The following is a 144,179-nucleotide window of genomic DNA, read 5'->3' on the forward strand; positions in this document are numbered from 1 at the left end:
TCCTCTAAAATAGAACAAATTTGAATCAATATGCATTCAGAACTGTCGAAGGACATTTTTATTACACGTTTTGGATGAAAAGCAGTATTTTATGGGAGCAAATTTCGAAATTTCAAATTTCATGAGTAGACCCTATTACATTATGAAAACTAAATTTACAAAAAGTAAGAATACAGCTAATTGTCACTTCTACCTTATATAAATATGCCTTGAACCTAATTTACACTGGCACTAAACAAGTATTTTAAATAAAAACTAATTCCTGTAAAACTGGCTTTTTAGTACGTTTTTCTTTACGAAATAAAGTGGATTTCAACTGTGAATTCCTTTTCAAAACTCATCTGAAATTCATTAGATTTCATTTGACGTTTAAGCATTGGAACTAACAGTAATTTACGAGTGGATTTCGAAAATTTTAATATATTATTTATTTGACATTTTGAACAATTGCTACAAAACAAGTCAAAAGACATTCCTTGTGCATTAGTAAGTTTAGAGCATGTGAACATTATAGTACGTTTATATATAACCGGATTTAACAAACCCACTGGGTTTCAAATGTCAACTCCCTTGTGTATACGTCAAATAAATCCTCGTTAAGAAGGTTAACCCTGCAAAAGGCTATAATATAAACATGGCCTTAGGCCCGTTACTACATCCTTTCTGTAGTTAAATATTGGCCGGTATCAGTCAGATAACCCATTTTTAATTCTTACATGTTTGCTTTAAGAATAAGTGTCAGATAAATTAAAAGGAACTTCGTGTTTCTTTTAAAATTTAAACTGCGCCCGAGAATATGCTGCCCCAAAAACAAGAAAACATTTTCAGCAAATTCAAATCAACCAATCAGATTTGAGAAAACTTGAGGTATACAGATTTTGTTGCTTGATATTGCCATATTTTTACAAAATATAACATCCCAGCAAAAAGTTTGCATCCGCGGATGCAGTTAAATAACTAGAACAGTTGCCGCTGGAGTACATCTTTTCCTATTAATTTTACAAGAGAGCGCGCAGCTAGGATGCACTCCATTTTGCTTCCACGGCACACAGCTAGGACGCACTCCATTTTCGATCCAAATCACAGCCTTTGATGTAGTGTTTTGGATTGAATTTAAATGCAGTCTAAAGATGCTATAAAATGCAAGCCATTGCAAATATCCCAAAATAAATAATATACATTGTTTATTCCTGTAAACAAGAATATTAACTTTATTACACTAATACAAATTATAAAAACTCTCCATTAAATTTGATCATAACTGAGTTTACTTCCTCTGGTCTGCTTTTTGTGACACCGCAACTGATATTGCTTCATCATCCAAATGGTTTTTCATTTTTCCTCCAAATCCAGTTCAGATTTCCAAAAAAAAACTAACTCCACTTCAAAAATAATTTGCGTCTCGTGAATTACAGTGTTCGTATCTTTAGTTTGTATATCTTTATTCTTTTTAAACAAATTCTTATACAGCCCTATTCTGAACATTCCCAAGGGAACTGTTTACCATGGGAGCGAAATTTCCCATTCCCACTTTTTCCATATTCTAAACGACGTGGGAACTGCAAACCATGGGAGCTGAAATTTCGAAATTCGAAATTAGTTACACCAAATTATTATAGCATACTTTTGGGAGCTGTAATTTTGTTTTGTAATACAAAATGCCTATTTGCATTGAATTCGCGGTTTTTGAATTAGATTAGCAAAAGCACAACTCACTTAATTCAACAACCGTGCATTGATTTATGGATTTTTAAGTGAATGGAGTCAGCGATGTGTGATGTTGTTCTAATAAGCACATTTTCTTCAGAATGTGCGAATTGGTGTAAGCATTTTTTTAATTAGTAGGCAAAAATAATTTTTGTGTATAAAGTAATCGGAACTTTTAAGTTAGTAAGTCCCAATTTACATTAGGCGAGTTTACTTGCGGCAATTGTCAGTTTGATGGAGAGAGAGGTGAGGCATATGGTAACCCTTTGCCTCTCAGCCCCCTCTCTCACCTACAAACTGACAATTGCCGCAAGTAAACTCGCCTAATGTAAATTGGGACTATCGAGTTTAAAAATTTAACGAGTATATCGCTAGTTTCACTTATTCCTAATGATCGCTAGAACTCGTATTTTGCATATTTAAAAAAAAAAATTCAAAAAGATAAATTCGGATATTTTTCTCAATTATTTCATATTTTTGCGTGTTATTACATATCGTCACCATAAATTTCCGAAGAGGATCTCAAAAAAAAAATAATAAATAAATAAATAAAATACGTTTTTGATTGAATCTAAAACTAAAACACGTGCCCTTGAAAAATTTCAAGCTTCTACGTTCAAAAATAACGATCCTATTCAAGAAAAGGCATTTCGGAAAATGGAATAGCATTGCAATAATTAGGCATATATGTATGTACGTTTGTGTGATCGTTGTCGTGTCGTTGAGGAGACTAACACGTTTTCAATAGAACGTTATACGGCGTTTATATTATAGTTTTTTGCAGGGTTAACCTTCTTTATGAGGATTTATTTGAAGTATACACAATGGAAATGGCATTTGAAACCCAGACCCACTGGGTTAACCCGGTTATATGTAAACGGCCTATTAGCCGTCTGATTTAAAAAGCCCGAAGGTTATATTACGAAAATGAATAAAAGTTGTAAAGATTGTATATATTATGGTTATTTTCCAATATATTTTATGGGCCGATTCCGTACAGCGAGGCGAGTCGTGTCGCGTTGCCAGTTGCAATTTTTCCATTACGTATGGCAAAAGTCGCACGACGACGTCAAATTTTGTCGCCGTAATGTTCATTTTGCGGCGACAACAAATTAGCTGTCGCCGTTAATTTTTACTAACGAACTTGTTATCGACGATTATTTTCTATCGCTGTACCATGGCCCAATAATAGGTCCTCCATCAAGCGAATTCAAAGAAAACCGAAGATTTTAAATGTCAAAATTCATAAACAGAAGCGAAAACATTATTGAGGCGAATTTCTTTTCTGTCAATTCAGGTAGATACATACAAAAAATTTTCCGAGAAAAAGTTGTTACCGTTGTTATTTTTGTTTGGCGAAACAGAAAATACCAGCTGATCGAACTTGAATTGCTAAAATAAGATATTGTAAATTAAATTCTCATACAAACACAACAAATGTTGACATTTTACGTATACAACATTAAGTTTATTTGTTTTCTTTTTTTCGAGATACATCTACCTGTGTCTACACAGTTCGACATTTCAATACTTCACAGCGAATTCAAATGGAAAATATGAATTTTGACAGCTCAAATCGAAATCATATGATTTTGCCGGAGGACCTATAATTGGGCCATGCGCTGTACGTAGTGCATTTTTTAAATTTTGTCACAGAGACGATAGACGACGCGACATGACTCGCCTCGCTGTACGGAATCGGCCCATTAATAATTATTGCCAAAAATTCTTTTGAAATTGATTTGTTTTTACTTGCTGTGCTGCGTTAACAGAATCAACCATGACTCTTTTCTCGTATTTCAATACATATGGTCTGTTCCAGAACTGCAAAAATCTATTTTACTACTTTTTCTTGTTTTGTTCGATAACATAAAGGAAAATTTTTTATCGGTGTAAAACAGATGCTTTGTTCCAGAACCTGCAAGAAGCTACTATTTTTTACTACGATAGCATTTTTCCCCTTATGTTATCGTAAAAAATAGTAAAAATTAGTAGATTCTTGCAGTACTGGAACAAACCAAGATTCTTGCAGGTTTTTGTATCATATAACAATATGCAAAATCCGAAATCTACTAATGACATATTTTACAGTACATTTTGTATGCTTTTATTAAGCAAACACATGGCGATTATAAATATTTGCAATAATTTTGTCGTGTAGATGTCTTAAAATATGAAATTTCATAAAAATATGAAATTTCTTGAAAATTTTTTTTCAAACTCCCACACTGTTTGCTGGGGAGATTTTTCCCACAAAATTCTCCCACAATTCAAGATAGAGAATGTATACTTTTTTCCCATGGGAACAAATTCCCAATTCGAACTTCATTCAGAATGAGGGGAGATGGGAAATGGGAAAAAAAACTCCCACAAAATTTTGTTCAGAATACGAAAATGTGGGAATGGGAAAAAATTCCCAACTCCCATGCGTTCAGAATAGGGCTGATAAAATATACATTAAATGAATAGGAAAAGCAATTGACTTTCCTTCAAATGTATCTTCTATATTTAACTACACACATTTCGCTAATTTTTTCCATAAATTCTGAATAATTTTGTATTTTCAGTACATTTTTATATGTTTCTATTTTCAAAATTAAAGAGAGAGAGACATGTCAAAACAATGTTTGTGTATACAGACTTCAGTTATTTGTTTCTGATTTTTTACGCGATTTTGAACTAATGGACAAGAAATGTGTGTTGAATTAAGAAGGAAACACAACCATCTTCCTTCCGCATCTATATAAAATGTTTAGTTCATTAATTTTCATTCATCTTCTTCCTTTTTACAGTGTTTTATTTAACTTGCTTTGGTGTGTGTTTAGTTCAAATCTGGTAACTCATTTTTAACACGGTTGTAGTTGACCAATCGAAGTAAAACTTTGCACACTTTTGGATGACAATACACGAATATGGATTCAAATCCAATATTGGTCCATTTTTACACTGTTTTACAGTGTTTTACCTAATTTGCTTTTCAAATCGGGTAACTAATTTTTCACACAGTTGCAGTTGACCAATCGAACTTAAAATTTGCACACATTTCAGATTTGGATGACAATACATGAATATGAAATCAAAACTAGTATTGGTCCCTTCTTACAGTGTTTTTACGGTGGCTAACTCAACCCCCTTTTCAAATCTGGTAACTGATTTTTAAAACGGTTGCAGTTGACCAATCGAAGTAAAACTTTGCACACTTTTCAGATTTAGATGACAATACGTGAATATGAAACCAAAATCAATATGGGTCCATTTTTCCTATAGTTCCATATAACGATACTACCCGATTTTCGGTATTTTGCTTTTCAAATCTGGTAACTCATTTTTCACACAGTTGCAGTTGACCAATGGAACTAAAACTTTGCAAACTTTTCAGATTTGGATGACAATACATGTATATGATATCAAAACCAATATTGGTCCATTTTACACTGTTTTACAGTTTTTTTATCTAATTTGCTTTTCAACTCTGGTAACTCATTTTTAACACAGTTGTAATTGACCAAGCGAACTAAAACTTTGCACACTTTTTAGATATGGATGACAATACATGAATATGAAATCAAATCCAATATTGGTCCATTTTTACACTGTTTTACAGTTTTTTATATAATTTGCTTTTCAAATCTGGTAACTCATTTTTCACAATATGGGTCCATTTTTTCCTGTAGCTCCCATCCAGCGGTACCACTCGATTTAAGGTATTTTATCATCATTTTAAGCCCGTATTGGCTGGTTTTGACAACTAGGATTTCCAATGGTACAGGAACGTACCCATTAAATATTATGGACATAGGTCCAGGTTTTGGTATAGCCCCCATATAGCGGTACCGCCCGATTTCAAGTGTTTTAAGGATTTTATCTTGGTATAGCCCCCATATTACGGCTCCACCCGATTTCAAGTGTTTTTTGTCTTAATTTTTGGTCCGAAATGGCTGTAACTTTGATTTCGAGTTTCAGTGTTCTATTTTTAAATGCACTAAAAACTAGAAAATAAGTATATAATTAAAAAAAAATAAGTAACAGTGTTTTATTTATAAATGCACTTAAAAGTAGAAAATCATTTTTCATGATGGAATCTCTCAAATAAAACGCTTGCCGTTCAATATTGTCTCAATTTATAATTCGAATGCAAGCGTTTTATTTGAGAGATTGCATCATGAAAAATTATTTTCTACTTTTAAGTGCATTTATAAATAAAACACTGTTACTTATTTTTTTAATTATATACTTATAGGCCGTTTATATATATCAAGGTTAACCCAGTGGGTCTGGGTTTCAAATGTCATTTCCATTGTATATACTTCAAACAAATCCTCATAAAGAAGGTTAACCCTGCAAAAAACTATAATATAAACGCCGTATTATTTCTAAAAATTTTTGTGTTTTCAACAAATTTTTCAATTTTGAATTTAAACATGTCATAATTAATTTTTTCGATAAATTCTCTCATTTTTTAGGGATGCGACATACTTATTCGTCGTTCAGAGAGTATTTCTAATCGAACAACGTAGAAAAATCGTCGTTCGTTCATAGAATTTTGTGTGGGGAAATAAGTAATTTATTCGTAGTTATGGGTCGAACAACGAATAGAGAACGAACGACGTACCGTGGAAACGGGCTATGAATCTTTTTCTCGTATTTCAATACATATGGTCTGTTCCAGAACCGCAAAAAATTTTTTATCGGTGTAAAACATGTTAGATTCTTGCAGGTTTTTGTATCATATAAGAATATGCAAAATCCGAAGTCTACTAATGACATATTTTACAGTACATTTTGTATGCTTTTATTAAGCAAACACATGGCGATTATAAATATTTGCAATAATTTTGTCGTGTAGATGTCTTAAAATATAAAATTTCATAAAAATATAAAAAATTTCTTGAAATTTTTTTCAAACTCCCACACTGTTTGCTGGGGAGATTTTTCCCACCAAAAGACACAAAATTCTCCCACAATTCAAGATAGAGAATGTATACTTTTTTCCCATGGGAACAAATTCCCAATTCGAACTTCATTCAGAATGAGGAGAGATGGGAAATGGGAAAAAACTTCCACAAAATTTTGTTCAGAATACGAAAATGTGGGAATGGGGAAAAATTCCCAACTCCCATGCGTTCAGAATAGGGCTGATAATTTTAGACACTCTTTTTGTGTTCAGAAAAAAAGACCGCGACTGTAGGGATCAAAAAATTGGCTTGCTTGGCTAGGGATCTATAAGCGAGTGCTTCTAAAATGTATCGAGCGGAGTGCATTTTTCATAACTCCGTGTGCACTGCATCGAAAGATGTATTGAAATCATAACTCTGCATTGCACTACTTCCAAACTTTTTTGCTGGGATTTAGTTTAAATGGAAGATGTAATAACAAATCCCTTGTAATGCGAACTTTATTCCTTACTTTTCTTAAAGTAAGGTATAACAAAAATGGGCTTTAAAGACAAGATGTAAGAACGGGCCCTGGGGCTGGATTCTTGTTCTATGAAAATTTAAAATGAAAAATATTTTCTTTATAGTTTTTTAAATTAACATTTACTTCCTTTATACATTTTTCCATTTCACATTATCATAGAAACAGAATTGAGCCCCATGTTTATTAAGTCCCGGTCCACACTATCGTGAATTTCATAAAAAAAATTTCATGAAATTAGGTGTTCTTAAATCGAATTCCCCACTACAGCAATTTTATGATTTTACTCTACTATGAACGTCGATCTAGAGACGCATAATTTCATATCAAAATTTCGGTGAAATTACTGTAGTGTGGCCCGGGACTAAGAAACAAAAGTAAAACACATTGTTTCATATAGCTTTATATCAATTGTATTGTAATACTGGTTAAAAAAATAATATTGTAATGTGTTTTATTAAAATAGTTAAATGTTATGAAATAAACAAAAATACGGCAAACACCACAAATCAACAATCAATTAAGTAAATAAATAAAAAATAAAAAATCGGTTTAGAACTATGGATGCTTATTTTCCTTGTTTCGGGATAATGATGTGGAGCCGGCAGACGAAACTCTGGATGTGAGACGACCAGTCTATAAACAAAAAAGTGAAAAAATTACAAAGATTTTAAATATTTAAATGAATGAATTAACTTACCGGTTTCACTGTGGCACTACTTGTTGCCGTTCTTGCACCTGCTTTTGAACTCAACTTTGAACTAGACGATGTAGAAAGGCGCGAAGAAGATGTTGATAGACGTGAAGATGTTGAAGCATTTCTGGTACTAGTTGATAAAGAGGATGGTCCAGACGAACCGCCTGTTGTATTTAAACGTGATTTCAGTGGAGATTTAGCTTTAAATTCAGAAATTGTACGCCTTTTCATCGATGAAGATGATGTAGAGGTTGCTGCCGTAGACTTAGCATTAGGTGTGGCAGATAAATAAGAATAACGTGGTTTTTGCAATGTACCACTGGTGGAACGTTTCATTGGCGATGTAAATAATGAGGGTGTTGAACAGGCATTAGGATAGCCAGCAGCTGCCATACCCATTGATGACGAACGTCCACTTGCCATGGGTGTTGTGGGAATTTTTAATTTCACTTTAGAGCTGTTGTGACCATCGTCGGTGATATTTCCACTATTGTCTGGAGTTGGAGGTGAAGTTTTTAACATTGGTGCCACTTTCTTTACTGGTATGGTAGCTTTCAATGGTCCCGACGATTTCATTATTGATTCGGTATTGGTTTTATGTTTTTTCTTAAGATCCGGTTTAAAGGAGGGAAGATTATTTGTTGGCATAGGCCGTACAATGGCTTTCTGCTGCTGTTGTTGTCCTTCGATGTGAGTGTCAAGTGTTTGCGTCATCGATGAACTATAAAATTAAAAAACACACATGAAATGTTTAATTAAAGAAATGTGAAACAAAAGTGTGAAGAAAATTAACACTATTAACGAGGAAATATCAAACGAGTATATATTGCACAAAAATTAGTTTATACAATAAACCAAATTATTATCGGCGAATACAAGCCGAGACCTTGCAATGGAACTGGACGATGAACGTGTTGACACTGGCTCCGAGAGTGGATTACCTTTCTGACGTTTTTTCCCTCTCAACCCTTTCTCGAGCCGCGAAATGACAATAGAAAAAACAACAAATGGGTCTAACTATGGGAAGCCTTCTTTTACAGCCGACACGTCCTTAAGGACCCAGTGGATATAACAAACAGAATTACAAGATATACATACAACTTATACGGCATCCCGGTCGATCGCAGTTTTCTTTCCTAAACGATGGACAATCGACAAAATACATATTGGACCCGCACCACGGCGAGAGAAGGTAGAAGTCTGAAGTATTCACTAGTAACTACGACTACGGTGTGTAAAGTTTGAAATGCTAGATAATCTAATGTCGATGTCTTCGAAGGCATTGTTAGGGCAATCGAACGCAGAGGCTATCAAAAATATAGTGAAAGATTTTTTCACAAAGGCCCCGGAATCCATGAGACAGGAAACTCGTCCTCTGTTTCTTAAAAAAACACAGAGACATATCATTTCAGTTAATCTTGGATAATTGTCAAAACAAATACTAAAATACCGCGAAAGGAAAATCAGCCAAAATCATTGCTTGCAGGTTGACAGGTCATCGGCGGAAGATCATCCTCTCTAAGGCTAGATACGCGAGCAGCATCTACAAGGGTGCTAAAGTCTGGAAAATAATTGATAATTAAATAACTATAATGCCGGTGGAAACGTCCGAAGCTTAAACAAAATCAGTATGGGTCCCACAACCGGTAACGAAGATAGTAGAGGTGCTGAAATTGTTAAATAGAAACGGAAGGGGCTCTGCTTTAAGGCAGAACCGCCGCAGAAGGTCGCCCATGCGGAAAGTACTTAGTTCCTTTCCGGATAGCTTTGGGGCGATTGACAAAAACAACATAAATAATTTTGGGAAGTATTAGTAAGAGTTTTCGGGATTGGGGTGGTTTAGTAAGGAAAAACGTAGGTGGTGCTAATATGTATTGCTCTAGTCGTAACACCAAAGTAGTGTGAAGCAAATATGAACCTTACAAGAAGCCCACTTATTTATTTATTCTTCAGTAATATCAAAGCCTTCATGGCCAAAAAATATATTGCATCGCATATAAACCTGAAATCATAAATTTAACATGTTCCTATTGTTGGCTCCCCAGCCTTTATTTACCTCAAGCTACTCGATTAAATGTACAATATGAAGGTCCATTGGCAGAAACATTACCATCAAATCCTAATGTAAATTAGAGTCACTGAAACATGCACAAATAATTTCTAGTTCACAATTCTACGAGAGAAATGCCTTATAAGAAACGCATTGTTAGAGTGTGAGAAGATTCGTAGTTCAACAGGCAAAAAGTTCCAGCATCTAGCAACTCGGACAAGGAAACAATTCTCAAATAAAGAATTATGTATAAGCGGTATTCTTATCTGGATATTCCTCTTAAGCGCGAAAAAACGAAAAGGTTACGCAAATGCTTAGGTAGTTTTAGTAACTTGACGGGGCAAGTTGAGTTGAAGCATTAAGCTCGGATAAAATTATAATTTTTTCTATATAGCCGGCCTTCGGCCGGGGATATAAGACTTTCTTCTATGGACAGGAGCCAATATAGGAAACGGGAACAACATTTTCTTTTAAATTAAAAATTTTCTCTAAGTAGCCGACATCTAACAAGGGAATTTTCGGAACTTCGGAGGCCCATATCTCGGGAAGTGTGGTATGCCGCAATAATCGTTATATATATTTGTGATCAGGGTAACGAGACCTACCTGTGGAAAAAAATTTGGTCCCGATCCGAGCTTAATGCTTCAACTCATCTTAAGCCCACTTGACTCCAAAAGACTAATAACAACAACAATACATATCATATATTATTTCTAACGTTCTCCCTTAACTCCTTTACTTTCAACTATTATCTTTTTTATCGCTCGTTTATTACCAGCTTTGGTACTGGAAGTAGGGACCTTTTCATTTACTTATAAATACAGAACTTATTATAAATTCATCATCATACTTACCCAATACCAGTTCTCCTCATTCCCACCGTAGCTGTATATGGTGTACCGCTCGAATAGGAATTACGTCGTACCATACGTGCTGGCGTTTTAAATTCTGGAGTCTTAAATTCTCCCGATTCAGCATCTTTGGGTGGCGGTGTTGTAGTCACAGGCGGTGAATCATCCATAACACTGTGTTGCTTTTGTATTCCTTTTGGGGTGGTTACATGTAATGGTATCTGGACAATTTTAACTTTATCATGTAACGACAATGACTGTGAACGTCTACGATGTGGATTGGGTTGACTATTGGCCATATTAAGTTCTGGTGACTCTTCCATCGAAGAACGTTCAATATAACTGGATACCATTGACGATTTATGTTTGGCTGCTGATGCTCCACTTGTAATTGAGTTATTGTGATGGCTATTTGAGTGCAAAGGTGTATTCATAACCACAATAACAGTGGGATTTGTTTGATTACACTGTTGACCATCAGCAGAATTGTTGTGTATCAGTAGCTTGCTCAATTGTTCTACAATATCATTGACATCATGTTGCAATGTAGATTCAGCACCACCACCATCTGAATATTGTGGTGATGGAGGATCAATTTCGGGTAAATTCAAATCTTGTTTATCTTCAGCACTTTCGCCGTCATAGGTTGCCGAGGAACTAATCATACAATTCGGCATTTCAGAAACTAATGGCTGATTGGCCAGTTCATCTTCTGGGTTGTTTTCTTTTATATCTAGGTCAAAGGTTCCCTGACGTTTAATTGGCTGGGGTTCAGGGACAGCAAGGAGGTTACTTTGTTGCATAGCTTTGCATTCTGCAGTTTGAGAGGTAGTAATGGCACTACTCAAGGACTCCAATAAAGATGATGCTTGCATTTGTTTATTGTTCCCCATCATTTCTCCACTGTTTAATAATGATTTTAAATCACATATAAGGGAATTAATGTCTTGATGGTTATTGATGATGTTGTTATAGGTCTCTTCACGCTTGGACTTTAGCTTAGATTTAATTGCCTCCAAATCAAGACGTGGCGATGATTTGCCAGCGGAAATATTCTTATCTGATGTATCAGCAGCAGCTGTTGGTGGAGACATACTATGGGTAACTGGTGATTGCAATTCACTCAACATTGGAATCTTTAGCATCTCTAAATCCGCCTCAAAATTTTTCTCGGCATCAATTAATGCCGGAGGTTCCTCGGACATTATATCATCATCAACAAACTTTAATGGAGACTCTGCAGCCAATGAATATTCACACAAAAATGGGGTCTTATTTAGTGAAGACGATACAGGTGTTCCCATTGCATTTGTATCATCCATAGAATTTCTTCGGGAAATGGGAGAATTAAAAGCTGCATTTGTAACACTTAATTTCAACAAACGTTTTCGATACTCCATTGTCTTCTTCATCTTAGATGCCGATGACATTTCTGCACTATCACCAGGTGTGGAATCAGTATCAGTACCCGAATTAAACCTATCCAACATTGTGACCGGTGGACTTTCCGATTCTAAATCAAACTCCTTGAGTTTATTTCTGTTCAAGGCTTCATCCGTTTCAGTAGTGCCGCAAAGTAGAAGATTTTCATCGCTCAAGGACAATAGGTTTCCAAGTTTAACCTCAACGGAAGGAGTTTTGCTGGAAAGTTTGGCCTTAAGACAGGCTTCACGTTCCACAATTTCAAACGGATCATCTTTGCATTCGGCAAGTTTCTCGATGTGGTCGAATGGGTTGTTATCAAGGCTTGGTCGTTTGTCAGTTCGTGGTGGGGAAATGAAATGCATTAGACCCACACTTGATAGATTATGGGAGGCATTATCGGACGGAGTTAATACATTTTGATCAGTCTTATCGGGTGATGGAGTATTCGTATTTTCTTCCAAGCTTAAATCTATTAAATTAGCACAGTCAATATCACACATCTTTAATTGTCTTTCGTTCCTCTTTGAAAACCGAAGTACTTTTTAACCTTTGTTTTTCTTTAAATATTTGCTTTAGTCCATGTTATGTGTATAGGAAAATAAATCGTCCTTCGAGATTCGAGTTTGCGGCGGCATTCGCTTTCAAAAGTCTTACCTGAGAATAGTGGTTTGCTTACCTGTCAACTAAATAGGAATAGGGGGTAATAAGAAAATGAAGAAAAGAGTGATGCCAGATAATTGGTATTATATAAGGGGTGTTCACAGATGTCAATTTCACCCTGAGTAGTGTAAAACTTTTTTCATGTATTTGTTGTTTTTGGCGCGAACGACTGTATTTGTCCCCTATAAAGCGCTCGGAATATACGGTACGGTGCGTTGAGCGTTGCGGTACAACAACCACATGAGCCACATTGTTGTTTTTCAAACAACTTGGCATCACTTACACTTTTTTCATGTGGTTGTTGTATCGCTACGCTCAACGCATCGTATGTGCCGAGCGCTTTGCAGGTTAAAAATGGTAAACTCAGGTATTTACATTAGGCGATTTTACCTGCGGCAATTGTCAGTTTGTAGGTGAGAGAGCGTGTTGAGAGGCAAAGGGTTACCATATGCCTCACCCCTCCCTCCATCAAACTGACAATTGCCGCAAGGAAAATTGCCTAATGTAAATATGGACTAAGTAAGTCCCGGTCCACACTAGAGTGAATATCATTAAAAAAATTTCATGAAATTAGGTGTTCTTAGGTTGAATTCCCCACTACAGCAATTTCATAATTTTACCGTTCTATGGAACTCGATCTATAGACGCATAATTTCATGTCGAAATTTCAATGAAATTACTCTAGTGTGGCCCGGGACTAAAGGAACACAGCTATTATTGTGATTTCAGTTTCTTTGTATTTTAAATCACAATTATGTTTTTGACAACAAACATAATAATCAGGTGGGCTTATTAACCGACCTTGTAAATTATTGGCCGACCTTGTAAATTTATAGGCCTTAACTCTAAAGCCACACGCTGAAACTATCATACGAAACTTTACCATTATTTTGGCGTTCATAGATCGAGTTACGTACTAAAGTAATTTTATGAAATTACTGTATTGCGGAACTCGGTCTAAGAACGCCAAAATAATGGGAAAGTTTCGTATGAAAGTTTCAGCGTGTGGCTTTAGAGTTATCAGTACTATAAATTTATGTTTAGTTTTACTCATGGTGGAATAAGGTGTTACATGAAATCATACCAAACGTCAAATATGTTCACAATAATGCATTACTGTGAATTGCTTGTTTACATTTTGTATGTGATTTTATTCACAATAATGCATTTTGACAACTGGTATGAAGATCAGCTGTTATTGCCGTTGTACCTGTATTGTTGTGCCATGGTTTTACTCGTGGCACAATTACCAAGGTAGTGGTGTCACACCAGCTGTTCGAATATGAAATGTCAAATCCCTTTTAAAAATAAATTTGTTGTAGTTTCCCCAGCAACATAAAGAAAATGTTGAAATAACTGGCCTGTTCCCGTACTTTATAAAGTGGTAAAAGTTGTAAAAGTCGTAAACGATTTTCATATAAATTTTGTGTACGGGAACGCAAAATGTGTAAAAGTGGTAAAAATTGTAAAAACTTTTTAGTTCTGGAACAGAGCTAACATTCAAAATTTTACGATGCCACCACATGGGTAATTGTGCCATGGTCAAGATCTATTTAACAGGTCACGTAAGTAGCACAACAACAATTCTATTTTGGACGAAAATTCTTCAATATGTCAAAATGTTTGTTTACGTTTTCATACAATTTATTCACAATAACAAAATATTTGACAGATTGAAACCAATCAGCTGGCCGTTTTACGCCACCTTATAATTTCATCATGGCCATGGTCATGGCCACGGTTTTAACCGTGTTCTTTTCAATTTGTATATCCCTGAACCAACAGCTGTTTTCATTTCCTTTCTTTTTCTGATTTATAGAGCCCTAAAACTTTTCAGACGAAGACTCATAGCATCATCATCACCTCCGTTATCCGTCGTAAATTTTATAAATATGGCAAATTTTATGCAGGATAGCGTTGTAAAATATGCCTGCTCCTGTGGTATATTAAATCCCATTAGCAAAATATTTTTCTGCCGCCATTGTCCCAAGCTAAGGTAATTCGTGAAAAAAAATCGATTTTAGTTGGCGTTCTTCTGAAGTAGCCCCCATAAAAGTTAATGTTCTTTTGAAATTTGCGTTTTGATTCCTTTGATTTTTTTCTGCTTTTTATTTCTGTTCTTGGACCAAACTATACACAACCTCCACCAACCTACCAATGTAAATTGTATATTAAACGCATTCCCACGCACTTGGATGAATTGGTATTTTTAGGTGTGGTTTCTGTGTCTGCCACGAAGTGAGTAAACAAATTAAAAAGAAAGTTTGTTCATACTGACATCATTTGTCATATTAGGTGGATTCGAATTTCTGTTCCAATTGTTTAGAGAATATACCCTCTTCGGAAGCTCGAAACAAGAAGAATTGTTGCGCCAATTGTTTCAATTGTCCGTGTTGTCATCATACTCTGTCTGCAAGAGCTACCACTGTGGTTGTACAAAAGTGAGTAAATTGGGAATGAGTTGCGAGTTGCTTAGATAGTTGTAAAATAAATTGTTTGTGGCTGTTGTAGAAAACCCGAGGAAGCTGCAAAGGATGGAGAGGGAGCTGCCACTGCAGATGCAAAACCTGATCCCTCAAAGGTCATTACGAAAAAGATGTACTATTTGTCTTGTTTGGCCTGTCGATGGACTTCAAGAGATGTTGGCATACCCGATCAATCTGTGGGTCAGTAACTAACCAAATTAAACGGCAGCAATTGTTAGAAACTGTTGTCTAATATTGTTTTCCTTGTTTTTAGCTACCGGCTCCTGGCCAGATAACGAGTGTGCCTATCAAACCCGTTTCAATGCTTTGGCCGAGTATTACCAGGCTGTTGTGCAACAGGATAAGCAAGAACGGCAAGAGTATATGCGCCGTAAGACTCCCAAGACACACAAATTTCCCAGTTTAACTGATCGCACTGGTCTTACTGTTTCGATTATAAGACGCCAAATGGGTTGGTCAGATAAGAATACACAAAAAGCAAAACCGGTTAATATAGCCCCAGCCCAAAATACAGAAGATGTTGGCCAATTGCCGGAGAGTATTTTTACGCAAAAGATCAATCTAAGGAATAGTAAGAGTAACCTACATATATATTTCTGTAATACAACTTTATAAAATGTTTTACTTTTGCAGTGACTACGGTTAAGCAGCGTCACAATCAGCCTTGTGAACAACCATTTACCATAAATAAGTTATATCCTCAACGTCGTGGTCTCTGGATTAAACGTTCTTTGCGTTGTCGTGAATGTGAGCATAATGTCATAAAACCGGAATATCACCCAACTTCGGTGAAATATCGTATTCAACTATTTGCCACGTATCATGTACCCGATGTATTGTTGGTTAAATGTGATCAACCTTTGAAGCCAGGCCAAGCTAATGCAGTTATTTTGAAATTAAGTAATCCAACAATGCATGATATGGAAATCAATATTGTTGAATTGCCCTCAGAAGAAGATGAAATAAAGATGATTGAAGAATTTAAACGTACATGCACTCTAAAAGATACTTCGCTAACAGCAGCCACTGCCATGGATTCGTTGAAATCTCTTACAGGATCACCAAGTCTTACGGGTACAGCTAGCTTGACTAATACATCGCTGGTAAGACAAACATCTGTGCTCGAAGAGCCAAGGGTTGTTAACCTTAAGGTCAACAGTAAACTGCAGCCACCAGAGACCAGTTTTATATTGAATCTAAGAGATGATTCAAAAGAATTTGATGATGAACCACAAACATCAACAAAAACCGAACCAGAGTAAGTTTTGGCGCAAAAAAAGAAACTTCCAATTTATTAACATTTTATTTGATATATTTTAGGTTTATTGTATCACGTAAATCGAACAAGGTTTATTTACGTTTAAAATTCATTCCTTATGCTGATTTGAAGACTGGCGATGATGTTTATGTTGGCTTTAATATGATATATACCTATGTAAATACTGTAACAAATACTCCAGAGAAAAAGGATCCCACTACTCATGTCCTAAATTGTCGTATTTATGTAAAAGTGGGTGCAATTGAGGCTTAAAGCTGAATTTGCTTGTTGATGTCGTGAAAATGTCATGGAATAATGTATTACATTTATGTATTCAGTAATTGTTTAACTCTACCTATTATAACATGTTTTCTTTTTTGCTATATAGATATTTATTTATGCTTTGAAATAAATACTAATGAATTATATTAAAATAAATAGGAATCTATGTATATTGGATGGGAGGGAACTTGCCAAGATCAAGATTTTTTTTAGGTTAGATTTACTGATGCGCAGCCATCTAATTATATAGTGACCGCTTCACTTGGAGATCTTCGGTCCATTGTGTTCATCCTGGATAGGTTTGGAGGGCTGACTGCCCTATCGTCAGTTGCTTTGTGTTTTCTAAACTTCGTCAAAATATTTCAGTTGCACACTCATGCATTGTTCCTCGAAAATGCGTATTTGTGGCGTTTTGAAAAACGTAGCTGTGGAGTTGTTAAGTACTACGGCGTTATGAAACACAATACTAGAGCCATTTGCAGTCATGATTTTTGGTTGTTGAATTGAAGATAAAGAGGATTTCTCTTGGGCTAGTAAGAGTATCTTCTTTCGACCTATCTGGACTTCCTCATCAAGTTGGATGAGGGTTACCTGCCGTTGAATTTCATGAAGTAGTGCATCGACATACGGTAAGCCCTTTTTTCTTTAGCCAACCGATTTACGACAACAGTTGAGGCGGTGGGAACACTCACTCGCAGCAAATGTTTGGTCCAGTATTGGGATTCTCTAACACATTTTTTGGTTACCGACAAAAATCAGTAAATCTGGCCGAGACTAAAGGTCACCGTTTCCTCCATAGGCTTGCAATTGAATGCTTAAATCAATCAGCCAGACTATCCCTCACTACATCGAATTTGTGTACCCATGTCCGTCGCCTCTCGGATCTTTTTTATCATCGACTGGATCTTTCCAGCCCTTGTTGTTTCTCCTCATTATAATACAGGCAATTTATATTTATAGCTTTTGTTTATTAATGTAAATATATTTGCTACAGTTATAAATACGACTTCTTAAAAAAGGAAAGGAGGATTTCAAATCAAAATATTTACGAAAAATATTAAAAAAAAAAATACTACAACAAAGTATTCAAATTCTTTAAGGACAAAGAAAAGGTATTAAATATCTAAGATTGGCATTAAAATAATAAGTGTAACATAAAGTTATCTCCCTAATCTCTCAAAACTCTCATCACTCTATACTGCAATTAATTCAGGACATAATAGCAGCTTACAAGGCCATTTTACGACCTTCAATTGATATTTCCACAGCACGACGACTACTGGCCTTCAAACGTTTTTGATCCAAGAATTTTTTCATATGTTTTTCAAAACGATTTGGTTTACGTTTGGTCGTTGTTGATATCTCACCCTCTACAGTGGATTTGGGGCGATTAACATACTCCTTTTCCGAAGGTCGAGGTACACGTGCTCTTGCCACCCATCCAGGATCACCAGGACGTAATGTATTTTCTTCCTCGGGCTTAGTAAAGGCTGACTTAATGCCCTTCTTCTTCTTCGAGGTTGAGGGTTCTGGTTCGGGAGTTTTCTTACGCTGTCTTATTGTGGCACGATCACGTTCTTGACGTTCTTCCTTGGTCATGGCTCTAAAATCAGTTGTTAGATTAAATATTGGTCTTGCCCATTCGGATATTAAACGACCAGCACGATCACGATTGGTTTTAGTTTCTTTTGGGTGTTTATATAAATACATAACGGCTTTACCAATGCCGGATTGCTTTAGATAACTTTTATCAATAGGCGGGAACTAAAAGTGAAGGATTTAGAAAATAATATTATTTTATGTTTTTTATAATATATTTTTTATACGTACATCTTGTAGCAGTCGAAGAATACTTTCACGAATCTGTATACAAGGTAAACTTTTATTTGGCAATGGCGCTAGCCAATCAGTCAAGACATTTAGAATATTGTGTTCCATAAAGGCCAATTGTAAATCCTTTTTAATAAGTTGCGACATGACTGTTTTAAGCATGGAGATTTTCTTTGTGGCCGGTTTACCTTGCATATTCAGCTGACGATCTTCATCGGAGGCATTTTTCATGCTCATAATAAGCTGATCAATAAGATCATCATTGTCATTGATTAAGTCAATGTCACGTTTACGGCGTTTGGTACGCTTTTCCTCCTTTTTGCGCAGTAACATGGCATCAAAATCAGAGATGAAATTGTCATTTCTAAAAAATATTTTTTACATTATTTTAAAAAAGAATGTGAAATAAATGTTAGGGCAACTTACTCTCTATCCCTATCGAGGGGAATATTTTCATCATCTGAGCTATCACCCATTTTTTGAGCACCACCCTGAGCACCTCCACCTTCTTCAACCAATTTGTCTTCGTCTTCTTCTTCATTGTCTGTGTCAGTAATTTTAGTTTTCTTCTTTTTGGTTGATGCAGGACCATCTTCTCCTACAAAATATTTTTGTTGCATTTAATATCATTCTTTGACGTAGGCATGTGCGTGTATGCGTAAAATAACAACTGTCTCAAGCGAAAAGAACCACACTATGTTTCTTATTGTCCACGTGTGACTCCCTTCGACATTTTTGTGCCCTCAGGCTTTGGAGATTGCATTTTGTGTACATGCGTTCTATAACGTCACTTTTTTTTGAACTTACCTTCAGAGTCACTTAGAACAGCACGTTTTTGTGCTTTCTTTCCTTTGCTAGTTGGTGATTCTGAGCCACTGCGAGATCTCGATCTAGACATCGATCGAGAACGTGATCTAGAAACTGAACGTGATCTGCTTCCAGATTTGCTGCGGGAACGTGAACGAGATCTGGACCGGGAACGAGAAACACTACGAGAACGTGAACGGGATCCGGAACGAGATCGTCGTGAGCCTGATCTAGAGCGGCGTGAACCGCTCCGTGAACGTGATCTGGATCCAGAGCCGCTGCGACTTCTGCGTGAACCGGAACGTGACCGCCTTGAGCCGCTGCGTGAACGACGGGAACCACTACGTGATCTGGAACGCGAACCGGATTTGGAACGACTGCGGGAACGGGAACCTGAGCCAGATCGAGAACGTCTGGAACCAGAACGTGATCTTCTGGAACCCGAACGAGATCTTCTTGAGCCTGAGCGCGATCTTCTCGAGCCTGAGCGCGATCTTCTCGAGCCCGAACGCGATCTCGATCTTGAACGGGAACGAGATCCAGATCTTCTTGAACCAGAGCGTGATCTTCTGGATCCAGAACGTGAACGTCTTGAACCAGATCGGGATCTTCTAGAGCCGGAACGTGATCTTGATCTTGATTTTGCTGAACCCGATCTCGATCGACTACGTGATCTGCTGCCTGAGCGACTGCGTCTGCTACCACTTCTAGAACGTCTAGAACCAGATCGACTTCGTAGTGATCCACTTCTTGAACGTCTTCCCGCCGAACCACTACCCGAACGGGATCTACTACGACTTTTCGAGCGTGACCGACTACGGCTTTTACGTTCATTATTTACAGGACTACGACTGCGGCTTCTCGAATGTTCCCTTTCGGCTGATTCATCTAGTTGTTTGCCATCCTCTGCCGTGGTATTTGGTGAACGTGATCTAGATCGTGATTTACTAGACCTTGTTTGTCCGGAAGTGTTGGCGTCACCTTCAACTGAAGCAGATCTGCTGCGACTTCTAGACTTTCTTCCCTCCTTCTCAGCTAATGGTGATGCCGGTGTTGTATCCGTATCATCGGTAGGTTTCTCTGTTGCACACTCTTCATTGTGTCCTTGAAAATGAAAAAATAACAATCCGGAACATAAATAAAACATTAAAACATAACCTCAATGATGGATGATGCTCTGCCAACGACAAGAGCAGCAACCATTAAACATTAATCGGCTAAACAAAAGGGTCTATAATTCCTTCTATCACACTTCAATTGCATCCAAAATGCTTACCATTTTCTACCGAAGGCATATTTTCTACAACAACTATTATCTACTAATGCCGGAAAGACCGGATTATAATAATTCGAATGTTCAAGAAATTCTTATTTTTCTTATTTTTCACCAAAGTTTCACGACGATTGTTAAACGCGTCTTACATCAATCGTTTTTCTTTTCCAAAATGCTTGTTCTTGTCAATATCGTAAAATGCCAGATGGATCTATAGATCGAAAATGCATTGGTTATTTTGTAGTTAGTCATAATGTAGTTATTTAACAACGTAACGTAATAGCAGTAAAGTGTCAAATTATAACTTTGTTTCTTTACTCTTTAAGGGGTGTTTACACTATCTATCAATGTCATATGAGCTGTCAATTCTTTTATCCATTCGACATCCTTTATGTATGTTAAATTCCATACCACGTTTAGTTTTTGCGTTCACACTAGCATACAATTTCATATGACCACAAAATATAAATCACGCCAATAACACAATTTATATTTGGCCTGTTCCCGTACTTTATAAAGTGGTAAAAGTCGTAAAAGTTGTAAAAGTCGTAAACGATTTTCATATAAATTTTGTGTACGGGAACGCAAAATATGTAAAAGTGGTAAAAATTGTAAAAAGTTTTTAGTTTTGGAACAGAGCTATTGTTAAAACTTTAATCGCACTCACATTTTCGTTTTCTTTACCCATTTCCTTCATTTGTAGGTAAAATTGTTTTCTTCTAACAATTAATTTCTCAACTGAATACCCATGGTAGCATGATAAAAGGTAGTCGCATCTGTCAAATTCAGGTAAATACAACCCTGTATGTCTGTACGGGAGCGTGTCAAATACAGAACAACAATAATGTGAAATGACATTTCATAACAAAAAGTCAAAAACATTTATTTGTGAACATTTTATGTTTGTGAAAAAAAAGAAAATTTGAATATATCAACAAATTCCATGGCTGTTAAGGCGCACATTCATATAAAAACCAATTTCAACACCAAAAAGTCTCAACAACCGCTCACTTCCAGATGCTGCGGAAACGAAACGATTGGAAAATTAATCAAAATAACAAAAGAATCTTCATGCAACAACACCGAATATATTTATATGAATTGATTGTGGAAACTTCATTGGATTCATTCAAATTGAATGCACAAAGTCAAGGATGACATACATTTTGGAAAAGCCGCAGCTACATCAATTTCAATTTCAGTATCAACAAATCAAGGCGCATCGAAACCCACATCAATAATGTTAAAAACTCAAACACATAATTATCAATGTATGGACCGGTCTGTGGGAAGATATGCGGTGCCAGCGTGGTACGAAAATGTTAGTAGTAGAAGAATATCAAAACGCGCCAGAATGTCGCCCATAGGACAGCGTGCCTCCTCATTATATTCATGAGGTACAGTGTTTTTGGCCCAGTTAAGATCCGGACGATGCAGCCTCCCAATTCATATTGGGCCCGAATTGATGCCACGAATGCCACGATATCCAACACATCCCCGGCATGTGGATTAGGACCACACAACACGTTGCATGTTTTCAGCTGCCCAGCTAGCCCCACTCACAGTCATTTGATTCTTTAAGGACAGCGTCAGTCCAGGTTGCAGACTTTTTGTATCTGGATACAGAGGAACCAAATACCTGAATAAAATATACGAACAAACCTGTTTGTGATGCTACATCAACATAAAAATATATATTGAGAAATGCCTTCTCAGCAACACTACCACCACAACAAGAGCAACGATTGACTGTGAGCAATATTGCACCGAATCAGCAAGAACAACAAATACCTATGCAAACACAAACATTCACGACTATTGCCTGGGTCAAATCATCAATATTCCAAGCTGCCGTTTCCAGTATTACAGCCACGGTTAAATAATATGTAATAGACTATTGAGATAGTCTATTATATAGGATACACCACACTGAAAAGTTTAGGCAGACAATTCCCGACATCACTACTTTTACAGATATAAAAAATCTTGCTAATTCTTTGTAAACTTCTATTAATAAAAAAAGCATAATAAACGTTGTTTCACTTTTTAAATTTATTATATATACGTTTTAGTTCCATTTTGAAATTTTTGGTCAAAAATTTCAGCAACAAAATATTGAAACATAGTCCCAATTTACATTAGACGAGTTTACTTGCGGCAATTGTCAGTTTGAAGGAGAGAGAGGTGAGGTATATGGTAACCCTTTGCCTCTCAACACCCTCTCTTACCCACAAACTGACAATTGCCGCAAGTAAACTCGCCTAATGTAAATTGGGACTCAGTTTAACCGCTTTGCAGGTGTAAATGCTTTGGTTTCTTTCCTAGAACAGTCCCAGACCTTAAATAGATTGCCATCCTTGCCAATTTTGCATAAACCAGACACCAAATTTCTTGTGTAATCGGCATTTCTTCGTTAGAGGCAGAGGGTAGTAATGATCTTCTTTTATTTGGATTCGTGAAATAACTTAGCCAGAGTATGAAGTTTGTCCAAATCTTTGCAGGCTGGCTGGGTAAATACAATAATTATCATCAATTACTTCATGTTTTTGCAAAGCTCCAACGGTTGGAGCAGTGTAGGGTCCATCTACAACAAAATCAGCATTTTAATATGTTAATCGCTTGCATTTTTTTGAAGACTGTATTGATTTTAGAGATTTTTTTCGTTTCAATTTAAAACCAATTCAAATGAAAATTTAATTTTTACTGACATTTATAGATACATATGTATATGTATGTACATACATGTAAACACACATATAAACATTCTGTGTCAAATTCATTTTGACAATGAATGTACTTCAAATTCAAAATTTAAGAAAAAATTTGAATCATATGTTAGCATGAAATTACCTTCTTATTGTACCATGCTGAATACCATGGTAGAACAATAAAAGCTAACAGCAATACACAGCTGACTGAACTGGGTTGTAACGTTTGTGTCAAATTCCATACGACATTTTATATATTTATTTATTTATTCATTCAATCAATACATATTTATTTATATTTTGATGTCATTCCGAAAAAATATATTTCCCAGAAAGACTTCTTCATATCAATAGCTGTGTTCCTTTACTTACGTGAGGTTACCATTTTCCCATTTGTTACCATTTTTAACCTGCAAAGCGTTCCTTAACCCCGAAAAGTGGCAAAACTGGAAGCAATTTTTAAGAGAGTGAGAGTGGAGAGAGCGGAAATGGCTTTCTCTTCTACCACAGGCTACCATCAAAATGTCTGCAGCTAAAAAATGGCAGAACTGATTTTTCGACTTTTGTTTAACGATTATATGTCTGTTCGATAACTTCGCAAGTAAAAAGTATTTGCAAGTTCTTGCAACTACTTGCAAGTTCTGTCAGTTCTCTTTCACTGAACAAATTTGTTATCGAACAGCATTTTGTAAAAGTTTTTACAAATTTGTACAAACTTTTGGGTTATCGTACAGACCTTATTTCACAATGAAAAAGAAAATGGTCGATAAACAGAAGAAAAAGTCGAAAGCTGACAAAACTAAATTAAAAACTGTGAAATAAAAGACGAGAATTGATTTTTTTATGTTTCTTTTTGACATTGCTGCCAGATATACCATTTTTCCGTCCCTTTACTTTTCTGGTAAAAATGTTCATGAGAGAGCAATTTTGACGCTTTTCTCTTTTACCACCCTTACCGTTAAAAAAGTAAAGGAACAAAGCTAATATGTGTGTTCGTTTACTCAAATGTTGTACAAATTTTTACTGGATGTTGATTACAAGAAGTTACTGAACTTGTACGAATTTGTACAAATTATTGAGTAGACGAACAGACCTAATGATATGTAACATCCTCCAAGTCCGAACGACGAGTCGCACAATAAAACACTGCTTCATGGTACAATAATACAGGTAGCATTATCAAGCCAGCTGATGGTAACATAATGTGTCAATTGCATTGAATTGATGTCAAATTTTGACATCTTATGTTACCAACAATTGCCGATGCGGCTACCTGTGTATTTGTACCATGCACTGCTTATAGAGGCGGTACAACGTTTGGTAATATGTGAGGTATTTTGTTAAATTTGAAAAAATAAAGCCCTAATAAACATGTGCTTCTTTGACTTCAAAAAGAAAACATTGAATAAGCTTCTCCTTTTTCAATGAACTTCCAGCGACCCCAAACATTTTTGCAGGAATTCGACTTTCTGTGAGAAAATTTAGTTGAATGATGTGGAAACATCCAAATTGAAAATGTAAAGCTATATTACATTACGTGTATTTCATGTGTATGTTTTGAATTTTTTTGTACTCGTGTAATTCTTTGTGTGTGCGAAAAATGACATTTTACATATGATTTATAATTTTTGCTATTACACCAGTATATGTTTTTTTGTGTGACATAACCTATAAATGTAAACAAATCCTTTATCAAATCGATTTATTTAAATTTCTTTAAGTCCCGGTCCACACTAGCGTGAATTTGATTAAAAAATTTCATGAAATTATGCGTCTCTAGATCAATGCCGTTCTTTAATATTGTTGAATTTACGAAGTTTTTCGGCAATTCACACACACACAACCCGAACGCAACGAAAGAGTACACAAAAGAGAGCAAATGTTTTGATTTGTTTTTGTTTTCCAACATGCTTGCATACAAACTTACTAACACACTGTCAAAAGTTGCCAATATTCAGAATTTTGTGTGCTCTCTTCTTGGTCGGCAGTGCTCTAGATCGACTTCCATAGTAGAGTAAAATCATAAAATTGCTGCAGTGAGGAATTCGATTTAAGAACGCCTAATTTCATGAAATTTTTTAATGAAATTCACGCTAGTGTGGACCGGGACTAAGAAATTATTTCTTTCAGCAAATTTTGCAAATTCCTGCTTTCATCAAAACAAACAAATCAGCTGGTTTATATTTATTGTACATACAAAAATAGGAAGGGCTCTAAAACGAAAAAGTTACACATGGGCTCGCACATCATTTTGAGCGATGAAATTTTTTATATGGATCACACCATGGTACAATAAAGTAGAGGTAGGCCAGGTATGAAAATCACTGAGAAATGCCACCCTGCAGCCATGGCTTAAAACGTCAAATGGCATGGTACAATAATAATGGTAGATGTACCTGCATAGCTATCCCGTATTACAAAAACATATGGGACTTAAAGCTTCACTTTTTATATGTTAAAAGTGCCATATAGTGTAAAAACATTTCTTTAGCTAGGCTCCAGAATATTCTTGCTGGAAAAGTGTTCCAAAAATAACAAAAGTTCATCCCAAACTTATGATAGTGAAAAAATGTCATTCACTTATCTACTTGACAAGTTTGGCTAATCTGACATCGTGATTGCTGGTATCCGATTTGCAGATAAATGTCAGCAGATTTTTTACAAAAATTGTAATTTTTACATTCCCATACTTTTGGAACAAATTTAAATTAATATCAATATTTGATAAATTGTTCATTCGTAAGTTTTGCTAAAAAAATCAACAATTTTATTTTGCCGCGCGAATACTTATTTTTTGTCCTTGTTTTCAATTTTAAGATATAAGCTGTGTCTGGTTACCCTAAAATTTGTAACAATTTGTACCAATTGTTGCTGGAAGTCGTCTGTTAACACAAAAAACCAGCAAAAGAGAGCGATTCGAGAGAGACATTTTGACAGTTCTTTCACTGAGAGTTTGCAAATTCTTGCTGGACAAATTTCTTCTAGCAAGAACTTTTAACTCTTCTTCTTCCTGAAAACAATCAATCAACTGTTGTTAAGTTTTCGTTGGTTTATGTTTGTGAAAATTAAAATCAATTTTATTGTGGAAATAAGTCCCAATTTACATTGGGCGAGTTTACTTGCGGCAATTGTCATTTTGTGGGAGAGAGAGGTGAGGCATATGGTAACCCTTTGCCTCTCAGCACCCTCTCTCACCTACAAACTGACAATTGCCGCAAGTAAACTCGCCTAATGTAAATTGGGACTAATATAGTCAAATTGTATTGTTTTATGGAGAACAAATTTGTAAAGTGGAAAAATACTTTTTTGTTTAATTTTCTTTTTTATTTGTAATAAAATACAACGTATTTGCTTCCTTTGTTGGCGGACAAATTGTTGTTTTGGCAATTCAGCTGATTGCTTGCTGGTTTTTGCTGGGAAGGTGTCTGTTTACTTTTTATAATTTTCTAGCAAAAGAGAATAAAAACCCCTTACTCTCTGAGAAAGTTCTTGCTGGACAATTCTTGCTGGGAAAGTAACCAGACAGACTTATAGTGTTACAGCAGAAGTTTTTTGTTGGAACAATTCAGCGATACATCTACCTTTATGATTGCATAATGTCAAAAACAGTACAAAATGTCAACCCTGCTTTTGACAGATTAGGCCATAAAAAGAAAAAAATTGTAATCAGCTGTTAGCTGTGGCCTACCTTTACTTTATTCTACCATGGATCACACTATGTGTACAACATGTAGATGTAAAAAATGCAAAACATACACATGAAATACACGTAATGTAATATAGCTATAACGAATTTGTATTCATGTTTTCCAAAATTTTCAATCAAATGTGAAAAATTAATAGTTTTTAAATTCAAATAATTTATAGACATTTCCTTATTTTTTTACATATATTTTTGACACTAGCGTTACAAACAAAAACAAATTTCTATGTGGTTGTTGTTGAGTTGTATTTGTTTTAGTATTTACTTTACCTTCTATTTGTTCTACATGGCCGAATAGAGAGCTCCCTAAATGAAAAATGTACATATGAGTTGCCATATCATTTTGATAGATGAACATTTTCATAGTGGTCACACTATTGCTCTGTTCCAGAACCTGCAATAGATGAACATTTTCATAGTGGTCACACTATTGCTCTGTTCCAGAACCTGCAAGAATCTACAAATTTTTACTACGATAACAAATTTCCCTTTATGTTATCGAGAGAAATAGTAAAAATTAGTAGATTCTTGCAGGTTCTGGAACAGAGCAATAGTGTACAACATTCACAGGTAGCAAATTTGACATCTTCTAGTCCCGGTCCACACTAGAGTGATTTCATTGAAAAATTTGCATGAAATTATGCGTCTCTAATCGACCTCCATAGTAAAGTAAAATCATAAATGGTCTGTTCCTTTACTTTAAAAATGGTAACAGTGGCAAAAAATGGTAAAAGTGGTGAACTGGTCTCATATAAATCGTATGCTTGTTAAAGTAAAGGAACGCTTTGCAGGTTAAAAATGGTAAGAAATGGTAACCTCAGGCAGGTAAAGGAACAAAGCTAAAATTGCTGTTGTGGGGAATTCGATTTAAGAACACCTAATTTCATGAAATTTTTTAATGAAATTCACGCTAGTGTGGACCGGGACATATGACATTCGTAGATAGTGTAAACATATCTGGTAAATGACAAATAACAAAGTTCGACCTAATTCAAATGTGGTTCTGACATTTCTTTATTCTTTTCCCAGAAATGACTTCAGCCAGAAAGCCAGCCGCTTATGTGTCGAGGCTTTGCCACCATTTGTAACATGAAAAGTGTTCCTTAACTCCAAAAAATAAAATGAACGAAAATGCAAAAAAATCTGCAAAGAATAAAGAAACAAAACAGAATTTGCGAGTACAGGAGTGTGTGTACCCCCTCTTATTCCTCTCTACTCCCTCGCCCATAAAGTCAATTTTCTTTCCCTGTATAAACACGGACATAATAGCTTTGTTCCTTTACTTTTTTAATGGTAAGAGTGGTAAAACAGAAAAGTGTCAAAATTGCTCTCTCATGAACATTTTTACCAGAAAAGTAAAGAACGGAAAAATGGTAGATCTGGCAGCAATGTCAAAAAGAAACATAAAAAAATCAATTTTCGTCTTTTATTTCACAGCTTTCAATTTAGTTTTGTCAGCGTTCGACTTTTTCTTCTGTTTTTCGTCCATTTTCTTCTTCATTGTGAAATAATCGTCAATCAAAAGTCGAAAAATCAATTCTGCAGAAATTTGTCTAGTAGCCTGTGGTAGAAGAGAAAGCCGTTTTCGCTCTCTCTCCTCTCTCACTTTCTTATGGTCTGTTCCTTTACTTCTGAAAATGGTAAAACCGGCAAAAGTAGCAAAAGTTGTAAACTGCTCCCATATGAATTGTATGGTGGTTGAAGTAAAGGAACGCTTTTCGAGTAAAAAGTGGTAAAACTTGAAGATTCTTGAACGTAAAGGAACAGAGCTTTAAAAATTGCTTCCAGTTTTGCCACTTTTCGGGGTTAATGTTTGGTTTACATTCGGCGTCTTTTCGTGATTTCGAAGGCGTTTCGTGATTTCGCGCGGAATCAAGCAAAAATTATCATGATTTCGCATACAAAAATGAAATCATCTCATTTCGTGATTTCAGCGAAATCAACATCGAAATCACAGTACACATGATATACAACCCAGTTTGTGACTGAAAAAGTACCAAAAGTTGCAACACTTTTCACGTATCACAATAAACAAGATAGATGGTCAATTGCTGCAACAAAAAATTTAAGAATCAAAATTTTTAAACAATGTGAAAAAATATTAGATTACTTTGTTACAATGCTATTTTTCATTGCGTTCTCGTACTTTTTTAATGGTAATGTTAGAAAAAAGAGCGAAATATCTAAAATTGCTTCCCCATACAAATTTCTTAAAAAATACGGGAACGAAAAAATTACGGAAATTGCAAAAACTGCAGCAAATCAACGTATCAGCTAGTTTCTACTATGCCAAAATTTTATGGCAGAAAACAGGAGAATAGGGTGTTATTCGGCGCTATTTTTGTTTAAAGAGAAGTGCAAGTCTTGCTAGACTTCGGAGTACGGGAACGGGTTCTATACACAATGAATACGATATATAGAGAGTTTTACGATAATTTTCGAAATAAAGTTGTAAAGTTCTATATTGTCGTATATTTTTGATGACTAATTCAATTTGCAACAACTTGTTTTGAAAATTCATGTTCGATCAGCTGCGCGTATGCATCTACCTTGACCGTTGTGATATGTATGAAATCAACAAAAAAATAAGTGTAAACACCGGGATGTATTTCAGGATTTCGTGAAATCCAGTGGATTTTAGAGCGCAAGTGTAAACTTGGCATAAGGAACGCTTTGCAGGTTAATACCCTAGACAGACGGCAGAGTTAATTTGCATTAAAAATTCCTTAATTTGACAGACGATAGTTTCTGCATTTATGAAACAGCTGTTTGTGTTGTATGTTAATACCCAGCAGACCATTTCGTAAAGTTTTACAAAAGTTCGCCAAAATATGCGAAACAAATATACTTTCTACCATTGACCTTTTCACCACGATAATGCAAAAATAAAATAAATTTATTCGCGATATTTTTGAGTCCTTTTAATATTAAAAAATGTCCCAAAATTCTAAAGGAACATTTGAAGAAGATATTATTTTCGATAGAATTGGTATGGTGGGTAATGAAATGCTTGTGAAAATAAAAATTTTAAAAATAGAGTTGATAGAAGGTGCGAAAAACGATTAGCTGCTATTCTGTTCGAGAAGACCACTACTTACATATTTGAAAGAAACGCGAAAATTTCTGATTTGTTTTCCTTTTTTATTTTCTTAAACGTGGAAATTTGACAAAAGACAATTGATTTTCAATGCAAATTGTGTCTCAGAGCATGAATATGCTCTCTCTCTTTTACAGCATTGCCATATTGAAATACCTGAATTCAGTTTAATTTCCTTTGATTTTGTGTATTAAGAATGTGTATAATGCACGAATTAATTTGAATTAAGACAGTTAATGCAAATTAACGCTGCCGTCTATCTAGGGTATAAAAATGGTAACAAATGGTAAAAGTGGTAACCTCAAGTAAGTAAAGGAACACAGCTAGTGTGAACTTCAATTAATTTGACTAAGGTGGACTGGCTACACATCAAACTGACTTTTGGACTGTTGAAAGTTTTTGGCATCTCTGGTAAAAAGTAGCCATATAAACAAAACCACTAGTGATGAAATGTATTCGATAATCGATACAAATAATACATTGTTATTTTTTTCACGAAAAAGGTTTTTGCAAAAAATTTGTTTTGCTCATCATTGAAAATATAAAAATGTAAATATAAAAAGTGAAGAAAAAAAATTGCAAACAAATCAAAAGCCCACAACAATAAGGAGAAAAAACAATAATTTTCTCTGTTGATACCAACAACAAACCGCTAACGACAGCGCGACACGAAATCTCTTTGTTGTGAAATTGAATAGATATTTTATTTTTCACACAACAGACCGGACAAACAAATAGAAAAAAATTCAAGTGAAAAATGTCGTCTAAAGCAAAATATTGTGGAATCCCAGCTGGTTTCGAGGATGAAGATGATAATAGTTTGGATGGTCTATTATGCTCGACACAAAATCTTAAAATTAAATTAGTTCCTGATATAACGGCTGGCGCTGGGTTAAATGGTGAAGATTTTGACAAAACCTTAAGTCCTGAGTTGGATAATTGGTTTGAGGACTTCAAGGAGACCTTTGGAAAATGTAAGCTATGATGAATATGATATGAAGTTAAAAGGAAATTTTCTATTCATAACACATTCAAATATGCAGTATATGGGTGTGTGTAATGGGTGGGGATATCAGGTTTAAGTCCATTTAACAGCACACATGTCAAATCGCATGTACTGAGCGAGGAATTGGTTGCAATGGATTTTTTTAACTTTAATCCATAAAACTATATCTATAGTTGCTTGGATCATGACTACAACATTATAATTGTTTGCTAGCCAATACGTCACGTCATACACCTCTCACACTAAGTTTTTAGTAGACTTTGCTCTTGTTAAATTGAATTTATCTTTAAAAAAAGTAAGAAATATACATAGTCCTTGTGAATTGAATGTATGTACATATATTGTTTGTTGGCACAGAGATACGTTACATTAATTTATCCCCCATTTCCTGTGATTATAATCCATTATAAACATATCCTTCTCTTACCATAGGCAACCGTACTCCGGCCACACAGCATCAATTAAAATTGGTACTTATACGAGATCCTCAACCGTTATTACAAGCATTGAAGCTCTTTGCCTCCAGTCCAGGCTGTAATTATTTGAAGAATAAAAACATGGCTTTATTTATACTCGAATCAGTGTGTGAACTCTATAAGCAACATCCAACTATTGAGGCGACCTGTGATGACAATACACGTATGGTGGCTTTTAATTTTGTCAAAACGTGCGGTATTGTACCACTCTATAAGGCTGTGACGGAAACGTATCAATTACATAAAATACAAAACTATTTGATACCAAAATTGCAGAAATTATTAAATGATAATTTTTACAGAGATGTGAGTTTGTATAGAAAAATGGATGTGAATTTTTAAAATAATTTTAAATGCTTTATTTTCAGGCTGCATATTGGTCAATATTTTTAAATTGCACACACATATTTGGTTTATTTGATTTGCTACTACCATTGCTGCTACAGGACAAAATCAATTTGGCTGAGGAATTTTTAAATGTGGCAAAAGAACAGCAATTACCTACAGTACAATTTTTAGATTCTCTTTTGGATCGTAAAAAGACTGTCTATGAAAATTGTGATGAAATTCTAAAGTAAGAGGTTTAAAAACAATCTTGAACTATATCTTCGAGCCTATTTAATTTTGATTTTTATTCCCTTTTTAGGAAATATAATTATTCCGATGTTAAACATAATATATTAAGTTACCGTCCTATGTCCAAACTAGTAACACGTTTAGCTAAAAAATACAACATTAATCCTGAATATACACCGAATTTAAAATATTCTAAATCCTGTTCATACCTGCATTATTTATATCACAAATATCAAGAGGGTGGTATGAGTCTTGATTCGTGGCGTGAGTTGGCCCGTGAAGAAGCAAAGAAAAGTAAAGCACTGCAATTGGATCTTATAACTAGAATCGCAAATGCTGGTGATTGGGAAGAGGCAAACTATTGGGTACAACTTTATAATATACCCTTGGAAGAATGCCCACCACCATTACAAATGCGCATGGCAAAACCTGATAATAGCGATAATTTGAATGAATCAAGCGATTCATTATGGGATGTAGCCACAACAACATCTGTGAAATCATCAAAAACAAAGCACAAAAACAATCCATCGTCTATTCAATTACAAAAAGATGAATATCTAAAGCTACAATTGCCTGCAGAATCGATCATTCTGGTAGACACAAAACCAAAGTTCCTTGATATGTTAGATTACCTAGAACAATTTTTACTTATCGGTTTCGATTCGGAATGGAAGCCTTCAGTGAACAATGACAATCGTGTTTCTCTTATACAATTAGCCACAACCGAAAGAGTTTACTTAGTTGACTGTTTATCACCTCAACTCGATGAAGAGCTATGGAAAACGATGGGTCGCAGAATTTTCAATAATTTGGAAATATTAAAGTTGGGATTCTCTTTACACTATGATTTGCAAATGCTACACAAATCTTTGCCATTGCAATTGAATCTACAGGCAACTTCATGTTATTTGGATTTACGTGATTTGTGGCGTCGCTTAAAGTACATGCAAATATCACCCTTCCCTTATCAACAAATATCGGTGGCCGGTGAAAGTCTTTGTGCTTTGACTGAAATGTGTTTGGGTAAAAAATTGGATAAGTCAAATCAATGTTCTAATTGGGCTAATCGTCCACTGCGTCATGATCAAATCATCTATGCTGCATTGGATGCTCACTGTTTGTTGCAGATTTATCAAGTTTTAGCTGAGCTATTACTACGCATTGGTATTGATATTGATGTTCTGGTTGAAGAAATTACAACTTCGAAATCCGGTTCCTTGTTTCGCAGTAAGGCAAAGACTCAAACTGCTACTACCCAAAATGCAGCGGTATATAATAGAAATGCTCATCAAAATCTCAGAGAATGGGGTCACCACAAGCCGAACGTTAGCAAGACAAAGTAAGTGTTATATGTTATAAACTTAACGGGGGTTTCAGATTAAGACATTCACACAGGAGGACGTAAAACAACAGATAAAAAAATAATTAAAATCATCCAAATCCAAATAGATATTTGGATTTTGAAAAATAAGCAAACTATTTTTCAAGATGTTTAGGAGAGACAAATGTTGATTTTGAAAGACTTTAAGGAGTCATTAAAGACATTAAACATTTTTTAATTTTTAAGTTCAACAAAAGTGGGCAACCACTATGGACTTTTTAACGATTTTAAGGTCAACCAAATAGAGAAACCAAAATGGTTTTTGGGGCAACCAACGCCGAGTTTAAAAAACGTTTTAGGCCAACCAAAAAGGGCAAACAATGTGCATCTTTTAAAGATTTGTAGGTCAACTAAAAATGGGCAACTAACGTTGATTTTTTTAAAAGATGTTAAGAGGGTTATCTTTCTGGATTTTTTAAAAGATTTTTAGGTCAACCAAATAAGCTTATTAACATGGATTTTTCAAACAGTCTTAGATCAACCAAATCGCTACCAACGTGGATTTTTAAAGATTTTTTAGACCTACCAAAAGGGTTACCAAAAGTGGACTTTTTAAAGATTTTTAGGTCAACCAAAGAGGATTACAAACGAGGATTATTTAAAAATTTTTAAGTCAAACAAAGAGGGTTACCAACGTGCATTTTTTTAAAGATTTACCAACGTGGAATTTTTAAAGAATTTGGATTAACCAAATTGGGTTATCAACTTGGATTTTTTAAAGATTTTTTTAGTGGGTTATCAACTTGGATTTTTTAAAGATTTTTTAGATCAAACAAAAAGGGTTACCAACATTATTTTTTAAGTCAACCAAAGAGGTTTATCAACGTGGATTTTTATACCCTATACCACAATGTGGAAAAGGGTATAATAAGTTTGTTTTCCCAAAAATTCATGTAACGCCGCGAAATATTCGTCGTAGACCCCTCATGTGGTATACCAAACTTCATATCTCGACGAGATAAAGCGATTTAGCGATGTGTGTCCGTCCGTCCGTCCGTCCGTCTGTCCGTCCATTAAAAATTGTAATCAAGCTAGAGGCCGCAATTATAGACCGATTGTCACGAAATTTAGTATGGAGGTCGGGTTTGGACCAGAATAGAACTGATTAGTTTTTGGCGATGATCGTGAAATGTTAAAGGGATGAAATGGACCAAAAACAAAATTTTTGCTCGATTTTGTAGCCGCTCTGTAGGTCGCAATAATAGTCCGATCGGCGCGAAATTTTAAACGTAGTTTTGGTTTGAGATGAAGAAGTAGCGTGCAAGTCAACGGTATGATCGGATAATATTTAGCGGGTTAAATTGATCAAAACTTTTGTGTGAAAATTGGTAAAATTTCTAATGCACATCTTATAACAGCTAGCCCGGAAAGCTAGTGCACAGGGATAGTGGTATAGGGTATCACATGGTCGGCCCCGTCCGACTATAGTCTGTTCTTACTTGTTTTTAACTAAAAAGGGTCACAAACCTTGATTTTTTTAAGATTTTAGGTCACACAAAGAGGGTAACCGTGGATTTTTTTTAAAGATTTTTAGGTCAAACAAAGAGGGTTACCAAAGTGTATTTTTTAAGACTTTTATTTCAAACAAAGATGGTTCCTAACATGGATTTTCATTTCATTTATTTTCCATGTAATTACTACAAAATTGGCTTAACCCAAATAAACTACCCAGCGAACACATTCTTAATTTTAACAGTCTGAAAGCTTAAAATTAAATACTTACATGATGTAAATAACGCATTGGCAATGTTTTTTTAAAGGTTTTTTTTCGGTTAATCAACTTTGAGTTTTAAAAAGTTTTTAGGTCAACCAAAGGGGGCAACCAATGAGGATATTTTTAAAGATTTTTAGGTCAATCAAATAGGCCAACGAACGTAAAAAATGTTGGGATTTTTCAAAGATTTTTACAACACGCAACGTAGATTTTTAAAGTTTATTTTCGAAATATAGAGGGTATAATTAAATGTGTCATGACAAATTTAATTATACCCTCTATATTATGTTGGAGGGTATAACAAAGAGGACAACCAACGATCAATTTTATTATACCCTCAGCCTTTAGGCTAAGGAGGGTATATACACTTTGATACGATGAAAATGTGCCTAATCGAAATAATGGTTTTAGACCCCAAGTATGTTTGGACGAAATGTGTTTCAGACAATTTGGAGTCGATCTAGCCATGTCCGTCCGTCTGTCTGTCTGTCCTGCTGGCTGGAGCGCACGATAACTCTCGAACGGATGAACCGATTCGGTTCAAATTTTGGATTTCGTAATATTTTACCCAAACTTAGTTTAAGTTCGAAGATGGGCTATATCGGTCCACTCCTTCCGATACCTCCCCCACAAAAGTTCGGAAATGTTCGGAAAAGTTGTGCACACGATAACTCTTGAAGGGAGTAACCGATTTGGTCCATACATTGCCCATCGTGAAATGTGTACCAGTCTTAGATAAGGTTTCAATATGGATTCAATCGGTCTACTCCTTCGGGTACCTCCCACACAAAATTTCGGAAAAGTTCAGTTTAGGGCCATCTCTCGAATCGCTTTGATTTTTGTTTTATCAACTTGTATTCACTGCCCTCCATACGACGGTTCAAGTCATCATCAAGGCAAGTCCATACTTCCTGAGAAAATAGCCTGAAAGGTGCAAAAAAAACCCTATGACACCGTGTGAGTTGGTTGGAGCGCAAGATAACTCTAGAACGGATCTGCCGATTCGGTCCAAATTTTGGCCTTAGTAATATTTTGTCCAAACATAGTTTAAGTTTGAAGATAAGCCATATCGGTCCACTCCTTCAGGTACCTCCCCCACAAAAGTTCCAAAATTTTCGGAAAAATTTTTCGTAAGGTAACTCTTGAAGGGCGTGGCCGAGTTGGTCTATACTTTACACATCCTAATATATCTACCAGATATAGATCAGGTTCAAATATGGACTATATTTGTCCACTCCATCCGGTACCTCCCACATAATATTTCGGATAAGTTCACTTTAAGACCTGATATCGGATCATTTTTGTTGAAGCAACTTGCATTCGCTGCCTCAATTACGATGGGAAAAGTTTTTTCCCCTATGGCACCATGTGTTGTGGCTGGAGATCCACTTTCATAACGGTCAATGTCGATCCATTCCTTTAAGTATTTCCTCTGCAAAACTTTTGCTATTTTATCCTAATCAACATTTTTGTCGGTTCAAACGACCAACATTTTTACGTAAATACATACGTTTTTTTGGGAACAAATTGTTTCAATATACACAGGCTGAGGGTATATCTCTGTCGGCAAAGCCGACTGATACATTTTCACTTGTTGAGTTTTAGTTTAATCAAAGAGAGGGAACACATGACCTTCTTCTGGACTTGACCACCCCATATGTATGCATTTTTTCAATTGCCCAACATAATCCACGAACCTATCTCCCGATTATTTATGGATGAAGACTATTCAACTTGCGATTTTTTTAGTTTGGACACAGGTTTAATCACTTTCAGAATACATACAGACCTGTAAGATATAGATTTGTTGGAAAAGGTATCTGAAATCTTAAAAATCTAAAATAGGTGACGACTGTCAGGCGTAGAATAAATAGTAAAATATATGAATAATACGGGATAAGTCAATGTTTAACAGAGATATCGAATTTAAGTGAACAAAAATTGCATAAATTTGTTACAATTCTCAACTCCTTTTTACAGATCTTCATCTCCGCCATCTGCACAGATAAGATTCCTTTGTGATTCGATGCTAATTGGTCTTTCTAAAGAATTGCGAAAGCTTGGTTTGGATTCTTTGGAAATCAATGAACATAAAAGTGATATACAATTTTATATAGATTTAGCACGACGCGAACAACGTATTGTTTTGACACGTGATTCACGTTATTTGATATTTTCACGAGAACTAGGACAAACACAATGCGTGGATGTACCATGCGATGCTATTGAAAATCAAGTTGTACAAATTTTACAATATTTTCAATTTCACATAGATGAACGAAATCTTTTTACAAGATGTCTGGAATGTAATGGTAATGATTTTCTCTTGGCTAATCGTTTTGAAATGCAGTTAATGCGTTTCGGTCAGTTACATCAAGAGGATAATGGTACACTACGCCACGATGTCAGTGTTGTAAATAAATTATGGAATTTACAAAAGATTAGCGACTCCAATATTCAAACAAAAACAACACCCAAAGGAAATCCCATAAAAATTAAACGCATCAAACCTTATTACCTATATAATAAGGATTATTTTTATATATGTGATGTAAGTTTGCTTTTGATTGTAATAGAATATTCCTTCCCATACATTTTAAGTAATATTTTATTTTGTTTTATAGAATTGTGGACTTTGTACTTGGTCCGAAGCAAATAAACTAAATAAAGTTACAATGAATTATTTATCTCAAACATCAACAATTGTGGCTGGCGGCGCTCATGGGACCAGTATTGCGTCAACTACATCAAATTGATTTTACGGAATGTTTTTTAATCTCATCTTATTTCACACCTGTGATCATATTTAGCATTATATTATTATGTTAAATATTGAATCGCACTTATAGTATTTTAAATCAAATCAAACTGAAGTACATTTGTGATTTATCTCCTTTCATATACAATTCCCTCCCATTTTTTCATTACATTGTTAATATATCATCATATATATTTTTACACAACTATAGACTTAGTACAAAAACAAAACAAAATATTAATATATATACACACATTTATCTATGTGTATGTTTCTACTGGATTGCAATAAATGGATTACCTTACAAATTTTTTATTTCAATATTTGTAGATTTATATATACATACTATGTTGGAGATGTTATAATTATGTATATGAATGTAGTAGATTATAATGAATTTCTTAAATATTTCAGTTAAATAAAGTTATAAATACATATATCTGGCATATAATTTGTAGAGATAAATTTGATTTTCATTTATGCAAATGGTTATGAGAAGTTTTGTACCGTTTTCAACGAGTTACAGCTCCTATATAAAGGGTTTGGTTCGAAGCACTAAAACACATCAAATCATGATTGATCTTGATGCGTACGATGGTTTATTTTATGGTATTACAATAGTAACAAGTTCCTCTAAAATAAACAAGTAAAAAAGTATCACTCAGCTATGCCGACAGAAATATACCTTCAAACTGTGGCTGTATAAAAGAACAATAATAGAAGTGGGAGACATACATGTGTTATGAGCATATCCATATCTCCAGCCTTTGGGTCAAAAATGGTGCATACACTTTGGCTGACTTCCGAAACGTCAGTAGCTTTTTGGAATCGCATAATACATACAAAGTAAGCATTGGGCAGAAAACTGATTAATTAGGTAAATTTTGCAACGTTGTTTATTTTAAAATACTTTTACAATGCACGAGGGTATATGGTAAATAACAAAAATGTTTTGCAATCGATGAATCCGAGTTTCACCCTTTCAGAATTCGCGAACTGTTAACACATTCTATAAAGTATGACTACAATTCTTTAAAATGAAGTGTTTTTTTATGGTTCCCATAATGACGACCATTAAAATTAATTTTCGAGGAAGCTGTGTTGGCATCAATGTAGAAAAATGGGTAAAAATGGGTTAAAGCCAACAAGTTTTTTATGTTCCCATGCGATTTCTGGCTTAACCTTACATTTTATAGACCTTTTGCCAAAGAATGAATCACAGAATACTCCATGGGCAATAAGGTAGCAGTGTATGATTTTTCGATAATCCACTGCATCCACCTAAAATTGATGCTGACATTTTGAAGCCGGAATTTCGGGGTTTTTTGATTTTTTTTAATAATCCGGGCGCGCAAGAAGATAATATTCCAAACTCATAACACGATTATAGAACTGGTGATTTTACGTAGTTTGGTGCATATCTCATGAGTGTGCTCCTTACAGCATCCCAGTAATTGGAGTCGAAAGGCCAAAATTTCATGCGTGTATTTTCTTACAAAACATATTTTTTGCGTGTAAAATTTACAACTGTCATTCAATTTCCTTTGAAACCCGCGTGAATTTAGTTTTTTTTACGCGACGGTTCTAATGAAGCCTTCCGCGATCGAATTCATCTACTGAAACCGCGGATATAGATACCTTGAAAATCGGAAAATCAGCAAAAATATATTTTGACAAATCCGCGTACTAAACCGCAATTTTCTTTAAAATTTTTTACATACATGGAATACTTTACTCGCGATTATAATATTTGCGAAAACACGTGTCATAAAAAACTGAGATACGCGAGTAATATGGATATTTCGCCAAAAATTGAATGTGGAAGCACATCTGCGGTTTTTGAGGAATCTATTTGAAATAGGTGTATATTGACGTATTTTTGATGGGCGCTGATGAAACCGGATGCGCATCAAAATCGTATGCACATTGCGCGACTTTTACCAACTTTAAGGTTTTTTGCAGTGCATGATGCAACTGGCGACACACAATGGCCGCTGAGTGAAACATCGAAATATGCATAAATATTGAAAGAGATTGATTCGCTTTATCCAAAATCGGATGCGCATCAACCGACTTTAACTAATTCGCGAATTACAGGCTTTTTAATTTTCATATCTTTTAAATGATAGTAATTTCAATATTACTCTTAATTTCCTATCCTTATAAGTTATTATAGTAAGCAGTTAAGCTTTCACGATGGTAAACCATATATTTTGATAAAGTTTTAGCAGAATACTTTAATTTATGTATTAGATTTTAGCGAAATAGTTGGATAACTCTCAAATATTTTTTCTAATTTTTCGAAACAAACCAAAAAATACATTTGTAACAATATTTTCCAACAATGAGTTGTTTCTCTTTTGTTGTTGTTGTTATGCAATTTATAAGGCCAATGTTTATAATTTTGGTTTCACATTTTTTACGCGTTGTCTGGTTTCTGTACGTATTTTTAATTTAGTTTTTAGAGGTTTATACGGACTCTGAGTTAGTATAATTTAAATTTATTGCCAGATTTTTTTTAATTTTTTTGATTTTCCGCGAAAATAAAAACACATTTTGGAAATTTTGGTGCATCTACGGATGGATATCAAATGTTGTTACTGATATATGCTTACATTTTCTCAATACAAAAAATCTTCTTCTTTATTTGCATATTCGATCTCCGAATATAAGCGACCAATACAATTATATATAATTATCTGTTACAAATTTTAAGTTATGTTCATATATTTTCCATGATCTCCATAAAGGCGTCTCTATTTCTGGCTTCACTCAGTAGGGTTGAGATATTTCCAATGCCGGTCCATTTAAGAATATTGTCAATCCATGATATTTCTTTCCGTCCTCTGGATGGCTTCCCTTCTATTGTTCCAGTGATTATGGTTTGGAGCAGTTTGTATTTTGCGTTCCTCATTACATGTCCAAGATATGATGTTTTTCTTCTTTTTATTGTTCCAATGAGTTCCCGTTGACGGTTAACCCTTGAAAGAACCACAGAATTTGGTGTTAGATGTGTCCATGGAATTTTTAGGATACGACGTTAGATCCACATTTCAAAGGCTTCCAATTTCTTTATTTCAGCGGTTTTTAGTGTCCATACTTCTGAGCCGTACAGCAGAACCGACCAGACATAAGTTTTAATAAATCGTATTTTTGTTTCCATATTTATGTCATGACTACATAAAATATTTTTGTATTTGAAAAATGCATCTCTTGCCATTTCAATTCTGCATCGTATTTCTTTCGAGTTGTCCCAGTTTTCATTTATTTTGACGCCAAGATATTTAAAGTTCTGTACTTTATCAATATGTGTATTATTTATATATATTTCGGTTGTACTTTGGTTTCTAGACCTGGTTATCACCATATATTTAGTTTTTGATATATTAATCTTTAACCCATACTTTTCGCTATAGGAATTTAGCCGACTCAAAAGAAATTGTAGTTCTGATACACTACTCGCAATTAAAGTGGTATCATCTGCATATCTGATATTGTTGACGAATTTTCCACCAATATATACGCCTTTACGAGCGTTGGACATTGATTCTTCAAAAATTCTTTCGGTATAGATATTGAATAATAATGGCGACAATATACAACCCTGTCTAACTCCTTTCGATATTGCAATGCATTCTGTCAGTTCTCCATTAATGTCGACTTGTGCTGTTTGGTTCCAATATAATTGCTTGATGCATTGTAATTCTTTTCCTTGGATGCCAATAGATGTGAGGATTTCCACCATTTTGTCATGTTGTACGGTGTCGAAGGCTTTTTCGTAATCCACAAAACATAGGTAAACATATTTATGTACATTTCTGCATTTCTGTATTAACACTTGAATAGAGAGTAGGGCTTCTCTTGTACCCATGCCTTCTTTAAATCCAAATTGAGATAGTCCCATGGCTTCTTCACATTTTTTATAAATTCTGGAGTGAATGATTCTTAGAAAAATTTTGAGAGCGTGGCTCATTAAACTTATAAGTCTGTAGTCGCAACATTGTCTTGGGTGGCTTTTCTTTGGAATTGTGATGAAAGTTGATTTCAGCCAGTCTTGAGGATATCGGCCTGAGTCATATATGTAATTAAATAGCACTACCAAAAGCTGTAGGTTTTCGTCATCTATTAATTTTAACAATTCGGAGGGAATTTCGTCTGGTCCACAGCTTTTTTTATTACGTAGTAATTTTATTGCACATTTCACCTCAGATTTAGTGATTGGGTTCCCAGTGAGCGATTGTTGGTTAGCTGGAACGTTGACCGATCGGTTATTGTCATTAAATATCTGTCTTATGTATTCGCTCCACACTATTTTCTTTTCATTTGTATCAAAGACAGCTTTGTTGTTAACGTATAGTACTTTCGGTATTGACTTAAATCGTACTCCAGCGGCTTCCTTAAGTCTTTTGTGTAAATTGAAGTCATCGTGACGCTGTTGGAGACGTTCAATTTCCTGACATTGACTATTTAAGTGCTCAATTTTTGCAATGCGTATTGTCGATTGTATTTCTCTATGAAGCTCAAAATATAATTCATAATTTGTATGTTTGTACTTTCGACGTTCTTCCATTAATTTGAGTATGTCGTTCGTCATCCATTCTTTATTTTTAGGTTTTTTGTAGTTTCCTAGATTGTTGCTGGCAATAAATTTTAATGAGTGCTTGATAGAATACCAAATGCTCTCTACATCATCTCTGTTAATATTGTGTAGTTCACGATTTATATGTTGCTTCACAATTGTGTGTGTGTCGTGGTTATCCAGTTTTTCAACAGCAAATTTTTTTCGCCCAATTTTTTTCTTTGATAGGGATATTTTGCAGCACATTTTCGTCATTAAGAGATTATGATCGGATGGTACATCATACAAAAAATAAGAAATTTTAAAATATTTTTTCTTTATAAGAGGATAAAAACCGCTATAACTTTTGCGCGCATCGGCCAACTTCGTGAACGCGAGCAGATTTGAAACCAGATTTTTTTCCTTTAACTCTATACCAAAAATCGTAGATGTGCTCGCGAAAATTTTTTTTAATTTTTTTCAAATGGAATTGCAAAGGAATTTTTTTATTTGCCATATACACTTTCATAGGGGCCTCATCGAAATAATGGTTTTAGATCCCAAGTATGTTTGGAGGAAATCCGTTTTAGACAATTTAGTGTTGATTTAGCAATGTCCGTCCGTCTGGCTGGCTCGAATGGATTAACCGATTCGGCTTTCGTAATATTTTGCCCAAACTTAGTTTAAGTTCGAAGATGTTCGGAAAATTTGTGCGCACGATAACTCTTGAAGGAAGTAACCGATTTGATCCATACTTTGCACATCGTCAAATTTCTACTAAACTTAGCTGAGGTTCCAAAATGGACTCAATCGGTCCACTCCTTCGGGTACCTGCCACACAAAATTTCGGATAAGTTCAGATTAGGGCCTGCTCTCGAATCGCTTTGATTTTTGTTGCAACAACTTGTATTCATTGCCTCCCATACGACGGTACAAGTTTCATCAGGGGCAAGTTCATACTTTCTGAGAAAATAGCCCGAAAGATGCAAAAAGCCCCTATGACACCGTGTGTAGTGGATGGAGCGCAAGATAACTCTCGAACGGATCTGCCGATTCGGTCCAAAATTTGGCCTTCGTAGTATTTTGTCCAAACATAGTTTAAATTCGAAGATAAGCCATATCGGTCCACTCGTTCAGGTACCTCCCCCACAAAAGTTCGAAACTGTTCAGAAAATTTGTGCTCACGATAACTCTTGAAGGGAGTGACCGATTTGGTCCATACTTTACACGTCCTAATAAATCTACCAGATAATTATCCACTCTTTCGGGTACCTCCCACACAAAACTTTGGATAAGTTGCTTTAAGACCTGCTCTCGAAATACTGCCTCCATTACGACGGTAAAAGTTTTTTCAGGGGCAAATCCATACTTTTTGAGAAAACAGCGAGAAAGGTGTAAAAAATCCCTATGGCACCATATGTAGTGGCTGGAGAGCACGAACTGATCAACCGATTTGATCCAAAGTTTGGCCTTCGTCATATTTTGTCCAAACTTAGACGGATATTTTTTTACTTGTTGTAAACATAAGTGACTTTTTATCGATTACACAGTACAACAAAATCAAACTTTTTTAAAATTACAAGAAACCCTGCACAGATTATGAAAGAGGACCGAAAAAAAGGAGAAAGTTTTGAAAGTTTACGTCGGGAAATAACCTAAATAGGCGTGGCAAGTTCCGCCCATTTCTACAGGTTTTGAAATATTCGACATCAGATTCCTTTGAATCCTTGCATTTTAGGTATAAAGTGTCTTTGGCAATATTACTGACAATAATGTAGGGTATCTTTTTATGAAAAAAATTAACCATCATGCGAGTCACTAAAGGGTTCTTTTTGGTCCCTCTTTTCAAAAACGTTTAAAAGCTCTTCATGATACAATGAGAAGGTAGCATTATCAGCCCAGCTGGTGGTAACATAATGTGTCAATTGCATTGAATTTATGTCAAATTTTGACATCTTATGTTACCAAAAACGGCAGTTGCTGCTACCTTCTTATTGTATCATGAAGCTCTTTTAAAATGTGATCGTATCAGATCAAAATATTCTACAAAATTATTTGTCATAAAATTTTACTATAGGTCCCCGAATACACCAAAACTCTAAATCGTACCTAAACGCCAGGAATCTGCCAAAAGTAAAATCACGTTCTAGGGTTAATGTTGTACTTTATCTGAGTTTATTAAGTTTTGTCACACAAAACTTCATTCTAGATAGAAGACGTCAAAGACATAAATAATCTCCATCAAATTTCAATATAAGTCGCCGAATAAATGAAATATGTATTTGCAATATATATCAAGAAAATATACACATCAAGTTTGCCAACAAAACTCCCAAATACTTTTTGAATAAATTTGTTTTGTTCTTTTTTCGAGTTGATGCATGAAAGTAACATGAAATTTAGTTTTAGACGAAAGGTGTTAAAAGGAGAAATATTCTACACAAGAATTCATTGCAAGTCCTAGAACAAACTAGATATCTGAGTAAAATACTTTGTTAAGAAAATGACGTTACAAAATTAGATATTATAGGTAGAAATTATTTGTTAACTTTTTAGACTCTTAATTAAAATGTATTCCATACTGAGCCAAAATCTCCTAAAATACCCCAATTTTTGGGGGTTGTATCAAAAGAAGAAATGTTCTTAATCAAATTTCATTATGAGTCTCTGAACAAAAGAAATTTGTAGCTATAATATGTAACATCTCCAGAAGCTTTCGCTTTTTATATATGATTTAGGACAATATTCTACCGTTTTTATTCGCATTTTCGTTATCCGCGGTCACAAAATATATTTTATTGATGTTTTTTCATAATAAATTCTTTCAGAAGATTATGTGTGCTCGATCCAAACTGTTTTCTTTTCCGTTTTATTTTACATTTTCTTTTACATTTTCTTTTACATTCTTGTCAAAATTTCAGTGAAATTACTCTTAGTGTGGACCAGGGCTAGCATTGTTCAAAACTACGGGAAATTCTGAAGGGAAATTCTTGTCACAAAGATTGAGCTGTGTTTAATAATGGGGTTTCTACACGGTATGTTTTTTACACAACCGTACATACCAACTGTCACTTTTTTTTCACCCATATGCGTCCGTATGTAATTCCTTCTGCACGGCAAAATTTTATTTTTCATTTATTTTCTGTTGTTTTCCTTATTTATATTGCGTACAAACAAAACAGCTGTTTTACTTGTGTTGTACAGAAGAGAATAGAGCGCGCTCTAATTGAAAAACAATACATATGTATGCACATAACACTTTGATGCATTGAAATTTTTGTATGGTTCACACGATTTGTACAAAATTCAGATTTGTAAAAAGTGACAGTTGGTATGTACGGTTATGTAAAAACCATACCGTGTAGAAACCCTTTAAGTATTACTGTGGTTCCTGTCTAAAAGATTTTCTAAAGTCTAGACACATTTACATTTTCTATTGTTAGAGTTAGTGGTGACGTAACGTTGGGTATCTGAAGTGATGGTCTTGCATCGTGTTTTTGCGTTTAGTCGTAGTATTTTATACAGAAAAATAATTTAAAACAAGTGAGAAAAGGCTATAGTCGGTACGGGGCCGACTATGTGATATCCTACACCACTACCTCTGTGCATAATCTTTTCACTCGAAAACATTTCTTTTAGGGAGATACGAAAGTTTTCACCTATCTGGCTTTTATACCAAATGACTTCAGGCGAACTGAACCAAAATAATTAATATTTAATTTTATATTTGACTACTATCGACATCACCAACGTCAATATGCTTCTATCTCTATGAGAAAATTTCGTGATGATCCGATCAAAATTCCGACCTGTAGTTTGATTGCAGAAAAAGTCGAAAAAATTGATGTATTACCGACTGTTGCGATATCTTTATTATTTGACCACCTACGCCAACCTACTTTGCATAATTTTAAAGATGGGATTTTCTACATTCTTAGTCAGGCTTTGCTTTTAGATGGTCCCCAAACAAAGGTGTGATATTCGCCATTATTATTAAAATCGCAAAAATGAAAAATTGGGTTATATAAGCGAATATTGCGATATCTTCTTGTTTGACCACCTACGTTACATCGTTGTAAAAGTGATATTTTCTACTTTCCTTGCCAGGTTTTGCTTTTTATATACCCTTATAGACGCTGAGATATTTGCTTTGGAATAAAATGTTGACTTTTTCTCCAAATAACTTGTTTGCTCATTCCGACCCCTAAATATTATCCGACCATCACCAAAACCAATAGGCTTCTTCCTCTGTGAGATCTCCATTAACCCTCGATATTTCGTGACGATCCGATTCAAATTGCTACCTGTAGCGTGATTTCCAAAAAAATGGAAAAATGGGATGTATTACCGACTATTGCGATATCTCCGTTAGTTGGCCACCTACGCCAACCTAGTTTGCATCATTGTAAAGATGGGATCTTCTACTTCTATAGCCAGGCTCTGCTTTTGGAAAGTCTTAAACCAAAACTGTGATATTCGTCATTATAATGAAAATCGAAAAATGAAAAGTTGGTTTTTATTTGCGACTATTGTGATATCTTCGTTGTTTGATCACCTACGAGAACCTACTTTACATAATTAGAAAAGTGATATTTTTGCTACTGGTATACCCCATATAGAACCTGAGATATTCGCTTTGGAAAAAAAAACGTTTTCTTTTTATATAAATAAGTTTTTTGCCCATTACGACCCCTAAATATTATCCGACCATCACCAAAATCAATAGGCTTCTTCATCTGTGAGACCCCCATTAACCCTCAAAATTTTGTGACGATCCGACCAAAATTGCAACCTGTAGCGTGATTACAAGGTTTAGATGGACAGACGGACGGACACACATAGCCAGATCGACTCAGCTCGTCGAGACATTTATTTCGATGCGTTACAAACTTTTTGGCCAAAACCAACTTATAATACCCTCCCCACATAGTGGTGTAGGGTATAAAAATTACACGTTTGAGCCGTTGATATATGCAATTTGACAGAGACCTTTGGATAAGTTTTCTAATTATTGGTATACAAATGTATCATATAGGCCCACGTTTTGATATACATAGCTCCCATTTTAGGTTAAACCCCGATATAAATTATTTTTTTTTTGTTTTTTGTCATTATTTTCCTACTAACTTCCCCGAATTTTGACATTTTCAGTTCACAGTAAGTAGGAAACCTACGTGGAAAATTGTATGACCGGTTTGGCGTGCGATTCCAGGGTATTTCCTTAAAAAAGATTGTTTTTATACCCTCAGCATTCATGCTAACGAGGGTATATACAATTTCATACGGGCAAAATGTGCCTCATCGAAATAATGGTTTTAGACCCAAAGTATGTTTGGACGAAATGTGTTTCAGGCAATTTGGAGTTGATTTAGCCATGTCTGGCTGGCTGGAGCGCACGATAACTCTCGAACGGATCAACCGATTCGCTCCAAAATTTAGCAAATAATCAGCATTTCAACCAAATTGACCGGCAAATAAAAAACAACATAACTGCATATTGTGATGAAATAATTATTTTAAAATAATTTCAATAAAAACGCTTAACATTTTGACAAGGAGTATGTATCTATGTATGTATATTCTTTTTCATTTCGTTTAGTCTTGATAATGGGGAATATCATTCACCTCGTATACTTCATTATCGCTACACAAAGAGGTATATGTCGCATCAGGGCCGGTTGTACAATGACTGGTGGCTGGTCCAATTCCATAGACAGGCAAACCCTCAATATTGATATAAGAATAATTACAAGTCAATATTTGCTGTACGATATCCTGTTCTCCAGTTTGCTGTAAGATGGCACAACCTACACGAGTTCCCATTTCTTGTACCATAGCAGTAAAGGAACCAATTACAGTACTGTAAAATAAAAAAACGATATTCAAATTAATTTCACATTTTTTTCAGAAGAATTAAAAGAATTATACCCATCACTTGGCGTTCTATATTCATGAATATCTTTCATAGATGCCATTTTATATTCATCAAACCATTGATCGATTTGATCGAGTGCCGTTAAACCTGCATCAAAATTATTATTCCAGAAATAGCGTACAGCAATATTTTGCCCAGCAAAATTGAATTGATCTGTATTACGACACAAATCGTGTTTAGCTTCACACTGTTTGACATTCAGCTCAGCTAATTTAGCCAATTCATCGTCCCAATGTGTTTTGGCCATTCGTGATGCTGGTGCAAATCGATCAAAGCCGGCAGCTGCAAGATTACGATATTCATTGTGCTTACTAACTATGGCATTGCGTAAGTCCTCACTAATGGGAATTAGTCGAGCATCGGGATGACATGTTGAAGAAAAGCTCTGGAATAGAAAATAGAAAAAATGTTTAATGAACAATATAGAACAAATAAATTTAAATGATTAAAATTTATAGAAGGAGATTGAGCAAATTAAGGAAGAATTTTAAATTGGACCACAAATAAAATGTTTTTAAACCATTAATAAATTATATGAGGTCTGGATGACATGCTTTTGATAGAACACATCGATTCCAAGTCATGTGTTACCATTATCACATTGTTGCCACCGATGATGAAGCGTTCTCAAAATCATTGATTTCGCTATGGCATTAAAATAGAACTCATGGGAGAAAACAAACCTTAGGATGTATTCGACCAACCGGTTTGTAGCGAGCAGCTGCTGCAATGATGATTTCCCGGAAAGTTCTCTCTCCTTTTCATTCACCGTGCAAAACATTAAGCATTAAACTTAGGATTAAATAAGACCAAAATTCTGAGCAGAGGCCAGGGACTAGCAAATGAGCGTAATGAGCTTCGTCGTACGAACCCTGAATACCCGAGAGTTAGAGAGCTTACTCATGAATGCAACAGGTTTTTAGGCGAACATAATCGGAACATGTAAGAACGGCGTTAAGCTCGGCCCGGCCGAACTTGTTATACCCTCCACCACGAGTAGTATTGAAGTGGAACTGAACAATTAGTTTCTTTTCGTATATGAAGAAGAATAAATAACGAATTCCAGCAATTTCGGTAAAACAATGTGGTTAACTTTCAAAATATACTAACAACGAAAACTAAACACCAAATTTCAGCCACTTCGGAGGAATATTGAGGCCACAACCTTCAAAATACCGAACGTCTGGAGGTACCGTCCTATGGGGGCTATATGAAGGCGTGGACCTATTCCGTCAAATTTTATATGGAAATTTGTATACCCCAAGTGAAGACTAAATACCAAATTTTAGCCATTTCGGAGGAATATTGAGGTCAAAACCTTCAAAATATCGAAAATCTGGAGGTACCGTTCTATGGGGCTAATTGAAGGTGTGGACCTATACCTACAAATTTCATATGAAAAGTTGTACACCCCAAATGAAGACCAAATACCAAATTTCAGTCATTTCGGTCTGATAATGAAGCTAAAACCCTAAAAATACCAAAAATCGGAAGGTACCGTTCCATGGGGGCTATATGAAGGCGTGGACCTATACCGACAAATTTCATATGAAAAGTTTTATACCCAAAATTAAGACTAAATACCAAATTTCAAAATACCGAAAATCGGGAGATACCGTTCTTTGGGGCCCATCTGAAGGCGTGGACCTATACCGACAAATTTCACATGAAAAGTTTTATACCCCAAATGAAGGCCAAATACGAAATTTCAGCCACTACGGAGGAGTATTGAGTCCACAACATTCAAAATGCCGAAAATCTGAAGGTGCCGTTCCATGGGGGCTATATAAAGTCGTTGACCTATACCGACAAATTTTATATGAAAAGTTGTATACCCCAAATGAAGACCAAATACCACATTTCAGCCATCGGAGGAATATTGAGGCCACAACCTTCAAAATGTCGAAAATCGGACGGTACCGTTCCATGGGGGCTATTTAAAGGCGTGGACCTATACCGACAAATTTCATATGGAAAGTTTTATACCCCAAGTGAAGACTAAATACCAAATTTCAGCCATTTCGGTGTGATAATGAAGCTAAAACCTTAAAAATATCGAAAATCGGGAAGTACCATTCTTTGGTGCCTATTTGAAGGCGTGGACCTATAACGATAAATTCCTTATGGAAAGTTTTATACCCCAAATGAAGACCAAATACCACATTTCAGCCATCGGAGGAATATTGAGGCCACAACCTTCAAAATGTCGAAAATCGGAAGGTACCGTTCCATGGGGGCTATTTAAAGGCGTGGACCTACACCGACAAATTGCATATGGAAAGTTGTATACCCCAAGTGAAGACTAAATACCAAATTTCAACCACTACGGAGGAGTATTGAGTCCACAACATTCAAAATGCCGAAAATCTGAAGGTGCCGTTCCATGGGGGCTATATGAAGGCGTGGACCTATTCCGTCAAATTTCATATGAAAATTTTTATACCCCAAGTGAAGACCAAATACCATATATCAGCCATTTCGGAGGAATATTGAGGCCATAGCCTTCAAAATACCGAAAATCGGGAGGTGCCGTTATTTTTGACCTATCTGAAGGCGTGGACCTATACCGACAAATTTCATATAGAAACTTTTATACCCCAAATGAAGACTAAATACCAAATTTCAGCCACTACGGAGGAATATTGAGGCCACAACCTTCAAAATACCGAAAATCAGAAGGTACCGTTCCATGGGGGCTATATGAAGGCGTGGACCTATACCGACAAATTTCATATGAAAAGTTGTATACCCTAAAAGAAGACCAAATATCAAATTTCAGGCATTTCGGAGGAATATTGAGGCCACAACCTTCAAAATACCGAAAATCGGAAGGTACCGTTCCATGGGGGCTATATGAAGGCGTGTGCCTATACCGACAAATTTCATATGGAAAGTTTTATACCCCAAGTGAAGACTAAATACCAAATTTCAGCCATTTCGGTGTGATAATGAAGGTAAAACCTTAAAAATATCGAAAATCGGGAAGTACCATTCTTTGGTGCCTATTTGAAGGCGTGGACCTATAACGATAAATTCCTTATGGAAAGTTTTATACCCCAAATGAAGACTAAATACCAAATTTCAGCCACTACGGAGGAATATTGAGGCCACAACCTTCAGAATACCAAAAATCGGGAGGTACAGTTCTTTGGGGCCTATCTGAAGGCGTGGACCTATACCGACAAATTTCATATGAAAAGTTGTATACCCCAAATGAAGACCAAATACCAAATTTCAGGCATTTCGGAGGAATATTGAGGCCACAACCTTCAAAATACCGAAAATCGGAAGGTGCCGTTCCATGGGGGCTATGTGAAGGCGTGGACCTATACCGACAAATTTCATGTGGAAAGTTTTATACCCCAAGTGAAGACTAAATATCAAATTTCAGCCATTTCGGGGGAATATTATGGCCAGAACCTTCAAAATACCGCAAATCGTGAGGAACCGTTCTATGGGGGCTATATGAAGGCGTGGATCTATACCTACAACATTCTGGGGGAAAGTTGTATACCCCCAACGAACACTAAGTACCAAATTTCAGCCATTTCGGTGTGATAATGAAGCTAAAATCTTCAAAATACCGATAATCGGGTGGTACCGTTCTATGGGAGCTATATCAAAACGTGGGCCGATATAGCCCATTTGCAATACCAAACATCCTAGGAGTAATAGAAACGTCTATACCAAAGCACAAAGCTCTACCTTAAAAATTTGCAAGGTGTATCTTTATTTCAACAGACGGACGGACAGACCGGCATAGTTATATCGACTTTGAATTTTACCCTGATCAAGAATATATATACTTTCTAGGGTGAATATTTCGATGTGTTACAAACGGCATGATACATTTAATTATACCCTCCATATTATGGTGGAGGGTATAAAAAGTGTCTGGATCACCTGAAGCCGTGCAACATTGGTACAGGATTAAGTAAATTGTGGGTAACGGTTAAAACACTCTCGAATCCGGGAAACAAGGATGATAGAACGGCTGTTACTTTCAACGGCGTGAACCAGTACTTCATAGAACACCCAGAGAGTGATAAGGCGAAGAGGAGTGTACTACGGCGTATAAAAAAGACCTCCCAGCCGAGGAGCTACAAGCACAATTTACGATGTGCGATGTTGCAGATGCCATCCGAAACGCGAAATCGTCGAAATCGTTTGGTCCACAACGAATAACAATGGTAATGCTTAAGCAAATTGGATGAACCCGGAGTTGAGAATTTAACAAGTATCCTCAACCTATCGTTAGCCAACCATATTGTACCAGAAGCCTGGAAAGTTAGCAGTGTGGTCCCGCTACTGAAGTCTGGCAAGGATGCCCCCTGAATCGTACAGACCGATTTCACTCCTGGTGCCAGATCCTCCCCACGATGAGAAACTGTTTTCCTGTTGCCTAACATCAACATGGATTTCGGAAAATGCATAGTACTACAACAGCATAAAGCGCAGTATTCACACATAGCAGTAGAGGAGTGAACCGGAACAGGCCGTGTGATCGAACAGTCATGGTGGCTCTTGACCTATCGAAGGCCTTCGATACTGTCAACCACGCCAAGCAGTTCGAGGATGTAGAGAAGACTACTCTCCAGCCGTGTTTGAAACGTTGGGTGATCAACTATATGTGCGGACGCCAGTCCTTTGTGGAAATCAGAGACAAGAAGTCCAAACCCCGTAGAGTGAAACAGGCAGTTTCCCAAGGAGGGGTGATATCTCTGCAACTGTTTAACCTCTACCTCTCTGAAATTCCACACCCTTTAGACGGCGTCGTAATGTATGAAGATGATTGTACGATCTGGGCGTCGGGTCCTATCGTCGATGACATACATATGTGATAGGTTAAATGTCTACATAGCTGACCTAGTGCAGTTCTTCCATCTGAGGAATATGTAAATATCCGCCGTTTAATCCACTGCCACACTGTTCACCATTTGGACGGCAGAAATGAGGCTCACACTGAACATATTGGTCGATGGTGTAGTAATTCCGACTGCTAACTATACCAAAATATTGGGTATAACGTTCGATAGCATGTTTATGTCGTCCGCGCAAGCCACAGCTATTTGGGATAAGATTAGAAACCTTGTTGACCTCTTACAACGCAATAGGCCGGTCAGTGGTAAGTTATGCAGCGCCAGCGTGGTATGCAAATGTTAGCGCTACGCAGTGGAAGAAAATTCAAATCTGCCAGAATGCCTTAAACTGGGTGCACATTGTCAGTTTAGATTGACAGCTTTGTGGTTGCTTGCTAGTGTGGCCGTTCATTTTTGTCATTCATCATGCAACCACAAAATATTTTGTGGTTACTGGACGGTTGAACAGTTATCGATAATTGCAAAAAATTATCATTCAAAACTGACAATGTGTGCTGTACTTTACTGAGGACTGACACCAGTGGACCATCTTCATGAAGAGGTGAAGGTTTTACCCGTGCGTCAGCTCAACAAGATGTTGTCGATGCAATACCGGCTTGGGTGTTATCGCAGTGAGCATCGCTGGCACGATTTAATGGACTGGCTTCCTCCACCCAGGCACGTCAGGAGAGATCTTCATGATCTAGAGAGAGGTCCAAAGCTATAAAAGAGAACCTCTAGACCAATGCCGATCTTTGGTATAGTTGACGTTACGAAGTTTTTCGGCAATTTACACACACAGGACCCGAACGCAACGAAAGAGCGCACAAAAGAGAGGAAATGTTTTGATTTGTTTTTGCTTTGCAGCGTGCGGGTCCCTGCGGGGAAATAAATTAGTTTAAAAATAGCGTATAACTAGTTTAAAAATAACCACAAGTGGTTATTTTTCCATTATTTTTCATTACGCCAACTAACTATTTTAACATGGGGATGAGCAATTGTCCATCTCTGCATTACTTCTAACAAGTTATAAACCAACTATTTTTAACTAATTTATATCTAACTATTTTTTGACTTTTTATAATCAGTTTGTTTTTGTCCTAAAGAGAGAGAAAAAAGTATATTTTTATTTATTATATTTTATTTACTCGTATAGTTTATTTATTTTAATTCTCTCTTTTGCTTTTATCTTTGACTTTTTGTTTTGACACCAGTTGTTTCTCAGTTATGTTTCCTTGTCTTTCCTCTTTTGGTATGCCGAGTCTATCAAAACTAGCTTGTATAATTGTATGTTGCATTTATATCGAAATAATTACGAAAGTCTATATGAGAATTATTTACGTCGAAAACACGCTATTGAACATACAACGTTTACAACTGGTTGATCTCTAGATGACTTTTCAACTAATTTATTGTTGGTTGTAGAAAAATTGCTTTGTAACCGACTATTTTCCAACTGGTTAATAACTAGTTGGAAAGTAATGCAGATATAGTCAGTTCTCCATTTTTATACCCTTCACCAAATGGAGGGTATAATTAAATTTGTCATTCCGTTTGTAACACATCGAAATATTCGTCGGAGACCCTATAAATATATTATTGATCAGCATAAAATTCTATGTCGATTTAACCATGTCCGTCCGTCCGTCCGCCGCACAGTGTTGCCTCAGTGGACAAAAATCGAAAAATGTGTTCTTGACTTTTTTATAATTTTATGGTTTTATTTTATTGAGAACACTTCAAATAGGACAAACCTCAAATATGTTGTCGATATTTGGTGTTACTATAAAGTTATAGCTCGTTAAACATAGAACATTTTTCGTATGTGACATTTACTAAAATGTATTTAAAAAAGAAACCCATGTTCATGGAAATTTTTTAAAGAAGTTGTTGACATATTCCACAACTTTTGAATAGGGAATTAAAGAGCGGTCGATAGTCTTGCAATTTATGAAAAAAAAGTTTACATATAATGTGTATACATAAAGTACCGTTATGTTGATTGCAACAGTAACGTGTTATACAAAACTCACGAATTTCGCTTCTTTCATGGAGTGTATCTAAAAATTGCAGCAAATTGCAGTTTCGACCATTTGGTACATGAAACAGACATCCCTTTCGAATTAAAAAATGCAAAGTTTACATCCTATAAAATCCGATTCTCGGAGCCACAACCATATCATCATAAACAATTCGCATATGAAATTTGAAGGCGGTTCAATTAAAATTGGCTGAGTTATAGCAGAATCGGAGAAATATATATGGAGATATATCCACATCTGAACCGATTTTTAACAAAATCGGTAAAACTGATCAGAGGCCCCAGCAAATATCGCATATTAAATTTGAATTCGGTTCAATTAAAATTGGCTGAGTTATTGCAAAATCGGGGAAATATATATATGTGGGGGCTATATCGAAATCTGATCCGGTTTTTAACAAAATTGGTAAAACTGATCAGAGGCCCAAGCAAATATCGCATATTAAATTTGAAGGCGCTTCAATTAAAATTGGCTATGTTATAGCAGAATCGGAGAAATATATATATGGGGGATATATCCAAATCTGAACCGATATGGACCAAAATGGGAATTTTTCATTCCTATGCCTGCATAAGTACTTGTATAAAAATTCATCGACCTAGGACAACTCCTTCTATTTTTGTCCACGTTTACAAGGAAGCGGCAACACTGTGCGCCGTCCGTCTGTCTGTTGAAATCAAGATACAGCTCGCAATTTTAAAGATAGAGAGTCAATATTTGGTACAGAAGTTTTTATTACTTACAGGATGGTTGGTATTGAAAATGGGATATATCGGTACACGTTTTGACATAGCCCCCATAGAACGGTACCTCCCGATTTTTGAAGGTTGTGGCTTCAATATTCCAACAAAATGGCTGAAATTTGGTATTTAGTCTTCAATGTGATATAAAACTGTTCGCCAGAAATTTGTGTGTACAGGTCCACGCTTTAATATTGCCCCATTTCCGACTAAAATTCGTCGGTATAGGTCGACGTTTCGATATAGCCCCCTTGGAACGGTACCTGCCGATTTTCGTAATACTAAAGATTGTCACGTCAATATGGTACGTGGTCTTCTTTAGAGGTATACAACTTTCCCCCAGAATTTTGTCGGTATCGGTCCACGCCTTCATATAGCCCCCATAGAACGGTACCTCCCGATTTTCGGTATTTTGAAGGTTTTAGCTTCATTATCACACCGAAATGGCTGAAATTTGTTACTTAGTCTACGTTGGTGGTATAAACCTTTCCCCCAGAACTTTGTCGGTATCGGTCCATGCCTTCATATAGCCCCCATAGAACGGTACCTCCCGATTTTCGGTATTTTGAAAGTTGTGGCCTCAATATTCCACCGAAATGGCTGAAATTTGGTATTTAGACTTCATTGGGGGTACTCAAACTTCCTCAAAGAGTGACTTTCTCAAAGAGTGACACATCTCGAAAAATCAAGTTTCGAGAAAAACACGTTTTAACTTGGCGATTGAAATTTGACTTCCCACCTTAAAAAGATTATTACACTAAAACTAAAATAACTACTTGGACCATATTTTGCAACCAGATAGCCAGATATCAGTGTAAAACTTCTGTGCATGATCAAGCATGATTTGAAGTGTTTTAGTGCTTCATAAACTCAAAAACATACGAAACTCGTAGTAAATGAGCTGTAACTCGTCGAGTTTTAGAGATATCAGCATGACATAAAATAACGAAGAAGTCATAGAAAAAATACAAATTGCTAACTCAGAAGACGCATTTTTTGAGTTATGTCACTCTGTAAGTAAATGAGCGATATAGCCCCCATGGAAAGGTACCTCCCGATTTTTGAAGGTTGTGGCTTCAATATTCCAACAAAATGGCTGAAATTTGGTATTTAGTCTTCCATGTGATATAAAACTGTTCGCCAGAAATTTGTGTGTTCAGGTACACGCTTTAATATTGCCTCATTTCCGACTAAAATTCGCCCCCTTAGAACGGTACCTGCCGATTTTCGTAATACTAAAGATTGTGACGTCAATATCCCACCGAAATGGCTGAAATTCGTTATTTAGTCTTCCAAGAGTTATACAATATTCCAGAAGAGTATTATCAGTACAGGTCCACGACTTCACATATCCCCATAGAAGCGCACTTCTTGATTTTCGGAATTTTTAAGTTTTAGCCACATTATCTTACCGAAATATAGGAAATTTGGTATTTAGACTTCTTTGAGTCTAAAAAGTTCCGTCAGAAATTTGTCGGTGAAATAGCCCCCATAGAACGGTGCCTCACATTGTTTTACCGAAATTGCTGATATTTAGTATCAAAGGAAACTAATTATTCCATTTTACTTCAATACAACTTGTGGTGGAGGGTATATCAAGTTCGGCCCGGCCGAACTTAACTCCGTTCTTACTTGTTTTAGTTTTCAATCTGGTTGATCTATAGATGACTTTTCAACCAATTTGTAGTTAGTTGTAGAATAATGCATTTATAACTAACTATTTTGTAAACCGGTTGAGAAAAGTCCCGCAGGGGCGTACAACCTTACTAACACACTGTCAAAAATTGCCAAATATCAGGCAGGCTTGGATAGCATTCACACTGACATGGATGCGCAGGCAGTACACAGATACAGTGTGAATGCCGTACATGGAGACCACCCTCCATCCATCGCAGAAGAAGAATGCCAGCTGCCAAATCAAACACGAGTGGTTTTAGCCCAGTTAAGATCCGGACGATGAAGACGACTCAATTCGTATTGTGCCCGAATTGATGCCAGGATGCCCAACACATGCCCGGCATATGGATTGGGACCACACGACACACTGCATTTATTTAACTGCCAAGCTAATCCCACTCACCAGGTCCTGGTTGCAGAATTCTTGAGTCTGGATACAGAAGATCTGAACTGAAATGCAGCATAAAAAAATTCGACATCGATTTTTCCCTTTGAGTTAGAACCAGTCTATTGTCTAAAGAATAGTTGTTATTTGACCATTCTGAAAGCATTCTTTACGTAGAGCTTGAGCTGACATCTCTTGAATATATAATTTTTTTACAATGAAAGAAGACTTATTTCTAAATTAAATTTTTAACATAAAATTAAAGTCCAAGAGAAGATATTTAAATAAAAATCTTTTGAATTAGCAAGCTAAAATTTTGGGAATATACCAAAGTTGTTGTTTATGATTGAAATTTCTTACAAGGGTTTTATGCATACGTACATATACAGAAAGAAGTCTGTTAATGTCCAATGTGTGGAATCATTATAGACCATTTTGCTTTCATTTTTTACACGATTTTCTCAATAATTCCAGGTTCATATTTTAAATATACTCACCCCATTATGATTACATCCAATGTGTCCCTCGAGTCCATAGCACAAATCCAAATCACAATAATCCGTGGCTGAGCAATAATGCAGAGTTCCCAATATCAAAAAAATCGAACACAATTTACCGAGGGCAAACATTTTTCCGTCTATAGAAATTTATAGTGACAAATGCTCGAAAAATAGCAGATGTTTATCATTTTATACTCATTTTGTTAAAAAGTAAATATAATTTTCAATACTTTTTTATGTATTGTATCCAGGGTATTTAAGCAATTGTTTTAGATTTCTTTAGATGTTAAGTATTAAATAGACTAAAGTAAATATACCGAAAAAACGTACATCAAATAAATCAACTTTTGTTACTTTATTCGACTGACGTTTGAAAAAAAGAATGATGAACGCAAATACAGTCAAACCTTGGTCAATTGTTTCACATATGCAATGCTAAACTACTAAAAAACTATTGAATATTATTTAACATAATCCACCCGTTACTATTCTGGAACACTTGTTCGTGAATGTAAACAAAATTATAATCATGGTTTCCAGGTGAACCTGTGCAGAAAATTCTATTGAATAGTGTTTGCGGTTTCCACAAAATAATTTAAATATGTATGTGTGTGCGAGTATATTGAAAATGGCTTGAATTGAATTTAAATTGACCTTGGATTTAGGATATTACTAGGTAAAAATAAACAGTTATAGAAATAGAAATATTTTCAAATAAATACATTACACCCTATAAACAAACTGTTACAAGTGCTTTGATCTCCATAGATAATATTTTCAATAGCAACAACTGAATTTTATGCCGAATTATTCTTATGAATTTAATTGTAACGTGGGAGGAGGTTATTTGGAGTCGTAATGAACATTAAAAATGTATATGAATATAAAGCTTAATATACAACATTCAAAATATATAAAAAATGTAAAATTTAAAATATGAAACTTAAAATATAAAATACCAAATATAAAATATATAATACAAAATATAAAATCTTATATATAAAAGACAATGTGTGTGTTTGTACTTTCCGTATAGATTCTAAAAACGAGTGAACCGAATTTCCTGAAAATTTCAGAGGATGTACAGGGAGAATGCATTTTTTCTGTGAATATAGGCTATATACCTTCTCTTGGCCCAATAAAAACCCTATTTTCGCAAAACTTACGAAGGTATTGGTGAGAAAATTAATTTGTGAGGCAAAGGTGGTTGAATCTCCGACCCTAAGTACTTATATGGACCTAAACACCCGACCACGCCCACTTTTTTTTTAAATATGTCATATCTCTAAAACTGCTGAACCGATTTATGAGAATGTACAGGGATGACCCCTGGTGAAAATAAGCTACATATTTTGGGGTACCTCCGTAGGCCCTAGTTTTGAAAAACCTACGAACGTATCGGTTAGAAAATATATTTGCGAGGCAACCGTGGTTGAATCTCCGTCACTAGGTACTCATTTAGGGCCTAAAGACCCTACCACTTTTTTAAATATGTTATATCTCGGAAACGGAAACGGGTGCCACCGTGGTGCAATGGTATGCACACCCGCCTTGCACGTTGAAGGTCGTGGTTTCGATTCCCCGGCCAGTCGACATCAAAATTTTCAACGGTGACAAAATACCCCTCTGTAATGTTGGCGACATTCCCTGAGTATTTCAGCCATGTAAAACTTCTCTACAAAGTGGTGTCTTAAGACACGCCGTTAGGACTCGGCGATAAATAATAGGTCAAATATCATTGAGCTAATGTGAATCGGGGTGCACTCATTGATATGAGAGAAGTCTCCCTTGTTGCGTATTGGATGTTTGTGGAACAATTATATCGCCCTTTTTGTAGAAAATTTACTTATGTTGAAACTGAGGTATGGGGTATTGTAACTCGCGAATTGTTGTAATATACCATAACTTTTGAACGCATTTAGGTAAAATAAACTGTTTTAGCACGATTCACCGATGGATTTCTTAAAATTATAATTTGAGCGGAAGCTGTAGTCATACTAATGTAAAATAATTGGAAAAAATCGTTGAAGGAAACGAGTTTTTTTAAGACAATTTTCAATTAGTGGCTTTCCAATACAATGTAGAGTATAATGTTCAAAGAAGAAGTTAAAAAATACACTTCAGAGATGAAGTTTCTAATGTATGATTTTTTAATATAACCACTGCATCAATTTCAAACGGATGCTGACATTTTGAAGACTGAAAATTGGGTTTTTTGAATTTTTGCTCTAATCGGGACGCGCAACTGTACTCGTTTAAAAACTGATTATGAGATTGTAGTACTCGCGTTTACGAATTTTTTGATGTATAACTCGGGCGTGTAGCCTTCAAGGATTCACAACAATCTCAGCTTAAAGTCGAAATTTTTCTGCGTAAATTTTTATAAAAAACCTGTTTTTTTTATTCAAAATTTCAACTGCCATTAGATAGATTGTCGGTGAAACCCGCGTGAACTTAGTTTTTTACGTTCTGAATCTAAGAAGCCATGATGCGTCCAAATCCGTCCACTAGATCGGCGGATATGATACCCCTAAAATTTCGAAAATCTGCAAAAAGTGTTTTTGAAAATTGAGCGCATTGAAACGCGTTTTGGTAGTGTAATTTTTACTGAAATAACTAGGGCTATATGCCTGTTTAAAATGTGCGAAAACATATATTTCAAAACTATCGCTAATCCGGATATACAATTGATTTTTTCTAAAAATTAAGTGCGATGCTACATCCACGGTTCTTGATGGATCGCAATGAAACGGCATCAAATGATGTATTTATTAAAGGTTATCATCGAAATCGGATGCGCATAAAATGTAAATGAACTTCGTCGAAATTATGACCATCTAACTGTATTTTGCGCCCTAATATGCAACAGATGCTACATCGTGGCCGACAAATAGAATTTCACAAGCCTTACATCAAATAAAAGGGATTGATTCGCTGTGTTGCAAAATCGGATGCGCATTATGTCATTTTCACTATTATATGCGTTTCAAATGTTGTAATATTCAATATAACATTATTTTAATATTATGCCACAATTGGAATTCCTTGTGATTTAATATAATGTTCTAAAAATATTCGCCAATTGGAAAACTATAAGCGACAAATTTGTTGCATCAGAATATCTTCATTATTGCGTGAAATTTTGACGAAAATGACGAAGAACTAAAACATTTTTTCTTCAACTTTTCCTATAAAACCATAAAATAATTAAATTAGAATAACATGATTTTTATTTTTTTCGTCATATTTTTGCAAATAACATGAATACTATAGCTCAAAACTTCACGACAAAGGTTTCATTTTATTCCTCACAATGTCTGGATGCTGCTATAATTTTTTTATATATTTGTTTGTAAGTATAAGCGCTATTGTCTCAAAAATATGTTTGTAAACACGTGAAATTATTTAACAAATTAGTTTTTCGCGAATCGATTGAAAGTTTTCGATTTTTTTTTTGCATTATCGCAAAGGGTGCGAATTCAGTTAACGATAATAGGTTATAACAACTTACTATATAAAGCCGCGATTTTTTTTGAATTTTTTCTAATTATCATAATTAAAACGGCCATATCTTTTGCGCGCAATGATCACGCCCACTTTTTTAAATATGTTATATCTCGGAAACTGCTGAACGTATTTTCCTGAAAATTTCACAGATTGTACAGGGGTGACCCCTGCTGAAAATAGGCCCTATTTTTTAAAAACCCCATTTTTGTAAATCGTTCGAACATATCGGTTTGAAAATGAATTTGCAATGCTGGTTGTGTCTCCCACCCTAGGTCCTTATTTGGGACCTAAAGCCCTGACCATGCCTTTTTATACCCTACACCACATTGTGGTAAGGGGTATTATGTCTTTGTGCATTTGTATGTAACATACAAAAGAAAACGAAATAGACCCATAGTTTGAGTCGATTTATGCATGTCCGTCCGTCTGTCCATGTATTTTTGTTCGCAACGTACAGGTCGCATTTTTTGTTCGATTCAGTTGAAAATTGGGGACTACAATTTTTTAGCCATATGATATAGCTCCCATATATATTTTCGGCCGATTTCACGTATTTTCTGTACCACACACGCTATATGTGCCCGATTTCGATGAAATTTGGAAAGTGTGACTGAATTCGATCTAGAAATAAATGTGCCAAATTATATCGAAATCGGTTCAGATTTGGATATAGCTCCCATATATATTTTCGGCCGATTTCGCGTATTTGCTGCACTAAACACGCTATATACGTCCGATTTTGATGAAATTTGAAATGTTTGACTGAATTCGGTCTAGAAATAAATGTGCCAAATTCTATCGAAATCGGTTCAGATTTGGATATAGCTCCCATATATATTTTCGCCCGATTTCACGTATTTGCTGCACCAAACACGCTAAATAAGTCCGATTTCAATGATATTTGGAATGTGTGACTGAATTCGGTCTGGAAATAAATGTGCCAAATTATATAGAAATCGGTTAAGACCTGGATATAGCTCCGATTTATATTTTACATATGTGTGGTGTATGGTATCATATAGTCGGCCCCGCCCGATGTTGATCCTTTCCTTACTGGTTTAAATATATTATATCTCCAAAATTTCTAAAACAATTTCCATGTAATTTTTAGATGATGTACAGGGGAGTCCCCTGGTGAAAATAAGCTATATATTTTGTTGAATTCCGGCGGGCGGGTTACCCCTGTGCCAAATTTTTTAAATGTTCTATATATAAAACTTACGAACGTGTCTGTTTCCCCGACCCTTTGATACATATTTTAGCCATAAGACCGGAGTGGTCTTAGTTATGTTAGATGTGGTATATAATACACGTTATAAGAAGGCGGAAGGACGGCCCACTCGACCCTTAAGTTGCCACTGGACATTTATTTGAAGGGCACACATGCAATTTTAAATAGAAGTTATCATCTGGAACGAATGTACGATGTCACACAAAAAATTTCCTAGAAGCTTTAGATCGATTCTTGAAGGATTTAAGAAGCAATTCACGTTCATATTTCAGACAAACACTTCCAGTTGTACTATTCCAGCAGATGAAATAAATTCAGTTATTTAGTGGTATGTTAAAATTACATATCGACAATAACATTCTGAAGACTTTTTATTTATAGTGACTTGCAGATCCCGACTAATTAGAGATGCAAGAAAAATATAACTAACTTAAGAAAAGGTAAAATAAAACTGTTTCCTGGTGTGAATATCCTGATGTAAATTCCAATTGTGAATATCGACAATTAGTGGTGTACCTCCGCAGTCCCGATCTTCCAGAGAAGAAATACATTTTTACATTTCAATGTTTTTAGATTTCTATTTATTTCAAATTTCAAGAACTTTATATAGAATTTAAATTAAGTAAAAGTTTAAGGCACTAGGGAATATTTCTCATTGACAGAACATAAAGATGTATAATTGGCATTTGTGCCCGTGGTACACTTACTAGCAACTTTGCCTGTCACATAAACAGGTTTACGAAGGATATTAGTATAGGCGTAATTGCATGCCAATAGCTGTCTGAGTCTACCCGAAGACAAAGACTGTCTTAAAGCAGCACAGCCAACATGTGTAGATCTATCCTGAACCATTGCAGTGAAATGTCCAACATCTTTGCTGAAATGCAGGAATTCACAAATTCAAAAGCTTTCATTAAACCCGTAATCGACGACGACATACCCACTATCAGGTGACCTATAACTCTCGATTACATCCAATGGAGTATCTTCGTATTCATCAAACCACGATTGTATTTGAATTTTAAGTGCCTTGGTGACATCTATAGAACCACTGGAACTAAAGTCGGCCAAATTTTGTCCAGCATATTTAAATGTATCCGTATTTCGACATTTGTCATGTTTCATTTCACATTGACGTACATTAAGTTCGGCTAATTTTGCCAATTCCGAATGCCAACGCATTGTAGCCATACGTACGGCCGGTTTAAATGGAGAAAACCCTTTTGCAATTTGATTGCGCAGCTGATTATGTCGATCCACAATGAAGGTCTTCAATGTTGAAGACATTGTTACGATTTTGGGATTTTCACATTTTGAACTAAATGCCTACAAAACATTAAAATTGTTTGAAAAAATATTGGAAGAAAATGTTGACTCTTACCCCAGTGTTGTTACAAGCAATGTGCTTCTTATCTTGGCATAGCGATTTGCTGCAATAATTTGTGGAGTTGGTAATATTAAAAATACTAAGTACCAGAACGAATATTATAGGTATATTTAATTTCCAACACATCTTTTTTTTCTAGTTAAGAATTGTCAACTGTTCAAGCTATTAATATTTTCAACTCACGCCAATATAGGAAATAATGAAAAACAAAATAACAACACCTGTATTTATAATGGGTTTTTGTAATAACCAGAGTATGGGAATGAAATAGGGTTATTACATACGATGTATATATTTACTTACTTGGATGGATGGAAAAGCCACTCCAATTGACATCAAGTTTTACAATGAATTCGTTACTGTAGACTGTCATCGAAGCTTCAAGCCTTCTCTCATTTTAATAAATGCATCCCGATTCCTATAAGCTTTTTTATCGCCGAGACCGAACGCCGCACAGTGGTTCAGAATCGTTTTTTCCTGATCAATACACTGTAACTTTTGAACGGAAAGAGATATTTTTATAATGTTTTTGTTCGGCAAATAAAATAGTCAGATTTCCGATGAGTTTTTTTTTCATATTTGGGTTTTCATATAACTCTTATAAAAACTCATGTATGAAAAAATTTCCAGTTGTGTAAAAAACAAGTAAAAAAGCATCAGTCGGCTTTGCCGACAGAGATACACCCTCAGCCTGTGTGGATTGAAATACTTTTTTCCAAAAAAAACTTATGTTTTCAAAATTTTGGCCGTATGCACCGACAAAAGTATGGATAGGATTAAAGCTCAAAAATTTGCGGGGATATCGATAGATAGGGCTTTTTTATCACACTAGCCTACGAAAAACATAATCTATATATATAAAAGAGTTGGGTGATGATGACTGACAGATCTACAACGCCCAGACGAAATTGGAAATTCGTCCTAAAAGGGTGCGAAAAGCACTAAAATGTACTAAAAATTAGCTCATTTGCGAGGCTGACCGCCTAATAATCAACGCCCAGACGAAACGGCTGAAGCTAGACACCTGAATTTTTTGTGAGGATTAGTTTTGGGGTGAAGGTGCTCGATAATGCTGGATTTTTAGAAATTCGTCCTAGATATGGATAGAGCTGGAATACTGAAATTTAGAATTGAGATTACAGTTGGAGTGTAGGATGAGATAGTTTTAAAAATTCGTACTCACAGTTACGAAGAGTAAAAAAAGGTTCTAAATTTGCTACAATTTGGATTTGAGAGAACGGACAGAGTTGGAATCCTGAAATTTGGAATTAAGATTACTGTAGGACTGAAGGCTTGAGAATGTTTGGAAAATTCGAAATTATGGATACGAAAAGTACTAGATGGTACTAAATTTGGATTTGAGTGAATATTTAGAGCAGGAATCCTGAGATATGGAACTAGATTACTGTTGGAGTGTGGGTTTGGAAATTCCTACTTACATTTATGAAAAGTACTAAATGGTTCTAAATTTGGTACAATTTGTATTTGGGTGAACGGATCGCGTTGTAATCCTGAAATTTGGAATTACTGTCGAAGTGAAGGATTCAAATAGTTTTGGAAAATCGTACTTATGGGTACGAAAATTACTAAATGGTACTAAATTTAGGTGAACGGATATTGCTGGAATCATGAAATTTGGAGTTAAGATAACTATTGAAGTGAAGGGTTGAGATATGGTGGTAGTTTTGGAAATTCGTACTTACATACATATTTGTACGAAAAATACTAAATAGTACTAAATTTTGTACAATGTGGATTTAGTTGATCGGATGGAGCTGGGATCCTGAAATTCGACATAATGATTACTGTTAGGGTGTAGGTTTGAGATATGGAGGCAGTTTGGGAAATTCGTACTTATGTGTACGAAGAGTACTAAATTTGGTATTGACCTCTTTAAGAAGAATGCTTTACCTTCCGAGGACAGAAATCCCTTGATGTGTAGGGGTAAGATACGGCTGATTTTTTTGAAAATCAAACTGATGTGGTACGAGTAGTATTAAAATAAGTATTAATTAATGTTGGTATCAGTAAAAATTTTTCATCATATTTTATCTCAATTTCCATATTAAATATTATTTATTTTATATGTATCCTTTCCGCATACGAAGTAGCGGGCACTTTGCTAGTATAGCTATATTCGGTTCGAGCTCTCCAGCCACTAGATATGGTGCCATAGGGGTTTTTTACAACTTTCGCCCCTTTTTTTTCGAGAAGTATGGACTTGCCCCTGAAAAAACTATTACTGCAGTAATTGGGGCAGCGAATGAAAGTTGCTTCAACAAAAATCAAAGTGATTCGAGCGCAGGTCTTAAAGTGATTTTATCCAAAATTTTGTGTGGGAGGTACCCGAAGGAGTGGACAAATATAGTCCATATTTGAACCTGATCTATATCTGGTAGATATTTTAGGATGTGTAAAGTATGGACCAAATCGGTCACTCCCATCAAGAGTTATAGTGTGCACAATTTTTCCGAATATTTGAACTTTTGTGGGGTGAAGGAGTGGACCGATATGGTTTAACTTCGAACTTAAACTAAGTTTGCTCAAAATATTACAAAGACCAAATTGTGGACCGAATCGGCAGATCCGTTAGAGAGTTATCGTGAGCTCCAACCACTGCACACGGTGTCATAGGGCTTTTTTGTAACTTTGAGGCTATTTCCTCAGGAAGTGTGGACTTGCCCCTGATAAAGCTTATACCGTTATATGGGGGGCAGTGAATGCAATTTGCTACAACAAAAATCAAAACGATCAGAGAGCAGGTCCTAAACTGAACTTTTACGAAATGTGGGAGGTACCGTTAGAGTCCATATTGTAACCCCATCTATGCCTGGTAGAAATTTCACGATGTGCAAAGTATGGACCACATCGGATGCTCCCTTCAAGAGCTATCGTGCGCACAAATTTTCCAAACATTTTTCAACTTTTATGGGGGAGGTACCTGAAAGAATGGACCGATATGGCCCATCTTCGAACTTAAACTAAGTTTGGACAAAATGTTACGAAAGCCAAATTGTGAACCGAATCGGTTAATCCGTTCGAGAGTTATCGTGCGCTCCAGCCAGTCAGACGGACGGACATGGCTAAATCAACTCCAAATTGTCTGAAATGGATTTCGTCCAAACATACTTGGGGCCTAAAACCATTATTTCGATGAGGCACATTTTGCCCGTATGAAAGTGTATATACTCTGGTTAGCATAAATGCTGAGGGTATAAAAACACTAATGTTTACACATGTAGTTTCAAAAATATTTAAAAAGTGTCAAACGGACTAAACGGTTACAAAAGTGTATATGGGCTAAAAGAGGACACTCTAGTTCTAGTCCAATAAATTTGGAATTTCACTATAATTTAGTACCTGAGGGAAAATAAAATAGTTCATATCGTGTAAACACAACGGTAATTTAAAGACATCAATCCTTCCTACATTAAAAAACAATGAACACAATATCTGTTATAGTTTTCGAGAAATAGCTATTTCTTTCCCCAGAAATTTTCAAAAATGACGTATTTTCCAAAATTGCACACCTTCCAATATTTTGACCTAATTATACCCTACACCACTATGTGGGGAGGGTATTATAAGTTGGTTTTGGCCAAAAAGTTTATATGGGTCGTAGACCCATACATATATATACAACAATGACTGTCTTGACGAGCTGAGTCGATCTAGCTATGTGTGTCCGTCTGTCCATCTAAATCTTGTAATCATGCTACAGGTCGCAATTTTGATCGGATCGTCACGAAATTTTGGGGGTTAATGGAGGAAGAAGCCTATTGATTTTGGTGATGGTCGGATAATATTCAGGAGTCGAAATGGGCAAAAAATTTAGTTGGAGAAAAAGTCAACGTTTTATTTCAAAGCGCATATCTCCGCATCTACACTCCGTTTAATGCCAATAGCACATTTCAAATTACTTTTTGTTACTTCATTTTAGTCGATATCCGTGGAATAACCTCGGTAATGTTTATATATCCTGGTTTGTAATCTTATGAAGTATCTTTCAACAAAAAGTTTGGATTCGATAGCGTACCGTTATAATTTTTTTTAATTTTCTTTCAAAAAGCCCAAAATTTGTACGGTTTAAAGTGTTTCATCGGAATAGCACATTCTTTTATAACTTGAGTAAAAATGCAAATTTTGAATGCTTCTGTTACGATTCTTTAAAATTGGAACAAATAAAAGCTATTTTAAGTTTAAAACGCTAAAATTGGTCGAACTATGACATAATACCGGGGAAATAAGACCTTATGAAAGCTGTGGACTTTAATTGTCCATAATACGTTAAAAATTTGGCGTAAGTTGGCAGTTTATTGTCAGATTTATAAAGATTTAATGAAAAATGAATTATAGAAGACAAATGGTGCAAAATAAAATTGAACTTCTTCTGAAATTTGGTTACAGTTCTTCGTGAAACTTCAAATTCCTATGACTCCTAATTCATAATGGGGTCCGGTGTTTGCATTATTGTTTTGGGTCTGAGCCAACCATACAATAAAGAAAAAACCAGATTCTTCCTGTAAACAGAAAGAAAATAGGTTGGATTTTTTGAGGCAGCTATAATGAATATTATAAGGAAAAGCATGTATTCGTTTCCCGAAGCAACTAATCATTATTTGCAGGATTCCGATGACAAAATCTATTACTTCTTGCATCTCCGGAAAGAGAAAGAGAGACCAACAATATTGTTAAGTTGATCGCCTCTAGGAATTGAACGGTACAAAATATTACAGTACTAAATTTACGAATATTTCCAGTTTATGTCTGTTCCATAAATTCAAACTATTTTCTTTCTGTGTATAGGAAGGATGTGGTTTTTTCTTTATAGTATATTGGCTCAGACCTAGAGGAATAAAAATCGCCCAATATTTTAACGGTTAAATTACCTTAAGGCCAACATTGAACCCTATTATGCAATAGGGTTCATATGAATTTGAAGTTTCAGGATGAAATCTAACCAAATTTCATTAGAAGTTCAAGTTTATTTTGCACCATTTGTCTTCTATCATTCATTGTTCATTAAATCTTTATAAATCTGACAAGAAACTGTCAACTTATGCCAAATTTTTAACGTATTATGGACAATTAAAGTCCACAGCTTTCATAAGGTCTTATTCCCCGGTATTATGTCATAGTTCGACCAATTTTAGCGTTTTAAACTTAAAATAGATTTTATTTGTTCCAATTTTAAAGAATCGTAACAGAAGCATTCAAAATTTGTATTTTTACTCAAGTTATTAAAGAATGTGCTATTCCGATGAAACACTTTAAACCGTACAAATTTTGGGCTTTTTGAAAGAAAATTAAAAAAAAATATATAACGGTACGTTATCGAATCCAAACTTTTTGTTGAAAGATACTTCATAAGATTACAAACCAAGATATATAAACATTCCCGAGGTTATTCCACGGATATCGACTAAAATGAAGTAACAAAAAGCAATTTGAAATGTGCTATTGACATGAAACGGAGTGTATACGGGGTATATCAAAAGCAAAGTAGAAAATATCACCTTTACAACTATGAGAAGTAAGTTGTCGTAGGTGGTCAAACAACAGAGATATCGCAATAGTCGGTAATGCATCTCTTTTTCTATTTTTTGTGGACTGCAGGTTATTTAAACGGTGTCTGCGGTGGCAACTTCTCAATTATAAAGCGGATTTTTGGGAAATAAAAAGGCAGGCATTTTTCTTAAAAATGGTGACAGTGTGATGTTGCGGTTTATTAAGGGAAAAGGTTATTTATGAGTTAGTTTTCATTCAACAAATTAAGGTTTTCTTTGTTATCAGACATTTTGTGTTAAAGACAAAAGAGAAACGTTTGGAATCAGGAAATAAATGGTAGCCTTCGATCCAGTGAGTAAAAGCTCTGCTGGATTGAATTCAAGCATTTATTCATTCAATTGTGGAACTGCAGTTTAAATTTAAAGAAAGAGAGAAATAATAATTCATTGTCTTATTCTAGTTTGTTGAACAGAGTTCAACAGTAGGTCCAAGTTTTGATATAGCCGATACCGATATGTACAGTGCCTGGTGTGTTTGGTTTTTTACCGTATTAGTCTTCTACAAAAATATGAAAAATATTCTGTCTAATCCTTTACTAGAGTACTTAAAATTAGTAATAAATTTTATCAATTCAAATATACGCTTGCACTTTTGTAATGAAAATAAAATTTCACTGCGTGGCATAAGTATTTTGACAAAATTGTTCTATTGATTTTTAGAACTCAACAATTAAAAATGTCTTATTTATATTTTTGATTATTATTAGTTACGGTAAAAATAATATATTTCACATACATCTGTACCATTATGGACGCATTTACGGATAGATATTTCAAGGATATAGGGATATTCAAGAGATTTATCATTAAACAACATTTTCGATGATTTTCTCCCATTATCTCGGAATATTTTGCGGATTTCGACTTTTTATGAGAGTAAGAAAATTTTTTCTTTTAAAAAATGTGATATTTGAAGGAAATATCTTTAAGTTTGAACCCGAAATACGCTTCAAAAGTGCTCCACAAAATCCAGCCTTACCATAGCAGCAGGGTTCTGCATCTGATCGCTCAAAGTGTCAGAATATTCATTATAGTCCACATCATTAACGGTAAAAATTAAATATCGCAGTATTTTAAACGGTGGATCACACTATTCTAATGTCTGGCAGCATTTGGGCATGGAAATAGCATCACAAGGACATTTATTTCTCAAAGATACCCAACTTTTTGGTTGTTTTTTTACTCAAACTTATCAAAAACTGTATTTTAAGATGAATTATGTTCAAATATATTTTTATCAGTCCACAATATGCTTCGCCGCAATGATTGTGGGGGGTAAATGATTTTTATTAAAAGTCTAATTGACAAGTTTTTTAGGTATGCCTTATCAACCGACTAGAATAGGCTTAATAGAGAACTTGGCTTAATAGAGAACTTGTTTTGACATATAAATTGCTCAGAAGATGAAGATTTGTGTGCATAAATAAGATTACATTTGTAATTCTGAGCAACGTCTGTAATATCACAATATTTTCTGTCCAGATCGTGCATATTTACAGAGTTTCCAGTATTTTGATATTTAATCGTTACAAAATAAATAGATAACTGCAGCAATATCTAATCATTAGTTACACTTATAACCGAAACCGTAATTTAAAATTTCGTTAAAAATTTTGACAACGACATTCCCTATTTTAATTTAAAATCTAGAACTGTCAAGTACATTTTTACTTAAATGTTAATAATTTAGCTTAAGCAATTAATTTTGGTACCAAAAGGTACGATTAATTACCAAAAGTAACATAATTACGACGTGATATAATACTTATGCCGTTTTGCTTTTGCCTCCCTATTCAAACATTCGCCTACCTAAACTGAAAATAAGCTGGAATTTCTTTGATCCATTAATTTTTATTTAGCTGAGAGGTCAAAGAAACCCCCTAAGCTGTTAATATCCCGTTTTATGAATTCTGACAATAATTACATGCCTTTTAAGGCAAATGTAAATTTTGTCAAAATAATTATGCCGGCCACTGTATATGAAGGCGTGGACCTATACCGACAAATTTCATATGGAATGTTTAATACCCAAAATGAAGATCAAATACCAAATTTCAGTCATTTCGGTGGAATATTGAGGCCACAACCTTCAAAATACCTAAAACAGGGAGGTACCGTTCTATGGGGGCAATATAAAGGCGTAAACCTAATAACACATATGAAGACCATGTACAAAATTCCAGCAATTTCGCGGGAATATTGAGGCCACAACCTTTAAAATAATAATAGGCAGGCACCGTTCTATATTGATAATATGAAGGAACGTTTAATATTCAAAATTAAGACTAAATACCAATTTCAGCCATTTCGGTGGATTATTGTGGCCACAACCTTCAAAATACCCAAAATCGGGAGGTATCGTTCTATGGGGACAATATAAAGGCGTGGACCTGTACCTACACGTTTCTGAGGATAAGTTTTATACCCCCAACGAAGACGAACTACCAAATTTCAGCCATTTCTGAGGAATGTTGACGCAATAACCTTCAAAACACCAAAAATCGGGAGGTACGTTCTATGGGGGCAATATGAAGGCGTGGATCTATACCCAAAAATTTTATAAGGAACGTTAAATGAAGACCAAATACGAAATTCAGCCATTTCGTTGGATTATGTGTGGCCACAACCTTCAAAATAAAGAAAATGGACCTTAGGGTGGTTTTAAAAAATCGATGTCGGATCTTTTTATACGGCACCCACCTAAAGTGTTTGGTTTTCTTAGATTTTAAGATTGCCAAAGTTTGAGTACAATCGGAATATGTTAACACGTGCCACTGGGCCCTCAAAGTTTCTATGGTTCCTATATATAGCTAAAATTAAAATCCGACCCGATTTTCAAAATTGTTTGTTTAGCCACAGAAATGAACTGGTAAAATTGTCTCAGCGATTGGACAGTAAATGTGGTCTGTAGAGCGATTTCGTGAAAATTCGCCTTTGGCACCATGCAAATTAGTATGGAAACTTTGAGGCCCCAGTGGCACGTGTTAACATATTCAGATTTTGCCCAAACTTTGGCAATTTTAAAAAAATCCGACATCTTTTTTTTTTCATTTGAGTTAACACCAGTCTAGTGGACCTATACGAAAAAATTTTATATGGAACGTTAAATACCACAAATGAAATCCAAATTTTAGTTATTTCGGTAGGTTTTTATGGCCACAACCTTCTAAACACAGAAACTCGCCAGGTACCGTTCTATTGGGACAATATGAAGGCGTGGACCTATACCGAAAAATTTCTGGGGCAAAGTTTTTTATACCCCGAACTAAGACTAAGTACCAAATTTCAGTCATTTCTGTTTGAGAATGAGGCTAAAACCTTCAAAGTACCGAAAATCGGGTGGTACCGATCTATGGGGGCTATATCAAAACGTGGATATAGCTATAGATATATAGCCCATTTGCAATATCAAACGTCCTGGGAGCAATAGAAACTTCGTTCTTAAAAATTGCGAAGTGTATCTTGATTTTAACAGACGGACAGACGGATATGGATCTTCGATGAATATTGCGATGTGTTACAAACAGAATGACAAATTTAATTATACCCTCCATATTATGGTGGAGGGTATAAAGAGCAAAATACACAAATATTCACTTATTTCTAATTAAACAAAAACCCAAAGAGTGGCGGCAGCACACCGTTTTGAGCAGGGAAATTCCCATCGAAGATAGTTCACGTGATTCTGATTACAACGAAATAATTCTTTCGTGGAAAATTTCATTGCCTCTGACATAATAACCCAAAAACTCTAAACAATTATAGGTTAACCAACACATTTACGCTTTAAGTCCACGTTTAGGGACGTGCTAAAAAAGCAGATAGTCGGTGTAATGGTGACTCAACGATATATTTTTTTATTGTTCAATAAAGCCAGTACTTTTTTTAAATTGCCTATTAGGGCGAAAATCATTTTTATATCAATAATTTTCCCGTTGGAATCGAGCTTAATGACCGTTTATTTCTGCAAGTGCAAAAATAAAGCGGAAGATTCGAACCCACACAACCACCACTATGTGACATGCATGTTTCGCTGTTGGTAGAGAGCGGTTCATCAGACATATCGGCTGTGAAGTGGCTTATCTATCATCCAACTTTCCCCTCTTTCAAATGCAATGCATTTTTTACAACAACAATTGTTATTTGCCCATTCAGTTGTGTTTTCATGACAAACACTTAGCGCTGCCTTTGAAAGTACTGAGTTTGGCTCTGAACGCTAACAAAATTTTGAAAATTTTGCTTATTAAAGCAAAGATCATTTTTATGCCCTCAGCATTAATGCTAACTAGGGTATATAAACTTTCAAACGGGCAACATGTGCCCCATCGAAATAATGGTTTTAGACCCCAAGTATGTATGGACGAAATCCATTTCAGATAATTTGGAGTCGATTTAGAAATGTCCGTCCGTCTGTACGTCTGTCTGGATGGTGCGCACGATAACTCTTGAACGGATCGACCGATTTGATCCAAATTTTGGATGGGTTACATCGGTCCACTCCTTCCGGTTCTTCCTACACAAAAGTTCGAAAATGTTCGGAAAATTTGTGTGCACCATAACTCTTGATGGGAGCAACCGATTTGGTCCATACTTTGCACATCGTGAAATTTCTACCAGACTTAGATGAGGTGGACTAAATCGGTCCACTCCTTCGGGTACCTCCCACACAAAATTTCGGAAAAGTTCAGTTTAGGACCTGCTCTCGAATCGCTTTGATTTTTGTTGTAACAACTTGTTGTCCTTTACCCCCCATTCGACGCTATAAGTTTCATCAGGTGCAAGTCCATACTTCCTGAGAAAATTGCTGAAAGGTGCAAAAAACCCCTATGACCCCGTATGTAGTGGTTGGAGCGCAAGATAACTTTCGAACGGATGAACCGATTTGGTCCAAAATTTGGCCTTCTTAATATTTTGTCCAAACATTATTTAAGTTAGAAGATAAGCCATATCGGTCCACTCCTTCAAGTATCTCCCCCACAAAAGTTGGAAAATGTTCGGAAGATTTGTGCGCACGATAACTCTTGAAGGGAGTAACCGATTTGGTCCATACTTTGTACATCGTGAAACTGAAGATGAGGCTCCAATATGGACTCAATCGGTAAACTCCTTCGGGTACCTCCCACACAAAATTTCGGAAATGTTCAGTTTAGGACCTGCTCTCGAAACGCCTTGGCTTTTGCTGTAGCAACATGTATTCACTGTCCCCCATACGAAGGTACAACTTTCATCAGAGGCATGTCCATACTTCCTGAGAAAATAGCCTGAAAGTTGAAAAAACCCCACACAAAATTTCGGATAAGTTCACTTTAAGACCTGCTATCGAATCACTTTGATTTTTGTTGAATCAACTTGCATTAGCTACCTCAATTACGATGGTAAAAGTTTTTTCCGGGGCAAGTCCATACTTGAGAAAATAGTCCGCAAAACTTTTGAACTTTAATCCTAATCAAAATTTTTTTCGGTTCATATGCCCAAAATTTTGAAACCCCCTAAATACATAAGTTTTTTGGGAAAAGAGTATTGCAATTTGGTATTTGGTCTTCATTTGGGGTATTAAACGTTCCATATGAAATTTGTTGGTATATATCTTCCATAGGACGATATCTCCCATTTTTCGGAATTCACTTCAATACACTTCGTGGTGGAGGGTATAAAAAGTTCGGCCCGGCCGAAATTAACGCTTTTCTTACTTGTTATTTTTAAAATTATTATTTTTTAATTTTAGTTTAAAGATACCACTAGTCATTACTGAAATAGTCTGATTATGCTGAGGGGTATTTTGCCACCGTTGAAAATATTGTAGAGAGATGAAGTCTGACCTAGGAATAGAACCCCTGCATGCAGTGTACAAGGTGAAAATATCATTGCACAACTATGGCAGCTCTAGCTTTAGTCATTGGTGATTACTTCCTTACGGTAGCGTAAAAACAAACCACACGTACCACTGTATTTCTCATTTGCCGTTGCTTAGTAATGGGGAGAGTGTCTTACCACTAATAATACACGAACTATTCTGAGCACCCCTGGCTTAAGTTATTCCTTAAGCTTAAGTCACTTAGAGCAAGTGAGCGTAAATAAAGTATTGAACTTTATGCTCACTTGCTCTCAGTAAGGACACATTGCCGGTCGCTGGAGCAAATATTTGCGTAATGTGACCTTACCTTTAACCTCTCGGCAATATTTGTTTGGTATCAAGCAGAGAAAATCGAGAGAGAGGCAAATTTAAGGGAGAATTAATATTTAATTTTTCTTGATGTTTCATTACTTATTTCAATTTTTTTTAAACATAAATGTTGTCTAAAATCTTCCACAATGCAAATTATTAAAAAATATAAATAAAAGATTGCATAAACTTTTAATTGTTTATGGTTCACAAAAAACTAAGAGTACGTTTTCACAATTTGACTGTGTGCTAGCACACAGGCGTGGTCACCCCTGGTATAAAGTTAACTGCGTTTACCTTCAATTGTTGCTTACTATCACCATTAACCTATTAATTTTGTTTTCTTTTTTTAATTTCCGTTTTATTTTTTTATGTCACATTAAATAACTTATAATAGTTCTTAACACATACTTAACTAACTAATCTTAAATATTTAATAATTATCACAAAATACTATATTTTTCATCATATGGTGTTGTTGTTGTTGCTGCTAAATAACATCATTAATATCTTACATTATTATATGTAGCATTCTCCGCATCTTCTGCTGTGTCATTTTCTTCAATTTCATATTCATAGTTTGCTTCTTTCCAATCGCATAATGCTGGATATTCGTTGCTTATGTTATACGCGCACTTAGAAGCTGCCGGTCCACTTTGATAAATTGGTTCACCATAGATATTTGTATAATCATAGTTGCATGTCATTAAAAAATGAGTATCCAAAGGTAGATCGGGTTCGTGATAGCGTATAGCGGCACAACCAACACGGTGCACGCGATCGGCAACCATTTGGGTAAAATGACCAATTTTTTTACTAAAAAGTGAAGGAAAAGAACTCTATGTTAGTTAAAAATACAAATATATATATAAAGGTAAAATTTAATTTAAATTTGCAAAATTTTGTGGAAGATGTAACATATCTGACTTTTGTACATGTAAACGTTTGCTTCTATGTATAAACATAAGTATGTACATTTACATATTTCCATAGTATCATTATTATTTGCCCTCCTAACTTTTCACTGTTTAAAAGTTTAAAACTCATTGTGAAACAATAGAAAAATTAAGTGTTACATACTGTCATGCTTCGGGACATCTAAACAATGCAATTTAATTTGAATAGATTTGTTTGTGTAATACCTGTGGCTATTACAGATTTGACGCCTGCTACTTTTCCGGTCTGGTAGAAAGGTAAAAAACTACTTTATGCTTAAATAGAAATGTAATTAATCCAGAAACTTGTGACACAATTTCATTAATTAATTAAATCTAATTTCAACTATACTCTGTAGTCAAATGAGGGTATAAAAATTCTTTACTACGAGCAAAACGTTCCTTATCGAAACACTAGTTTAGGACCCCACTAAGGTTAGTACCAAATCCGTTTCATATAATTTAGAGTCCATTCATCTGTCTGTTGGGTGTTGCGTGTGATAACTCTCGAACGGATCAACCGATTTTGTCTAAACTTTATACCTCGTAATATATTTTTTCCCAAAATTAGATTTTCTGAATTGTGTGGTTCTTTTTGGGCGTATGAACTTGTCGAGGTGGTGTCTGAAGAAATAGACCACGTTGTCTATATTAGAAGTGGATCTTATTTTGGGAGTCATTCCTTTCAATAGATATAATTCAGAGCTTTTGGATCACTATATCAGGAAACATAAACATGCACACGAAAAACATAAAGTCGCTGTTAACAAGACCCCAAGATGTACCTTCGGTAAAAATTTACAAAGTCTCAAACTGCACTTAGACAAAAATTAAATGAATGAAAAACGAAAAGTAGGGGGGAAAACGACAGTCGGCTTTGCCTACAGCGATATCCCCTCAGCCTACTTATGTGAATTGAAGCTTCCATCTACGAACACATCGAATATATTCAGTGTCTTTTCAGAATTTTATGACCCTTTTTGGACATTTGAACTTGCCGACAAAAATGTGGATTAGGATTAAAGTTCAAAACATTGACGGAGGAGGTACTTCAAGGAATGGAGCGAGTCCAGTCTTTTCGATAGATATCGCGCCCACTACACGCAGAGAAATATATGTTAGTAATATAAAAAATATAAAAACAAGTGAGAACGGCGTTAAGTTCGGCCGGGCCGAACTTGTTATACCCTCCACCACAAGTTGTATTGAAGTAAAATGGAATAATTAGTTTCCTTTCGTGTATGAAGAAGACTTAATACTAAATTTCAGCAATTTCGGTAAAACAATGTGAGGCACCATTCTATGGGGGCTATTTCAAAACGTCGATATATACCGACAAATTTCTGATGGAAAGTTTTTAAGCTCAAAGAAGACTAAATACCAAATTTCCTATATTTCGGTAAGAGAATGTGGCTAAAACTTAAAAAATACCGAAAATCAAGAAGCACGCTTCTATGGAGATATAGGAAGACGTGGACCTATACCGATAATACTCTTCTGGAATATTTTATAACTCTTGGAAGACGAAATAACGAATTTAAGCCATTTCGGTTGGATATTGATGTCACAATCTTCAGTATTACGAAAATCGGAAGGTACTGTTCCATGGGGGCTATATCGAAACGTGGACCTATACCGACGAATTTTAGTCAGAAATGGGGCAATATGAAAGCGTGGACCTGTACAGACATATTTCTGGCGAACAGTTTTATATCACATTGAAGATTAAATACCAAATTTCAGCCATTTTGGTGGAATATTGAAGACACAACCTTCAAAATACGAAAAATCGGGAGGTACCTTTCCATGGGGGCTATATTAAGGCGTGGACCTACACCGACAAATTTAAAAGGGAAGTTTGAGTACCCCCAACGAAGTCTAAATACCAAATTTCAGCCATTTCGGTGGAATATTGAGGCCACAACGTTCAAAATACCGAAAATCGGGAGGTACCGTTCTATGGGGCTATATGAAGGCATGTACCGATACCGACAAAGTTCTGGGGGAAAGTTTTATACCACCAAATTTCAGCCATTTCGTTGTGATAATGAAGCTAAAACCTTAAAAATACCGAAAATGGGGAGGTACCGTTCTATGGGGGCTATATGAAGGTGCGGATCGAAAAGTTTTATACCCCTAAAGAAGACTACGTACCAAATTTCAGCCATTTTGGTAGGATAATGAAGCTAAACCCTTCAAAATAAGGAAAATCGGGAGGTACCGTTCTATGGGGGCTATATGAAGGTGTGGACCGATACCGACAAAATTCTGGGGGAAAGTTTTATACCCCTAAAGAAGACTACGTACCAAATTTCAGCCATTTTGGTAGGATAATGAAGCTAAAATCTTAAAAATACCGAAAACGGGAGGTACCGTTCTATGGGGGCTATATCAAGACGTGAACCGATATATCCCCTTTTCAATACCAACCATCCTGCAAGTAATAAAAACATCTGTACCAAATTTTGACTCTCTATCTTTAAAATTGCGAGCTGTATCTTGATTTTAACAGACAGACAGTCGGACGGACTTACGGACGGACAGACGGACATGGTCAAATCGACATAGAATTTTATGCTGATCAATAATATATATACTTTATAGGGCGACGAATATTTCGATGTGTTACAAACGGAATGACAAATTTAATTATACCCTCCATATGGTGGAGGGTATAAACATATGTTGCTACCCAAACAAATAAAATTGAGATATGTTACAAACATATATTTGTTTGGACCCAAACAAAGATATGTTTGCGACATTTTGTAATATATCTCAATTTTATATGTTTGGGTACCAACATATTTTTTATGTTAGAACGTATTTTTCATGGGTGTAGAGAGGATGTTTGTCAAAGAGAGTAACAATAGGGCTCTCGCGGCTGCGGAATGCCGGTTTATAATAAAGAGCTGTGTGTATGGTGTAATAGGAGACGCAGAAGTTTTGTGATGTGTATGCGTAAAATACGTGTGTTTCGTGCTTTGTTGTTGTTAACCAACGTAGCAAGCGAAGAGGAATAGAAAAAATGGTATTAATCTTCTTTCTTCAGTGTTCTAGAGACAATCGTTGATTTAAGACGGTAACGTGAGTGAATAAATCAGTGTTTTTTCTTTTCTCAAAGAAATTGTGCTTTTTAGTAAATTAAATGTCCAATACATATTATAATTGAATCAAAAAGGTGAATAGAAATATTTTATTGGACAAGGAAGAAATCTTATTTAATATCGGTAATTACATCAATACATTTTTCATATACATATGTACATACGTATGTGTATTTGAAATATGGATGTACCTATTTATTACATTATATAATTATTTGATTTCAGGTAAGGAGAAGCGTTCAACGATGTTTCTATTAGGGATACGCAGTAAAATGCTATAATCGGTTTTTCGATCATTCGGTTTTTGTGAAAAACATAAAACTCGATTTTCGGTTAGTCGATTATTTGAGAGTGTTCAAAATGTCGACTTTCGATTAATCGTTAACCGCCGAAAACCGATTATAATCGACCATTTTCGTTGATGCGATACGTGATGGTTATATGTATAAAACGTAGGATCGATTACGCGGTCTTAGCACGCCCAATAGTCAACTACGACTAATAGTCGACCACGATAATAGTCGACTACGAATAATAATGGACTACGACTAATGGTTAACTACGAATAATAGTTGACTCCGTCTTCCGAAAGTCGATTAAGAATAATCTATTATCCGGTGTTCGCACATTCAATAGTCGACTACGACTTTTATAAATTTTACGGCAAATAACCGATTAATCGATTAACCGAAATCGATTTTACGTATCCCTAGTTTCTATATATTTTTTCTTTTTAAAAGTGCGACTTTTTATAAGTTGTTTCATTCAGTTTTTTCTTTTATTAAAGTCTGTTTTGTCTTTCTTTGGAATTTTTTATGTACCTATGTGTCTGCTGTGCTTTTGCTTTTTTTCTATGGATTTCAATAAAATACCACCATTTATAAATGTGCTGAGAGCATTTGAGCATACATTTCAGTGTGTTTCACATTGACATTTACGCTCCCTTGCTCTCAGAAAGCGCCCACTGGTGCATGTGTTTGTTTTTTTGTGGCTTATGGGTTTGATTTGTTTGCACCCAAGCATATAATTTGTTAGCACCCAAACATATAATTTGATTGAATTCAAACATATCATTTTTTTGGACCCAAACATATAAGTTGTTTGCACCCAAACATATAATTTGTTTGCACCCAAACATATATTTGTTTGCAGGTCCCAAACATATGCTATGTTTGGGACTGCTTGCAAACAAATATATGTTTGCTGCGAAATAGGTTTGGGGCATATGTTATAATAATTGTTCCACAAACATCCCATACGGGACAAGGGAGACTTCTCTCATATCAATGAGTGCACCCCGATTCATATTAGCTCAATGATAAGGGACCTACTGTTTATAGTCGAGTCCGAACGGCGTGTCCTAAGACACCACTAGTAGAGAAGTTTTACATGGCTGAAATACTCAGGAAATGTCGCCAGCATTACTGAGGGGTATTTTGCCACCGTTGAAATTTTTGATGTTGCCTGGCCGGGGAATCGAACCCACGACCTTTAGTGTGTAAGGCGAGAGAGGTTTTTTCTGTGTGTAGTCATTTCAGTGGGTCATCGTATAGCTTTAAGACCATTATGCCAGGAAACATGGACTTGTCCACGGAAAACATAATATCATTTTAAACTGAACCACAGCGAATTGCATCGGTATATATTTCCAAAGGATATTCGAACAGACCCAAAATAAAATTTGGCAAAATATTAGGAGATCCAAAGTTTGGACCAAATTGGTTTCAACGTTCAAGAGATATCCTGCATACCGGAAGTTGTGAACCGGTATTAACCATTTTCGAACTGAAACTAAGTTTGGACAAAAAATGACGAAGGCGAAATTTTGGACCAGTTCGTTTGATCAGTTCGAGAGTTATCGTGATCTCCAGCCACTACATATGGTGCCATAAGGGGGTTTTAAACCTTTCGGACTGTTTTCTCAAGAAGTATGGATTTTGCCCTAAAAACGTTTATCTTCGTAATATAGACAGAGAATGCAAGTTGCTACAAAAAATGAAATTTATTCGAGAGGATTAGATTGAACTAATCCGCTAGCTAACGAAAGAAATAGCTCCTAAAATTAGGTTCTGCCTTAAAATGGGCTATGATGTTGTTTCTGTTATCTGGTTCTGGTAACCTAAACTAAATGCGTCTGGGAAACAGGTGAGGGGGTGTAGCTGGTCAGTTAAACAGATACAGCGTATCGTGCGGTCCCAGGTCACATACAGGGCATGTGTTGTGTATGGTGCCGTCAATTCGGATCCAATACAAATTGAGAAGGCTACACCGTCCGAATCTTAGTAGAGCTAAAACCACTCATGTTTGCCTTGGCAGGTGGCGTTTTTATGTTGCGATAGATGGCGTGGTCTCTGAATACGGAATTCACATTACACTCTTGAACTAACTGCACAATTCCATCAATGTGATTCCCATCGAATACTGTCTGATAGGCTCCTTGATCTAGAGATTCCAGTTTGCACCTTTGGATCACCCTCTAGATTATGAAGATCGTTCCTACGGTCCCAGACCATATTCGAGTATAAATAATATGAATTGAGGCGGTTAGATAGTACGGACCTTAATTGTGTTCAAACCATTTGTGTTTGCATTAGCAGCTAGCGTTATTCTGATGTGATGGCAATGCTATTCAAGCTTGAGTTCGTTGATCTAGAGGTTCTCGTTTGTGCCATTGGACCACTCCCTAGATTATGAAGATCTCTCCTAATGTGCCTGGGAAGTCCACAAGAGTGTGACAGGCGATAACACCGGTCAGATGTTCGTCTCTTCATAAAGATGGTCCACTGTTGTCATAAGGAGGCACACAGTTGCAGTCCTCAGCGCGGCATCCTGGCGGGTTTGAATATTCTTCCAGTGCGTAGCTCCACCATTTGCACTGGCGTCACATTGATTAACACAGACCGACCTACTGCTTTATAAGGAATCAAACCGTCTTTGTGCTGCTGACCAGCGACTTGAGGACCATGTTCCTAATTCTGATCTTATCGCAAATAGCAGTGGCTTGCGCGGACTACTAAACATGATATCGAACGTTACACTTATTTTGTGGTAGTTAATGGTACGAACATGTGGCGATTTGTATATCGCTCCTCTTCTCAACCTAACCCAACCTAGTGGTCGGAATCAGGACACAATCGTTCTATATGTTCAAGGGAAACATTTGGTTTTGGGTCAACACGGTATGAAAGAACTCGCTGCCGAGGAGATTCCACGTGGGCCCAACGCTTTGCATTATTGCGCGTTGTGTATGATATCTGCAACATCGACCATCGTAATTTGTGGTGGTACTTCTTTGGATGAGACGGCTCTTATACGGCGGAGTATACTCCTCTTCACCCTTCATACTGTTGCTGAAGTGAGATTGGTATACACTGTACAGACTGGTGTATAAGAGTGGCATGTTCTCTTCCTCCACTTCTTGAACGATCCTTCCACAAAACGTTGTACCCATTGCAACGATCATGACGTTTCTCCGACTTATACAATTTACAATTTCTCTGCATTTTTGCGGAGACCGTTGCAATTGAATTGCACGAACGATGCATTTTCGGTGCACTGAACAACTACATGTGGTATTAGATGCTGCGTTTGTTGTAGGGAGTCTGCGAGGGTGTCTCGTATTCCGAAGACGACGAAGAAGGTGGAGACACGCCTCTATATGATCCGGCGCAGCAAGCAACAACATACTATGAACCAGTTTAGGTTGCGGAATTTTTGAATCTGGACACAGACAAAAATATGCGAACATCACAACAACAAAATATTATACGATATTTTGCAACTTCATAACGACACCGTTTCGGATCAACCGTATTTTCTACTCATTTATATTTTTCATTCATAGAATTGGGTTAAATTTTTGTTATAAAAGAAAGTATTTGAATATAAATTTAAATAAATCGACAGTTGATTTATTTGCCATAAAAATCACTTTTGATTCACTTAACATTAGAATTTGTTGATAATATGCTAAGCGTTAAATTTAATGTGTATAAATTATACAAAACTAAGGTGTGAAAGAGTTTCAAAAGAACAGCACTAAAATTCGGAAACTCAAAGAACTTGAACTTTATTCTAATTTGAATAAGAATATAAATTGTTAGGCTTTGAGTTTCTGGGTATTGATAGCTTTTTCTTTTTTGTTTTCATTTTCACTATTTCTTTTGATTTTAAAAGGGAGAACAAACTTCACATTGCAGAATGTGTGACCTCATTTCAGTGTAGGCCAATATCATTTTACTTTTTTCACCCACTTACCCCTTTGGATGCAAATGATACGCATCAATGAATGATTGATCGGCATCGATGTGTTCCTTAAACCAATTGACAATAAAGTTTTTCATGCGACGTGAATGCGACTTGATTTCACGTCTTATCCAATAGTAACCAATATTCTGACCACTGTAGGGAAAGCGGGGTGTATTGCGGCACAGGTCGTGACTAAAGCTGCAACGTTGCACGTGTAACGTGGCCAAATGCTCCAGTTCGGTGTCCCATTTAATTTGTGGCATGTGCGAGGCTGGTTTGTAACCGGCCACTTGACCCGATGCTATGCGGGAACGTGCCAAATTATGCAAAGCCAAAATGAGATTACGACGTCGCTCGCTCATGTGCAGCAGGTGTGGTTGGGAACCGCAGTTTGTAGCAAAGTGCCCTGTATTGTGGCAGGCAACGTGTGGCAACACTTGTGTGTGGCTGCCGTTGTATAACTCACACAGTGAGGGTTGACAATATGGATCGGCAGAGGTCGCAGTAACATTGCGTGATGATGATGAAGAAGTTGAACTTGTTGGCGATTCTGTTGTGGTGGTGGAGGCGGAGGTAGAGGAGGTGGTATTTAAAGTAAGAATATCTTCTTTGGTAGCAGGATTTGGGTGTGTGGTTGTGGCAATGGTTACTGTCTTCATTGTCGTCTCCTTGCCTGTTAATAGAACAGGAGCATCAGTTATTAGCTCAATTTTATTACTAGTCTCCGTTGTTGCTATTGCTGCTGCTGTTGTAGTGGTTTCTTGTGTTACATTAAGTACTGTTGCTATTGTTGTAGTCATTATTGCTGAGGGAATTTCAGTTATTGGTGAATTTTCATTCTCGTTTTCCCTTCGTCTTTCTTCAATTTCCGTTTGTAATTTATTGGTAAAATTTGAACTTCCCGTTGTTGTGACTACATCCTGTGCTGTCGTAGAACTTTTTATTAACGACAATATAATCACAGTTATTATGAATTTGAATTTCCACATCATTTATTTAATTTTTTTTAAACACTTTTGTTTAACTAATAATTTCTTTGTTTAGTTTAATTTGAATTTTTTGTTTATTTTTCGTTAATATTTTTTTTCAATTTTTTTTTGCTTGAAGCTGTTGTTTGTGTGTGTTTTTACAATACAAACAACCCGTTCGAACACACTGAAATCCGAACAACGTTCTAAGATGATGGACGGATGGATACAAACTGTTTTGCATTCATGCACTGCTTTGGCTATTTCTAATCAAAAAATCGAAACAGAGTCTCTGAAAAAAATTTCTCTAGTTTTTGTTATGCTAATCATGATATTCGATAATGATGCTGGGCGTCGGGATGGGTTGTAGTAGATTGATTCTTGATGTTTAAATGTTGAGAAACATTGTTGCCATCCGATATTTTGTTTACAAACAAATATAATTGCAATTTTTATGGCTTCTGAAGTAACTTGTGTATGGCGAAAGAGTGATCGTTTGCGATAACTTTTTAAAGGATTCACTAGGAGCCAAAATAAAAAATCAGTAAATTATAAAGAAACAAGTAAAAACGTGTCAGTCGGCTTTGCCGACAGAGGTATACCCTCAGCCAATGTGAATTGAAACTTTCATCTACGGACAGATAGAATGTATTTAGCGTCTCTTCAGAATTTTGTGGTCCTTTTTTAACAATTGAACTTGCCGACAAAAATGTGGATTAGGAATTAACACAAATGTTGAACTTTTGTGGGGGAGGTACCCTTAGGGAGGACCGATATGGGCCATTTTAGAAGTTAAACTAAATTTTGACAAAATATTAGGAGATCCAAAGTTTTGTCCAAATTGGTTTCACCATTCAAGTGATATCGTCCTAACATTTTAGTGAAATTTTTTAAATATTAGGGAGAAGTACCGGAAGTTGGGGACCGGTATTGCCCCATGGAACTAAGTTTGGATAAAATATGACGAAGACCAAATGTTGCACCAAATCGGTAGAACAGTTCGAGAGCCACATATGGTGTCATAGGGCATTTTACACCTTTCGGTATGTTTTCCCAAGAAATATGGACCTACTCCTGAAAAAACTTTTACCGTCGTAATGGAGGTAGCGAATGCAAATCGCTTCAACAAAAATCAAAGTGATTCGAGAGCATGTCTTTAAGTGAACTTATCCGAAATTTTGTGTGGGAGGTACCCAAAGGAGTGCACAAATATAGTCCATATTCGAACCTGATCTATATCTGGTAGATATATTAGGATGTGCACAGTATGGATTACATCAGTCGCTCCCTTCAAGAGTTATCGTGCGCATATTCTTTCCGAAGGGTTTTGAATTTTTGTGAGGGAGGTACCTGAAGGAGTGGACCGACATGATTTATCTTCGAACTTAAACTATGTTTGAACAAAACATTACGAAGGCCAAATTTTGGACCCAATTGACAGATCCGTTCGAGATTTATGTTGCGCTTCAACCGCTACACACGGTGTCATAGGGTTTTTTTTGCACCTTTCAGGCTATTTTCTCTGGAAGTATGGACTTGCCCCTGATGAAACTTGTACCGTCGTATGGGGCGCAGTGAATACAAGTTGTTGCAACAAAAATCAAAACGATTCGAGAGCAGGTCCTAAACTGAACTTTTCCGGAATTTTGTGTGAGAGGTACCCGAAGGAGTGGACCGATTGAGTGTGCAGAAATTTTCCGAACATTTTCGAACCCATCTTCGAACTTAAACTAAGTTTGGGCAAAATATTACGAAAGCCAAATTTTGAACCGAATCGGTTGCTCCGTTCGAGAGTTATCGTGCGCACCAGCCAGACAGACGGACGGACATGGCTAAATCAACTCCAAATTGTCTGAAACACATTTCGTCCAAACATACTTGGGGTCTAAAACCATTATTTCGATGAGGCACATTTTGCCCGTATGAAAGTGTATATACCCTCGTTAGCATGAATGCTGAGGGTATAAAAATAAACTTATCCTGATTTTTCTATGGAATATATTGACTTTAAAGAAGATTAACCATAAAAGAAGAGAATGAAAGACACCAGTTATGGTCCTGGCCGGCCTTAACATAACAAAGCCCAGGACTGATAGGTCCTTCCTTCTTGTCACGTAAGGTCACCTGATCAACTGCATTTAACACCTACTATGAAGTAGTTAACAAATCGATAAGTTCGGACAGGCCGAACTTTTAATACCCTTCACCATGGAATATTCTTAACTTACACGGAGGAAAAAAACGCATCTTTAACATATCGCTCATTTACTCAAAGAGTGGCATAAATCAAAAAATGGGATTTCTGAGTTAGCAATTTCTATTTTTTCTACAACTTCTACTTTATCTTGTGTCAAATTTTCATGCTGATATCTCTAAAACTCAACGAATTACAGCTCATTTACTACGAGCTTCGTATAATTCAACACAACAGTTTTTTGAGTTTATAAAGCACTAAAACAATTCAAATCATGCTTGATCTTGCAGAGAAATTTAGCACTGATATCTGGCTAGCTGTTTGCAAAATATGGTCCAAGTAGTTTTTCTGTAATAATCTTTTTAAGTTCGGATGTCAAATTCCAATCGCGAACTTAAAACGCGTTTTTCTCGAAACTGGATTTTTTGAAATGTGTCTTTGAGTAAATGAGCGATATGTCCCAAACATATTTTGCAGCAAACATATATTTGTTTGCAATAAGTCCCAAACAGAACATGTGTTTGTGTCCTGCAAACAAATATATGTTTGTGTGCAAACAATTTATATGTTTGGTGCAAATAAATATTTGTTTGGGTGCAAACAAATACAAACTCAAAAGCCACAAAAAAAACCTGCACCAGTAGGCGCTTTCTGCGAGCAAGGGAGCGTAAATTTCAATGTGAAACACATTGAAATATGTATCTCAAACATATACACACATTTAGAAATGGTGGTGGTTTATTGAAAGGCATAGAAAAAAGAAAAAGCAACAACAGACACATAGGTACATACATAAAAAATTCAAAAGAAATACATAACAGACTTTAATAAAAGAAAAATAGAATGAAATAATTCATAAAAAGTCGCACATTTAAAAAGAAAAAAATTATATAGAAACATCGATGAACGCTTCTCCTTAATTGTGAAATAAAACACATTTTCCTCAAAGTTGAAATCATCAGCGGGAAATCGGCATCTGGAATCAAATGATTATATAATGTAATAAGTAGGTACATCCGTATTTCAAATATACATATGTATGTATATGAAAAATGTATTGATGTAATTACCAATATTCCTTGTCCAATAAAATATTTCCATTCACCTTTTTGTTGGTATTGGTCATTTAATTTACTAAAAAGCACCATTTCTTTAAGAAAAGACAAAACACTGATTTATTCACTGACTTCACCGCTTTTACTCAACGATTGTGTTTAGAAAACTGAAGAAAAAAGAACAACATAATTAATATAATTTTTTCTTTTCCTCTTCATTCGCATATACACCACCAAAGATTCTGCGGCTCCTATTACACCATACACACAGCTCTTTATTATAAAACAGCATTCCGCAGCCGCGAGAGCCCTGTTGTTACTCTCTTTGACAAAAATTCTCTCTCCACCCATAAAAAATATGTTGGTACCCAAACAAATAAATTTGAGATATGTTACAAAATGTTGCAAACATATATTTGTTTTGACACAAACAAATTATGTTTGGATCTAAACATATATTTGTTTGCAATCAGTCCCAAACAAATATTTGTTTGGATCCAAACATATTTCTAACATATATTTTTCTGCGTGTATGTGCAATAATTAGTTTTCTTATTGTTACGAAAGTATCAATGCCCACAATTTTAGGTGGAGAAGTTTTTTTACTACTGGGAACCTAACAGTACAGTTTTATGGGGACAATACCAAAATATGCACCTATCTTGAAAATGTTTGGAGCAGAAGTTTTGTGACCACTGCCAAATTACATGCAATTCGGTACAAAATGTAGCACTAATTCTCAAAATACGTAAAATCGAGAGGTACCTTTATATGGCGGCAAAACATGGACCCTCGTTGACAATTTGTTGGGAAAAATTGTTTGTGACCACTGGGAACATCAAATGTTAAATTACAGGTAGTTCCGTTATATGGGGGCTATGTCAAAACATGGACGATTGTTGACTATTTTTGCTTCAAAAGTTTTGTCACCTCTGGGAGCCTTAATTGTGAAATTGCTGCTAGTTTGGTAAAAAAAATATAGCTAAAAAACTCAAAATACCTAAAATCGTGAAGTACGGGCATGGCTAGATCGTCTTGCAAGTTTAACCTGACCAAGAATATATGTATACGTATAATTTATAGGATCGTAAATGATTATTTCAATGCGTTACAAACGAAATTGGAACGGAGAATATCTTTGGCCCAACAGTTGGAAAATTCATGGGGTCCGAAGTATCTTTCTGACTGTTATTGCATGACGGGCACATAACATCTTGCCTCATCAGGAATTGAGGCGGATGCACCAACCATATCTGAGTTCTACCAATACAACTCTCGTTTGTCCAGGCAGCTGTTGCTCTTCCATTGTCACGGATGGCTGATCTCCTAGGCGGGTGATTCGGATGGTTTTGCCTATAGCACCCTTGCACATACTGTGTCGACAACATCGTGTTACGCCGACGCATCTGCAAGAACTTAGCGTTCTTATGTAAGTGATCCACTGAAGACATGAGGATACACTTTGTTACAATAAAAGCTGTAGAATGTGACCCCCTGGACTTTGGGGTAATTAATGATCGGAATTATTGACATACCGAACTGGTAGATGATATACAGTTCCGGAGATATTACACACACAACTGTACTATCCGCAAAGCTATTACGTTGTGGTAGATGGAAGGCATCCATCTAGCGTGTTGGATGTGCGATCGACCCGAGAAACAAACATAACCTTGGATCGCTTTCTGGTTGCAGCAAAGGTAATTACAAGGGTTATGACTTTTTGACATTTTTTTTCAAAAATGATTTCCTGTAGTGAGAATAAATCAACTTTTGCCTACTAATGCTTGAAATAACATTAATTCCATTTTATTATCAAAAAGGGTTCCGCACAAACCACTTTGATTTTTTTAAATTTTATGTTATGAAAAAAATTCTCAAATAGTATTTCCTGTTGCACGAATGAATGACCATCTGCCTATTAATGACTAAAATAATTATACCCTACACCACTATGTGGAAAGGGTATTATAAGTTTGTTTTGGGAAAAATTCATGTAACACCGCGAAATATTCGTCGAAGACCCCCAATGTGGTATACCAATCTTCATATCTCGGCGAGATAAAGCGATTTTGAGATGTGTGTCCGTCCGTCCGTCCGTGTGTCCGTCTGTCCATTATAAATTGTAATCAAACTCCAGGCCGCAATCATGGACCGATCGTCACGAAATTTGGTACGGGGGTCGGTTTCACATCAGAATAGATCGCTATTTTAATTGGTGATGATCGTGAAATATTTAGCGGGTGAAATGGACCAAAAACATAATTTTTATCCGATTTTGTAGCTGCTCTGTAGGTCGCAATAATAGTCCGATCGCCTCGAAATTTTAAATAAAGTAAGAGTATATGACAAAGAAGAAGCTTGCAAGTTGAGATGGCGATCAGATAATATTTAGAGGGTTAAATGAACCACAACTTTTGTGTGAAAATTGTGAAAATTTTTAATAAACAGCTTATATCTTTGTTCCTGAAAGACACATTCCCCACTCGTGAGTAATATTTGGAAGACGATCTCTTGACCATTCAATTTATGTTAATTATGTTGATGTACGTGATCAGATAACAGAGTTACAGCCTAATATATCCAGTTTTTTGTTTGTAGTGTAATCATAAACCCGCTAGAGGTCGCAATTATAGCTCACTAGTCACGAAATTTTGGACGACGTAAGAGTTTAGGTTGAAGAAAATGCCTATGATTTTGCATGATGATCTGATATTATTTGGCGGTTGACATAGACCATTACCTTTGGATGAAAATATACAAATTTTTTTGTTGGTCCATATTTTCATTTCTGGAGGGCATATACTGGCAAAGTAGCCTACATATGGAAAAATAACTACTGATCTTTCCCCTGATGCAAACTGCAATAATTTGTCTGCTAGATAACGCACCTACTGCCTGTTATGTAATGTGTTTTGTGTAGAGAACCACAATTTCCTCCCATGCTACAAATTGTCTCTATCATGACAGAGAAATTTTCAGTTCAGTTGTCAAATTGGATTTTAATGCAAATATTGCAGCATGAGGTCGCCTCGCCACCTATTTTATACCTCAGGATTTAGGGTAAAGGGGATACTAACAAAATAGACCAAAGATGTGTCTCATCGAAATATTGGTTTTAGACCCCAAGTATATTCGTTTCAGACAATTTGGAGTCTATTTAGCGCTGTCCGTTCATCTGTCTCTTTTAATGTCTAGCTGGCTGGTGCGCACGATAACTCTCGTACGGATCTACCGATTAGAACCAAATTTTATACTTCGTAATATTTTGCCCAAACTTTGTTTAAGTTCGAATGTAGGCTATGTCGGTCCACACTTCCCCCAAAAAATGTCAAAAATGTTTTCGAAAAATTGTGGGAACGATAACTGGCGAAGTGAGGAATCGATTTGCTCCAAACTTTCCATGTATTATTATTCCTTCCAGTTATAGATCGGATAAGACTATATCGGTCCTTAGGGTACCTCCCACACAAAATTCGGAAACGGGAAATTTAAGAGTCCTCTCGACTCGTTTTGATTTTTTTTCAGCAGATTGTACTTGCGCCGCAAATCCGCAAGTTAACTCTCAAGGGGATTTTCTGATTGGTCGAAACTTTACACATCGTATTATTTCATCCAGTCATGTGTCTGGTAGGAATATGGACTATATCGGTCCGTCCTTCGAGTACCTCCCACACAAAATTTGGGAAAAGTGCAGTTGGAGGACCCGTATCGGATCTATTTGATTATTATTATTTTTTTGGAGAAGGTTATTTTTACGGTCCCTATTCTGGTCCCTTTCCCTGGGTAAGTCATACTTCCTGAGATAATAGTCCAGAAGTTCCAAAAACCCCTGCCAGCTCTAACTAAAATTACAAATCTGAAAAAATAATTCTCAAATATTTCCAAAACTCAGAATTTAGTTTACTAAAATTGATTTGGTATAGCCCCATATTACGATACCTACAGATTCCACGTATTTTGAAGCAAATTCGTGTTACAAAATAAAAATATTTTTATACGGCAGAGGCTGAGGGTATATCACCGTTAGCGAAGCTGACTTATACTATCTTCTTTGCTGTGTACTTGAATATGAATAAATTTGGGATTTATAAATTTGTTTGCATGCAAAATTTTTGAATTCCTATTCATTGTTAGTTATTTCTACCGGTATAAAATATATTATAGATATCACAATATATGCCCACAATGAACTATTTTCTAGGCATATGTGAGGTACAAGTGCACAATTTTGGACGATAGATCTTCAATAAACTCGCAATTTTCCCAATTAACAAATATACCAAATTGCGTGGTATATATATGTATTTATTTTAGGTGTATTCCAAAAGGAAATGAATTAGAAATGATAAATTATACATATATTTTTCCACAAACATCCCAGTAAAGAAAAGGGGGTTTCTCTTATATCAATGGATTCATAGATGTTTTTTATATGTGACCTAGTTTTTATCGCCGAGTCCGAACGGCGTGTTAAGTTGCCACTTGTAGAGACGTTTTTCATGTCTGAAATACTCAGGAAATATCACCAACATTACTACGGGATATTGTGCCACCGTAGACAATTTGATGGGAATCGAACCCGGACATTCAGCGTGCAAGGCTGTTGCACATAGCTAATTCCTACAGGTTGTGGTGTAGGGTATCACATGGTCGGCCCCGTCTGACTATAGCCTTTGCTTACTTGTTTTTATTTTACATAAGTATTGAAAAAGGTCCCGCACAAACCATTTTTAAAATTTATGATATACTATGGGACCCGGCGAACTTCGTCTCGCAGTTTGTTAGGTACATAACTTTATGGCTTTGGTTCAAACCTATAATACTATTATTGCTATCACCTTGTTCAATGGCAAATATTTCTTTGTTTTGAACTGTTTAGGACGATCTTTGAAGCAGATGCACATTAGACAATTGTACTTTCGACAATTTTCAGTTTGACGAAGAGAGAAGGTACTGAGAGGCAAAGTGTTTCTATTTTCCTCGACTCTCTCTACTATAAACTGACAATAGCCGCGAAAAAAATTAGGTAACTCTAAATCGGGACTAAGATATATTTTTTAAGCAAATAACACGTTTTGCTATGTAAATAAAAATATTTGGTAGCGCAGTTGAAGCAAAATAATATCATAACGCCCTACTCGTTTCATAATCTATGGTTTTCTGCAATTCTTGTTTCCACCACTGAACACGATATTTCACTCAAGCAATTGAATATGAATTTAATGCTGAATATAGTGCTTATTTAAATTTGCGTTTTAATCAATTAACCTATTTACCCATTTTGATCCGATCGTTATCAGGTAACAAACTTCGTCTGTTTTTTTACCCTCCACCATAGTATGGAGGGTATATTTAGTTTGTTTTTCTGTTTGTAACACATCGAACTAATCATTTGCACATATATTTTTGATCAGGATAAAATTCTAAGACGATCTAGCCATGACCGTCTGTCTGCCTGTTGTAATCACTCTAGCGTTCGCTATAATTGAGCTAGAGCGCTATATTTTTGCACCAGAGCGTCTTTTTTTCCATAGGCAGGTCAAGTTCCAAGATGGGTTATATCGGAACACTTTGATATAACGCTACCTCCCGATTTTTGGTATTTTGGGGATTTTAACTACATTTTTTGACCGAACTACCTGTAATTTCACGTTTGGGGTTCCCAGCGGTCACAAAACATCTCCACCAAAAACTGTCAACATAGGTCCATGTTTTGGTATAGCCTCCATATAACGGTACCTCCCGATTATCGGTATTTTGAGGATATTAGCTAAAATTTTTAACCGAACTACCTGTAATTTGACAGTTGAGGTTCCTAGTAATCACAAAAGATCTCCACCAGTGGTTCCCAAAGTATATCCACTAAAAACAGTAAAGGTCCATGTTTTGGTATAGCCCCCATATAGCGGTACCTCCCGATTTTTGGTATTTTGAGTATTTTATCTAAATTTTTTGATCGAACTACCTGTAATTTGACCGTTGAGGTTTCTAGTAATCACAATATATCTCCACCAAAAACTGTCAACATAGGTCTATGCTTAGGTATAGCCCCCTATATAACTCTACCTCCCGATTTTCACTTTGATATAACCCCATATAAGGTTCCTTACCGATTGAATACATTTTTTATGTTTTTTACCTTACTTAGGTATAGGAGGTCACAAAATACCTTCGTCTAAAATTGTGGACAGGAAAGAATATAATTATTCCGTTTTAGTTCAGAATATTTTATGGTGGAGGGTATAAAAAGTTCGGCCCGGCCGAACTTAACGCTTTTTACTTATTTTTTCTGACTTCTCTATTTAATGTGATCTCCCGAATTCTACTTGCACTGCAAATTCGGTATTAGATGCAATGGCTCTGGTAACATGGAGAGAGCTATTCTATTAGTTGCCGTTCTTTGTGTGTTTCGGATGCTTGAAGTCTTGTCACACTAACACGTGACTGTTGTCGATTACTTGGTCACCCTATATTTAATTACGATGTAAATAACATAGTCAAATTAATATCACAAACTAATTAACGATTAATAAGTATTTACCTACTTATGTCGCCGATAAAGAATATTTGTCAGATAATTCGACCAAAAAATCTCCAGTACCTCCGATTTATTGTTTTTTTTTCCAATTTTGAATATTATCCTTTTTTCGAATGACTTACATACAGTGTACCAACAGTACCAATGAACATATCCTCACCATAAGTGGCCGAAGACAAAACCCAAACTTTACAGGAGAAGCAAAAAACGTTATAAAATTAAAAGCTGTTTTACGGAATAATAATCTTATGAAGGCGAGTACATGGGATATTATCGATTATATACGAAGGGGAATAAGTAGTGAAACCAAAACCGCTGAATTGCTTAGTTTTGAGATCCTCCATTACAACAAAATCTGCAATATTATCCCATTTTCCGAAATGCCATTTATGGTGACGATATGTATGTTTGTATGTATGTATTTGGCCGTTTGTAATTGCCTTCCAGCTCTGCGGGAACTAAATTGATTGAATTCATACTCCTTTTACAGTGGGGGCATCTTTTTTTTTTGTATCATGACAGAGTAAACATATATGCCGCAACTTCACTTCCAATGAAATTACCTCGGAGCTCTTGATGTTTCAATTAACCCACCAATTTTGTGGATTTGTACATTTTTCCTCAAAACTGTGGAAACCACATCTTAGTCTTTTTAATCGGTATCTGACCGAAACTACCACTAATCTTTACAAACTCTAAACTAAGCCCTCTCCTTTTAACCATTTTTCGCTGTTAATTTCCTAAAAAGACGCTTGAAAATAAATGAAAACCTTTTTCACTTGCAAATAATTTCAGATCATCAAGCTTAACTCTAAACGAGAAAATTAATAAAATCATTAAAAAAAAATGATCTTCGCCCTAACAGGCAAAATTTCAAAAAATAAAAAATAGGCTGAGCCCGGCTGGGATTTGAACCCACGTCCTTGAAAACATATCAAAAAAATGTTGTCACGGCGTGTTAGCGTTCAAAGCCAAAACTCATAACTTCAAAGGCATCGCAAAAAGCGGTTGTTGTGAAGAAAATACATTTCAACGGCCAAATATCCGTTAATGTATAAAAACACATTTGCATTTGAAAAACGATAAGTTCTAGGACAGAGAAGCCATTACATAGTCGATACGTCCGAAGATTTGCTTTACCACCAATGAAACCAGGTAACGTAATTTGGTGACTATGTGGGTTCGAGTCCATGGCTTTCCTTTTTCACTTGCAAATAATTTCAGATCATCAAGCTTAACTCTAAACGAGAAAATTAATAAAATCATTAAAAAAAAAAAATGATCTTCGCCCTAACAGGCAAAATTTCAAAAAATAAAAAATAGACTGAGCCCGGCTGGGATTTGAACCCACGTCCTTGAAAACATATCAAAAAAATGTTGTCACGGCGTGTTAGCGTTCAAAGCCAAAACTCATAACTTCAAAGGCATCGCAAAAAGCGGTTGTTGTGAAGAAAATACATTTCAACGGCCAAATATCCGTTAATGTATAAAAACACATTTGCATTTGAAAAACGATAAGTTCTAGGACAGAGAAGCCATTACATAGTCGATACGTCCGAAGATTTGCTTTACCACCAATGAAACCAGGTAACGTAATTTGGTGACTATGTGGGTTCGAGTCCATGGCTTTCCTTTTTCACTTGCAAATAATTTCAGATCATCAAGCTTAACTCTAAACGAGAAAATTAATAAAATCATTAAAAAAAAAATGATCTTCGCCCTAACAGGCAAAATTTCAAAAAATAAAAAATAGACTGAGCCCGGCTGGGATTTGAACCCACGTCCTTGAAAACATATCAAAAAAATGTTGTCACGGCGTGTTAGCGTTCAAAGCCAAAACTCATAACTTCAAAGGCATCGCAAAAGCGGTTGTTGTGAAGAAAATACATTTCAACGGCCAAATATCCGTTAATGTATAAAAACACATTTGCATTTGAAAAACGATAAGTTCTAGGACAGAGAAGCCATTACATAGTCGATACGTCCGAAGATTTGCTTTACCACCAATGAAACCAGGTAACGTAATTTGGTGACTATGTGGGTTCGAGTCCATGGCTTTCCTTTTTCACTTGCAAATAATTTCAGATCATTAAGCTTAACTCTAAACGAGAAAATTAATAAAATCGATTTGATTGTGAATAAAAATTTCTATACAACTTTCAAAAATTGACAAAACAGAGGCGTACAATGGACCCTCACAGTAGGTGCAAATACAATTTTTGCCAAAAACTGTCCAAATATGTGCCAAGATTTACTCCAAACGCGAAGCTCGATAGAAATTTGTGGAAAATTTTACTTTATTGAAAAAATATTTTTGCAAATTTTTCGCAAATATTCGCGATTTTTTTAGGTTTTATCCTTTTCTGCCATGAGACCATTCCGATTTGCTGCGAATTGTCCAAATCTGTTCAGCCGTTCTTGAGTTATAAGCGTAGTAACTAACATCATCCTTTTTTATATATATAGATTAAATAATGTTACGTATATATAATATAATATAAAATGATATATATGTTATAATACGACTATAAAATAGTGAGTAACCAACTGTTATGTCATTTCGGTTATGTCGTGTATCCCTATCCCTTGTTTTCCGTTAAATATATGTTTATAGTGACTTGAAAAAATAGTCAAAAGATTTGAAAAATAAAAACTTTAAAAGCTTTTTGTGCGGAAGCTTTTTTTATCGATTCCACTTTATAATTAAGATTTTATGTAATCATATGTAGAAACTCGTCACGCTATTATACAGGGATAAGAGGTTATAAAAAAGTCATAACCCTAGTAATTACCCGATTAAACGTAGTAAATAAAGTGCGAACAGACACAACCCAGAGTTGGAGATAGTTAAGCTGCAATCACAACAGATAACCATAACATTCTCCACTCAACCATCCTGTTGCTTAACGAAAGCACGCTTCGTTCCGATAGCATATCAACACAGTGGTATGGTATGCCCACTTCATGCATACATGCCTCAAAATCTATACTTTGATACCAGAGACCTCCACCAAGGTATGGCCAGGAGTATCGTGCTACTACCGAAGAGAAGAATGCGATATACAGAGCTACTCTACAATAAGTAATAATGCATAGAGGTATCGGTAGAAAAGGGGAACATTTGTTCCTTGGATTAATCGCTAGATGAATGTCTTCCATCTACCACAAGGTGATCGCTTTGCGGATCCTCGTCAGTCATACGTGCGATTCTGAAACATGTCCAAACCCTGTAAAGTGAAACATGGAATTCTTCTGGACGGGTAATGTCTGCGGACCTGTTTCACCTCTACCAGTTCAATAGGTCAATGAATTTTTGTTTATTCCACAAACATCCCAGAGGTTCCCAGTGGTCACAAAACTTTTGAAGCAAAAATTGTCAACACTCGTCTTTGTTTTGGTATAGCCTCCATATAACCATACCTCCCGATTTTAGGTTTTTTTGAGAATTTTTGCGTAATTTTTTGACCGAACTACCTGTAACTTAACATTTGAAGTTCCGAGTGTTCGCAAAACTTCACCACTAAAAATTGTTAACGTGCGTCCATGTGTTGGTATAGCCCCTATAGCCCGATTTTAGCTTCTCTGTCATCGAACTTTCATGTGAGAAATAACAAGTTCGATGACTGAGAACCCACTCCTCCGCCGATATGTCCGATGAGCTGCTACCAACAGCGAAACCAGGTCACATAATGGTGGTTGTATGGGTTCGAATCTTCGTCTTTTCTTCTTCACTTGCAAAAATATCTTCAATCATTAAACTCGACAACATTTTGATCTACTTAAAAATTCCACAAAAATATTTGATAATCAATAAGCCGAGCTAAAATGGACACCGACTTCAAAACATCCATTTCGAGCAACACGCGTTTAAAATTTCTATGTTACATGAAAATCACAATGAATTTTTCCCTTCCAACGTTCATATCTCAGCCAATTTTGTTCCCATCGAACATTTTACTTGTACTTCAAAATAAGCCAGACATTTTGATTTTTCGCATGTGACAAGTAGGGGTAACCCCTGAAATTAACACCAGAAACTATGTTAATAGTTTACCTATTGTTAAACAAACACAAAAAATTGGCAATCAATTGTAAAATATGGTAAATAGTGCGGATGTAACGTTTTGTATTATTAAAAATACACAAAAAACCTGGGTACATGACATTTACATTCATCAAAGAGATTGACAATTGCGATAAGAAAACAGCCAATTCATAATAAAAACAAGATGCGATAATAAATATTTTTTATTGTGATTTTTATAGTTATAATGATTGATATATGGATGGGTAGATGGTAGTGGATTCCACAGATTTTTGCATACTCATCGTTGAGAGAGGAAGTTGCTACATGATTTATGGTAAACGTTTATGCATATTCATTTATATTTGCTCAGTCACTCCTCACTCACATAATCCCTCATTCATTATCTTTGTGGCCATAATAAATTAGAATGTGAAAATTATTGTCTAAGAAGAATTATAGGGAGAAGCTATAAAAGAAATATTATTTCTAATAATTTTCAAAAAATGAATCAACTCTTGATTTTCGAAATCAAATCGTTTAAATAATTATGACTTAATATATACATAGAATTAACTAATAGCCATACCAATTTTGATTACACCAATCATTTAACTAGGTGTCACTACCCAAATTTAAATATTAACCTGTTTGCTAGTCACTCCTCAGACAGTAGTCAATTGGTCACAAGTCTGCTTTTAAAATCTTTAAACAATAGATGTGAATCACTAAAACGCTGTTCAAATATTTTGTATTTTGGTTTCTCTGTATCATTTTTTTCGACAAAAGAAATTTTGTCAATTTTTTCCCATACAATAAACAATAGGTGAAAAATATTTATCGTGGGGGAATTTGTTAGTTTTGGCTTAAATCTTTTTCTTATATCTTAATAGCAGATTGTTGTTGTTTTACACCCTGTGTGTGCTGTGGAAGCTGAAGCTAATCACTTTCATAGCACGAGATACATGTATAACTAACTAACAACGATAGTTAATTGTTGCTGTTATTTGTTGTTATAGTATTTGCATAGCATCGTTCCGTTCGTTGTTGAATGATTAATAATTAAGATGATAAAAAAATGATTTGTTGCTGTCTAATAAAATTTAAGCTTTTGTGTACGAACTTATTTCCTTGCAATACATGCGATTGTTGTTGATTTAATAGTTTTCAATGTTTCTTTTCTTATCTCCTAATATGTTTAACTCACGTGAATTTGCAGTGGTTATGATTTAAATTTTTGGGGTTATTTATATTAATTTGGGGTATTAATATGCATATATACTCAATTCAATAAACTATCTATGTTTGTTGTTTTCATTTAACACGTTTTTGTTTTTATAGCGGCGGTTATAAATGGTTAACACCGAAAGGAATTCGTAGCATGTTGCTTTCAAATTTATGTGGGAGACCCGAAAAATCTAAATTGGATGTAATGTGATATGTTAAAATATGTCGAAGCGAGTTCGTAACACTTACGAAGCCGTATTCACGGTCTTGTCAGGTAAGCAAAGTAGCATTGATCTTTGTCCGAAGTCACATTTTATTACCATTGGGGTAATACTTCAGACTTAAAAACAATCAAATGAGATTGAAACTTCAACCAAAACAAAACAAACAAAAAACAGCGGATGCGCCGCACAATGGTTCAGGAATCGATTTTCCTGGCCAAAAATCAAAAATTTGTTTTGTCAAAGATATTTAATTTCTATATGGGATTCGATAGTAAACATATTGAAACTAAGGAAACCAAAAAATTAGGCCCAAATATTGGAAGGTGTGGGCGTGGCGTGCCCCATAAAGACGAGCATTTTCCCCATTTTTGGGAAATACGTCATTTTTGCAAATTTCTGGAGAAAGACGAAGCTATTTCTCTGAAACTATAACAGTTATTGTGTTCATTGTTTTTTTGTAAGGTAGGTACGATTGTGGCCTTTAAAAATCGTTTTAGTAAATTACCGTAGCGTTTACACAACATGATCTATTTTATTTTTCCTCGGGTACAAAATTTTATGAAATTTTTTTTACAAAAAAAAATTTCGAAATTTTTTCGATTTTTTTTTAAGTTTTTTTGGTAATTATTTTGTTTATTTGTTGGTGTTTGACCATCTTTAATACATAGGAAGATATAAAAACCATAAAAACACTCATATTTTGATGAAAAATAGTTAAAAAACTCAAAAGTTTAACTTTGACCTTGAATTTCTCTGCAACTACCAGACCGAACTTGACCGCTTATAATTCGTCTGAAAGCTGATTGTGTTATCTGTCTAATAAAAAAGAATTATGAATATACATCTTTGTGTTTATTTCAGCTTGAGTCCATATTTTGTTGTAATTCAATTGTTTGAATAACAACAAAATATTTTAAAGTGGATATGAAATTGATTAGTTGCGGGCGAAGGGTAGGGAATACTATAGTTTCAGTTGTCACCAAACAACTTCATCAGTTCCCTTTTTCGCCGACTCTGTATCGATAAACAGGTCAATAATGCCATCTAGCAAATTAAACAAAATGAGAAATTTGCTGGAAAAAAACGCCAACAACAATTATGAATATATCTCTATCCGTTCAAAAGTTACAGCATTTTGACCAGGAAAAAACGGTTCTGAACCACTGTGCGCCGTGAGTCGAAGTTCGTCGTTATGGCGTGATGAAGTTTTTGCTAGAGATCCTGTAAGCCCTCGGGAATTAGCGTTATATCTTTGTTCACTCTTGCTTTAGCTTATTTTTGAGTTGTCAATGGAAGCCGTACCTAAAATTTTCAGAGCAACATTTTTGCAGAACATTTCGAAGCTGGAAAACGAAATTTGGTGGTACTTTTATAGCGGCTCTTTAAATAAAGGACGAAAAGGACATTGAAGGAAGCGAGTTAGAAGGTCAAAGTGCTCTACGAAAATAATCCGCATTCGATTTGACAGAAGACATGTCATCTCAAAAATAAGCTAAAGCAACAGTGAACAAAGATATAACGCTAATTCCCGAGGGCTTACAGGATCTCTAGCAAAAACTTCATCACGCCATAACGCGGAAGTTCGACTCACGGCGGATCTGTCCTTCGGGGTTCTTAATATAATTTCCAAGGCCTTTCTTTCCCAAGAGGAATTTTCCGTGCCCCAGACTTTCACCTCCATTTTGTTGCACAGTGTAATTTGCAATTTATAAAGTCAATGTTTATAATTTTGGTTTCATATTTTTTTACGCGTTGTCTAGATTCCATACCTATTTTTAATTTATTTTATTTAGAGGTAGTATAATGTAGATTTGCCCCAGATTTTTTTTAACTTTTTGATTCTCCGCGAAAATGAAAACAAATTTTGGAAATTTTGGTGCACCTACGAATGTATATCAAATGCTATTACTGATGCATACATACATTTTCTCAATACAACAAATAAGAAATTTTTAAATATTTTTTCCTTATAAGAGAATAAAAACCGCTATAAGTTTTGCGCGCATCGGCCAAATTTGTGAACGCGAACAGATTTGAAACCAGATTTTTTTCCTTAACTTCTATACCAAAAATCGTAGATGTGCTTGCAAAAAAAATTTTCTAGTTTTTTTCAAATGGAATTGTAAAGGAAATTTGCTTTCTACCTTATGTATATTAATCAGTTTAATTACAACAAAATGTTGTAATAAACAGAATATATAAAAATTAAAAAACAAAAGTTTGACCTTGGACCTTGACATTTACATTAAAGAACAGCTTGTTTGATTGTTTTTAAGTCTTGTGTATTATCCCAATGGCTGAAGCTTCATCATTACTTTCTGTTACAGAGATTAATGTTTTTCAAAACGAACTGACAGTGTTGCAAAATTTTTACTGATCGCTACCAATATTGTGGTTTCATCCCGGCGAAGGGAATTATCAATTGGCTTTTCAGCTTTTTGAAATGATGCCTTTTTAGCGAAAAACCGAACTCTTTAAGTGTCTAGTATTCTCATATGAATGAGAATCACACTCACTTTTCGGCTTTTCCAAAGAAACACCAAAATCAAAATATTTTGCAACATGTCAGCACGTATCAACTAAGAATTCTTCGAATTCTGTGAGTTGAAAAGAACACCAACACAGTTGCCTGTGAGGTTGTTGTATTGAGAAAATGTATGTATACATCAGTAATAGCATTTGGTATCCATTCGTAGGCGACCATAATTTCTAAAATTTGTTTTTATTTTCGCGGAAAATCAAAAAAGTTAAAAAAATCTGGGGCAGATCTAAATTATACTACCACTAAATAAAATAAATTAAAACAAGTAAAAAAGCATTAAGTTCGGCCGGGCCGAACTTTTCATACCCTCCACCATAAAATATTCTGAACTAAAATGGAATAATTAGTTTTCATTCCTGTCCCCAACTTTAAGTGGGTACGTTAAAATGTCAGATAATGTACATAAAATGCTTCATTCGGGAGGCCCTTTTTATGGTGCCTATATCTAACTATGTATGTTGACAATTTTTGGTGGGATAGAAATTGGGAGGTACCGTTATATAGGTGTTATAATAAAAAATGGTCATATGTTGACAGTTTTTGAGCCTTTAATGTCAAATAACTCCTAATTCGGTTAAAAATTTTAGCTAGAATCCTCAAAATACCGAAAATCGGTAATATTATAACTAATTCGGTCTAGAAATGGAACTTGAAACGTCAAAATACCTGAAATCGGGCGGTAACGTTATATGGGGGCTATTCCAAAACATGGACCTATGTCCACTAGTTATATAAGTTTATTGACATTTAAGAACCCTAAATGTCAATTTATAGCTAAAAAATGTAGAAAAAACGTCAAAATGCCGTAAATCGGGGGGTACCGTTATATGGGGGCTATACCAAAACGTGGACCTATGTGCACAACTTTTGTTATATAAGTTTATTGACACTTAAGAACCCTAAATGTCAAGTTATAGCTAAATCGGTCGGAAAATGTAGCTAAAAACGTCAAAATACCGCAAATCGGGGGGTACCGTTATATGGGGGCTATACCAAAACGTGGACCTATGTCCACAAGTTTTGTTGTATATGTTTATTGACACTTAAGAACCCAAAATGTCAAATTATAGCCAAATCGGTTTGAAAATGTAGCTGAAAACGTCAAAATACCGTAAATCGGGGGGTACCGTTATATGGGGGCTATACCAAAACGTGGACCGATATATCCCATCTTCGAACTTGATCTTCCGACGGCTAAAAAAATGGTATTCCCCAATTTTCAGCTAAATCGGTCAACAAATGCGACCTGTATGTTGCGAACGGACGGACATGCATAAATCGACTCAGAAAGTGATTCTATGTATATCCCTAGAAGGAACTATGGGTCTATCTCGCTTCCTTTTGTATGTTACATACAAATGCACTAACACATAATACCCCTTACCACATAGTGGTGTAGGGTATAAAAAATCGCCGGAGCGCTTTTTAAATAAATCGCGATTCAAGTTGACATTTTTAGGGGTTGTTTAGGTTTTCACGATTTTGCTTAGAAACCGCAAGTCCCATTAAAATGAGGCAGAACGAAATGTTGTAGCTATGAAAATTCTCTACAAGAAAGACCTTTACGGTATTTTCGTAGGTTTTACTATTTTTGAGATATTGAAGTTCAAATTGGGACAATGCACTGACTGTATCGTCCCCTTATAAAATAATGTCATGAAGGGTGCGCCTTACACAGGGGAAGTTTTTGTGAATTCTGAAACAGCAATGTTCATAGATGAGGAAAATCCAAAAACAAGAAAAAATCGCGGTCAAAATTCACATTTTTATGGGTTTTTTAGGTTTTTACGATTTTGCTTGGAAACCGCAAGTCCAATCGTAATGGAGTTAGAGAAAATGTTGTAGCTGTGAAAATTCTCTATAGGATTGGCGTTTATGGTTTGTTCTCAGGCTGTACCATTTTGGAGATAAAGAAGCTCAGTTTACATTTTTAGGTTTTTTTGTTAGGGTTTCGCGATTTTGCTTGAATACTGCAAGTCTTATCGGCATGGGACCTGAGAAAATCTTATAGCTGTGAAAATTCTCTACAAGACTGGCTTATGTAATTTTTCCTAGGTTGTATCATTTTTTTAGATATGTAAGTTTAAGTTGCGCAATTGCAGTCATGACATTCTTTTATAAGTAGACGATACAGAATTGAATTGAATTTGAATTGTCCCATTTTGAACTTCTATATCTCAAAAGTCGTAAAACCTACGAAAATTTCATTAAGGTCAATCTTGTAGAGCATATTGATAGCTACAACATTTTCTTTATTCCCATTTTGATAGGACTTGCGGTTTCCAAGCAAAATCGAAAAACCCTAAACAACCCCTAAAATGTCAACTTGAATCGCGATTTATTTAAAAAGCGCTCCGGCGATTTTGTTTGTTTTTTGATTTTTCTCATCTATGAACATTGTAGTTTCAGAATCCGCAAAAACTTCCCAGGTGTAAGCACCTTCCATTTAAATTTGATTCAAGAGCACCGTGATCTGTATGAATAAAAATCAAATGCTGTCAACCCAACTTAGGTTTTTCTAGAAAGAACATTTTAGCACGCCCATTCTTCTCAATTTAAATTTTTTCTGCAAAAACTATTGCACCGATTTTCTTGAAATTGTCAGGCTATGTTCAGGGATGGCCCCCGAACGTATTTTATTGAATTCCGTAGAAGGCGATATTTTTAAAAAACGTATAACGAGTGGTTTTACCAAAGGCTGAGGTTAGCTCAGCCGCTGCCAGGGTCGACTCAAGGACCCATAAACCTTAAGTAAGATGAGACACGATGGAACTTTGCTTCAGAGTTTTATATATATAATTTCGTAAACATAAGTTTCGGATAGTATGGAGATTAGTTGATGTTGTAGTATATGTTGGTAATGTTGGCGTTGGTCGTTGACAGTCGGTCGATAACACTAGGCTCGGCAATAGTGAAATCGGCAATCTTCTGATCGTCAGCCCTCGCTCGGCAATACTCGGATTGGTGTTGAGTTCTGCTCGGTAGTCTTCGGGTGTTGAGTTCGGCTCGGTAATCTTCGGGTGTTGAGTTCGGCTCGGCAGTCTTCGGGTGTTGAGTTCGGTTCGTTCCTATTCGGATTGCTGTTCTGTAAAGAAAAGAGTCGGATATAGTTAGACAACGGAGCGAACGAATCGCAGAGAGCGAACGAGTCGCAAGGAGCGAACGAATCGCAGAGAGCGAACGAGTCGCAAGGAGCGAACGAATCGGCAGGAGCGAATGAATCGACAGGAGTGAACGAATCGGCAGGAGCGAACGAATCGGCAGGAGCGAACGAATCGACAGGAGCGAACGAATCGACAGGAGCGAACGAATCGACAGGAGCGAACGAATCGGCAGGAGCGAACGTATCGCAACGTCGATGGCTGATGTAGTCTTCGGTTGAATCGAATAGGACTGCGGACAATGCCACACGTCTTCTCTTTCACGTCGGTTAACGCCAGCACTCGACCAATTCAGCGACTAAACTAAACTAAACATCTTATCCATCTGGGTATACGGAGTGAATGAGAATTATTTGTAAGGCGATACAACCAGGAAATACACTGAAGTTTAAATAATGTATGAATGGAGTTGTAATTATGCATGAACTGATAAGGTAGTTTTGTATTGATACTGGATGTTATATGAGACGGGCGGTTTTGCAATGTAGCGGTCACGTTACAAACGCTATATTTGCAAAAAGTACGCATGTATCGGTTTAAAAATTTACAGATTAATCTACAATCTAGGTACTTCTTTAGGTCCTAAAGACCCGACCACGCATGTTTTTTAAAATATGTTATATATCCAATACTACCGATTTCCATCAAAAGTTCAATGTTTGCCGTTGTTATGTATATTTTAGGAATTTTAAAGGAGGTGGGGTACCTTCCCCACGCCTTTCTTTTAAACGCTATATGTCAAAGCCAACCTTATGATTATATCGGTTTCAGCAAAAATTTTGGGAGGCAATGTGGTTGTGTGTACCCTAGGTACATATTTGGAGCCAAAATACCACGCCCACTTTTTTAATATGTTATATCTTAAAAACTGATGACCCACCCTTTTTAATACATTATTTTTCCAAAACTACTAAACCTAATTTCATGCAATTTTCAGAAAATGTTCAGGAATGTCCCCTGGTCCAAAATGATATATATGTATTTGTAGACGAATTTCGGGGGCCTATTGTTTTATAATCGCTATATTTGCTAAACTTATGAGTGCATCGGCTTGCAAATTAATTTTCGAGACATCGGTGGTTGCGCCCCCGATCAAGAAAAACGATATATTTACAAATGTCCTTAAATGGTGAGGTTCAATGGTCCATCAGCCATGACAAACTGAAATACATATATAAGTCTCAATAAGCGGGAGCAACATTTTTAAGGTGATCTTGTGCAAACAATTCGAACTGAGGATTTTTTGAAAGTACAGACCCAAACGACAGGAAACCCTACTTGGGTTTTGTTGTGTCAGATCCAATTCGGATTTTATGGCCCCATCTAAACACGGTTAAATATTGAGTTTTTAAAGAAATTCGGGGCTATATCTCTGAAATCATTGCGAATCGTCTTCTGACCTCTGAAGCAAATTTGTAGATAAGGACAAGAATAAAATATTTGGAGAAATAATGAACTCGAAAAACTACATTTATTGCCTCAAATTTCAAAATATATGCAAAAATACCACAATTTTTATACATTTCGCACCGTATCTCCAAACCGTTTTTTTCTGATTTTTTTCTTTTAGAAAAATATTCCCTGGAATGTAATACAAAACTCTTCAGAACATGTCATTGTTGTAAAATGCCTCTATGCCGCTGTTTTCAGTACATTTTTCAACGACGATTTAATAAACATGTCAATAATGTAGTGTAATCCGAAATGCGAGAATAAACTGTTGGTGTGAACTGTGTTTGAAATACGTGTTGTAAAAGATATGATGCAAAATACCACTGAAACAACATGAAGTAAGCATTTTAGAGTTTCAGAATGTTCTAAAGAATTGTTGAGAACTTTATTTGGAAAATTTTCACCACATGTGATGGATGTAGGGAATGGCTGTTCTGACCTTAGTCGCATCCAGGATTACTGCGATAAGAGTTATGCTGATGCTTGCTGCTTGCTGCACAAGAACATCTCACAGCTATTCTCCAACTTCGTCGTCCGATACTACGTCGAAACCCCCGCTGTCTCCCCAACAACAACAAACGCAGAATCTAACACCACTAGTTGTTGTTTATCGCCTCGGTCTCCGCAACATGATAAGCGAAATTGTTGAATTTTATGAGTCCAAAAAAATATCATGGTCGCCGCGGTTCACAAAACCAATGAAGCGGATGAGGAGGATTTGCCTTTCTAACACATTAGTCTGTCCAGTACAGACCTATCTCGCTTGAGTTTGACTCTTGTGAATGTATGGGGGTTAGCAGTAAATTGTGAGACTGCCAAGGTAGAGTTGCTTAATGTGTAGGTGAGGGGTATGTTTTTTTGACGTGTTTCCTCAAAAATGATTTCCAGTAGCAATATTGAATGAACTTTTGCCTATTAATGACTTAACTAACCTTAATTCTGCTTAAGTATTTAAAAAGGTCACGCACAAAACACTTTGATTTTTTTTTTTTTTTTGAAAGAATACTATGAAATGAAAATTTCAAACAATTCAAACAATTATTTCCTGTTGCACGAATGAATGACCTTATGCCTATAACAACTTTTATTCAATTAAAATATTGAAAAAGTTCCTCCAATAACCACTTTTTATTGATATGATATATGAAATAAAATTATATATGATACTAGCAAATGCCCGCTATGCGGAAAGGACATAAAATATATATAAACAATATTTAATGTATGAGTGGTGAACACTGACGATTCTGTTGTATTAAAACCTATTTTTAATACCAACATTTAATCAATTTAATTCCTTTAATTCCAAAAAAACATATCTGCCGTATCGCACCCCTACACAGCTACCATATTTTTTATTTCGGATTTCCAAAACTACGACCTCATATCACAGACATACACCAACAGCGTCCATATTGCAAATTTCAGACTTGACTTCTGGTTTTACTCCTTCACTTACACAGTATTTCCTCCCAATACGAATTTCCAAACACTAAACTTTGTCTCACCCCTTCACAACAACAATAACGCGCATTCACAATTCAAGGAATTTTCGGAATATATCCCCATATAAAAGTACCCCACGACTAAGTGTTTTTTAAAAATGGAACAAATCTATACTGTCAAATTTTCTTTACTTTTGGACCTTGAATACTCAAAGGATATAAAAGCTTAATTTAAAAAATGTCTACTTCAATCCACTTTTATTAGAAGAGGTATTTTGAAGACTTAGAGTATTTTGAAGATATTATGCACATTTTCCAACCGAACTCCGAACTTTATCTCAAAGTTCAGAGTGATATTCATAACAAACATTTTTCCATTTCGTATTTTTTGTCCAAATTATATAATCCAAGCTTTGTTCCTACACCCAACACCAAATTTAGTACCATTTAGTACTTTTCGTTCACCTATAGTAGGTATTTCTCACTTTTACCGTTTACACAATACCAACATGGTTTTGGTACCAACATGTTACCAAACTTTTCGTACACATAATTAAATGTTTCAAAGCTTACTTCCTTATACTCAACATATATCCTGACCACAATTCACTTTTCCAGCTTTATATGTTCCGCTGAAAGCAATTATATTACTTTTTAGTACTTTTTGTATAAATAAGTGCGAATTTTCAAAACTTCATCCCTACCCCCACTCTCAACAACAATTGCTAATCTTATACCGAATTTCAAATTTAAAAATTCCAGTTCTACCCCTTTACAAAATCACAAATTGTACAAAATTCTGTACCATATAGCAAATACCAAAAGGTACCAAATGTTGTACCATTTACCACTTATGGTACACGACTTTCCAAAAACTACTTGCATAACTCAGTTCTTTCGTTCACCCAAAATCCAAATTATAGCCAATGTACTTTCATTTAGTTTTTTCATAAGTACGAATTTCCAAAGTAACCGCAATCCTACACTCCAACAGTAATCTGTTCACGCAAATACAAATTGTATCGAATTTAGTACCATTTAGTACTGCTTTGTGCACAATAGTATGATTTTCTAAACTTACCTCCATATCTCAATTCTACATTCTAACAGTAATCTTAATTCCAAGTTTCACGATTCCAGCTCTATCTTCACCCAAATCCAAATCATACTAAACTCACTACCATTTAGGACTTTTCGACCTTTGGTACACCTTTCTTACTCTTTATCAGTGACCCTTATTCCAAATTTCAGCACTATTCGTTAATTCAAATCCAAAATGTACTATATTTAGTACTTTTCGTACACTTTTAGTTCGAATTTCCAAAAACCTGTCTTTGTTACTCTCCATCAGTGACCCTTATTCAAAATTCCAAGATTCCTGCTCTATCCGTTCACCCAAATCCAAATTGTACTAAATTTAGTACCATGTAGTACTTTTCGTACCCTTATAGTTCGAATTTCCAAAAACCTTTCATCGTTATTCTGCATCAGCGACTCTCATTTCAAATTTCAGGATTCCATCTCTATCCGTTTACCGAAATCCAAATTGTACTAAATTTAGTACCATTTAGTAGTTTTCGTACCCTCAGAGTTCGAATTTCCAAAAACCTTTCATCGTTATTCTGCATCAGCGACTCTCATTTCAAATTTCAGGATTTCATCTCTATCCGTTTACCGAAATCCAAATTGTACTAAATTTAGTACCATTTAGTACTTTTCGTACCCTTATAGTTCAAATTTCCAAAAACCTTTCATCGTTATTCTTCATCAGCGACTCTCATTTCAAATTTCAGGATTCCATCTCTATCCGTTTACCGAAATCCAAATTGTACTAAATTTAGTACCATTTAGTACTTCATCAGTGACCCTCACTCCAAATTTCAGGATTCCTGCTCTATCTCTTCACCCAAATCTGAATTGTACTAAATTTAGTACCCTTTTGTACTTTTCGTACACTTATAGTTCGAATTTCCAAAAACCCTCTGGGTACATCTTTCTAGCTCTCCATCTGTTACCCTCGTTCCAAATTTCAGAATTCTAGCTCTTACCGTTTTCCTAATACAAAGGGTACCATATTTAGTACCTTTTAGTACTTCTCGTACACTTGTAGGTCGAATTTCCAAAAACCCAGCCTTAAATCACCCCTACACACCAGCAGCAACCTACACCCAAAATTTCAACTTTCTAGCTTCAGCGGTTTCGTCTGGGCGCTGATGTATCAGTCAGTCAGTCACTCACCTCACTACTCTTTTATATATATAGATAAAATGATATATAAGTTATTATGAATAAGATGATAAAATTAGGGAGAAACAAAAGTTTATGCCATTTTGGCGATGTCATGTGTCTCCAAAGCTTATTTTCAGTTACAGTCGAACTTCGATTATCCGGCAATCAGCTTTACGCGTTATATCCACACACATCAGTCGAGGACTGAACCAGAAAAGGCAGTGCGACCAAAATAGTCATGGTGACCCTTGACCTATCGAAAGCCTTCGATACCGTCAACCATGCCAAGCTGTTCGAGGATATCGAGAATACCACCCTGCAGTCGTGTTTGAAACGTTGTGTAATCAACAAAATATGTTGACGCAAGTCGTTTGTGTAATTCCGGAACAATAAGTCCAAAATCCGTAGAGTGAAGCATTGAGTTCCTCAAGTCGGGGTGATATATTCGGAACAGTTTAGCCACTAGCTTTCTAAAATTCCACACCCACCAGACAGCACTTACATATATCGTAATGTGTGCGGATGATTGTACGATCTTGGCGTCGGGTTCTACCGTCCATGATCTGAGTAGTATACAAATATCTAAGGGATATGAATCCACTGCCACACCGTTCACCACGTGGTCGGCTGAAATGAGGCGTCCACTGGACATATTGGTGGATGGTGTCCTGATTCCGACCACTAATTACCACAAAATACTGGTTGTAACGTTCCAAAGCATGTTTAAATCGTCCGCGCAGGCCACATCTATTTGCAATAAGATCAGATGTGGGAACACTGGCCGGCATCACTTGGGGTGCTGACAAAAATCTTGTTGGCCGCTTACAAAGCAGTGGAACAATATCCAATCCTGCCAGACATCGCCCTGAGGACTGCAACGAGGTGCCTCCAGTGGACCATCTGCATGAGGAGACGGAGGTTTTACCGATGCACCAGCACTAAGGGATGTTGTCGATGCAGTACCTGCTTGGGTGTTATCGCAGTGAACATCCCTGTAACGATGTAGTGGACAGGGTGTAGGGGAAGCCTATCAGACACGCCAAAACAGGGTAAATGTGAAAAATGACAATGAAAGCGCGACAAAATCGATTAGTTGTCAATAAGAGTCGTACCTAAAATTTTCTGAGCGATATTTCGAAGCAGAACATTTCGAAGCTGAAAAAGGTCATCTTGCGGTACTTTTATAGCGGTTCTGAAATTAAGGGTTGAAGAGGACATTGAAGGATGCGAGTTAGAAGGTCGAAATGCTCTACGAAAATAATGTCGTCTCATAAATAAGCTAAAACAACAGTTAACAATTACATAATGCTAATTTCAGATGCCTTACAGGGTCTTCAGCCGAAATGTCATCACGCCATAACTCAGAAGTTTGACTCAAGGCGGATCTGTCCTTCGGGATTCTTAATATTTTCACCAAGGGCTTTCGTCTCCAAAAGGAGTTATATCCGCCCCAGATTTTCACCTTCATTTTGTGTCACAGTGTACCCGGACTATGCAACCGCCTAATTTATTTTGGGTCCAAATTGATACCACGAAAGCCAATCAACTCACCTGTACCCTGATTCCTTATGTATGCAGCAAGTTCAGGTTGCAGAATTTTAGAGTCTGAATACAGAGGAAGCAGAACCAAATACTGCAATAATACACGAACTAACATATTGGCAACAACAACCAAGGAACCCATTGTATGAACGCATCAAACCGTGTGCTCAGAATACACAGAGGGGAAAAGTCGATTTAAAATCAAACCGTGTGGTGTCAACATGAGCACAGACGTGCAATTCTCGAAACCTCTGGCACCATCTCATTGTCAAATTAACAACGGCGTGCTCATTTCGAACACAAACGGTGTTAATACACTATTGACAACGGATGTACTCAATATGACCACGTATGGTGTTATTTTTTTCTGGGTGTATGGAAATAGATCTTTAAACTTTTGTTCCTGGGAAATAGATTTTCATTTGTTTCGCATTTTTGATACACTGTTTGAACATTTTGCTTACAAAAAGTCGTATTCGATATAGTGGGCCCCTGAAATAATTTTCTGTGCACCTTGGTGGTATCATCATAATTTTGTTATCCGTGGTTTACTCATTGTCACTAATTACGGTTCTTTCAAAAATTTTGGCAAACATTATTCCGATATGTGGTGTGTATTCACGCGATGATGTGGTTAATTATGACGATGCTTAGGGACCACACAACACAACAAGTGTGAGATTGAGTGACTGACGTTAATGATGACAACAACTATTATTATGATGATGGCAGCAGTGCTGCCAATAATGATGATGTATATGACCGAACTGCCATCCACCCATAAATTATTATTTTTGTTGTAGTTTAAAATATAAGTTGACTATCGGTTTTAATGTACACAATCAGTTAATTTGCGGTAATTACTAATGATGCCGATATTGGTATTATTAAGAATTACGATGTATTACCTATTAGGAACGGTCAACTGACTTGACTCCAATAGTTAAGGTAGAATGTTTATTATTTCATAGATTTGTGGTCAATCGAAGATTACGATTTGGATGCTGTCAAATTCTGCATATTACTTACTTAGATGGGTAAGAATAGATTTCCAAACGCACCCATCTGCTGCCTTACTTCTCCAATCTTGGATGCCATGTTTTGTGATATCATTTTTAACTTGGTCTTTCTATCGGAGTTTTGGCCTTCCATTGGGGCGCATACCGTCGAGTGGCTCGTACTTATATACCTTTCTGGTGGGAGCTTCTTTAACCATCTTGCTGACATAACCCAGCTAACGCAATCGTTGTAGCTCGATACATATTACAGCTTGTGCTTCATATGACGTCGGCATTCACCGTCAGACGCATATTGGTCCATAAATCTTTCGAAAAATTTTTCTCTCAAACACACTAAGTTCTGCATCATCTGTTTTCGCAAGTACCCATGCTTCAGATCCATACATAAGTACGGATAGTATCAACGTCTGGTATAATTTAAGTTTAGTCTGACGAGATATGGTTTTGATTTTGAACTATTTACTTAGACCAAAATAGCATGAGTTGGCCAATCACGGTACTCTTGAATCAACTTTAAATAGAAGGCGCTTACACCTGGGAAGTTTTTGCGGATTCTGGAACTACAATGTTCACAGATGAGAAAAATCAAAAAATGAAAAAAATCGCGGGATCGCTTTTTAAATAAATCGCGGTCAAAGTTCACATTTTTAGGGTTTTTAGGTTTTCACAATTTTGTTTGGAATCCGCAAGTGCTAAAGAAATATGGCTAAAGAAAATGTTGTAGCTGTAAATATTCTCTACGCGATTGACCTTTATGATATTTTCGTAGGTTTTGCCATTTTTGAGATTGTAACGTACAAAAGTCGTTGCCTCGTTTTTGATTACAAGATCTCTTATTTATTTCATCATTATATTGAAATAAATAAATTTATAATCATCAATTTAAACTAACGGACGCGAATCTAATCAACAGAAAGTCAACGAGGCCCTGGCGGCCAATAGTATAACTAAACAACGACACCATACTATCAGCTGGGCAAACAACGACACCATACAATCAGCTGGCGTAGCTGTGTCGGTGTGATGGCCAGTCAACCAACGGGTATAAAAGGAGGTTGCAAACAGACAATCTGGGCAGTCGTCTGTTGATGGCTGGTGTGCTAAGTGGGGTGTACAACGTTCCCTTGGCAAATTGTAGATGTAGTTTATTAGTAGTTCTGTGGAGTTGAGTGGGGTTTATAACGTTGCCCTCGGCTAAACAGAAAATATTAGTGTTGTTGTTTAGAGTCAAGTGGGGTTTACAACGTGCCCTTGACTGTAGGCATATTATTTGTGGAGTGTTTGGAGTCAAGTGGGGGATTACCGTGCCCTTGGCCTCAGACATATTTGTGGAACGTGTGTTTAGAGTCAGGAGGGGGATTGCCGTGCCCCTGGCTTTAGACATCTGTGTGTGTGGGTGTTCGAAGTCAAGTGGGGGATTGCCGTGCCCTTGGCTTCAGACATATTTGTGGAACGTGTGTGTGCTTTTAGAGTCAGGTGGGGGATTGCCGTGCCCCTGGCTTTAGACCTATTTGTGTAGTGTGTGTGTTTGCAGTCAAGTGGGGGATTGCCGTGCCCTTGGCTTCCAACGTATATACAACTGTAGTTCCGTGTCAACGTTCTTTGGCTTCTGCTGTGCCAAAAGGTTACCAACAATTCTACCGTCAGTATTCATCGGGACGCTACCGTGCCAAAGCCGATGCCAACTATTCTGCCGTCAACATTAATCGGACCGCTACCGTGCCAAAGCCGCTGTCAACTATTCATCATCATAATAATGCTCAATACAGTGTTGTGTAAAGTGTATTATTTTAATAATAAATAAAGGATTGTATATAACGTTTTAAAGAAAAATAAACTGTGTGCCTTCCCTCTCTCTAATGCCCTATAATAAATTCTTGTGACGACCCTGGCCCCGCTGAACCTACCCCAGCTTCAAAGTAAATAATACGTCGTCACAAGATATAGAAGTTCAAATTGGGACAATGTCCTGACTGTATCCGCCTCCTTATAAAACAATGTCATGTACGGTGCGCCTTAACTAACATTTAATTATAACCGCCTACGCCTGCGAAGTTTTTTGCTGATTCTGAAACAGTAATATTAATAGATCAGAAAAATTCAAAAACAAGAAAAAATCGCTAGAGGGATTTTAAATAAATCGCGGTAAAAATTCTCATTTTTAGGTTCTATCAAAATGGGGCTGAAGGAATGCTGTAGCTGTGACAATTCTCTAGAGGTTAGTTAATTATCTATTCCTAGGTTTTACCATTTTTGCGATAGAGGGGTTCAGGTCAGATTTTTAGGTTTTTGCTAGGTTTTCACGATTTTTCCTAGGTTGTACCATTTTTGAAATTTATAATTTTAAGTTGGGAAATTGCAGTCATGACATTCTTTTATAAGGAGGGGATATAGTCAAAAATGGTATAACCTACGGAAATATCATAAATGTCAATCTTTTAGAGAATTTTCACAGCTACAACATTTTCTTTAGTCCTATTTGTTTAGCACTTGCGGATTCCAAGCAAAATCGTGAAATCAAAAAAAAAAAAAAAAACGAAAAATGTGAACTTTGTCCGCGATTTATTTGATTTGATTTATTCATCTATAAACATTGTAGTTTCAGAATCCGCAAAAATATCGCAGCTGATAGCTCCTTCCATTTAAAGTTGGTTCAAGAGCACCGAGCAATATTATTCTTCGCTTGATTTCATAACTGATGTTGTTAGTATTATTTATGGCGGTGCCGCGGTGAATAAAGTCATTTACTACCTCAAAATTGTAATTCTGAACATCCACAGTTTGTCCGAGTCTACTGGACATCTTGCCAGATCTTTGCAGACTCTTTTTCAATTTTCGCAAGGATGGCTATTACGGATCGAGTTGATCGACCTATTATTGTATATAGTGTTATTTTTATCTCTATCCGAATATACATTCGCTTCTCGTATGACCTTTTCCAGTAGCATGTTAAATAGGTCACACGATAGACGGTCACTTGTCACCTTGTCTGAAACCTCGTTTTGTTTCAAAAGCTTCGGAGAGGTTCTTTCCTATTTTAACAGCTGATCTTGTGTTAACCAGTGCCATCCTGCATAATCGTATAAGTTTTGCAGGGATACCAAATAGACATGGCTTAGAACACCTTTGCTCTAATATGCTGGAAGGCGGCCTTATAGTAGTGTTGGGCAATCTCGTTCATTGAGCGGATCGATCTTTTTCATTCCGTTCACTAAAAAGATCCGGGTCCTTCACTTCGTTCGTTGGCTCTTTTTCATTCAATAAAACATTTTAGCCCACCCTTTTCTTTTGAATATCGTTCATGGTTCCTCTTCTCTACATTAATTGTTTTGTGTGTGTCAGTTTGTGATGCTTGCGTTAACGCAGCTTGTGCGAGTTTGTTTGTTTGCAAAAAATGGGGGTGGTTTTCTGAACGTGGTGGTGGTTTTGAATATAAACGAAAGAAGCTAAAAGAACGAGATGAACGATATGATTTACTGAACGATATGAGCCAACTGAATCAATGATTGTTTTGTGTGTGCAAATTTGTGATGTTTGCGTCAACGCAGCTTGTGTGTAAAATTAATTATGGTGGTTCTGCTGCTAATTTTGTGAGCAGCAATGTCTTGGCCATCAGGGATCTAAATGAACGACATAAACGAATGTGCTGGATACGGATCCGTTCGTTCTTTTCACGGAATCATTCCTTGGAACCGGTTCGTTCATGAACGACACAACTCTACCTTATAGTCGACGAACAGGTGGCATGTGTCGATCTGTCTTTCGTGGGCCCTCTCCAGTACTTGGCACAGTGTGAAGATTTGGTCAAATGTCGATTTACCAGGTCTAAAACCGCATTGCTATTGACCATAGGTTTTAGACGTTCACATAGTACGCTCGACAGAACTTTATATGCGATTGGTAGCAGACTTATGCGTCTGTAGTTTGCACAAACCGTTGTGTCTCCTTTCTTGTGTACGAGGTATAGGAGGCTTACGTTCCAATCGTTGTATATGTTTTCTTCTTGCCAAATTTCGGTAATTAACTGATGCATACTCTTTATCAGCATTACGCCGCCGATCTGGAACAGTTCGGCAGCAGCCCATTAGCTCCTGTGCTTTATTGTTTTTCAGCCGATTAATTGCTTTGGCTAGGTGGTAGACATGCAACGTCTTCGTTTGCTATTGGTTCTGGTGTATCTTCATCGCCGCCCACATTCGATACTAAGAGCTTCATGAAATGTTCCATCCACATCTTCCGTACGCTATCTGTATCAGTTACCAGATTCCCTTTATGATCTTTGCAGGAGAATGTACCTGCACCATACCCTTCAGTCTGGTGTTTTGCACTCAGGTAACATTTTCGGACTTCACTCTGACTCCTGAACATCTGGAGTTTCTCACGTTTACGTTTTTCTTGCTCTTTATTTTTTTATACGCTTCTCCTCTCTCCTCTTCTCGCGAAATTTTTCTTTCGCGCTTCGTTTTGCTTCTGAATGCAGGGTTGCTCTGTATGCGGCATTCTTTTCTTTAGTAGCCTTACGACACTCCTGATCGTATCATAGATTTTTAGGTGGTGCTTTTTTGGTACCAAAGCACAGTTTGTGCGGTAGTTTGAAGTGAGTGGGCTATTCTTTGCCACTGCGCTTCCACATTATCGGGACAAGGAGTGCCGTCTTCAAGCATGTGGGTCAGTTGAGCGGAATAAGCTTGTGCTTCTCGATATGCAGCTTCCGTCCTGTGTTAGATCGCCCTTGTACCGCAACATTAAGACAAGTGCGTACATTTGCTGCTACAAGGAAATGGTCCGAATCGATGTTCGCCCCTCAAATCGATCGGACATCTAACACAATGGACGAGTGGTTTCCGTCTAACACAACATGATCAATCGGGTTTCTTGTTTTCCCATCTGGGGATATCCCCGTGGCCTTGTGTATGTCGAGGTGTTGGAACCTAGTGCTGCTCACTACCATGTTTTTTGCCCCTGCAAATTTGATCAGCCTCATTCCGTTGTTGGATGTTACCTCATGAAGACTGAACTTACCCACCGTGGGTCCAAAGATATTTTCCCTCCTAATTTTAGCATTAAAATCTCCTAGAACAATCTTAATGTCATGGCCAAGGCAGCGGTCATATGCTCTCTCTAGGCGCTCGCAGAATATATCCTTGGATTGTGGCAATTCTCTCATCAACCGGAGTGTAGCTGCAGACGAGATTTTTAAGCCTACGATATACCATAAATCCAACACCTAGCTCATGTTTCGTGTCATGGCAGCTATAATGCAGTGCGTAATCGTTTATGATTTTTATGTACGTCTGCCCAGTTCCATCGCACTTCCTGTAAGGCGATAATATCAGCTTTGTACTTACCAAGTGCATCCGCCAGTGCGCAAACTGCACCTGCTCTGTAGATAGTCCTGACATTCCAGATGCAGATTCGCAGATCATGGTCCTCAAAAAGTTTACGGTGGTCGCAAGCTTTAGAGAGGTTTGTTTTTCTTCTTTTTCTTTGACTTACTAGCCCAACGCCTAAGCCAAGTTTTTAACGTTCTTATGGGTGAACGCGGCACATGTTAGCACACTACCTTTAACGGGTGTTAAAGACAGCGCTCCAGGTGACACCACGGGTAGGTCAGTGTCCACTTGAGATGAAAGAGGAACCAAGATAAATCCTGGGCTATGCCATGTTAAAGCCGGCCAGGACCGTTGCTTGCTATCATTCATCCCCTACGTAACGCCATTCTCCTAAAGAACTCACTATTCTACATTGAACGAATTTAATTTTACTTCGCTTTCCTATTTCAAAATAACACTGTGCAACAAAATTCAGGTAGAAAAATCCTACACAAAATTTCACTATGAAATTTTGTGTAGAATTTTTCTCCTTGATATTGAATTTTTCTCTTTTTGACACTTATCACCTAGAGCCAATTTTTATATAACTTTCATGTATCAACACGGAAAAAGAAGGAAACAAAATTTCATCAAAAAATTTGATAAATATTTTCATGTTTTTTTCAGCAAAATTGATAATGATATTTTCATGATATGTAATGTAAATAGACATTTCATTACTTTGGTGACCCATAGTGAAATTTGACGAAGAATATTTTTGCCTTATGTTTTGAGGAACAATTTTGAATAAACTCAGATGAAGTCCGACTATAACCCTAAAACATGTTTTTCATCTTTAGAGATTCCTGGCGATTAGATAAGATTTACGGAATGGGTGTATTCTGAGACCTATAGTAAAATTATATGGCGAATTTTATTTTAGAATATTTGTATTTGATAGATCACATTTTAAAGAAGTTTTTGAAAGATTTTTGAAAAAAGGACCAAAAAGGGCCAAAAAGGACCACTTTAGTGAACCGCCTGAGGGTTAACGTTTTAACAAGAATATTCCCCACATCCTCTTCTTTAAAGTTGCCAAAGACACTATATACCTAAATCGCAAGGATTCCAAGATATCTTAACTCGAATATTTCGAAAAAAAAACTAGAATTAGGCGGAACTTGCCCCGCCTACTTTGGTTATTTTCCGATGTAAATATTAAAAACGCCGATACACGTGTCTCATATTTTTAGCTCTACTTTCATAATCTACTCAGTTTTCCTTGTCTTTTTTGTTGTTGCACAGTGTAATGATCCCGCAAATCAATCATTCAAAATGCATACATTTGCACGTTTAAACATAATTTCTACGTGATAAAACAATTTAATTGTCCAAATACACACATATCTGATTAAATTCAATAAACAAACTTCACAAAACCTTCACAGCAATAAAAACTGATAATTAGAAACTATAATTTTTCATTGCTTCATTAGCTAACAAACGAGCTTCCATGCATCTTTACGGCAGCTTACATTTTGACTGCTTTGTAAACGTCAAAATAAGCATAATTTTCTACAAAAGTGCAACAAAAAGTGTGGCAAAACAAATTATATTCAATGTTGGCAGGTAAGGAGGTAGATGATGTCGGATTTGTGTGTTGCTGTTGTTATAATTACTGTTTGCTCAATTTTGTTGAATATTTCAAATGAGGTTTGTTGCTGTTGTTGCTTATTTTTTGTTGTTCATAATGAATAAAACCAAAATGCATTTTCGGCGTTTGTGGCTATCAAAAAGAATGAATGACTGACTGACTGAATGAAAGAATGCCTGGTCAAACATTAAAATATACCGCAAACAAACGTGGGAAATGTTAAATTAAATATGTAAAAAGTGGTAGAGAACGAAATCTAAATTAGAGAAATGAATAAATAAAATGTATATTTTAGAGAAAATTTTTTATTACAACAGAGATGGGTAGGATATAGCAGATTTGTACAAATTCAGAATATTTTGTTTACGTATTTGAGTTTTTTTATCAACATGCCTACGGTGTTATAGTGTGTGGCACGTCGCACAATGGTTCAGGAATCGATTTTCCTGGCCAAAAATCAAAATTTTGTTTTGTCAAAGATATTTAATTTCTATATGGGATTCGATAGTAAACCATTGAAACTAAGGAAACCAAAAAATTAGGCCCAAATATTGGAAGATGTGGGCGTGGCGTGCCACTAAAGACGAGCATTTTCCCCATTTTTGGGAAATACGTACTTTTTGCAAATTTCTGGAGAAAGACGAAGCTATTTCTCTGAAACTATAACAATTATTGTGTTCGTTGTTTTTTTGTAAGGTAGGTAGGATTGTGGCCTTTAAAAATCGTTTTAGTAAATTGCCGTAGCGTTTACACAACATGATCTATTTTATTTTTCCTCGGGTACTAAATTTTATGAAATTCCAAATTTATTGGACTAGAACTTTTGTGGAACAACATGGAACAAAGTTCTGTTTCCACAGAAAGATGCCCGAAAGTCTCCTCTTCTAGCCCATATGTACTTTTGTACCCGTCCCGTTCCGTCCGTTTAACACTTTTTTCAATTTATTGAAATTACATGGGTAAAAATGTGTATTCTATACTGTTTCCATATGAATTACAGTTTTTTGACACAAATTAGAACTTTTTTGAGTATATGAGTTTTTATACGAGTTATATAAGTTTTATTAAAACCCAAGGAGAATTTTTTTAATTTTTGAAAAAATTTAAATTTTTTTTGTAAAATTGTTTTTTACAAGTTTTTGAAAAAAATGTTTTTTCGACATTTTTTTCGAATTTTTTTTTTAGTTTTTTTGGTAATTATTTTGTTTATTTGTTGGTGTTTGACCATCTTTAATACATAGGAAGATATAAAAACCACAAAAACACTCATATTTTGATGAAAAATAGTTAAAAAACTCAAAAGTTTAACTTTGACCTTGAATTTCTCTGCAACTACCGGACCGAACTTTACCGCTTATAATTCGTCTGAAAGCTGATTGTGTTATCTGTCTAAAATAAAAATTATTAATATATCTCTATCCGTTCAAAAGTTACAGAATTTTGACCAGGAAAAAACGATTCTTGGAGGAGGTTATTTATCATTGATATGAAGAAGTCTTTATGGGAAATAGTTTTTTTCTGAATTATATATTTTTCTCTCTGTTTAGTGCTTCGCTTTCTGGAATACCGCGCCTTGTCATCTCTTCATCCACTTGTTTGAGCCATCTATTCTTTGACCTGCCAACTCTTAACTATATTGATGTCGTTGTATAGCAGATACACCTCGTGGTTCATACGATTTCGATATTCACCGTCAACGCAGATGGGTCCGTAAATCTTTCGAAGAAAGCACTGCCTTATCTGCTTGCGCAAGTACCCAGGCTTCGGAGCCATACATCAGCACGGGTAGTATCAGTGTTTTGTAAAGCGTTACATATTTTTGTTTGACGAGTTGTGGCTTTGTTTTTGAAGTGCTTACTTAAGCCAAAGTAGCATCTGTTGGCCAATACAATTCTTCTTTTTATTTCACAACTGATGACGTTTGTTGTGTTTACGGCGCACAGAGGACGAAATCATTGATCTAGCGGCGCGAAAGTCAAAAAATCAAAGTATAAAATTGCGAAATGTTTTCCATTATATCGATTACAGACACTCTGCTGACTAAGATTTTGTTTTTACTTTTTTGTTGTTGTAAATATTCACTCAGTTATTCAGTGTCAAGTGCAAGTAATTTTGACGGATCAGATTTTAATAAAATTGTTGCTAAAAACCTGATCTCATATTTGTTTAATTGTTAAATAAATTCGTAATAAAACTAAACAAAGTTTATTTTTTATTGATAGGGGAGGGTTTAAGTTAAATTAAAATAAAATGTTTGGGGCCTGAAGTTACATAGTTATAAAGCAATACATTTTCAAAAATTATTATTTTTTGTATGTTTTTAGTGCAATATACTTTTGTTGGATGGAGCGTAACTACAAAGGTCCACCCAGGTTCGGTCCAGTTATTTTTTTAATAATTAAATTGGACTCCCTAGATTCCGAATAACCAAAATTTAGCTGCAAATCTTGCTGATAAATGGTCTTGAAAAATAGCTTAAATCCTCAAAATACCCAAAATCTGTCGGTACGGTTATAGGGAGGCTATATCAAAATGTAGACCTATGTTCGCAATTTTTGGTGGAGAATTTTTGTGGTCACTGGGAACCCCAAATACCAAATTACACCTAATTTGGTCGGAAAATTAAGCTTTAAATCCCCAAACTACTGAAAGTCGGGAGGTACCTTAAAAGGGGCCTATACCCAAACATGTACCTATGTCCACAATGGTGGAAGGGTTTAGTGATCACTAGAAACCCTAAGTACCAAATTACAACTAATTTGGAAGGAAAAGGTGGCTTAAATCCTCAAAATATCGAGTATCAGGAGGTACCGTTATATGGGGGCTATACCAAAATATTTGCCTATGTTGTTCATATTTAGTCCATAATTACCCACAGACACATATTGAGTTTGTGCAAAATTTCAGAAAGATATCTTCATTCGTTTCCAAGTTATTAATTTCGCGCCGCTAGATCAGTGGTTTCGACCACTGTGCGGCGGTGCTGAGATATACGAAGTTTTAACTACCTCAAAATTATAGGAACCAACTTCCACAGTCGGTCCGAGCTCAATGGACGCATTGCGCGTCGAAACCATCAACTTGGTCTTCTCGCCGTTTACCGCCTGACCCACTTTAGCAGATTCTCCTTCGACCTTCATAAAGGTATCGGTTACTTCTTTTATTGATCGTCCCATGATGTCTATATCATCAGCATAAGCAAGTAACATGTGGGTATTGATGTAGATTGTGCCACTTCTTTTGACGTTTGCCTCTCGTATAATCTTTTCTAGCAGGATGTTGAAAAGATCACACGAAAGGCTGTTTCCTTGGCGGAAACCTCTTTTGGTACAAAACTCTTCGGAGAGGTTCTTTCCTATTTTAACTGAAGATCTTGTGTCAGTTAGAGTCATTTTGCAAAGCCGAATGAGCTTTGCGGGGATACCAAATTTAGACATTGCTTGGAATACCTTTGAACGTAGCGGGCTGTCCAAGGCTGCTTTATAATCGAAAAAAGGTTGTAGGTGTCGATCTGCATTTCTTGGGTGTTCTCCAGGATTTGCCGCAGGGTAAATATCTGGTCAATGGTGGACTTGCCAGGTCTAAAGCCGCATTGTTATGGTCCAATTATTTCGTTGATCATGGGCTTTAGTAGTTCGCACAATACCTCTGACACTATCTTGTAAGCGATAGGGCGTTGACTTATGCCCCTATAGTTGGATCATAAAGTCTTATCTCCTTTCTTATGGACGGGACACAGGATGCTCAGGTTCCAATCGTCGGGTATGCGTTCTTCCTGCCGGATGGAGCTAACTAGCTGATGCATACACCTTATCAGCGTGTCGCCTCCGGTTTTAAATAGCTCGGCTGGTAGGGCATCAGCTCCTGCTGCCTTATTATTCTTCAGCCGGTTTATTGCTGTCTTTACCTCATCTTGGCCGGGTGGTATACATTCAATACCATCTTCTGGGATTGGATCTGTGGTATCTTCGTCGACTTTGCTACTATTGGATACCAGCAGATTGGAGAAATGTTCCTTCCATATCCTGAGCACGCTATCTGTATCTGTTGCCAGATTACCTTGCTGGTCTCTACAGGAGGATGTGCCAGTTCCAAAGCCATCAGTTTGATGTTTCACTCTTTGACAGAATTTTCGGACTTCATTCTGTCTTCTGTACATCTCTATTTGTTCACACTCCCGCTTTTCAATATCTCTCTCTTTTTCCTGCGGAAAAGACGTTTCTCATCTCTCCTTTTCTCCCTATACCTCTCTCGTGAGCTACTCGTTGCTACTGATTGTAAAGTAGTCCTATATGTCGCATTTTTCTCTTCGGTAGCAGCACGACACTCCTGGTCATACCATGTATTCCTTGGTGGAGGTCTCTGGTATCCAAGTACTGATTTTGAGGCTGTTTGCATGGAGTGGGCAATGTTTTGCCATTGTCCTGATATGTTATCGGGACGAGGAGTGCTTTGATTAAGCAGTTGGGCCAGTTGAGTGGAATATGCTGTGGCTATCTGTTGTGATTGCAGCTTACCGATGTCCAACGTCCGTGTTGTGTCTGTTCGCACTTTGTTTGCTACGTTTAATCTGGTACGTACCTTTGCTGCAACAAGGTAGTGGTCCGAGTCTATGTTGCACCTCGGAACGATCGTACATGCAACACGCTTGATGCATGTCATCTATCACAACGTGATCAATTTGATTTCTTGTTCTTTGATCTGGCGACAGCACGGTGCCCTTATGAATATCGAGATGCTTAAATCTGGTACTGCTAACTACCATGTTTCTTGCAGCTGCAAAGTCTACCAGCCTCATACCATTGTCTGATGCTTCACTATGTAGACTGAATTTCCCGACTGTTTGTCCAAAGATATTCTCCTTTCCAATTTTGGCATTAAAATCGCCTGGTATAATTTTAATGTCATGGGCAGGGCAATGGTCATAAGTTTCTTCTAAGCACTCGTAAAATATATCTTTGGTCTGTTCGTCCTTGTCTTCAGTGGGAGCATGAACGCAAATAAAGCTGATGTTGAAGAATTTTGCTTTTAATCGAATTGGAGCGAGTCTTTCATTCACTGGGGGTGAAGCTGGAGACCAGATGTTTTAATCTCCGACCAACTACAAATCCGCAACCAAACTCATGCTTTGTGTCATGTCAGCTATAATACAGTGCGTCACCTTTAGGTGTTGTTGTGACGCCTTTCCCATTCCATCGTATTTCCTGTATGGCAGTAATGTCGGCATTGTACTTTTCAAGTACATCTGCCAATGCGTAAACTGCACCTTCTATATAAAGAGTGCGAACATTCCAGGTGCAGACTCGCAGATCATGGTCGTTAAAACGTTTGCGGGTTCGTCAATTTTAGAGGGGTTGGTTTTTCTTTTCTTTTGTTTTTTTCTTAGTATGCTGTTTTTTCTAGGGGAGGGTTACTAACCCAAGTTTTTAACGTTCTTATGGGCGAACGCGCGGCGCATGTTAGCTCACTAGATGGTCCCTCCTTCATCTATATATATAAAAGAGTAGTGAGGTGAGTGACTGACTGACTGACTGACTGACTGACTGATTCATCAACGCCCAGACGAAACGGCTGAAGCTAGAAACTTGAAATTTTGGGTGTAGGTTGCTGTTGGTGTGTAGGGGTGAGATAAGGCTGGGTTTTTGAAAATTCGACCTAGAAGTGTACGAAAAGTACAAAAAGGTACTAAATACGGTACCCTTGGTATTAGGCAAACTCGAAGAGCTAGAATTCTGAAATTTGGAATAAGGGTAACTGATGGAAAGTTAGAAAGATGTACCAAAGGGTTTTTGGAAATTCGAACTACAAGGGTACGAAAAGAACTAAATGGTACTAAATTTAGTACAATTTGGATTTGTGTGAACGGATAGAGCTGGATTCCTGAAATTTGAAATTAGGGGCAATTGTGGAGAGTAACAAAGAAAGGTTTTTTGAAATTCGAACTATAAGTGCACGAATAGTACTAAATGGTACTAAATTTAGTACAATTTGGATTTGGGTGAAAGGATAGAGCTGGAATACAAACATTTGGAATGAGGGTCACTGATGAAGAGTAACAATGAAAGGTTTTTGGAAATTCGAACTATAAGGGTACGAAAAGTACTAAGTGGTACTAAATTTAGTACAATTTTCATTTGGGTGAACGGATAGAGCTGGAATCCTAAAATTTGGAATGAATGATGGAGAGTAAAAAAAAAGGTTTTTGGAAATTCGAATAAAAAGTATACGAAAAGTACTAAATATAGTACAATTTGGATATGGGTTAACGAATAGGGCCGGAATCCTGAAATTTGGATTGGTGGTCACTGATGAAGAGTAAGAAAGATGTACCAAAGGTCGAAAAGTCCTAAATGGTAGTGAGTTTAGTATGAAATTTGGAATTAAGATTACTGTTGCAATATAGAATTGAGTGAGTGTAGGATTGAGGTAGTTTTGGAAATTCGTACTTATGGAAAAGTGCTAAATGGAACTACATTGATTATAAATTGGGTTTAGGTGAACGCATAGAGCTGAGATATGAAAGTATTTGCTATATGGTATAGAATTTTGTACAATTTGTGATTTTGTAAGGGGTAGAACTGGAATTGTGAAATTCGGTATTTGATTAGCAATTGGTGTTTAGAGTGGAGGTAGGGAGGAGGTTTTGAAATTTTGTACTTGTTTATACAAAAAGTACTAAATAGTACTCTAATGGGTTTCAGGGGAACATATAAAGCTGGAAAAGTTAATTGGGGTTAGGATATACATATGTTGAATATAAGGAAGTAATTTTTGAAACGTTTACCTATGTATACGAAGAGATGGGTAACATGTTGGTACCAAAACCATTTTGGTATTGTGTAAGCGGTTAAGGTACTAAAGCTGGGATTATATAATTTGGAAATACGCTATTTGTACAAAAATACGAAATGGAAAAATATTTGTTATGAAGATTACTTTAAAATTTGAGACAAAGTTCTGAGTTTGAAAAATTGTACTGAATATTGTTCCATTGATTTGATGTTAACGCCAAGGCGTTTCTAAATAATGTACTGAAATTAAGTAGTCAAACGTGAAGTATGTTTTCAAAAATGTTTTTTGTTCTGACCGCTTTGGTATGTTAATTTGAAAACGTGGTCCAATGCGACAATTTTGTTAACTAGATGTTATTTACCCCCTGATAATAAAAAAGCATAAATTGAAATGCCTCCAAACTAATTTTCTGTTATATACGGTTGGCATACCCGTGCACATTAAGTAAAATTTTTTGTAAAAAAGTTTTTCTAACCTTTCATGCCACAAATTCCGAATTTCGTTTGGAAAATGTGCAGAAAATCTTCAAAATACTCTAAATCTTCAAAATATCTCTTCTAATAAACGTGGATTGAAGTGGACATTTTTTAAATTAAACTTTTATATCCTCTGAGTATTCAAGGTCCAAATTTAAAGAGAATTGGACAACAAAGATTTGTTCTTCTTTTAAAATACACTTAGCCGAGTGGTACCGTTATATGGGGATATACGAAAACGTGGCCGAAAATTTAACGGACCTATTCGGGTTCTGGGCGAAACCGCTAAAGCTAGAACCTTGAATTGTGAATGTGCGTAATTTTTGTTGTGAAGGGGTGAGATAAAGTTTAGTGTTTTGAAATTCGTACTGGAAGAGAATGCTGTGTTAGTGAAGGGGTAAAACCAGGAGTCAAATCTGAAATTTGCAATATGATACGTAGTTTTTGAAATTCGAAATAAAAAATATGGTAGCTGTGTAGGGATGCGATACGGCATTTTTTTTTTTTAAATTCTGACTACAATCGAAAAAATATTGGTAATAAAAATAGGTCTTAGTACAACAGAATCTCCAGTATTCACCATTCCCGTATTAAATATTGTTTATATATATATTTCGTTTCCTTTCCGCATACGAAGTAGCGGGCATTTGCTAGTATCAATATAATTTGGCACATTTATTTTTAGAACCAATTCAGTCGCACGTTTATATGGCGTGTTTGGTGCAGCAAATACGTGAAATGGGCCGAATATATACATGTATAGGAGCTATATCCAAATCTGAACTGATTTCAATCAAATTTGGCACATTTATTTCTAGACCGAATTCAGTCACACATTCCAAATTTCGGAAGTATATAGCGTGTTTGGTGCAGCAAATTCGTGAAATCGGCCGAAAATATATATGGGATCCGATTATCACTAAAAGCAACAGCGTTCTTCATATGGCTATAAAAGTTATATTCCCCAATTTTAAGCTGAATCGGACAATAAATGCGACCCGTACGTTGCGAACAAAAATACATGGGCAGACGGACGGACATGCATAAATCGACTCAGAAACTGATTCTATGTATATGCCTAGAAGGAACTATAGACCCAATCCCGCGACGGCCGGTTCTATGCACCGGATTGACTCGGAGGAATCTTCGACCAGGGGCCGTCAACTCAACAATTAGGTGTTTGTGTTCGTGTATTTTTTTCACCATGGGAGCGGCAATTTATCCCGGAATGCCTGCTCCGATCTCTTCTGGTCCGTGCCGGGATAGAAATGAACCCCGGGATCTGTTCCGTTTGCCAGATCCGCATCCACCACATGTAAACAATGGTGAGATGTAATGGATGTATGGAATGTGTGCATTTTCGTGGGTGCTCTGACCTTAGTAGCACCCGGGATTACAGCGACAGGTATGTTGCTGCGTCAGCGCATCACCCAGTGCGTCTTCTACGTCGTCGTCTGACTCTTCGTCGTCGTCGGAATACGAGACGCCCCCGCAGTCTCCCCAACAACAACAACAACAGATGCAGCATCTAACACCACATGTTGTTGTTCAACGGCCCGGAAATGCATCATTCCTGCAATTCAATTGCAACGGTCTCCGCAATAAGGCCAGTGAAATTGTGGACTTTATGAGTCGGAAAAACATCATGGTCGCCGCGATCCAGGAAACAAAGCTCACCGCCACCTGTAGCTTACGTTGTGATGGTTACAACGTTTTGCGGAAGGATCGCACAAGAAGCGGAGGAGGAGGACTTGCCTTCCAAATACACCAGTCTGTCCACTACAGACCTATCTCGCTTGAGCTTGGCTCTAGTGACCCATACATGGAGTGTATAGGGGTAGCAGTAAAGTGTAGTACTGCCGAGGTAGAGCTGCTTAATGTGTACATACCGCCGATGAATAGCTGTGCCCGGCGTTATATGCCCACTATTAGTTTGCTTTTAGAGGGCGATAACCGTCTGGTGCTAGGGGACTTCAATGCTCATCATGAGCTGTGGCACTCCGTCCTATGTAAATCAATAGCAAATCGATAGCTCCACGTTTTGCGCGGTGAATGAAGACGTTCCTACGAGGATTAGAGGAAACTGCCACAGCTCGCCAGATATCACCATTGTGGCACTAAGTCTGATAAATGACGTATCCTGGCAATCCGTCATTTCCCTTAGTTCGGACCACCTCCCTATCATCGTCTCCATAAACAGACCACCCGACTTCATAACCTCTGAACGCCGTACTTTTCTGAACCATGGGAAAGCTGATTGGCAAGGTTTCAGAGAATTTACCAATCACCGCTTCAGACAATTGCCCACCCCCTCAGATCCTCGGGTAGCTGAGAGAACTTTCCGAGACATCATCACTAAAGCTGCCGCTCGCTACATACCTGCTGGTCAATACCCGAAATAAGACCAAATTTCCCAGCAGAGACGACGGGACTGGCAAATGAACGTGATGAGCTTCGTCGTACGAACCCCGAAGACCCAAGAGTTAGAGAGCTTACTGTTGAAGTCAACAGGCTAGTAGGCGAACATAAGCGGAAAAAGTGGCTAGACCATCTAAAGCAATGCAACATTGGTGCAGGAATAAGTAAATTGTGGGTAACGGTTAAATCACTCTCGAGTCCGGAAAAGAAGGATGACGGAACGGCTGTTACTTTCAACGGCGTGACAGTAACTTACCCAAAGAGGTGCGCGTGTTATTTTAACCGGCTACGCCGTATAAGAAGAGCTCTTCCAGCCGAGGAGGTACCACCACAATTTACGATGAGCGATGTTGCAGATGCCATCCGAAACGCTAAATCATCCAAAGCGTTGGGCCCGCACCGAATATCGATGGTAATGCTTAAGCAGCTGGATGAACCTGGAGTTGAGTATTTAACAAGTGTTCTCAACCTATCGTTAGCCACCCATGATGTACCGGATGCCTGGAAAGTTGGCATGGTGGTCCCGCTACTGAAGCCTGGCAAGGATGCCAGCAGAGGTGAATCGTACAGGCCGATTTCACTCCTGTCGCCAGTAGCAAAGATCCTAGAGGCGATACTCCTCCCCACGATAAGAAGGTGTTTTCCAGTTGCCCAACATCAACATGGATTTTGGAAAATGCATAGTACTACAACAGCATTAGACGCCATATCCACACATATCAGTAGAGGACTGAACCAGAAAAGGCCGTGCGACCGAACAGTCATGGTGGCTCTTGACCTATCGATGGCATTCGATACCGTCAACCATGCCAAGCTGTTCGAGGATATAGAGAAAACTAATCTCCCGCCATGTTTGAAACGTTGGGTAATCGACTATATGTGTGGACGCCAGTCGTTTGTAGAATTCAGGAACAAGAAGTCCAAAACCCGTAGAGTGAAACAGGGAGTTCCCCAAGGAGGGGTGATATCTCCGGAACTGTTTAACCTCTACCTTTCTGAAATTCCACACCCTCCAGACGGCATAGATATCGTGATGTATGCGGATGATTGTACGATCTTGGCGTCGGGTCCTATCGTCGATGACATATGTGATAGGTTAAATGTCTACATAGCTGACCTAGTGCAGTTCTTCCATCTGAGGAATATGAAAATATCCGCCGCTAAATCCACAGCCATGCTGTTCACCACATGGACGGCTGAGATGAGGTTCTCACTGAACATATTTGTCGATGGTGCACTGATTCCGACCACTAACTACCCTAAAATACTGGGTGTAACGTTCGATAGCATGTTCAAGTCGTCCGCGCATGCCACAGCTATTTGCAATAATATCAGAAGTAGGAACAAGGTTCTCAAGTCGCTGGCCGGCAGCACTTGGGGTGCTGATAGAGAAACCTTGTTGACCACCTACAATGCAATAGGCCGGTCTGTGGTAAGCTATGCGGCGCCAGCGTGGTCCGCAAAGGTTAGTGCATCGCAGTGGAAGAAGATTCAAACCTGCCAGAATGCCGCCCTGAGGACTACAACAGGGTGCCTCCTCATGACACCAGCGGACCATCTTCATGAGGAGGCGAAGGTTTTACCGGTGCGTCAGCACAATAAGATGTTGTCGATGCAGTACCTGCTTGGGTGTTACCGCAGTGAGCATCCCTGTCACGATTAAATGGACAGGCTCCCCCCACCCAGGCACGTCAGGAGAGACCTTTGTGATCTAGAGAGAGAGGTCCAAAGGTATAAAAGAGAACCGCTAGATCAACGAGCTTATCAGACAGGCATGAATCGCATTTACACAAACATGGTACGAAGATACAGTGTGAATGCCGTACTTGGAAACCATCCCCCATCCATCGCAGCAGAAGAACGCCAGCTGCCAAGGCAAACACGAGTGGTTTTAGCTCAGTTAAAATCCGGACGATGCAGCCGCCTCAATTCGTATTGGGCCAGAATTGACGCCACGATACCCAACATATGCGCAGCATGTGGATTGGGACCACACGATACTCTGCATTTATTCAACTGCCCAGCTAACCCCACTCACCTGTCTCCTCATTCTTTATGGACGCAACCAGTCCAGGTTGCAGAATTCTTGAGTCTGGACACAGAGGAACTTGATAACTGAAATAATACACGAACGAACATATATGCGTTGCTACAACAACAACAACAACAACATAGACCCATAGTCATAGTCGTTTCCTTTTGTATGTTACATACAAATGTACAAAGACATAATACCCCTTACCACAGTGTGGTGTAGGGTATAACATGTGGTTTAGGCCGCGTTTGCCCTGAGCGCCTCAACGAAATCAGTTTCAAACCAAAATTTTTCCCTGAAAACTTTCAAAATTTATTGAAAATTCTATTTATTTTTAAAATAAGGGACACATTCTAACCACATTTAGGTTTGCCACTATTTTTGTCCAGTCACAAGCTGAGGTTCCAGTTTTCCAAAAAAAGTATTGCCCAGCTCTGTATCAAACATTTCCCTTCTTTTCTATGCCAAACAATTAAGATGATGTTCGAATTAAAAAAAATACAAAAGTATTTCTTTGCCTCCATAACCCTTTCGGGGCTGCTTACTGTGTAAACTTTGTTGCATACAAAATTTGTATAAAACGTGTTGCTGGTTAACATTTGCTTTTTTGTTGTATTCTCTTCTTCTTCTTCTTATTATTAGTCTTTGTGTGTGAATCCGGCGTTAGCTTTTGTTTCACATACACAATGTTTCGAATCTATACACACTTACAAACACACATATTTTTGTAGATATAAAACGAAATTTAGCAAACGAAAAAATATATATCGGGAAAAACCTAATTAAATTCACTGCAAAGAAGAAAAAAGAGCTGCTGCTGTTTCTAATTAAGAAGTTAAATTAGTGTGAAAATATGCAGTTGTTCTCGTTGCTCTGGTCGTCCATTTGTCCGTCCGTCCGTTCCATACTTCTGTTGTGTGGTGTTGCAATGCAATCCATTGACTTGTTTAGTTTGTCGAGTTAGAATCAGTCCATCAGTCAGCCAGTCAGCTAGCCAAGCAGCCAGTAGTAGTTACTGGTTTGTGAATTCATACCGCCATTTTTTGTTGCTGTTGTCAGTAGTTTCAGCTTTATCCTAAGCTACTGGTTTGGGCTGGAGGATTTGCCTCACAACATTACCAATTCCTTTATTCAAATTTTTCCAAGTTATGACGACGTTGTTTTCTATTTTCTCCAAACTGTGAATGTTCATCGGGGGTTGGTATAGTTTTGTGCATACGATAAAAATGCATATATTTTCGTTATTTCTTTGGCCATGTCGTTGATAATAATAGTCGTTGGGAGTTAGAAAGGACGGAAGGCGGGGGGAGGATGGTTTATAATAGACTGTTGCTGCTTCTGGTGTTGCTAATGATCATCGCCATCACCATAGTCATAGCCATCGTCATGGCCATTATTATTGTTATTATTTTGATAGGATTGCGTTTCGGAGTTTTTTTTCAATTTAGCGCATAAACCAACCAAGTTAGTTTGGTCTTAATATAATCATCAAATGTATGTATGGGGAGTCATCAGCCATTGCAAAATTGCACCAGTGTATATCTGTTGAAAGCTTACAATAAGTCTCGGGATATGTATATATTTGATATAATAAATGTAAATCACAATTGGAGTGTTGGAATTTTAGTTTATTTATGATTAGGCTATATAATAAAACCTTCAAGCCGAGTATAAATTCTCTTATGTAAATGGCTATAAAAAGTATAGCATACTTTTCGGCGGTTTCTATTTTAATCGAATACAGGGTGTTCCTTTAAACTATTTATTTTGTACACTTATACCTTGATTTTTTCCGTTTATTGTAGAAGTAAAATGTTTCACAAATTTAACCATATTTCCACATAACGTATAGCCTGTTTTCACAATAAAAATGTTTGCGAAAGACACAAGTAAAAAAGTATCAGTCGTCTTTGCCGACAGAGATATACCCTCAGCCTATCTGAATTGAAACTATCATCTACGGAGAGATCGAATTTATTTAGGGTCTTTTCAGAATTTAGTGGCCCTTTTTGGACATTTGAACTTGCCAACAAGAATGTGGTTTAGGATTAAAGTTCAAAGTGTTGCGGAGGAGGTACTTGAAGGAATGGACCGGCATAACCCATTACGGAAGTGGGTCTTATTTTTGATAGATATTGCGTCCAATAGTCATTTCAGTGGGTCATCGTATAAATTTTGGACCAGTATGTCAGGAACCATGAACTTGTCCACGGAAAACATAATATGCTGTAAACAGTACCACAACGAACAGCATCGGTATACATTTCCAAAGTATCTTCGAACAGACCCGAGACTGTACAAATGTTGAACTTTTGTGGGGAGGTCCAATAAGGGCAAGATCGCTATCGGTCATTTTGGAAGTTAAACTAAATTTGGACAAAATATTAGGAGATCCAAAGTTTTGAACAAATTGGTTGCCCCGTTCAAGAGATATCGTGCATACCTTTTTAGCGACATTTTTTTTAAATATTGAGGGGGAGGTACCGGAATTGGTTGCCCATCTTCGAACTGACTCTAAGTTTGGGCAAAATATGACCAAGGCCAAACCCCATAGGGGTTTTTACACTTTTCGGGCAGTTTTTTCAAGAGGTATGGACTTGCCCCTGAAAAGACTTTTACCGTCGTAATTGAGGTAGCGAATGCAAGTTGCTTCAACAGAAATCAAAGTCAGTCAAGAGCAGGTCTTAAAGTGAACTTATCCGAAATTTTGTGTGGGAGGTACCCAAAAGAGTGGACAAATATAATCCATAGTCAAACCTGATATACATCTGGGTGCCACCGTGGTGCAATGGTATGCACACCCTCCTAGCACACTAAAGGTCGTGGGTTCGATTCCCGGGCAAGGAAACATCAAAAATGTCAACGGTGGCAAAATACCCCTCAGTAATTTTGGCGACATTTACTGAGTATTTCAGCCATGTAAAACTTCTCTATAAAGTGGTGTCGTAAGACACGCCGTTCGGACTCGGAAATAAACAGTAGGTCCCATATCATTGAGCTAATATGAATCGGGGTGCACTCATTGGTATGAGAGAAGTCTCCCTTGTCCCGTATGGGATGCTTGTGGAACAATTATAAAATATGGTCGGTCACTCCATTCAAGAGTTATCGTGCCTAAAATTTTTCCGAACATTTTTAAACTTTTGTGGCGGAGGTACCTGAAGGTGTGTACCGAAGATAAGCCATCTTCGAACTTAAACTAAGTTTGGACAAAATATGACGAAGGCCAAATTTTGGACCGAAGCGGCAGATTCGTTCGAGAGTTATCTTTTGCTCCAACCACTACACACGGTTTCATAGGAGATTTTTGTACTTTTCAGGCTATTATCTCAGAAAGTATGGACTTGCCCCAGATAAAACTTGTACCGTCGTATGGGGGGCGGTGCATACAAGCTGTTTCAACAAAAATCGAAGCGACTCGAGAGCTGGGCCTAAACTGAACTTTTCCGAATTTTGTGTGGGATGTACCCGAAGGTGTGGACCGATTAAGTCCATACTAGAGCCTCATCTAAGTCTGGTAGAAATTTCACGATGTGCAAAGTATGGACCAAAACGATTACTCCCTTCAAGAGTTATAGTGCTCAAAAATTTTCCGAACATTTCCGAACTGTTGTGGGAGAGCTACCGGAAGGAGTGGACCGATATATCTTCGAACTTAAACCAAGTTTGGACAAAATATTACGAAGGCAAAATTTTGGACCAAATCGTTTCATCCGTTCGAGAGTTATAGTGCGCAGCAGCCAGACAGACGGACGGACATTGCTAAATCGGCTCCAAATTGTCTGAAACGGATTTCGTCCAAACATACTTGGGGTCTAAAACCATTATTTTGATGAGGCACATTTTGCACGTAGGAAAGTGCATATACCCTCGTTAGCATAAATGCTGATGGTATAAAAATTCCTAACTTTAGTTTCCGAATATTATATTGTTAACCTCAGCCATTGGGATAACGAGGGTATTATACACTATCATATGGTCAGAAATGAGTCTCATGGGAATAATGGTTTTTGACCCGAAGTTCTTTGGAGGAAATCCATTCCAGATAATTTGGAGTCGGTTTAGATGTGTATGTCGGTCTGTCTGGCAGGTGCGCACAAAAACTCGTGAACGGATTAACCGATTTGGTACAAACCTTCCCACTTGTAATATTCGGCCCAACACCTTCCACAAAGTTTCAAAAAAATATATAATGGTGAACACGATATCCCCCTTTGATATGGTCCAAACTTTGCACATCGTAATATTTAGGTTGCAAATAAAGCACGAACAGAAACAACACGGAAGTTGGACATCGGTAATCTGCAAACACAACAGATAGCCGCATCATATTCCGCTCAACTGACCCAATTGCTTAAAGAAAGCACTCCTCGTCCCGATAACATATCAGCGCAATGGCAAAGTATTGCCCACTCCATGCAAACGGCCTCAAAATTCATACTTGGATACCAGAGACCTACACCAAGGAACCCATGGTATGAGCCGGAGTGTCGTGCTGCCACCGAAGAGAAAAATGTGGCATATAGGGCTACTCTACAATCAGTAGCAAAGCGTAGAGCACGAGAGAGTTATAGGGAGAAAAGGAGAGAGGAGAAACGTATTTTCCGCAGGAAAAAGAGAAAAATGAAAAAGCGAGAGTGTGAAAAATTCGAGATGTACAGGAGTCAGAATGAAGTCCGAAAATTCTACCAAAGAGTGAAGCATCAAACTAATGGCTTTGTTACATGCACATCCTCCCATAGAGACCAGCAAGGTAATAAGGTAACTGATACTGATAATGTGCTCGGGATACGTCGTGGTGTTTAATGTGGGTACCTGCCATGTGGCCTACCCCACCGGGTGAATACAATGCGTCTATCAACGCCCCCGCACAAAAAAAAACACGAGTACAAATTCGCTCGCACGTATTTGGACGTGGTCGCCTCCTTGGTTAGGAGCGGAGCCTATGTAAACTCCTACCTTTCTTTGGGTCAGACACCCGGTTGAAGTGCAATCTACACTCGAGCCAAAGCTCTCCCCGCGATTTAAGTTTAAACCACAGCCACCGCTATGCCCCCACAATGGGGCCAACACCAACTGCCAGGCCAAATCCGAAGATCAGGGGGCACCTGGCACCCCCGGTACCAAAATATAGCCTCCGGTCAGGCTTCGTGGCCAATGACCACTACCAGTTGGACTTCAAACAGCACCGGACTGTTGACCTCCTCCAATTTAGTCAGCGAAAAACACACAACACAGGACCATAAACAATTAACATGCTGTCCTCACAAACAATGGACGAAGCCAACCTCACGGATGACCGGCACGACATTCACACCAGGACCCGACGCCGCACCACACCAACTTCACTAACTCTCCTCCTCCTCCAACACACCCAACTGTAGAGATTACTATGTGTAGGAATTACCTCCACTAAATCTAGTCCTTCTCCTAACAAACACTTCACGTGCAAACCTACTTAAACAACTAAAAGTCCGCCTGTCTTCAAGTGCCCTACTGACATCCTACCCGCCCCTCCATACGTGATACGCATGTTGACTAAATCTTTAATGTCATCATAGTGCCGGCATTCGGTCAGTATATGCCACTAGTCAGTCAGTCATCCCACACCCACATAAATCTGTCCCGGATAGGCCTTTTGCATATGGAAATGCATTTAGAGAGCTATGCCCCTTCAGTTAGAATCTCAGACTCATGTAAAAGCCGAAGTTTGGGTGGTCCAATACGAACGTTGCGTCACGAATAAATTCGTACGTCACCCGCCCTTTCTCACTGTCCGTCCACCTAGTCCGCCACCTAACAGCAGCACGCACCCACCAGATCAGGAGGCCCGAGCCAATCATCCTCAGACAGTTGCAAACCACGCTTCAGCTTGTACAGAACAGTTATACATATCGCTTCCAGGTCAAAGGGCAGGGCGCCAAGTAGCACCTGCATTGCGTCCGACACACTGGCAGACATGCTAACATGACCACTCCTTGACACGACAAGAGCTTCCTACGCCCAACAGCAGATTCTGCTGCTACACACCATACAGGTGCACCATATGTTGCACAGGCAACAAAAAGTCCACCACATATGGTGCGCACGGAGCGCTTGCTCAAACCCCAGTCGGTCCACAAAACCCTTCTGACCATACCAGCAACAGCAGTCAACTTGTCCTTCAAACGATCAAAGTGCGGCAGGAAGTTCATTCTCTCAGCCTTCAAACGATCAAAGTGCGGCAGGAAGTTCATTCTCTCAGCCATCGTTATTTCAAGGTACTTGACATGCTTGACATATCGTATGCCGTGGTCGCCAAATCGAACGTGAGGAGGTCCGCTGTGTGCTAATCTGCCTTTTCGCAGCACTAGCTCAGTCTTCTCCCTAGACACCTCAACACCCACTCGGTCCTTCCAGACCCTCACGATGCCGATAGCCTCCTCAGCGCGACGTTCCAGTTCGACACGAGTCTCACCTTCGATCATGATGAAAGTGGTCGCTAACTCCCGCAGCAGCGAATCCATCATGAGGTTCCAAATAAATGGACCACAGATATACCCTTGAGGGCAGCCTCGCTCCACATCTGTCTGTCTGTTCGTCCACTAAAATTACTCGACCAGGGAACAAACTCCCGAGACCTGATCTCAGACAGCTTACCGAGTACGCTATCCCACGAAAGGAAGTCAAATGCGCCCTTAAAGTCTACAAATATGCCTAAGACATATTTGGCATTTGACCCGCTCAGACTGTTCTGCACATGCATCCACGCATCCACCGTACTTCTACCCTCGACAAAGCCGAACTGATGCGGTAAAGGACTCACGCCGCGGCACTCTCCAAGCCTTGCCACCATAATCCTCTCCAGCACTTTTCAAACACTGGAAAGGATATTTTTCCAAATGTTTCCAATACTAACGAAGCTACCACAGATTCAATCCCAGAAGATGGTATTGAATGTAAACCTCCCGGCAAAGATGAGTTAAAAACAGCAATAAACCGGCTGAAAAATAATAATAAGGCAGCAGGATCCGATGGCCTACCAGCCGAGCTCTTCAAATCCAGAGGCGGCACGCTGATAATCAGCTAGTTAGCACCATCTGGCAGGATTGGAACGTGAGCATCCTATGTCCAGTCCATAAGAAGGGAGATAAGACTGTGTGCTCCAATTACAGGGTCATAAGTCTGCTCCATATTACATAGTATCTGGTATATTGCGTGAGCGATTAAAGCCTATGGTCAATGAAATAATTGGACCCTATCGGTGCGGCTTTAGACCGGGCAAATCTACCATTGACCAGATATTTACCTTGAGACTAATCCTGGAAAATGCCCAAGAAATTCAGATCGACACCTTCCATCTTTGTGTCGATTATAAAGCAGCCTTCGAAAGCCCTAAACGTTAAACGGTGTTCCAAGCCATGTCAGATTTTATTATTACCGCAAAGCTCATTCGGCTTTGTAAGATGACATTAACTGATACTCGGTCCTCAGTTCAAATAGGAAAGAACCTCTCCGAAGAGTTTTGTACCAAAAGAGGTTTCAGGCAAGGATACGGCCTTTTATGTTACCTTTCAACATCCTCCTAGAAAAGGTTATACGAGATGCAAACGTCAAAAGAAGTGTCACAATCTACACCAATAGCCACATGTTACTTGCTTATGCTGATGATATAGACATCATGGGACGATCAGTAAAAGAAGTAACCGATACCTTTATGAAGGTGGAAGGAGAATCTGCTGAAGGGGGTCTGGCGGTAAACGGCGAGAAGACCAAGCTGATGGTGTCGACGCGCAATGCGTCCATTGAGATCGGACCAACTGTTGAAGTTGATTCCTATAATTTCGAGGTAGTAAAAGACTTCGTATACCTCGGCACCGCCGTAAACACAACAAACGACATCAGTTGTGAAATAAAAAGAAGAATTGTATTGGCCAACAGATGCTACTTTGGCTTAAGTAAGCACTTCAAAAACAAAGCCACAAATCGTCAAACAAAAATAACGCTTTACAAAACGCTGATATTACCCGTGCTGATGTATGGTTCCGAAGCCTGGGTTGCGGAAGCAGATAAGGCACTGCTTGGCGTGTTTGAGAGGACAATTCTTCGAAAGTTCTACGGACCAGTCTGCGTTGACGGTGAATATCGACGTCGTATGAACCACGAGCTGTATCTGCTTTACAACGACATCAATATAGTTAAACGTATCGAGATGCAGCGATTGCGTTGGCTAGGCCATATAATAAGAATGAGAGATGATGAACCCGCTAATAAGGCGTATAAATTCGAGCCACATGGCGGTGCACGCAGCATTGGCAGGCCAAAGAATAGATGGCGCGAAGAAGTGTATGAAGAGATGACAAGGCGCGGTATTCCAGAAAGCGAAGCACTAAACAGAGATAATTGGAGATCTTTTCTTAGTCCGGTCTATGGAACAAAAAATCCACTAGTTACTTTCATAACACTATAGATATGTTTATCTGGCGCAAACAAAAAATCCCCTTTACATGAATTAGATAATATCACACCACTTCGTACCACCCTTTTTACAAACAATTGCCTACTTTGCTTACTGTCGACAGATTGGTTCTGGCTGGCTGGTGCCAATCCCATAGCTGCAGCAACTTTATTTCAGATTTTTATTATTAAATTATGTTTGAAAATACACACGCGAATACCATTCACAAATTGGCTAAATTTGCATTTTTATACAAATTTTATAGTTCATTGTATGAGAATCATAGCAAAAAAAAAAAAAAAAGAAATTCAACTAAAGAATAATATTTTAAATTGTTTAGAGATTTAACTAACCGCAATGTCGTCACTATATTTGGATGCTGAAAAGTAGTTGTTAATTAAAAAAAAAAATAAATATTTATTGCTTTCAGGTCGCAATAAGTTTTCATGACAACGCCTAATGTTTCGAAATTGCATCTGCATTAACTATCGATTTGTTTGTCAGTTATAAATCGATGCAACTGCAGTTAAATTTTACATGAGTCGGTCCCATTTAAATTCTTGCATTGGTCTTCTTGAGAATTCTTTTCTGTATGTTTTGCCTTACTCCTCACTGAAAAAATAAACTTGATCCCCAAAAAGTAGTCTTGTGATGAATTTATGTAGTATTTCGAATTTACGAAAAGCCAAAATGGCTCATGAATCTGTCACTTTTAAATGACTGTTTCTTCGTAGTCAGCATTAATAGTATCGTAAGCTCACCTTCACTATTTATGTCACGTAAATTATCCGTAGAGATTTTTTAAAAGGAGCAACAGAAATGCATCGTTTTAAGGTGGAACTAAAATGAGGAACAAAAATACGATAACGACGAGGAGTTGATGTAAACGAGATACTCAGATACATTATTAACAGCTTTCACTTTGAGATAACAGACATTTGTCAGTGAATTGATATGCAATAGATATTTTCTTGAAAGATTTGCTAAACCAACGATGTTGTGCCTCAATATTATTTTGCCACTTGCTAAAAAATAAGTGTAGACCGACAGGGCCCACTTTTGAACATAAACTAAGTTTGAACAAACTATTTCGAGATCTAAAGTTTGGACCACATCGGTTGCTCGGTTTGGAGATATAGTACCATTTAGCTCGGTTGCTCGGTTTATGAGATATCGTACCATTTTTGCGAATATTTTGGAACGTTTGTGAGAGAGGTACCGAAAGGAGTGGACCTATAAACACCACCTCTGAATTTCATTTAATACTAGAAAAATGTCCCCTACTTCGTATGCGGAAAAGGAATAATATACAAATGATCAAAGAAAATGATGAACACTGAACATTAATAGCACCTATTAGTTGATGACCCGCCTTGCATCCAGAAGGTCTGCGGTTCGATTCCCAGGCCAAGCAACATCAAATTTTCAACGGTGTTCCCACCGGTAACGTTGGCAACATTTCCTGAGTATTTCAGCCATGTAAAACTTCTCTACAAGCGGTGTCTTAAGATACGCCTTTCGGACTCGGCGATAAACAGTAGGTCCCATATCACAGAGCTAATATGAATCGGAGTGCACTCATTGATATGAGAGAAGTCTCAATTGTCCTTCGGGGATATTTGTAAAACAATTATATATTATAATTTCATTTAAATACTGTTCGTACACCTTTGGTTCGAATTTTCAAAAAAAATCAAAATGTAGAAAACCTTTTTACAAAAAATATTACTTAAAGCGCACGCGTTGACATGGCCCCTATATAACAGTTAATTTTTTGAGAAATTTTATGGTCTGTTTCTCTAAGACGATTCGAATTTAAATTCGTTCGAATTACTACCTAATACCTGATATTGTAGGAAATGTTTGTTTAATTCAAAATAAAATCAATTCAAATATTTTTCAAAAAACAGAAGCTTGGTAGTAGTTCGAGCGAATTTGAAGACATACGTTTGACCTTTTGATTTCAGTGCATTACACTCATACCTCTTTATACGGCCCCTCTTTTTACGGAATTTCACTATAACGGCCTGTTTAAATTATGGAACACCTTCGCTTTACGGCGCTTTGTGTCTCGTTATACGGCCAGAAGAAATCGTTAATTTAGCGTTTTGCTATGAATTGTAAACAAAAAGCATACATACACTCACCAAAAAATTATCCAAACGTTTTGAAAGAGATTATACGTAATGGAGGATATTGTCCCGAACAGGTTTTTAATGTTGACGAGACAGGGTTGTACTGGAAGCGAATTCCGGAACGAACTTTTATTTCAGGAGATGAAAAATTTGCATTTGGTTACAAGGTGTCCAAGGAAAGACTCAAATCGTTGCTCTGTGGTAATGCTTCTGGAGACTTCAAACTTAAATCATTGTTGGTTTATATGTCCGAAAACCCGAGAGCTTTTAAAGGATTGGACAAAAAGCAGTTA

General features: G+C 36.7%; 7 protein-coding genes across 7 annotated transcripts; 2 read left to right on the top strand and 5 right to left on the bottom strand.

Annotated features, from left to right (window-relative positions):
• Window positions 1-7,519: 7,519 nt before the first annotated feature.
• Window positions 7,520-12,847, bottom strand: LOC141398591 (uncharacterized). Its single transcript, XM_073975999.1, has 3 exons — window positions 10,724-12,847; window positions 7,823-8,540; window positions 7,520-7,758 (listed from the first exon to the last, which is right to left on the bottom strand). Exons 1-3 carry the CDS (start codon window positions 12,643-12,645, stop codon window positions 7,681-7,683), a joined length of 2,718 nt encoding a protein of 905 aa, XP_073832100.1. The 5' UTR covers window positions 12,646-12,847; the 3' UTR covers window positions 7,520-7,680.
• A 1,715-nt stretch (window positions 12,848-14,562) lies between these two features.
• On the top strand, window positions 14,563-16,987 carry DCTN4-p62 (dynactin subunit 4). Its single transcript, XM_073976003.1, has 7 exons — window positions 14,563-14,801; window positions 15,019-15,043; window positions 15,101-15,246; window positions 15,317-15,471; window positions 15,545-15,862; window positions 15,925-16,549; window positions 16,612-16,987. The coding sequence occupies exons 1-7, from the start codon at window positions 14,698-14,700 to the stop codon at window positions 16,820-16,822; spliced, it is 1,584 nt and encodes a 527-aa protein (XP_073832104.1). The 5' UTR covers window positions 14,563-14,697; the 3' UTR covers window positions 16,823-16,987.
• A 791-nt stretch (window positions 16,988-17,778) lies between these two features.
• On the bottom strand, window positions 17,779-20,954 carry LOC141398593 (uncharacterized). The gene is made up of 5 exons (XM_073976002.1): window positions 20,745-20,954; window positions 19,469-20,572; window positions 19,088-19,259; window positions 18,662-19,025; window positions 17,779-18,595 (listed from the first exon to the last, which is right to left on the bottom strand). The coding sequence occupies exons 1-5, from the start codon at window positions 20,761-20,763 to the stop codon at window positions 18,059-18,061; spliced, it is 2,196 nt and encodes a 731-aa protein (XP_073832103.1). The 5' UTR covers window positions 20,764-20,954; the 3' UTR covers window positions 17,779-18,058.
• Window positions 20,955-30,609: 9,655 nt separating this feature from the next.
• Window positions 30,610-38,628, top strand: Nbr (exonuclease mut-7 homolog). The gene is made up of 6 exons (XM_073976004.1): window positions 30,610-31,223; window positions 31,688-32,037; window positions 32,100-32,305; window positions 32,378-33,649; window positions 37,386-37,956; window positions 38,030-38,628. Exons 1-6 carry the CDS (start codon window positions 31,007-31,009, stop codon window positions 38,159-38,161), a joined length of 2,748 nt encoding a protein of 915 aa, XP_073832105.1. The 5' UTR covers window positions 30,610-31,006; the 3' UTR covers window positions 38,162-38,628.
• Window positions 38,629-48,218: 9,590 nt separating this feature from the next.
• Window positions 48,219-58,988, bottom strand: LOC141398383 (antigen 5 like allergen Cul n 1-like). Its single transcript, XM_073975668.1, has 3 exons — window positions 58,857-58,988; window positions 48,650-49,041; window positions 48,219-48,581 (listed from the first exon to the last, which is right to left on the bottom strand). The coding sequence occupies exons 1-3, from the start codon at window positions 58,986-58,988 to the stop codon at window positions 48,317-48,319; spliced, it is 789 nt and encodes a 262-aa protein (XP_073831769.1). The 3' UTR covers window positions 48,219-48,316.
• Window positions 58,989-64,155: 5,167 nt separating this feature from the next.
• LOC141396810 (venom allergen-1-like) lies at window positions 64,156-65,165 on the bottom strand. The gene is made up of 3 exons (XM_073972465.1): window positions 64,979-65,165; window positions 64,538-64,923; window positions 64,156-64,474 (listed from the first exon to the last, which is right to left on the bottom strand). The coding sequence occupies exons 1-3, from the start codon at window positions 65,108-65,110 to the stop codon at window positions 64,228-64,230; spliced, it is 765 nt and encodes a 254-aa protein (XP_073828566.1). The 5' UTR covers window positions 65,111-65,165; the 3' UTR covers window positions 64,156-64,227.
• Window positions 65,166-77,048: 11,883 nt separating this feature from the next.
• Window positions 77,049-86,212, bottom strand: LOC141396811 (venom allergen-1). The gene is made up of 2 exons (XM_073972466.1): window positions 85,014-86,212; window positions 77,049-77,530 (listed from the first exon to the last, which is right to left on the bottom strand). The coding sequence occupies exons 1-2, from the start codon at window positions 85,994-85,996 to the stop codon at window positions 77,218-77,220; spliced, it is 1,296 nt and encodes a 431-aa protein (XP_073828567.1). The 5' UTR covers window positions 85,997-86,212; the 3' UTR covers window positions 77,049-77,217.
• Between the last annotated feature and the right edge of the window lie 57,967 nt (window positions 86,213-144,179).

This window comes from Musca autumnalis, unplaced genomic scaffold (genome assembly GCF_047663935.1).
Source record: "Musca autumnalis isolate F117 unplaced genomic scaffold, ASM4766393v1 scaffold_3, whole genome shotgun sequence".
Taxonomy (NCBI): Eukaryota; Metazoa; Arthropoda; class Insecta; order Diptera; family Muscidae; genus Musca; species Musca autumnalis.

Bases quoted from the DNA above. Each gene is read 5' to 3' on its own strand.
- LOC141398591 (XM_073975999.1), bottom strand. From the start codon at position 12,645: ATGTGTGATATTGACTGTGCTAATTTAATAGATTTAAGCTTGGAAGAA. The intron at 8,541-10,723 runs GTAAGTATGATG...TTAATTTTATAG, and splicing joins ATGAGGAGAACTGGTATTGG to TTCATCGATGACGCAAACAC. The intron at 7,759-7,822 runs GTAAGTTAATTC...TTTTGTTTATAG, and splicing joins GTAGTGCCACAGTGAAACCG to ACTGGTCGTCTCACATCCAG.
- DCTN4-p62 (XM_073976003.1), top strand. From the start codon at position 14,698: ATGGCAAATTTTATGCAGGATAGCGTTGTAAAATATGCCTGCTCCTGT. The intron at 15,247-15,316 runs GTGAGTAAATTG...TGGCTGTTGTAG, and splicing joins ACCACTGTGGTTGTACAAAA to AAAACCCGAGGAAGCTGCAA. The intron at 15,472-15,544 runs GTCAGTAACTAA...CCTTGTTTTTAG, and splicing joins CATACCCGATCAATCTGTGG to CTACCGGCTCCTGGCCAGAT.
- LOC141398593 (XM_073976002.1), bottom strand. The intron at 19,026-19,087 runs GTAAGTTGCCCT...AATATTTTTTAG, and splicing joins CCCCTCGATAGGGATAGAGA to AAATGACAATTTCATCTCTG. The intron at 18,596-18,661 runs GTACGTATAAAA...CTTCACTTTTAG, and splicing joins TTCTTCGACTGCTACAAGAT to TTCCCGCCTATTGATAAAAG.
- Nbr (XM_073976004.1), top strand. From the start codon at position 31,007: ATGTCGTCTAAAGCAAAATATTGTGGAATCCCAGCTGGTTTCGAGGAT. The intron at 32,038-32,099 runs GTGAGTTTGTAT...CTTTATTTTCAG, and splicing joins ATGATAATTTTTACAGAGAT to GCTGCATATTGGTCAATATT. The intron at 37,957-38,029 runs GTAAGTTTGCTT...TTTGTTTTATAG, and splicing joins ATTATTTTTATATATGTGAT to AATTGTGGACTTTGTACTTG.
- LOC141398383 (XM_073975668.1), bottom strand. From the start codon at position 58,988: ATGTTTGCCCTCGGTAAATTGTGTTCGATTTTTTTGATATTGGGAACT. The intron at 49,042-58,856 runs GTGAGTATATTT...TTTCTATTCCAG, and splicing joins TTGGATGTAATCATAATGGG to AGCTTTTCTTCAACATGTCA. The intron at 48,582-48,649 runs GTATAATTCTTT...TTTATTTTACAG, and splicing joins TATAGAACGCCAAGTGATGG to TACTGTAATTGGTTCCTTTA.
- LOC141396810 (XM_073972465.1), bottom strand. From the start codon at position 65,110: ATGTGTTGGAAATTAAATATACCTATAATATTCGTTCTGGTACTTAGT. The intron at 64,924-64,978 runs GTAAGAGTCAAC...AATGTTTTGTAG, and splicing joins TTGCTTGTAACAACACTGGG to GCATTTAGTTCAAAATGTGA. The intron at 64,475-64,537 runs GTATGTCGTCGT...CCTGCATTTCAG, and splicing joins TATAGGTCACCTGATAGTGG to CAAAGATGTTGGACATTTCA.
- LOC141396811 (XM_073972466.1), bottom strand. From the start codon at position 85,996: ATGATGTGGAAATTCAAATTCATAATAACTGTGATTATATTGTCGTTA. The intron at 77,531-85,013 runs GTAAGTGGGTGA...TTCACTTTTTAG, and splicing joins TATCATTTGCATCCAAAGGG to TAAAAAAATTGGTCATTTTA.